Raw genomic sequence first — 144179 nt, forward strand, 5'->3', positions numbered from 1 at the left:
ACACGCTTGCGGAACTCTACCGAGACGAAGCAAACCGGAAACAAGAATCAACACACGATATTCACCACGACACATGCACGACAAGATGCAACCCACATATGATGCATGATCGGTTGAATATATGCAAGACATGGCATGTCAATTCACAACAATCAAACACTACACATTAAGTGAAGTTCAATATGCAACGAGTTGCATATTGACGAAACTCCACATAAGGATTATTTAGTTCTATCCCGATTAGGTACATGGCAATATTAAATATGGTTAAACATGACAAAAGGTGAAGCGTAATTAATCTACCTATCTAGGCATATTAAATGAGGTCGGAAACGACTTATAGCATCTCCGAAATGACCCCATGTGTTAATTTATAATTATGTCCAGATCTGAACTAACACGTTTAAATATTTGTTAAACAACAAAAATAAATAGGTTCACGTGATTCTACGTGTCGTAACATTCAATTTACAAATAGAGAACATCTCCAGCGGAGTTAGTTCAAAAGATACGAACACCGCAAGATATGATGGCATGAATGCAATATATGTGCAAATGGCAACCACAACATTTCAAAGCATTCAACCAGCGGTATAATATGAAACTACACAAGATTCTAAGCAAGTTTCATGTAGGACATGATCAAAACGGAGCAACAGTTCAACAACTACGAGCTAAACAAGAAATCACTACAATGTGCCAAAATCAGCCACATAACATTTTATACGCGCTCGAACCACTAGCTACACAAAATCCAAAATGCTCAACCAAGGCATGAGACAGTAGAGGGCAAGATGCACTACAACATACAACTAATAACACCTAGCCTGGAAGCATGGATCACTAGGAAAAGAACTCACAAAAGGGCATCTCACACACAGTTTCAGACTTAGTGAAAATATCAGTTTATGACAGTGCATTTTTCGATCTGAAGGCATATTGACAGCAACAAAACTATATTCTACGGGACTCCAAATGACATGAAAATTAAAGTCTACAACTAACTCCATTGTACCAACCCCAAAAGAGCTACATATCACCAGATAAACTCATGGAAGACAGCAACAAATTATAAAAGATTTCAGACTTAGAAATATTTCAGCATCTCCAAGTCAGCACTATTTTCTAGCATGTTGAGAACAAGCAAACCACACTTAAACATGGATTTCTATTGCAACCAAAATTACCAGAGGCTAGCCTACACATTCAAGGGTATATCTCTAGTTGACAACTCATTCATATCATGCACGGATTAAATCACACAAAATAGACAAGAGGGCAACATGGCAAAATATCACCCGTACTAACTTGCTCGAAAGCTAAAACAAAATGCACAGTTAAAATCTATGGATTTTCTACCCCGAAAACATGTATAATATGAGGGTTACAAAATAAAAATTACTGCCACATGTATATGCGAAAATATGTCATAAACATGATATAGAAAACTAGCGACGGAATCCTACATGCAAAAATACAAACAACTACTCTAAGATACATGGCAAAAAGTCCCTAAAAATGTGAGCATTTCATCTACGGGGTTTGAGCAATCCGGACACGCGCGAAAATAAATACGGGACAAAACCCTATTAGGAAAACACGCAATTCTAGGCATATGGCAAGTCAAACTATTTCAAACATGCATGCAAGTTGCAAATTATGAATGTACGCGAAAAACTACACAAGTTTCACATATAAATCGCTTTGATCCGATACACGGTTTAAAATCTACGGGTGTTTTAAAATATCTATATTTCCTGAAAAAGAATTAAATCCTAAAACCTAAAAAAATCACTAACGAGCCGAATCCGAAAATGGCCTGAATCTGGCATGAGCGCAACTTAATTAAAGTGCGCTGGGGCGGGGTGCAGGGGCGGCTCACCAGAGGGCCTTGGGCCGGTTGGAGAGGAGAGGCAGATGGGCCGTGCGGGAGGCTGGGCCGAGCTGGGTCGGTTGGAGACGGAGCAGGCCGGTCGCGGTCGGGGCGACTGGGTCTCGGGCGAGGCGCTGGGAGGAGGCCCAGGACGGCGCGGTCCACGGGGGCTCCCGATCGTCATCGCTGCCTCGTCTCGCTCGTGGCGGCGGCAACCGATGGCGATGGAGGGAAGTAGGGACTCGTCGCGGCTGGACGATGGATCCCGGGCGGGGTTGCCGGACCCGCTTGGGGCGACGGCGGCTCACGACGGCGCGTGACGGCGCCATGCGAGGACGCACGCCCGAGCGGCGGCTCCTGCAGCAGGGAGGGACGGCGGCACAGGCTGCGCTCGAGCAGGGAACGTCACGGGGGCGGCCGGATCTGGCGAACGGAGCCCCGGCGGCAGCGGCTCCGGTGGCTCTGGCGGCGGCCGTCGACAAGGAACCTCCGGTGAGGGACGCGCTCCGACGAGGGGTGGGCTGGCTGCGTGGCAGCTCGCGCGAGGAGAGGTGGCGCTAGGGCGGCGGCGGTTCCGAGCCCGGTGGGCCTCAGATGGGCTCGGGCGGGCCCGCGACGGCTAGGAGGGGAGAGAGGTGGGAGGTTGGCTGCACTAGGGTTAGGTGGGCGCGGAAAACGAGGGAGAGAGAGTGTGCTGCCTAAAATGGCATGGGGGTCTATTTATAACAATGGGGGATAGGTTTAGCAGTTTTTCGCCCCGGTTTCAACCGTGCGATCGGAATCGAACGATCTCGAACGCGGGGACGGCTAAGTTGCTGTGTAGAGTGCCTACCCGGAGACGAGAGGGAAAACGGGCGACCCGGCAACGAGTTTTAAAACACTGATAAAACGTCCGACGATAGACCGAAGACGGTACCGCTACGGTCGACCGTTCGGGTACCAGACGGACTCCGATTGCGACGAAATTTGATAGGCGACCTAGCTACAACTAATTAAGACCGCACGTCAAGTTTCAACCCAATCAGATGAATTTTTATACACACTTTTAAAAACAGGATTTAAACGATGCCGTGGGCGCGTGCGTTTGTGGTCGGGCTCAAAACGGACAACGATGAGAACCGACAACTAATAACGGATGCAACTTTAAAAACTGGCGGCAACGGAGTGCCGATGCAATGCAGATGATGCGATGATGATACGACAAATAAAAATAAACACACGACGAAAACAGAATAAAAGGGAAATCTTGTGGAACGTCGGTCTCGGGCTGTCACAGCTGGTTCCGTCAGATGTGGACTGGCTGGATCCCGTGGGACGGGCTGGCTCCGTCGAGGTTTGTGGTGGCTCCTACGTGGTCATGGCATGATGGCTTGGTGGGAGGTGTGCATGCTAGCGGAGGTGCTGTGCGTGGGGTTATGGTGTTGGAAGGTGCTTCGGACGAAAGCTTGTCGGGCAAACTGAGCAAAAACAGAAAAGAAGTTAAGGCGTGTGCCTGATGGAGGAGCAGCAAAAACGTTGTGCAGTCCTTGGCCTGTGTTCTTGCAGTCCCCTACATTCTGTGACAAGCAAGCACGGCGCGCAACGCAATCTGGGTGGCACGACAAATCTGCTGCTGGTTTGCCGTAGCCTGATCTGTGCAGAGTAATTGGATATCTGATCGCATGGTACAATACATCGTCGTTTAATTTAAGCTGTCTGGTCTGCTTTGATTGTTTTGATTATTATTTCTTTCGTTTGTAAATATTCGCTTCGTTCGAAAATAATTGTCAAAGAAATGGATGTATTATATTTTAATTTTAGATACATCGATCTTCATCTATTTTTGCGACAATAAATTCAGTACGAAGGGAGCTTTTATAAGTATTTTTTAATGGTTACACTACAAACTATATACAAAGCAAAATGAATGAATATACACTTTAAAATATATCTATATACATTCGTATGTAGTTCTTAGTGATATCTTTTGAAAGACTTATATTTAGGAATAGAGGAACACACCGAACCCCCAGCTCCCGACCCCTCCCGCGTCGCCCCGCGTGCGACGGGGAGGGCGCCTGCGCCGCCACCTCTAGCCCCCCTTTTCCCGCTCCTCCTTCCTCGCCGCCGCCACATGGCGTGGTTGGGCAAAGCCGGGGCGGCGCCGGTGCCGGCGGGGCTCTCTCGGCTCCCCCACGCGGTGGCCCCGACGGGGGACGAGGCGGCCACTTCGGGTCGCTGCGCTGGCGCTGGGTGCAGCGGCGCGGTCTCGTCAGCGGCAGGGCCTGCTCGTGTGCCCGGAGGCGGGTTGGTGGCGGAGCAAGCCAGCGGGGTGGCTCTCCTTTCCGTTCTGGATCGGATCTAGCTGGCTCCGTCAGATCTGGGCTGGCAGGATCCCGTGGGACGGGCTGGCTCCGTCAGATCTGGGCTGGCAGGATCCCGTGGGACAGGCTGGCTCCGTCGAGGTTTGTGGTGGCTCCTACGTGGTCATGGCGTGATGGCTTGGTGGGAGGCGTGCGTGCTAAGGGAGGTGCTGTGCGTGGGGTTGTGGTGTTGGGAGGTGCTCCGGGCGAAAGCTTGCCGAGCAAGAGCTTGCCGGTCAACGGTGTCGGCGTCTGTGGATGTTGTCTCACCTCCTTGGAGGCACCGTTGAGGAGTTCTCTCCCTACACACCCTCGGATCCAGTTCTTCGGGTGAAAAACTTAGGCCCGGTTGGGTCGGACGACGACGTCGGCATCGTCGCTTCCTCCTTGGGGGCGTCGTCTTGAAGAGCTTTGGATCTCGTTTGCACTCTCCAGGGGCTAGACGCTCGCGACATTGCGGTCAGCTGGGGCCCGTCCAGCAATGTGGTTGATATGCGCGGCTTCTTGTGTGGCAACGATGGCAACTTCAAGCGGAGTAGGATTTGCTGTTGGGTTCTGGTAATCGGTCTCATCCGATGTGTTTGAGGGGTCGCCGTGCCTCTCTTGTCTTCTGAAGTCGGAGCTGTTTGAGGAGGAACCTTGCGGCGACGATGACGTGAAGACGGGTGGTCGGTTCTGGCGCTGGCTCGGCGCAGGTCCATTGCTTTTTATCCTACAATGCTCGTTGGCTACGTCAAAGCTGCCTGTTCGTCGGCGCGTGTGGTGGACTGTTTGGTGTTGTCCGACGAAGGCCTCTACGCTCGTCTGCGGTGGAGGCTACATCGATGGTCGTCGATGGTGAAGTCAGAGTCGCCCTCGCGGAGGCGTGATGACGATGACGCCGGATTACAACCTCGACGGAGCTCTTCCCCTTGGCGGCAATTGTGCGTTCTTGTGTAGGTTGCCAGGTCATCGCGTGTGTCTTGTTATGGACGTATTGTGACGGTTTTAGCCTGGTTTTCCGATTATTAACCGAACAATTTTCTTCTATCTTTTTTAATGAGATCGATACGCGTTTCAAAAATATATTTAAGAATAGAGGAAGTATATTTGAAGTCTGGTGTAATTATCCGCTACAGTCAGGAAAGTGCATTACATTGCTGAATGCGGACTGCCATGTGAACATTTTGTCAGAATTTTTCAGCGGCGAATGCATCATATAGTACTCCCTTTGTCCCAAATTTTCTGTCTTAAATTTATATAGATATGAATGTATCTAGTCACATTTTAGTATTTAGATACATCCGTTTCTAAACAAACCTAAGACAAGCGTTTTGAGATGGAGGGAATATACAGTAGCCACCCGCACCTACAAATTTCGGTATCGTACTGAATTTATAGGAAGATACATCTTTACTAACTACTCCCTCCGTACCTAAATATAAGTCTTTTAAAATATTTCACTAGATGTCTACATACAAAATAAAATGAGTGAATCTATACTTTAAAATATGTCTATATATATCAGTATGTAGTTCATTAGTAAAATCTGTAGAAAGACTTATATTTAGGAACGGAGAAAGACTTATAGTTGTTGTAATTATCCGCTACTATCAGGAAAGTGCATTACATTGCTGAATGCGGACTGCCACGTGAACATTTTGTCAGAATTTTTCAATGGCCAGTGCATTATATAGTACTTCCTCCGTATCAAATAGGTGTCGTAAAATTTATACAAAATTAGTATCAATTTTATACTAAATCAACGACACTTATTTTAAAACGGAGGAAGTATACAGTAGCCACCCGCATCTAGAAATTTCGGTGTCGTACTGAATTTATAGGAAGATACATCACTACTAACTAATTATTCTCCCTTTCGGGGACTGGCTCAGCCAAGTTTTGGATCTGAGCCTAGCAACCCCAGCCTACATGTTGTTTCCATTTAGGCTCACTTTTGCATGTGCAGCATTAATAAAAAGCAAAGCAATTTGTACCACAATAACCACCTCCCACCAGTAAATCTTTTGGTTAAGATGGCCGGCCAGTGCGAATAGATCCAAATGTGGCCACTTTGCCCAACCACTTTCCTCCTTCCAACCAGCTTCCGCTCCAAGATAGCCGAGCAGCCACCGACTGGAGTCTTGAACAAGGTGGTAGTAGTCTCTTTGCATCTTGTACCATTGAAAAAAAAAAAATCAATGGAAGACGATCGTCGGATGTTATAACATCTTCGTGTACATGCAGCGCGATTTATCTTGGTGCCTGGTATAGAATCCTAAGCCATTTTCAGTTATGATATACTACTAGGACAAATACTAGACGGGCCAACAGCGTTTTTATGGCGGTATATCTCAAACAGGTACTGTCAAAATCCACGGACCAATTCATTTATCTGCACGGTCTCTATTTAATTAAGACTTGAAAATGGGCTTAAGTGGCAAGTAGTGGTACTTGTTAAATTTTTTTATCAGGGTTTGTTTGTATATTCGTGCAAAGTGCCAATCAGAGACGCAAAAGGAACTGGCAGCAGATCCTGCGCACACATGTTTTCTCTCTCTCTCTCAGGGTGTGGTGAACTGACAGATGGATCCACATCACATCACATCTGGAGAGGTGGCGACCAAAGTGGCAGATCTAGAAGGGAACAAATGTGCAGCTCTCCCCTGCCAGTACAGACCTTGTGGAAAGTGGAGCGAGGCCATGGCCATCGGATCCCTGTAGAAGGAGCGAAAACAAAAGTCACGCCGCTAATTAACAGCACAAAGCTAAAATGCAAAGTAACAGCAGAGAAGAAGACTAATTACCAAGTTTTTGCCCCCAAATTGGAGCACTTTCACCGTCTCTATGCCGGCGCTACCTGTAAGCTGTACTTTGAGCAAAGACGTGGCTTTTGTGCTTTCCTCTCCGTCTTCCAGCTGAAGCGACACTCATGAGCGAGCGGTGATCCCCACTGCCTCCTCCTCCTCCTCGGCCAGACGCCAGCTATCTTGGCACTCAAGCAATGGCCATGTTCTTGATTGATTTCTTTAGCCTTTTGACCGCCAAAGTCTATGCCTTTTGGCGCACAAGAGCACAAGAGAAGGCACCAAAGGCGGCCATGCATCGGATGCCATGCCGTCGGTCACGCTCACGCCCGTCTGGGATGATCCATCACCGACTCTTCCTCTGCTGCCTGCTGGTAGGAGCTGAGTTGAGCCAAGCCAAAAGGCCTGCGGCTGGAAAGGCTGTGTCAGCTGCATGCCGCTACTGCTGCTGCTGCTTCTTCTCTCTTCTTCGCCCCCACCGCTCTGTGATGCCGGTTGGTTAAGTTTTTTGTTTATGGATCGACCAAAGTTGGGGTCTCCATCATGATGTGGAGCAATCCGTATGCTCTCCCATCCCTCCCTGTTGGGAAAGATACCTTCTGCTATGCATTGGGGAAAGTTAAAGGAAGCGTGTGGGGCTCGGCCCGGTGTGGCTATATGGCAGTTTTGGTGCACCCCTCTGTGTGGCGGGTAATACAGTTTAGTGTAAATAAAAGTCGTCATGTGCATCATCACTACGGCGGGTAATACAGTTTGATACGCAAGTCGTTAAGACCAGCTCCAACAAGTTCCCCTAAAAACTCCTCCCTAAAAGTGGTTATGCGTGGTGTTCATTTAATTTAGGAAAGATTTGTAGGTGAGCAGATCCCAGAAAAACTCCCTTGTAAGTGTTTTTGGCGGTGCCGTGACGGCGGTGGTGTGCTGACAAGTCATTTTTAGGGGAAGGTTTATGGGAAGTATTTTTTTTCCTAGATAGAGGGCAAGTTGCGAAAGTATTCTTGTGTTTGTGATCTCAGATGAGCTTGTGACGAACAGTGAAACCCAAAAAATATTGAACACACATTCAAAAAGTTCTACCACGGAAGTAAAAATACCTAGTAAAAAGATCCGGAAGAACAAGCCCTAGAGACAAAGAGCGGATAGAGCTTGTTTAGATCTCCGTACCCTAACTTGACGTGCTGGATAGAAGCGGAGTCGAGGGAGAAGCAGAGTTGAAATGAATGGAGGACGTAGACGGGAGGGGTACTTATAAGAGAAATACCCAACTGCTTACGCGAGATCTACGATCCACAACGGCTAATCTCTCCGCATTCAACGGACATGATTGAGATCGTGGAGATCGTGGCACACATGTTGAACGTTTACTGCGACATTCTCGGAAAGAGAGTGGGATTGCGAAAGGTTGGAATGGGCTTTCGCCAAAATAGATAAAATTTTCAAAGTGCATTTCATTCGTGACTAAGGACGCCATAAAGAAATGTGCTTCTGGTCAATTAGCGTACTCATGACAAACAACAAAGAGTTTGATGAGAAAGAATAGAGGGGAAACAGGGACCGAAACAGAGTCACTCGGTCATAACTCGAAATCAAATGCAAATAGCTCTAAGTGAATTCTTCATTGGATCGAACATGAAATCCATTAAATGTCGTGCAGCAAAAGAATGAAAAGACATGAGCGAATAAAACCACTTAAAACAAAACAAGTGACTCGATATGACAAGACACATAAGTTGAAGAGAACTAGTGCATGCATGAAAAAATAGGCCACAAGGCATAGGATAAGCAAGGAGTATCCCTTAGACAACATTCCTGCATGAAAGATTAGTTAGTTTTCATCACCCACTTCCTCGTGGGAGGATATCTCAATTGATTCGGTCGAGTAGGAGATGTTTTTCTTCGATAACTTTGCATATGCACGTGTGAAGTGTGCGAGTAATCATATGTATACGCATTGAAGTTATTTGCACACACATGGACATAGTGATTAGAGGTGGTACACATGTACTCCCTCTGATAGTCGTTTAGTTTGTTTCTCTTTGAGGGGTTAGTAGAACCATGCTACTAATGATATTTATTTCCTCGAAAGGAATTGACATGCAAGGATAGATTTGCAGTGCAGGAAGATTTTCAACACAAGATTTCTCCTGTCAAATTTTCTACTTGGGTGAACTTGTCCCACAGTTAGTGCCAATATATCGAGCGAATACCTTACCACTATGTTGCTTGAATAATTTGTAATGCGGGTCAAATGACTCATCAATGTTAAAAGGAACGGACTTTCATAGCCAAATAATGAGGCAGGTTCAAGAGTTTTACTTTTATCAAGAACCCGATTGGTTTGAGTATATTGTTCGAGGGTCCAGTAAGTTCCATCTACATTGAGTTTACTCTCAAACCAAAAACCTTACTTTGTGGGATTCTTGTGCAACATTGACTTGCTGAGCACATCACAAAGGATTTGATGCCCTTTCAGGCTCTACGGCATCCCAGTCCACAGTAAGATTTCCAACCTGAGAGTTTCATTACAGAAGGCAACAAACTCCTAGGGGTGGGGTTAGTTTCAACATTCATAGTAGATGCATTTTTCTTGGTTGCAGTAGTAGTAGATGTTTCAGTAGTGGAATCAACGTTTTTGCACTCTAGGCATTTTAGAGAGGGTGTGACAAAGTTATTAGGAAGGTTTTCAATTTGCTCGTTGAAGAGAGAAGCTTTTTCTTTCGTGAGCTCATCATAAGAATCTATTAATGATTCGAGTTCTTGATTCCTATTCAAGAAAACATCTGAAAAGTTCTCGAAATCAACCGAAAGAGAATCACAATGAATCGATAGATCATCGGATGTTGAAGACAGAGCATCATGCTCTTTCGTCAACACTTGATTTTTTCTCCATATCCTCGACTAGGAAGCCTTCAGACCACTTGAGAGTTTTTTCATGTCTTTCAAGATCATCTTGTTGAAATTTAGAAATTTAACAAGTTTACCATAGACTGCATTCTCTCAGGAGAATGCATCTATCAATCGATTTATGGCATTTTGGTGATACCCGATCTCTTGAAGATTTTGCCATGAAAGAAAATGCCTTGGTTTCGTGTTCACTTGACTCATTGTCGGAGTGGCTTAACGATTCATATGTTGCACATTCAATGTAGGCATTGCCTCAACCTAGACTCTTGTAGAACTCATTATCTTCATCAAATTCAGACTCTGATATTTCATCTTCGGAGTCTATAGTCGTTCCAGCATAGGCACCAACAACCTCACACATTTTCTTCATGTTGGAGGCAATCACTTCATTTGGATTCATGTACATGACTGTTCTCATTGGAGATGACATTGAATGTTCATTATTATTTGTGAGCTTAGTATGATAATCTGAATGTTTGAATTGAGTGCAATTGAATGTTTTCTAGCTTTATTATACATTTCCCATGATGGGTAGTTTTTTATGAAGTGACCAAAGTGTTTGCATTTGATGCATTGTATCTCTAAATGATGCATTATTCTTGAAGAACTTGAGGACTCATCTTGAGGTGGGTTAGATAGGCATAAATTTTGTCTTCTAAGATTGTTAAGATGCTCAGTAAGCATTCTAGATCTCTAATGATGGTATCTTGGTTTTTATGATCTTTTTCGTGAGAGATACCATAGTGTGATACAATTTTGCCTCCCTCTTCTAAGGAAGAATCATATTTTCATTTTTCTTTCTCAAGTCATTCTTCATGAATGGCTAATAGTTCCATAATTTTGACTGGTCAAAGTTCTTCATAATCAGGTATTTCTTTGATATGGGCAAATATTGGGTCAAAGGAAGCATCAAGAGAATTGAGAAGTTTTTCCACAACATATTGGTCTCTGATATCCTTGACTCCTTGTTAATGCAAGCACTCGACAAGAGTGCTTAGGTTATGTGTGTGATTCACCACACTTTCCCTTCGGAGACCTTTAGAATGAGTGAACATGGCCCGAAACATATCGGTTAGAGAAATATTTCTGGTAACAGATTCAACATGGGTGTTTTTATGGTATCCTAGATTTTTTGCCCATCTCGATCCTTTTGAATTGAATAAATACATTTCTGGAGATTTTATCACAAATGATATACTTCACTTGAGCATCCAGCCGAATGTTAGCTTCATCTTCGGATGTAGGTATTTCTGTATGAAGGATGATATATCTGTTCTCCACAATCTTCCATAGTCTGTTACTCATATATTGAAATTTAATCCCATATCTACCTTACTACTAGAGGTAGTCATTTCCTTCCAACGGCCAACTGACATGTTTCCAACGATTGGATTTTGAGCACAACAGTAACATTCCTTGTGGGGCAAGTGATGCTAAATCCTCGGTCCAAAACATGTATTTTGCAGCCTAGAAGAACATCATCTGTGGCTGACAAGTAATCATTCGGAGCACAAAGATATTTCTCTTTGTCTTTCATAGGTTTCGACTAAGCATTACAACTGACCTAAACTTTGAGAACTTGTACCCTTCTTAATAGTACGGTGGATTTATGACTAAAAGTAAGAAAAAAAGAAGAAGAACAAAGTAAATGCTACGTCTTTGCTTCATCATCAACCCTCCCGACTACAGTCATTCTTCTTCGGGCATACCAAATGGAAATTTCTTCACGTCACCAATAATTTTAAGGGGTAATTTTATTCACGCAATCTCGTCGGTGTCATTTCTTCTAGAAATGTATCTCTTTCTTGTCTGCAACACAAATAATCTTCGTTGAAGTTCTTTGAACTTTGAGCCATAATATAGCATTCTTCTGGGATCTACATGGACTATTTCTCACTGTGTGTACTAGCAAACCAATCAATCCATGACTGTTTCTCGCAACTATATCCAAAACACAAGGGGTAAGACATTGCACCAACAATAAGATGAAATTCCTTACATATATCCCGAGATGTTTTTTTACCTTTGTATCGTTAGTTTTCATGTCGTTCTTGCTTCCCATGGTTCCGGATCTAGATCACATATGGACCGTGGAAAACTTCTCAGTAAACATCACATCATTTAACCACCTCCTAGTAAATGCCCTTATACTGAAGCTTACCAAGCGTGGTCTTCATATTAGGAGATCGCTAACAACCCGAGAGCGTCTACAAAGAAGTTGTGTAGCGAGGATGAGGAGGATAAGGAAGATGCTCTTCTACCTCTTCCAGAAGACATGTAGGATATAGAGTTCAATAAGTGAGTCTTCTCGTCTCGATTGGATATATATGTGTTCAAAATAATAATTCTTGTCTTTTGCAGGAAAGCATGCCTTTAAGTGCACGCAATGATATCTAAGTGCATGCCTTTAGTTTGTATTTGATATCCGTCGAAGCCTTTACGACCAACAATAAAATAGGGGCTAAATTGAATGCCCTAAACCAAAAGATCAATATGCTCGAAGAGGAGAAATGTATTCTTTGTAGGATCATGGCAAGAAGGGTTTCACCACCATCAACAAAGAAGGAGAGTTGAGTGCATGGGTATCAACACCACCCTTGGCTTGTTCCAAGCTTGTGGGAGGTGCCCCCATATAATATCATCACCATCTTTCACTATTATTATCTATCCACTACAAAAGTTCTATTAATCGGTGATGGTTTCAATCTGTCACAGGTCAGTGCAAAATGACAGACTACTCATTAAAGGTCACTGTTGTAAGGGTCAATATTAAGTGTTGTTCCTTTTCACTAAGAGTTTGCACATCCAAAAATAAAAAAAACGAATGAATACCTCCTCTTTCCTCTATGAAGGGCTTATGTCTTATTTCAACTATTAAAGTCTTATGTTAGTTATACTTGAGTCAAACTAATTTCCTTTATTCCAACCTCAATAATCTCTACTTTGTAAACAACATGTGCTCGGGATAGATCGGGGTACATATATCGAGTTAAATATATATGATCATGGTTTATTATTATTGATAATTATCCCCGAGGTCAACAAGTTGGGAGGCAAAACATAAAGCCCATGTGTTCCTTTTTGTCTCACTAAAGGAATTTTCTCTAAAAATATGATTGATTGCCACCAATTATTAGATGACTATATGGTGATCGAGTATGTGAAGTTTGCTAAAACAAAAGCTCTTACATTGATTCTTCTGCAAAATAAGATGAACTATAGTTGCTTGATGAATAATAACATACCTCATTACATGATTGTGAGAAGTCTTATGAATAATGTTTTCTGGTCAAGGAATGTTAATGATAACAAATATTAAGCTGCTACGCTTGTATTATTGTTTGATCGACACATCTCTCTACAAACTTGTGGTCATGTTTATAGAGTTATGTATTTGCTCGAGTAAAAGCGGAGTCTAAGCTTGGGGATGTTGACACGTACATTTTACATCATGGTTTTATGTTGTTATTTATCTTATTTTGAAGTTATATTTCATATTATGATGCAACTATAATGAATTCTCTCTCTTAAAATGTGAGATACACCAAAGGAGAGGGATTACACACAGTTAGAATTCCGAGCTGAAAATGTTGCAAGAGAGACATTAATTCACTGGAGCTCAAAATGAAAATAAATTTTATGGAGATTTATTTTGGAATATATAAAAAATACTCGAACAAAAATATGCCAAAGGGGCCCCACTAGCCAGCAATGTTGGCAGGTGGCGCGACCACCCCCTCGGTCAGGCCACTTGGCCATGTAGGGCGCTTGTGGCACTCCTCCCGATGCCCTTTGGCTATAATACTTTCGAGACTTTCTACCACTATCTTGAGCCGAAACCAAGGCAGGAGCACTTTTGTCTCTCAGACGAAGCATTTCGGTCGGGGAAACTTCCCTCCGGGAGGGGGAAATCGAACCCATCGCCATCATCGATACTCCTCTCATCATGGGAGGCTTCATATTCATTAACATCTTCATCAGCACCATCCCATTTCCAAACCCTATTTCATCTCTTGTTCTCAATCTTTGTACCAAACCTCATATTGGCACCTAGGTGTGCTAGTAGTGTTTATTACATCTTTTAGTTGGTGCTAGTTGGTTTACTTGATGAAATTATTTATGTTTAGATTGTTGATTGCGTATTTGTACCTACTAAACATGTTCAATATTATGAGTTATAAGTAGTTTCATTTGTTCTTGGGGACATGGGAGAAGTCTATTAGTAATCATGTGAAGTTGATCACCATTTTGTTTTGATGGTATGTTGTGTTGTTCTTTCTCTAGTGGTGTTGTGTGAATGTAGACTACATGACACTTCACCATCTTTGGTCCTAGAGGAAGGCATCGTGGAATTAGTTTGTAGACGATGATTGCACGAGCGACTAAAGCCTAAACCACAATTTATGAATTGTTACGTGAGGGGCTGTTTTGGATCTACATGTTTAATGGTACGGTAGATATATATTAATTACTTATATTGTACTTGCAGATGCTTGCAGGGATGGTATAATCATAAGTAGGTATTTATTTAAGTAAAAACAGAACCATATATCAGGTCCACCCACATTACAACGTATGAAGGCAATGAACATAAGTCGATTAATTATGGCGAAGATGAGTAGATGATATTCCTATGTATAGTCAAGAGCATTTTAATCACTATAAGAAGTTACGTCGGCTTGTCCTTAGAAATATTAAGGATTGCAACACTTGATTCACCTTTCTACTTCTTTTACTTGTTACTCCCTTCATCTAGAAAATGTTGTTGTAGTGGACATTTTGCAAAAAACGTCCATATAGTCCCGAGACAACCCAGGCTCCTTGATACGTCTCCAATGTATATATAATGTTTGATTATTTCATGCTATTATTTTATCAATCTTGGATACTTTATATATAATTTTGTATCATTTTTGGGACTAACCTATTAAATCAGTGCCCAATGCAAGTTGTTGTTTTTTGCTCATTTTCTTGCTTTTCCGAAAATCAAAACCAAATGGAGTCCAAACGTGACGGAACTCCCCCTAGTTGCGTCTGACCTAATTCCAACTCTATAATTTCTCTAATATTTCAAAAAGCCTAGAGCGAGACCCGAAACAATTTTTCCACTGCCGCAAGTCTCAGTTCTTCCGCGATCCCATCTAGAGGCCTTTTCCGGTACTCCGCTGGAGGGGGAATCGATCACGGAGGTCATCCTCATCAACCTTACTACCTCCATGATGATGTGTGAGTACTCTACCACAGACCTACAGCTCCATAATGATTAGCTAGATGGATTCTTGTCTCTCTTTGATCTTTACACTACTGCAGGATGGTCCAAAGACAACACATCAACTAGAGACCCTTTGACGAAACTGTGTGTGATGCATGAATAAAAACAGTCTGGTTGAAGCTCCATCGCCAAAAACATGAACTATGTGCGGCAGACGCATCAAATATTATTCCAAAAAGACTTACGTGTGCGATTTGTGCCATACAGTTCTTTCATACGAACTGTTTGCGATTAGCTAAAATAACACACACGGTTAGAGAGACATAGATGTGTGTGATAGAGTGCACATAGTTCACTACCATAAACAGTCTATGATGATATTGCAGAACACAAGCGATTCAACATAACACTATGTGTGTGATATATGACAAACAGATGAGTAATTAAAATCATGTGCGAACACTAGAAATAACACCGACGATTGGTGCTACTGACGTGTGTGCATTGTGGGAAAATGCTTGCTGTATACAATTGTGAGTGATTGATAAAATCATCGCCTATGGCTTTCATAGTTTAGTCCGTGTGTACTATGATTTGCTCTAACTGCATGGCGGACTGCTTGCATGCGTCTCACTAAGCCTGCGCGACGGACTACTTGCACGCGTCCCGTCTAATCAAACCTGCACCCACAACACCTCCTAGCCAACAAAATAAGGGGGCGTTTGATGGCACGTAAATGGTTAGTGAAACACACACATTTATTATTATTATTATTATTATTATTATTAATTGCGTTTGGGAACTTACCATTTCTTCCTCCTTTGTCTTGTCTTGTCATCGCGTTGCCACCCAAGGAATCCAGTGCATGCTTCACATGCGTTTGTTTTGGCCACGTCCCCATGTGCAACCATGCAGGTTCCCGCGCAAGCTTCCCCATCGGTTTCCCGCCACAAGAAAATGAGCATAAGAGCTGGCGCGCAACACACGCAGATGCACACCTAATGCTTCCTAGCCCATCTACTGAGCATGCTAACCTGACCAAGCGCCGCCTCTGCCATCAACCTCCTCGATAACGAAAATGATGTGGTACAGGTGCAACGGTCTGTCCAGGCCGATGGCGTCCGCGACGACGCGTCGGACAATGTTGTGATGCACGTCATCACCACGGTTGAGCAGACCCATGGTGCAGGGCGCGACATCACCGTCGACCAACACAACCACCTTACCGCCGAGAAGCTGCAACACGCCGCACAAGAAGATCATCGATGGTGCTCCGTAGAGGAAATCTTGCGAGTCTGTGCTAAGAGGGCAAGGTACGCCGCACAAGAAGAACGATGGAGGGCCGCACAGCGAGAGGCATGATGCGCGATAGAGCAAGAATGGTTCCATGACACGGCATGTCGTTCCACTCGACATGGCATTGCAGGTGTGTCCATGACACGTTAGTAGCCCGATTTCTCGCCAGGAATGGGCAGCGGCTGTCTGCGCCATACTTGCACCAGAGCCCGGTCGCACCATACTTGAAGCAGACGTCGGTCACACTGTTCGTATTGTTCGTGGCCCTCATGATGCCAACAGAATGGTTGGTAGGCTCGAGTGCCTCCTTGGCCCACGTGTCCAATGAGGAGCAGTAATCTCTCACGAAATAGCCAGCTTGTAATCTCCGACTAAATAGTCAACTTGGAGCTCGAGATCGCGCTTCAGCTGTACCGCGAGCATGTCAACCGCATGGAGGAACGCGTGAATAAGTTCATGATGAGCCAATATATTTTTTAGGTTAGGGTGGTAGTCATGGACACATTTTATTTTGTTGAATCATTTTGATGTTGTGGGATCGAGAAAGGACGTCTAGAGGGGGGGATAGACTACTTGACCATATACAAACTTAGCCTTTTCCCAATTTTAATAGTTGGCAAATTTTAGCAGTTATAGCAAGTCGAGCACACCCTACACATGCAAGTCTAAGAGAATATCGGCGGAAAGTAAAGGCATTCACAACTAAGTAGAGGGTAGGGATAGGAAGATCATATGCAATGGGGAGATGAGGATTTTTCCCATGGTTTCATAGGTGGTGCCATCGAATGTCCATGCTGATGGAGACTTCAACCCATGGAGGGTAATGGCCGGGAGAGTCCACGGAGGGCTCCACCCACGAAGGGTCCATGGAGAAGCAACCTTGTTTATACTATCATGGCTTACGTTCACGAAGGACTAGCCTCACTCGGGGTAGATCTTCACAAAGTAGGCATTCTCCTTGCCCTTACAAACTTCTTGGTTCAACTCCACATGAAGTCGGAGGATCCCAAGCGACACCTAACCAATCTAGGAGACAACACTCTCCAAAAGGTAATATATGTGGTATGATGATGAACTCCTTGCTCTTGTGCTTCAAAAGATAATCTCCTCAACACTCAATCACCCTCTCATAGATTTGGCTTGGTAGAGGAGATTGATTGGGTGGAAAGCAACTTGGGGATGCTAGAAATCAAGATTCATATGGTTGGTGTGGAATATCTTGATATCAACACATGAGTAGGTGGTTCTGTCTTAGAAAATGAATGGGCAAGTGTTGGCTTCTTCTGACTGCTCTCACGTCGAAAGAGAGGGAGGTGGAGGGGTTATATATATGCATCTCCAAAAATCCAACCGTTACAACATTATTACCCAACTCGGTGAAACCAAAGTAAAAATTCGGTTGCATCGACTAGTGCAAAATGTGGCAACTTTTGGCGTTTTGGTGAGACCGATATATAAATCTTGATGAGCCTGATTTTGGGTGGCCTAGGCAGTTACACAAACTCAGTGGTACCGATTTGCAAAAATCACAAATTCCATTTTTTAGCAAATGGACACAAGTGAGTTTGCCACTTTTTTTGGTTGGACCGAAATGAGACTTGGTGTCATCGAGAAGTTAGGGTTGGCTAGGGATTCTATGTTGGGTAAAACTCGGTAGGGCCGATTGGAAAATATTGGTGGCACTGAATTTAGGCATTGGGTTTTGGACAAAAAATTTATGTGGAAGAATTTCATGAGGGTTTTTGGTGGCTAACTCTAAGCACTTGATCAACCAGAGCATTATAGATATCTCATCCCCTTTTAATAGTATCGGCTTTCCTATGGACTCAAATGTGATTTCTTAAAAAATTCAAAATATAGAGTCTTGAGACTTAAATCTTGGCCAATACTATTCTTCTCCTCCCTTGGGGCTTCTCCTCACCTTTCCAGCCATTTCTCTGTGCGGACTTTATCTGAAATAAACAAGGTAAAATTATTATTCCAAGAGACAATGTATGTTGCCATGAATTATCAAAACCTCCAAACCTCCATGGGAGCATATGTGCTTTCAACCTCCCCCTTTTTGGTAACTGATGAAAAAATACAATCAAAGCTTCAAATTAAGAGTCAATAATATATGATAATTTTGAGGCACATATGACTAGTACAAGCCCCCTAGATGTTTGCAATCCCCTTTAAGGAATAGTCACTGTGGAATGCATTAGTGCACACATAGTGGGGTGGACATAAAACGTCATATGTACCTTGGCTATATGAATCAAATATGTGAGAATGAAGTGTCTCCATGTTCAAGACTCCCTCTTGCAAACAATATGTGAAAGAAATAAGAGATCATCTTGACCAAGGATATGATGCATATACTTACCTTGAAGTTCTGGAGCATTTCTATTAGGGAATTGTACTTGAGAAAAACAAAGTTTGATAAAACAAGAAAATTTCTTTCGTGAAGATGCATAGAAATTCAATTGTACCAAGATATGGAAGACATATAGGAAATATTATTTCTTATGATTTATATGTGATACGTCTCCAACGTATCTATAATTTTTGATTGTTCCATGCTATTATGTTATCATTTTAGAACACTTTCTAGGCACTTATCTACCAATTTATATTATTTTTGAGCACTAACCTATTGACCCAGTGCCTAGTGCCAGTTGTTGTTTTCTACATGTTTTTCCACTTTTCAGGTTCCTGAACCAAACGAAGCCCAACTAACTTGAAACTTTTTGTGAAATTTTTTGGACCAAAACAAGACCGTGGAGCATCATAAGAAGGACGGGGGGTGGGGGTGGGGTGCACGAGGCCCCCACAAGCATACAAGGCATCGGCTGGGAGTGCCGTCATGGCTTGTAGCCGCTTCGTGGCTCTCCGGACCCCGTTCACTGGCCTATAAATTCTTATTTACCCTAAAACCTTCGGAGGAGGTCCCGAAACATTTTTCACACAGTCGCAAGTCTTTGGTCCCACAGGAGGCCATCTAGAGCTCCGTTCTGGCACTCTGCCAGAGGGGGGTCACTCACGGAGGGCTTCTTCATCAACCTTGCCGCCCTTAAGATGATGTGTGAGTGGTTCACCACAAACCTACTGGTCCATAATGTTGGAAATATGCCCTAGAGGCAATAATAAATTGGTTATTATTATATTTCCTAGTTCATGATAATTGTCTATTATTCATGCTATAATTGTATTAACCAAAAACCGTAATACATGTGTGAATATATAGATCACAATGTGTCCCTAGTAAGCCTCTAGTTGGCTAGCTCGTTGATCAATAGATGATCATGGTTTCTTGATCATGGACATTGGATGTCATTGATAACGGGATCACATCATTGGGGAATGATGTGATGCAAAAGACCCAATCATAAGCATAGCACTAGATCGTGTTATTCGTGTGCTAAAGCTTTTACAATGTCAAGTATCATTTCCTTAGACCGTGAGATTGTGAAACTCCCGGATACCGTAGGAGTGCTTTGGGTGTACCAAACGTCACAACGTAACTGGGTGATTATAAAGGTGCACTACGGGTATCTCCGAAAGTGTCTGTTGAGTTGTACGAATCGAGACCGGGATTTGTCACTCCGTGTGACGGAGAGGTATCTCTGGGCCCACTAGTTAATCCATCATCATATTGAGCTCATTGTGACTAAGGGGTTAGCCACGGGATGATGTGTTACAGAACGAGTAGAGAGACTTGCCGGTAACGAGATTGAACAAGGTATAGGGATACCATGATCGAATCTCGGGCAAGTATCATACCGATAGACAAAGGGAATTGCATGCGGGATTGATTGAATCCTTGACATCGTGGTTAATCCGATGAGGTCATCGTGGAACATGTGGGAACCAACATGGATATCGAGACCCCGCTGTTGGTTATTGGCCGGAGAGTTGTCTCGGTCATGTCTGCATGTCTTACGAACCCGTAGGGTCTACACACTTAAGGTTCGATGACGCTAGGGTTATATGTGAATAGTGTACGAGGTTACCTAAGGTTGTTCAGAGTCCCGGATGAGATCCCAGACGTCACGAGGAGCTCTAGAATGGTCCGAAGGTAAAGAATTATATATAGGAAGTGAGGATTTGGTCACCGGAATTGTTTCGGGCGACACTGGTAATGTACCGGGACCACCGGAAGGTGTCCGGGGGTCCACCGGGAGGGGCCACCAGCCCCAAAGGCTAGCATGGGCCAAAAGGTGGAAGGGAACCAGCCCAGAGTGGACTGGTGCGCCTCCCACCTAGGACCAAGGTGCACCAAGAGAGGGAAGGGGGGGGACCCTAGCATAGATGGGCCTAAGGCCCATCTGGGGTGCGCCACCCCCTCTCCCTTGCCCTGGCCGCCACCTCCCACACCAGATGGGGCTACCGCACCCCTTGGGGGTGGGAACCCTAAGGGAGGAAGCCCCTTCCCTCTTCCCCTCTATATAGTGGAGGTTTTGGCTGATTTGAGACACACGAAATCTCTCTCTCGGCGTAACCCTGCTCCTCCTCTTCCTCCTCTTCCGCGGTGCTTGGCGAAGCCCTGTCGGAATATGTCGTAGCTCCACCGCCACCGCGCCGTCGCGCTGCTGGAGCTCTCTCTCAACCTCTCCCTCCTCCTTGCTATATCAAGGCGTGGGAGACGTCACCGGGCTGTACGTGTGTTGAACGCGGAGGTGCCGTGATTCGGCACATAGATCGGAGCCGACGGTGATCTGAATCGCTGAGAGTACGACTCCATCGACCGCGTTCATAGTAACGCTTTCGCTTAGCGATCTTCAAAGGTATGAAGATGCTCTACATTCTCTATCGTTGCTGGTTTCTCCATAGATAGATCCTTGTATGGCGTAGGAAAATTTTGAATTTACTAGGTTATCCTACAGTGGCATCCGAGCCAAGGTTCTATGCGTAGATTCTATGCACGAGTAGAACACAAAAGTTGTGGGCGCTGATTTTGTCAATTGCTTGCCATTACTAGTCTTATATTGATTCAGCGGTATCATGGGATGAAGCGGCCCAGACCGAATTTACACGTACTCTTACGTGAGACTGGTTCCATCGACAAACATGCACTAGTTGCATAAGGTGGCTAGCGGGTGTCTGTCTCTCCCACTTTAGTCGGATCGGATTCGATGAAGAGGGTCCTTATGAAGGGTAAATAACATTGGCATATCAACGTTGTGGCTGTTACGTAGGTAAGAAACGTTCTTGCTACAAACCCAAATCAACCATGTAAAACTTGCAACAACAATTAGAGGACGTCGAACTTGTTTTTGTAGGGTATGCTATGTGATGTGATATGGCCAAAAGGATGTGATGTTGCATATGTGATGTATGAGATTGATCATGTTCTTGTAATAGGATTCACGACTTGCATGTCGATGAGTATGACAACCGGCAGGAGCCATAGGAGTTGTCTTAATTTATTGTATGAGATGCAACACCATGTTGATTACTTTACTTTATCGCTAACGGTTAGCTATAGTAGTAGAAGTAATAGTTGGCGTGACGACTCCACGGAGACACAATGATGGAGATCATGATGATGGAGATCATGGTGTCATGCCGGTGACGATGATGATCATGGTGCCCCAAAGATGGAGATCCAAGGAGCAAGATGATAATGGCCATATCATGTCACTATATGATTCCATGTGATGTTTATCATGTTTTACATCTTATTGCTTAGAATGACGGTAGCAAAGATAAGACGATCCCTCATTAAAATTTCGAGATATGTATTCCCCTAATGTGCACCGTTGTGAAAGATCGTTGTCTCGAAGCACCACGTGATGATCGGGTGTGATAGATTCTAACGTTCGCATACAACGGGTGTAAGCCAGTTTACACACGCAGAACACTTAGGTTGACTCGACGAGCCTAGCATGTATAGACATGGCCTCGAATACGGGAGACCGAAAGGTCGAACATGAGTCGTATGGTTGATATTATCAACATGGAGATGCTCACCTTTGATGAATAGTCCGTCTCACGTGATGATCGGACACAGGCTAGTCGGCGTGGATCATGTATCACTTGGATGACTAGAGGGCTGTCGATCTTAGTGGGAAGTTCATTGAATAATTTGATTAGATGAACTTAATTATCATGAACATAGTCAAAAGGTCTTTGCAAATTATGCTTGTGCTATAGCTCTACGTTTTTTGATATGTTCCTAGAGGAAACTTAGTTGAAAGATAGAAGTAGCAATTATACGGACTCAGTCCGTTAACTGAGGATTGTCCTCATTGCTAAGCAGAAGGCTGATGTCCTTAATGCACCGCTCGGTGTGCTGAACCCCAAGCATGATCTGTGGATGTTGCGAACATCTTACATACACGTTTTTGATAACTACATGATAGTTTAGTGCATATTGCTTGAACGTCTTAGAATTGAGGCGTTAAAGATGTTTCGAACATCGCGGGACATACATGATGATCCAAGAGATGAAATTGGGATTTCATGCTCGTGCCCTTGTTGAGAGGTATGTGACCTCCGACAAGATTCTTTGTAAGTGAAGGAGAAGAGCTCAATCGTTGAGCATGTGCTCAGATTGTCTGAGTACTACAATTGCTTGAATCAAGTGGGAGTTGATCTTCCAGATGAGACAGTGATAGTTCTCCAAAGTTACAAACACCAAGCTACTAGAGCTTCCTGATGAACTATAACATATCAAGGATGGATACGATGATCCTTGAGACATTCGCGATGTTTGACACCGCAAAACTAGAAATCGAAAAGGAGCATCAATTGTTGATGGTTTGTAAAACCGCTAGTTTCAAGAAGGGAAAGGGCATGAAGGGATACTTCATTAAACGGCAAACCAGTTGCTGCTCTCGTGAAGAGACCCAAGGTTGAACCCAAACCCGAGACCAAGTGCTTCTGTAATGAGGGGAACAATCACTGAAGGGGAACTACCCTAGATGCTTGGTAGATGAGAAGGCTCGCAAAGTCGACAAAAGTATATTGGATATACATGATATTGATGTGTACTTTACTAGTACTCCTAGTAGCACCAGGGTATTAGACATCGGTTCAGTTGCTAAGTGTTAGAACTCAAAATAAAAGCTATAGAATAAACAGAGACTAGCTAAAGGCCAGGTGACGATGAGTGTTGGAAGTGTTTCCAAGGTTGATGTGATCAAACGTCGCACGCTCCCTCTACCATGGGATTAGAGTTAAACCTAAATAATTGTTATTTGGTGTTTGCGTTGAGTATATACATGATTAGATTATGTTTATTGCAACATGGTTATTCATTTAAAAGAATAATAGTTATTCTGCTTACTTGAATAATGCCTTCAATGGTCTTGCACCTAGAATGAATGGTTTATTGAGTCTCCTCTGATATATAATATGATTCTTATGTGCATGATTATGGTAGCTTCGTAAATCTCTCCGGTCTATTGAAATAGTTTGGCCAACTAGATTGATATTTCTTAAGTGAGAGAGGTGCGTTGTAGTAGGTTCAACCCGGCGAGTTTCTATATCCCAGTGACAGAAGGGCACAAGTTGTGTCTTTGTGTTGCTGCTACTAAGGGTAAAACAATGAGGTTTATTCATATTGGTTGAGTTTACTTTGTCTACATCATGTCATCTTACTCCAAGCATTATTTTGTTTGTAATGAACTTAATACGTAGAGAGGCAAGCATAGAAGCATTCTTTAAGTGAAGTAATAGTAATAGCTGCAGGCAGGAGTCGGCCTATTTGTTTATCGATGTGATGCATATATTTACATGATCATTACCGTGAAAAATGCATAACTATCCGTTCTTCTATCAATTTCCCGACAGTAATTTGATTATCGACCATGTGCTATTTTTATGACAGATGCCATCAGGGAAACTATGAACCCCGGGTCTATTCCGAACATATTTGATGAGGACATCGATACCAGTGTTACACCTGCTATACATACTGGACCAGTTACTAGAGCTCGCGCGCGCCAATTGAATTACCTGGTACTTTTGTTTCTTGGAAATCCTTCTAATGTTCAAGAACATATGATGTTGCCTAAATTCGATACTTTTGTTTTTCTTATGAATGAAGGACCTATCATGGACAAGGAGGATGGCCATTGGAGCATGGATCAAGCATGGACGGGAAGGTGCGCACGCAGCAAAGAACAAGGGAGCTTTGAGTGGTGATTTTCGGACTATGAACCTGCCATAGGGAAAACATGAAGGCTTGGATGAAATATACAAGATGCCAGTTCATAAATTTCGTCCATACGCTATTCTAGGTCATGTGTCACCTTATTATTGGGTCAGGCCCATGTAATTTCGAAATACTACCACATAGGCTGTTTTTAGAGTGTGTATGTGTGGGGAAACCAAGTCTAGGGTCGTTTTCGGACCCCTCCTCCAAGGGGTCAGAGAAATCCCTCTATGTTCCCTCATATATAAAACCCTTAGGGAACCATTTAGACTTGGGTTTTGTTTAGATTACAAGTTCTCCATAGCTGCAACTTCATGTTATTTGTTTGTGTTCTACAACCATACCAAGACATCACATAATCCCACTTTCATTAATAAAGCTTTCCTCTTATATTCACAATATCCACATTGCAATTTCAGTTTCTTGCTTGTTCTTCGTTTTCGTTAAGGAAACAGACCCTCATGGTCAGGTTGATCATGCTCCGGCGTGGTCAATAACCTCTCGGAGTTGGTTTATCGATTTCTAAGGCGCGACATCTTCACACGTTCATATTCAGATCGTGAAAGTTTAATCCACCAAAAACGATAGCCACCATCTCAACGAAAGACATGGACAACTTCGCCTCTATCAAGTGGTATCAGATTTCTAGGTTGCTCGATGAGATTTGACTAGTTTTTTGTAGTTTGGATCGCATCTGTTCTTCATACCTATAGTCCATGAAAAAAGCCAAAAAATCAGGGTTAGTTCATACTATCCAAGCCAATCTGAGGCTTTTGCAATTTTCTATTCGGTATTTTGATTTGTTGAATTTACAGTTGCATCATCGTGTCGAGTTGTTGGTCTTAAAGTCTAGTCTATTAGAGTTTCGAGTTCTATTCACAAGTTATCATGCCGCCGCCGCACTATCTTCGATTTTGCTACCACCCATCATTATCATCACTGCTGTCATATAGCAATAACCCATTATTATCATCATCATTACCATATATCACCACCCCATATCTGCCTCTAAGCCGAATTCTCTAGTTATTCGGTTTGATCTCGAGATCCTTTTGTTTTTGGTTTAGTGTTTCCTTACTGGGTAGGTTTCAAAATAAATCCACAAATTTCCGCATAGTTTCGCAAAGTTTTTCGGCCAAAATTTTGGTGGGTCAAATTTTTTTGCCTATCCTATTTTTGTTCTTTCGGAAGAGTTTTGAGACACTCGCCATTATAGTGATTTTCTTAAAAAAAAGTGTCCTCTTCCTTTGATTACGTGTAGCATCGTGATTTTGTTTGTGTTCTAGGCTCCCATCTCTAGTACGGTCTAGCCTAGGACCAACACGGTATGGTCGTTGAGCGTCCTTTCAACTTTGCATCTTTTAACTGATTATTGCTGACCCTTTTTGCTACCATATTATAAGCCTTCCCAGCTCCACATACATCTACATCTTGTGTTTGACACCACCTGTCAATCACTCTATCCAAGCTTTGAGAGTTTTGACTACACCAGTTATCGATCACCACTTGCTGATTTATAAGAACTCGTAAGAATTTGAGATTTGCTTCATGGATTTGTGACACACCACCACCACCACCATCACCACCACTTCCTCGTAACCTGTTGGTTCATTTTCTTCATTCTTCCTATTGCTGTTAACCATGCCAGGATCACAAGCCGACGAGATCAACCGGGAGAGCTTGACCAACCCGGAGCTCCATGATAAATTTCAGCAAATGATGGGTGATGAGGTACAAGACTTCGTGACCAGCCTTGGAGAGGCCATGGAGAAGCTAGACTATTTGGAGAAGACATTCGACACCAAGATGGACACCAAGTCCAATGAAGTGCTTGTCGTCTACCACCACCAGCTGCATCTTCCGTCCCTCTGCAACAAAAACAACAACAACAACAACAATGACACCAACGAAGGCTGAATTTTGTGGGACGAGTACGACGTGTGCCTACCAGCCAAGGCCATAATTTTGGTGCTGTTGTTGTTGCTGCTACTACTGAGGTTTATGTGGCTGAGCAGAATGAGGATTATGATGGTCATTAGGATGATGATGGAGAGGTTGCTTCAAATCAGCACGAGGGACAACAACCACCACCACAAGCACCGGGTCGTCCACATGGATACAATCGCAATGGTAGGGCTGCACCACCTCCTCAGGTATGGGATCATGACCATCTCCCTAAGCTTAAATTGAATATTCGTACATTTAATGGTAGATATGTTCGTGATATATATCATACTTGGGAGTTAGAAACAGAGCAACATTTTACATGCTTACAATTTCCTGAGGATGGATGTGTTGTTGCTCCTGTTTGTTCATTCACTAGTTTTGGTTGTGTTTCATGGTCTGGACATTCTAGAATACATCATGCTAATATTACAACTACTTGGGCTCCTTTGAAAACTATTACGCGTACATGTTAGGTTCCACCATATTATCAACGTGAATTACTTTAAAAATTGCAGCGTTTAAGACAAGGAAAAATTCTGTAGAAGAATATTACCAGGAATTACAAACTGGCATGATTAGATGTGGTATTGTTGAGGACAATGAAGCTATGCTTGGACGTTTTATGGGTGGATTAAATAGAGATATTCAGACTATTTTAGAGTATAAGTAGTATAACACTATAACTTGTTATTCCATCTTGCTTGCAAAGTTGAACGTGAAGTGCAGGATCGACACACATTGGAGAGAACTAATTTTTCGGCAGGTCGCACTTCATCATGGATGCCATGAACCTCAGCCTCTTCCCCACGTCCTACTGCGGCACCACCTATTTTAGTCACTAACTCCAGCCGAGATAGCAGGAAACAAGCACCTGCCCCACCTTCTACCAAGAGCACACCTTCTTGGCCTGCAAAGAGTGCGTCTTCATCCATTGGCTGCAGAGGACGAACAAATGAGGTTATATGTCGTCGCTTCCAGGGTGGAGGTCACTATGCGAGAGACTTCCCATCCAAACATGTGATGATTGTTACTGAGGATGGTGGATATGACTCCGCTAGTGATTATTCTGAGGAGACTTTGGCTCTTCCTAGTGACAAACATGGTGTCGACGGTACTGAACAGGAAACACAATACATGGCTGTTGACTACGCCAACAAGTATGAAAGTTTAGTTGTTCAACGTGTTTTAATTGTGCAGGTAACACATCTTGAGCAAAATCAACGACACAATTTGTTCCATACAAAAGGAGTTGTGAAGGAATGTTCTGTTCGCGTCATCATCGATGGGGGGAGTTGCAACAACTTGTCTAACACGGATATGGTGGAGAAGCTGTCTCTCACCACCATACCACATCCTCATCCTTATTACATCCAATGGTTTAACAAGAGTGGCAAGGTTAAGGTAACACATATGTTCGTGTGCATTTTAGCATTGCTACATATTCTGATTATGTTGATTGTGATGTGGTACCCATGCAAACATGCTCTATTTTACATAGTAGACCATGGCAATTTGATAAAAAAATTGTACACCATGGTAGGATAAATCAATATACTCTTGTTCATAAGGATCACAATATAACTTTGCTTCCTATGCCTCGTGAACGTATTATGAAACATGACGTTGCTAGAGTGTAACGACTAAGATGCGGCCCTTTCCTTATTTGGGGGCGAGGCCTCAAAAGGGTAAAGGGGCGCATCTACGCGTTTCGCAAACGGGATAATCATCACAATACATAATTGAAGATTAACAAGTATGGCATACACTTGCCATCTGTTAAGAATATATCATATAGCTTACACACACACATTATTCAGAGTAGCAGCAAGTCTAGCTTCGCACTTAAACAGAAAAACAGATGATCTAACACATCCCGTATGCTAGCCCACGATCACAACCCTGGCCCCAGTCTTCCGGATAGTTCACATACAGACGGCCAAAGTCCTCATCGAACTCCCATTTCAGCTGGTTGTCATCAGGATCTCCCGCGTCGGGCGTACCTGTACCTGTTGGGGTTTGTAGTAATCTTGAGCCACGGGGAGTCAACAATCTAATGACCTTGGTACTGAATCTAGTCAAGTTATCAGGTGAGGAAGGTTTAGTGTATGGGTTTGCAGCAACCTAAGCATATATGGTAGCTAACTTACGATGATCAGAGTAATCATATGGTGGTCTACGCGAGCGATCGAAGACTAGATGATCACTAAGTGATCCTGAACACCTACTTACGTCAAACATAACCCCACCGTGTTCCTGATCGAAGAGTGGTCTTCGAAGGAGACAGTCATGGTTATGCACTCAGTTGATAGTTTTATTGGAGTTACTTTAAGTTGTCTAGAACCGGATGTTAACAAAATATCCATGTTTACCACATAACCGCGGGCACGGCTTTCCGAAAGATTAAACCCTGCAGGGGTGCTCCAACTAGTCCATCACAAACTACCACGGGCCGCAAAGTAATCCTCTATCACGAAACTCGTGATCTCGTAGGATTCCTTAGAGGAAAACCTCAACTTTGAGGAGACCCAAAGTTTCACCGGGATTCTTGTATGCAAGATATATCGCTAAGGTAAGAAAAATCTGGCAGGACCTCCCGACGTGTCGACGACCCCGATAAGAGTCGCGTATCCCAGTCTCAGGACACGCCGGATAAGCGAAGCATACGGTGGCCTGATAGAAATCACCCGAGTTGCCCCGGATTGGCCCCGCACGGTGCTCTAGTTTGGACCAACACTCATGAGGAGCACTAACCCGGGTTGTTGATTAAATCCTTGGGGTAGATATTTCCTATGCAAATTATTATTAGGTGATTAGCAGATTAAAACAGGTGACATATATTTCAAGTGGTAGGCAGCGAGCATGTATCAAAGGAAACGTGATTCTAAGCATAACAAAGCTAGATACGGTATCAAGGTCACGGTCATCTTGCTTGTGATGTCTTCAGCTTGGAACTGCTCTTGATCTTCCTGCACGTACGCTCCAGAATCCACGTACTCGCTCTCTGATCCTGATGCTACCCAAGATAAGATAACAGCCAATGAACACCAACACAACATAATGCAACACACAATATGATGCATGTGTGAAGAAGGAAGCATGCATCACTATTCTAGTCACTTTCATATGCATTAGTTCAGTTAATAGAATTCTGGACAAAACCTCATATTAAGTTATCTTGACATGCATGAAGATGGCATGAACATGTGCATCATGAGAAAACGATGCAAAAGCATATAAAGAACGCAGAGAACGGAGCTACGGATCAACCGGAAACTACAAAACAAGATATGGAGACCTACGGTTCAAATCAGCCACAAACTCACTCCAATGGCACTCCCCTGGTGTTACCAGGTTGCCACATGATCAAGCAACAAAAAATAAGTGGGGTGGTGCATGGGAACACACCACACCATCAACAATGCCCACACAAGCTTCAAATCAACAAAAACATGCAATCTGTTTTCAACAGCATCATAGTAGTTTGTCTACAATATTTAAAGTAGCTACAACCATCTAAATGAGCCAAACAAGATATGAGGCAAAACCCATCCAAAAGCTCTTCAACCCTGAACAAGAAGTTAATACAGAGGAGTCACCCATGAGCAGATCTATGGACAAAACTTGGACAAAATACTACAGATTGTGGGACTCGGTGAAAATCACAGATTTTCACCAACTGCTTATGCTCTGAAGTATTTTGGCATCCTCCAAAATGACATCTACAGGAAGTGAATAAGCATGAAATTTAACATGGTGCTATACAAGCACAAAATCTCACAAACTTTAGTTTGTTGCATCGGCTGATTCCCAACACAGGAGCTAATTCATCCAAGACAACAGGGGAAGAAAATAACATCAGATTCCCAGACTTTGTGAAAATCAAAAGGTTTAACAATCTGTCAGTTTTAGCCAAGTGTCAACTTTGACAAGGCACAATAGGTGCATAGAAATTCCTAAGAACAAAACAAAGACCCCATGCTGTAGAGGGGTTCACCCACTACCAGTACATCAAGCATTCATCCTCAAAGGGTCAAGGCACCATCTAATAGAAAGTACTAAACATGGCATCATGACAGAAAATGACAGTTTTATGAAGTTGCTCTAAAGTGAAATCTGATTGCACCAATGGATTTCTGGGATGATTCTACCCCAAAATCATATATAATACATGGGTACTTGCATGTAACATCAAGGCACAAAACTAGCTCAAAAATACCACCTAGAATCACATGAGCTACAATTGCCTATTAGACACATGTAAAAGTTGTCCTATGCATCACCTACACATGCACTTGCACTAGGACAAGATCAAACTAGCTAGGCATAGCATCACATACATAAATAACCTCAAGTGTGATGTGTTCATCCACACACACACTCATGTGCTCACACATACACATGCTTTTGAGCACACACACTTATGAGCACATCAACCTACTCCTACACACACACATGAGCACACACACATAAATGAAACACCCACTATATGTGGAGATGCACACTCATGTGTTTGTGCATACTTGCACAAGTGTGTGTGTGTAACACATACACACATACACACACATCTCCAACCTACACACACAAACTCATGCACACATACACACATAAACACATGCAAATGCATGGACCAAATCTCCTAAGCATCACTAAAATACTAGACAACACCCTTGTAGGATTTAAAATCAAAAACAAAACAAATCTGCAAAAGGAAAATAAAATAAAAAGGGGGAGATGCTGGGATCGAACCCATGACCTCCCTGGTGCAAAATCACACCCCTACCACTCTGCTACGCTTATGGTTCTTAACAGAGAGGAGCGAGTTGCTATTTTGAGCATCCCCCTCTGCTCCTACTGCAGACCAATGGCGACCGGAACAAGGGAGGCTCCCCGGCAATGCTGCGACGATGAATCGGCTACATGGCGCTTGCAGGGGGGGGGGGGGAGGGAACCCCAGGGGTTCCATTCCTGCCTCGAACTCGCCGGGAGGTGAACCACGACGGCGGCACGATGGACATCCTATCTACTGCACTAAAGCTGCTGTTGCTCTACGCGAAAGAGCAACGCCGGCGACGATGTGGCGCGAGCAGCTACAGATGGAAGGGGAAGGCAGAGGGGAGCGGGGCGCTGCTCACGTAGGGGTCAAAGAGGTAACCCATCGCTGGAGATGAAGCAGAGCGGCGAGCTGGACTGGAGGAGCTCGCCGGAGAGAAGAGGAAGGAGCCGGTCGTCGTGGACGTCGGGGAAGGAGGTATCGACACCGGATCTTCGCGAAAATGGAATGCGTAGACCCTCCGCTACCTCCGTGTCCGGTCGGGGAAGAAGGCGAGGCGGCGATCCGCCGGCGATGACCTCAACAGGAGCAACCCGTGGCAGTGGAGAGCTCGGGAACGCCTTCTGACGGTGCCAGGGAGAGAGAGGAAGGGGAAGTGGATCTAGGGTTGCGAGGGGGCCGCCTGGCTGCTTAAATGCCTCGGGATGCGTGCTTGGAGCCGCCGGATCAAAGAGGGAAACGATCGGTGGTGGAGGTGGAGTCGTACACGGTGAGGACAGCGAGGAGGAAGAAGGAGAAGCGAGCGGGCTTGCGTGAGGGAAAGGAGGACATGGGCCAGGGAAAGAGAGCCGGCCCACTTGCTATCTAGCGCGTGCCGAAGAAAATAAAACGAGGTTTTTTTAAATAACCAACACCTAAACTTAAATGCACACTCCCACATAGGGGTTTGAAGTAAATAAAATAAAAATACTTAGGGCATAAGGGAATTATGTCCTATTTAAATAAAATACGGAGCTGATTTTTGGATCAACTAAATTAAAACCAAAAACATGATTTAATTAGCTGTTTTGTAAAAAAGAAGCCCATATGACTTAAGTTTTAAAACCCCAAGACAATACCCCTCAATCACAAGATAAACCACTAAATGATCAACATTTTTAGAACAGGTTTAAACAAAGTTGATTCATAAGTTCAAATATTAATAGAGAAGGGTTTTTTGAAACCTTGTTTGAAACCCCACTGTTTTTGAAAACACCACAACATCAATACAAGCACACTAGCATTCAAAATCACATGAGACTCATGATGATCAAGCAACATCAACACAATGGGATTGCCATGAATGTAGTGAATGCCATGATGCAAGATGAAGACACAAATTAAAGCCACATGAAATGATAACTCTATAACATCCCAACATTGTTTCCAAAATAGGAAAGGTTTCCAAAATGGCAAGGGTTACATATGGGGCATTACACACTCTCCCACACTAGAAGAAGATCTCGACCCGAGATCTAGGACTGAAAGAACTCTGGAAATTCGGGACGAAGGTGATCCTCGTGCTCCCAAGTGGCCTCTTTATCAGAATGATGTGATCACTACACCTTGAGGAACTTGATTGACTTATTGCGGGTCTTGCGCGCAGTCGTCTCAAGAACTACAACTGGATGCTCACGGTAGGATAGGTCGGGTTGAAGGTCGATATCCTGAAGATCAACTGTGCGCTCGGGAGTCTTGAAGCATCTCCGGAACTAAGAGACATGGAACACGTCATGCACATTGGCGAAGTTTGAAGGGAGATTTAATTGATATGCAAGGTCGCCTCTCTTGCCAACAATTCTGAAAGGCCCAACAAAACGAGAAGCAAGCTTGCCTTTGATGCCAAAACACTGAGTGCCCTTCATAGGAGACACTTTAAGATAGATGAAGTCATCGAGCTGATAAGCCATGTCATGATGCTTGCTATTGTAGTGGCTCTTCTAACGGGACTGCGCTGCTTTGAGATTATCCCGAATGACACGACACATTTGTTTTGCTTCTTCAATCAAGTCATTCCCAAGAATCTAACACTCGCGAGTCTCTGACCAGTTGAGCGGGGTATGACACTTCCTGCCATAGAGAATCTCAAACGGAGCTTTGCCTGAACTTGCCCGATAGCTGTTGTTATAAGAAAACTCAGCAAAAGGTAGGCAGTCTTCCCACTTCATGCCAAAGGAAATGACACATGCTCTTAGCATATCCTCGAGGACATGATTGACTCTCTCAACTTGCCCACTAGTCTGAGGATGAAAGGCTATGCTGAATCGAATCTTAGTACCCATCGCAGACTGAAATGAGTCCCAGAACTTGGAAGTAAAGATGCTTCCACGATCCAAAGAAATCAGCATTGGAACGCCGTGCAATGAGACTGTCCTCGAAGTGTACAACTCTACAAGCTGAGCTGCCGAGATAGACTGCTTGATTGGAAGGAAATGAGCGACTTTGCTCAACTTGTCGATGACGACGAAGATGGCATCGTTACCCTTCTTGGACTTCTAAAACCCGGTGACAAAATCCTTCTCAATATGGTCGAACTTCCACTCGGGAATGGGCAATGGATGCAAAAGACCTGATGGACGTTGATGCTCTGCTTTCACCCTTCGACATACATCACATTCATTTACGAACTCAGCAATTTCAAGCTTCATGCGAGTCCACCAGAAGGTCTGTTTCAAATCCTGATACATCTTGGAACTTTCTGGATGTATCGAGAGAAGAGAGTTATGAGCATATTCCATGATAACCTTTCTGAGATCTCCTTTCGGAACGGCAAGGCGATCCTCAAAGAACAAAGTATCACTAGCATCAACACTGAAGCACTTATATTTGGGAACTCCCTTTGCCAAGCCAATCTTAACGTTCCTCACCATTGCATCAAGAAGTTGAGCTTGTCGGACCTGGTCTTCCAATGTAGGATAAATCTGAAGATTAGCAAGAAATCCTTGAGGTACTAACTAAAGGTTGAGCTTTCTGAAAGATTCACAAAGATCAGGCTGGAGAGGCTTCAGAATGAGACTGTTGCAGTAAGCCTTCCTGCTCAAAGCATCTGCCACAACATTAGCTTTGCCTGCAGTGTACTCAATGCTCGGATTAAAATCTTGGAGCATCTCCACCCAACGAGTTTGCCCAAGATTGAGGTTAGGCTGGGTGAAGATGTACTTGAGACTCTTGTGATCGGTGAACACTTCAACCTTTCTTTCCAACAAGAGGTGTCTCCAAGTCATCAGAGCATGTACCACTGCCGCCAATTCAAGATCATGAGTGGGGTAATTCTTCTCCCTTGGCTTCAACTACCTCGAGGTATAAGCTACCACTTTCTTGTCTTGCATCAACACTGCACCAAAACCTTGAAGAGAGGCGTCGCAGAACACTTGATAAGGTTTGGAGTCATCAGGAGGAACCAAGACTGGAGTAGAAGTGAGCTTCTCTTTGAGTGTGTCGAAAGCCAACTGACACTCTAGAGACCAGACATACTTCACACCCTTCTGAAGAAGACTTGAGAGAGGCTTAGCAATCTTGGAGAAATTCTCAACGAATCTTCTACAATAGCTTGCAAGCCCAAGAAAGCTTCGAAGCCGCTTCAAATTTTGCGGAGGTTCCCACTCAACAATGGCCTGCACCTTCGACGGATCAACTTTGATGCCCTCGGCAGAGATGATGTGCCCAAGGTAGACAACTTCTTTCAACTAGAACTCACATTTGGAAAACTTAGCATAGAACTTATGATGTCTTAGCTTATCAATCACAAGCCTGAGATGTTGTTCATGCTCTTCCTCAGTTTCCGAAGAGACCAGAATATCATCAAGATACAACAAGACGGATTCATTCTTGAATGGGGAGAAGATATAATTCATCATCCGACAAAAGGTTGGTGGAGCATTGGCCAGACCGAAAGACAACACCGTGTACTCATATGAGCCAAAGCTTGTTCTGAAAGCTGTCTTTGGAATGTCCTCTTCGCGAATGGGAATCTGATGATAACTCATCCTGAGATCAAGCTTCGAGAAGATCTTAGCCCCTTTCAATTGCTCAAACAACTCATTGATGTTAGGAAGTGGATACTTGTTTTTGATCGTCTTCTTATTCAATGGACGGTAATCGACACAAAGTCATTCCGTACCATCCTTCTTCTTGATGAAAAGAACTCCATAGCCCCAAGGAGATGAGCTTGGTCTAATCAGACCCAGACGCTCTTGCAAATCAAGTTGTTTCTTCAGCTCCTTCAGCTCTTCTGGACCCAGTTTGTACGGCCGTTTACACACAGTCTCAGTACCCGGCTCAAAATCAATTACGAACTCAACTGCTCGGTGCGGAGGCATTCCTGGCAGTTCTTCCGGAAAAACATCTTCATATTCGCAGACCACTGGGACTTGCGAAATTGGAGAGATCTCACCCTTCTCATTCAAGGAAAACAGACGGACCGTGTCATCACGCGCTGCGAAGATAATCATGTCCTCCGAAGAATGAGTTAGCTTCACTTCTTTGGCTTCACAATCAATAGACACCTTGTTCATAGCATACCAATCCATTCCAAGGATCAAATCAATATCAAAGTTACCTAAGACATACGGAGATGCCAGAAAAACATAATCGCCCATCTTGACAGAGACATAAGGAACTACAGGATTTGACCTCATCTGCGCACTTGGAGAAACAACACCCAAAGGTTTATCCAAATTTGCAGAGGGGAAACCATGCTTCATGAAAAATGACTTTGACATAAAGCAATGCGAAGCACCAGAATCAAACAATACTTTTGCACGAAAATCATTAACTGAGAGATTACCCATAATCACGTCTCAGGAGTTGTCTGCTTTAGCCGCATTCACCATATTGACTATCAAAGACCTAGGGTTGAACTTCACTATAGAATTGCTTGGAGGCTTCCCTAGAGGAGGAGGCGGAACATGCAACTGAGAGGTGCACTTGTTGGCATAGTGACCTTTTTGCCCACACTTGTGACAAGTGATGACCCTCAAGTGTAGGGGATCACAACAGTTTTTGGGGGTAGAGTATTCGACCCAAATTTGTTTTTTCGCCAAAGGGGAAGCGAAAGAATATTCTCAAGTATTAGCAGCTGAGTTTGTCTGATTCAACCACAATTGAAAGATAAGTGTGTGCAAGCAAAGTATCAGTAGCAAAGTAGTATGGTAGCAACGGTGTTAGAAAAATAGTCTTGCAACAAGTAACAACAGAGTAGCAAGGAACAACAGTAGTGACAGCAGTAGCGACAGAGTAAAATCAGCAGCAGTAACAGCAGTAGTGACAGCAGTAGCAGCAGAGTGGCCCAATCCCTTTCGTAGCAAGGGACAAGCCTAGACAAAGTAACGTAGCAAGGACCAGTAGTAAACGACTCGTAGGCAGTGGATCGGTGATGGATGAGTGTGCCGGATGTGATTCATTATGTAACAACTGTAACACAGAGAGATAAGTAACTAGCTCCCGTTCGTCAATCTAATGTAGGCATGTATTCCGTATGTAGTCATACGTGCTTAGGGAAAAGAACTTGCATGGCATCTATTGTCCATCCCTCCCGTGGCAGCGGGGTCCAAATGGAAACTACGGGATATTAAGGTTCTCCTTTTAATAAAGAACCGGACCAACACATTAACACACGGTGAATACATGAACTCCTCATACTATGGTCATCTCCGGGAGTGGTTTCGCCTATTGTCACTCCGGGGTTGCCGGGTTGTAACACATAGTAGGTGACTACAACTTGCAAGATAGGATCTAAAACACACATATATTGGCGAACACATAATAGGTTCAGATCTGAAATCATGGCACTCGGGCCCTAGTAACAAGCATTAAGCATAGCCAAGTAGTAGCAACATCAATCTAGAACATAGTGGATACTAGGGATCAATCCCCGTCAAAACTAACTCGATTACATGATAGATCTCATCCAACTCATCACCGTCTAGCAAGCATACGATGAGATTACTCACGAACGATGAAGAGCATCATGGAATTGTCTATGGAGGAAGGTTGATGATGACGATGGCGACGATTTCCCCTCTCCGGAGCCCCGAACAGACCCTAGATCTGCCCTCCAGATGAAGAACAGGAGGTGGCGGTGCCTCTGTATCGTAAAACGCGATGAAACCTTCTCTCTGATTTTTTTCCAGGCGAGACGGAAGATATAGAGCTGAGTTTGGGGGCGGTGGTGCCATGTGGGCCCCACAATCCCTCACGGTGGGACCTAGGGAGTGGCCGCGGCCTGTGGGCTTGTGGCCCAGTGGCACGCCCCCTCCGGTGGATCTTTGCGCAGGTATTTTTCTTTTATTCGAGAAAAAATCTCCGTAAATTTTCAGGACATTCCGAGAACTTTTATTTCTGCACAAAAACAATACCATGGCAATTCTGGTGAAAAAAGCGTCGGTCCGGGTTAGTTCCATTCAAATCATGCAAATTAGAGTCCAAAACAAGGGAAAAAGAGTTCGGAAAATTAGATACGAAGGAGACGTATCAACTCCCCCAAGCTTAAAGCCTTGCTTGTCCTCAAGCAACTCAGTTGACAAACTGAGAGAGACAAAAGAAAGACTTTGACGAACTCTGTTTGATCTTGTTGTTGCAACTATGTCTAACTCATAACCAGAATTTCAGCAACATCACAAGCAAACCACATAAGCAAATGACATCTAGGTCTCACGGTAAACTCATATCAATGGCATAATCAGCTAGCGAGCAAATAATAACAAGTCTCAAACGTCAACACTTCAATCAAAACAATCATGAAGCAGTACGAAAAGATGGTATCTCGCTAGCTCTTTCTGAGACCGCAAAACATAAATGCACAGCACCTTCAAAGACCAAGGGCTGATTAAACATTATATTTCAAGGCAAAGAAGATCCAGTCACAATCATACTCAACACAGTTAAAAAGCAAAGCATAAAAACGACAGAGGTGCTCTCTAATTGTTGCTTTTATAAGAGGAAGATGACTCAACCGGAACATAAATAGACATGCCCTTCGCAGAGGGAAGCATTGATTTGCAGAGGTGCCAGAGCTCAAGCTTTGAAAACAGAGATAATAATTTTGGGTGGCATGCTTTCATTGTCAACGCAATGACTAGGAGTTCTCAACATATTACATGTTACACATGCTATAGGCGGTTCCCAAACAGAAAAGTAAAGTTTTGACTCCCCCACCACCAATCAATCACACTCCACGGCTAGCCGAATCCTCGGGCACCGTCCATACCAACACCAATCCTGGGGGAGTTTTGTTTGCAATTATCTTTTTGATTAGAGCATGGAACTGGGAATTCCAATTACCAGCCCCTTTCTCGTGAATGATAGTGAATAAACACATATCGAGGATAACGAGCCTAGCATGTAAGATACTGATAGCCGCCTGTGACCACATGAGCGGTTCGGGCACGCAAAACAGATTATTTCTTGAAGGTTTAGAGTGTGGCACATGCAAATTTACTTGGAACGGCTGGTAGATACCGCATATAGGTAGGTATGGTGGACTCATATGGAACAACTTTGGGTTTATGGAAGTGGATGCACAAGCAGTATTCCCGCTTAGTACAAGTGAAGGCTAGCAAAAGACTGTGAAGCGACCAACTAGAGAGCGACAACAGTCATCAAAATGCATTGAGAATAACTAACATTGAGTGCAAGCATGAGTAGGACATAAATCACCATGGACATGAATATCATAGAGGTTATGTTGATTTTGTTTCAACTACATGCGTGAACATGCGCCAAGTCAAGCCACTTGAATCATTCAAAGGAGCATACCATCCTATCATACTACATCATAGTCATCTCAACATTCATGTGGGCATCCAAGACAAACCATTATAAGCTCCTAGCTAAGTAAGCATGGCATAAGCAACTATGATCTCTAAGTTGTCATTGCAAACATGTTTCTCTCACAACAAAGCTGAATCACGCATGATGAGCTAGCCATATTTACAAAAACAAAATAGACCGAGTTCATACCAGCTTTTCCAGACTCAGTCACTTCATCATATATCGTCATTATTGCCTTTCACTTGCACGACCGAACGATGTGAACAATAATAAGCGTGCTCGTGCATTGGACTAAAGCTGGAATCTGCAGGCAGACACAAAGGAGAAGACAAAGTAATATGGCTCTTTGAAACCTAAACAGGTATGCATGGAAGAGGCACTAAACATTGTAACCAATATCTTCTATCTTGACCCAAAGAAAAAGAAAAATAATTACACGGGAAAGCTCCCAACAAGGAAAAAGAAGAAAAAGAAAATCTTTTTGGGTTTTCTCAAACTAGACACACACACGAAAAGAAAACGAGAAAAAGAAAATAAACTAGCATGGATGATACGGTGGAGAAGTGTGAACACCGGATAACAAAGTGAAAGCATAAGCAAGAATGTAAAGTCGGTGAGAACATGTACTCCCCCAAGCTTAGGCTTTTGGCCTAAGTTGGTCTACTCCCAAAGTATGGTCCTGGCGAAACCCAAAATCATAATGTGGGTTATACGGGAGCGCTGCAGCCACTGCCTGAATAGCTGCCTCACGGAGACGAGCAGCCTTAGCCTCCCTCTCATACTCCTCTGCCTCTCCTCGGGTTATGTAATATCTCTGTTTTACCTGAAAGTCAAAGAAGGCAGCAGTAGGAAGGGTCATATGGAAAACAGGCTGTCGGTTAAATATCAAACGGTATAGGAGGGATTCGTCATCCCTCTCAAGGAACTGGTAGCGTGTCAAAGCGATGCGGTCAAGGAAAGTTGTATGGAGCGGGGGATCTCCTTTGCGGATGGGTACTCCAAGAAAATTTGCTATGCGAGTGGCATAGATCCCACCAAAGAAATCCCCTTCATTAGCATTCTTATTCAGCCTCCTTGCTATAATATCTCCCATGTTGAAACTTTTGTCACCCCTCACTGCGCTCTTAAGGATACTAAGGTTGGGTGCACAGAGGTGACAATGCTCAATCTTGCCGTTAATGCATCTGCCTATGAAGAGTGCAAAGTAATGCAAGGCAGGAAAATGAATACTCCCCATGGTAGCTTGCGTAATGTCTCTAGTTTCTCCAACACTAACACCAGAGCAAAAATCTCTAACCAAAGATTTAGGAGGATCATTGAGACTACCCCAGATAGGTATTTTGCAAATTCTATTGAAATCCTCTAAATACATGGTATATGATTTATCATAGAGATCAAACAGTACCGATGTCTCACGTCCAGCTGAAAATTTGAATCTACGAACAAAAGAGGCAGTGAGAGCAACATACTGTTCATATTTATCGGAGATGAATTCCTCAAGTCCGACGTTGTGAACAAGTGCATCAAACTCATCTTTGAAACCTGCCTCAATCATAAATTCACTAGAAGGCCATTCACATGGTTGTACCTGCGCATCCCTTGGTTGGTAAGGATCAGGCTCCCGAATCGCAAGACGGGGACCTCTCTTGTTTGAGGAACCACCATGAAGTTTCTCCTGAACATCTTCCTTTTCTGAAATTTTCAGTGATTCTAAGGAAAGGTGAACAAGGCTCAACGAAACTCGTAGCAACTACTCCCACAAGTGCCTAGAGACCATATTACGCATCAAAACTACTTGGGACCAGCTAAAATCAACATGCAAAGCTCAAGAACATGGTCACCAAGGCATCAAAAATACGCAGAGTATAAGGCACTAGATCAAAAACTAGTTGGACCAATGGAGGAGTCACTTACCAAGGAGTAATTTCCCCAAAACAGTTCGGAGAATGGTGATTTGAGCAAAGAGATCGAAAATCCCAGCAAGAGGAGCAAGAACACGGGTTTGAGCTGCGAAACGATTTTTTCTGGAGGTAGGAGAAGCAGATAAGAGCAAGAATGAGTGGAGGGGGTGTCTATGGGCTCCACAAGCCTGGGTGGCGCGACCAAGGGGGTGCCCGCGCCCCTAGGGCTTGTGGCCCACTAGTGCAGCCCCCAGACAAGCTCTTCGTCCCAGTATTTTTCAAAAAATCCAGAAAAATCATACTTGATTTTCAGGACGTTCGGAGAACTTTTATTTTCGGGGTACTTTTCTACCGGATGCTAAAACAGAAAACAGGAAAAACTAAACTAAATCTATCATTTTTCTTCTAAGCAACCGAAGGTGAAAGCTCGGAACAAAGTTTGTGACTCTTCGATTCATCCATCTCACGGTCATCAAAAGAAATCCGTCAGTGAGGTTGATCAAGCCTCTTTGACAAACCTTTTTGAATCGCAAAAGAGAACGGAGAATTTTCGAATAGTCACTAGGTCACCTCAATGGGGATGTGTATCTCCCCAACAAGAAAATCATACTTCATCTTGACATGAGGAATAGGGCATTCAAAGCTCCCAATAAGAATCGATGATGTTTTTTCGATAGCATTGACTCAATGTACTCGATATTGTTTCTTCGGAAAGTGCACCGTATGCTCATTACCGTTGACATGGAAGGTGGCATTGCCTTTGTTGCAATCTATAATAGACCATGCAGTGTTTAAAAAGGGTCTTCCAAGAATGACCGCCATGGCATCATCCTCGGGAATATCCAAGATAACAAAGTCTATTAAGTTAGTGACATTAGCAACCACAACACGCACATCCTCACAAATGCCGATAGGGAAAGCAGTTGACTTGTCGGCCATTTGGAGAGAGATTTCATTGGGTGTCAACTTATCTAGTTCAAGTCTACGATAAAGAGAGAGAGAGAGAGGCATAACACTAACACCGGCTCCAAGGTCGCATAAAGCAGTTCTAACGTAGTTACCTTTAATGTAGCAAGGTATAGTGGGCACACCGGGATCACCTAGTTTCTTAGGAGTTCCACCCTTGAAGGTATAATTAGCAAGCATGGTGGAAATCTCAACCTCAGGTATCCTCCTCTTATTAGTCACAATATCTTTCATGTACTTAGCATACAGAGACATTTTGAGCATATCTGTCAAACACATTTGCAGAAAGACATGTCTGACCATTTCAACGAATCGCTCAAAATCCTCATCATCCTTTTTCTTGGATGGTTTGGGAGGAAAGGGCATGGGTTTCTGAACCCATGGTTCCCTTTCTTTACCATGCTTCCTAGTAGTGAAGTCATTCTTATCGTATCTTCTATTCTTAGGCTGTGGGTTATCAAGATCAACAGGTTCAATCTCCACATCCTTTTCATTGCTAGGTTGAGCATCATCATGAACATCACTATTGATATCATCATTAGGCTCATGTTCATCACTAGATTGTGTTTCAGCATCAGAGACGGAGACATTATTTGGACTCTCAGGTGTAGCAGCAACAGGTTGCTAGCGTGCAGGTTCCTATCATCTTTCTTCTTCTTTCTAGGATTGACTAGGTGCATCATTGCTAACTTTTGAGGAACTTCTTAAATTCTCTTCGGATGACCCTCAGGATACAAAGGTTCCTGGGTCATTCTACCGCCTCTAGTAACGACTGTGACAGAATTGTCATTCAACTCATTGAGCAAGTCATTCTGAGCTTTAAGTACTTGTTCTACCTGAGTAGTAACCATACAGGCATGTTTGCTTAGAAGCTTAAGATCATTGACATTTCTGTCCACACAAGCACTTAAATGACTAAGCATACAAGCATTATGTTCCAATTGTCTGCTAACATAATCATTGAAACTCTTTTGTTTGGCAACGAAGTTATCAAATTCAGCCATGCATAAGGTAGCAGATTTATCAAAAGGAATATCACTCTCATCAAACCTACGCAGAGAATTTACTTCTACTACCTGTATCGGGTTATCAAGACCATGGATCTCTTCGATAGGTGGTAGATTTTTGACATCTTTAGATTTAATGCCTTTCTCTCGCATAGATTTCTTGGCTTCTTGCATACCTTCAGGACTGAGGAATAGAATACCTCTTTTCTTCGGAGTTCGCTTAGGAGGTGGTTCGTGAATAGTCCAAGCATTCTCATTGCACAAGATGTTATTCAGTAGAATCTGAACATGTTGTATAGTTCATTCCCTAAAAACACTACCGGCACAACTATCTAGGTGGTCTTTGGAAGCATCGGCAAGTCCATTATAGAACATTCAGTAGCTGGATGAGCCTCCCCCAAGCTTGTGGGAGACTCTTTTCCTTAGCTTGAGCAAAGTTGTATATTTCCTGCAAGGCAGCTTGCTTCTTATGGGCAGGGAAATATTTCTCAAAGAAGTAGTAGACCATATCCTGGGGGCTACGCACACAACTAAGAGCAAGAGAATTGAACCAGGTCTTAGCATCATCCTTTAGCGAGAAAGGAAACAACTTGAGCATGTAGTAGTGGCGGATCTTTTCCTCACTAGTGAATAGGGTGGCTATATCGTGCAGTTTGGTAAGATGGGCTACAACCGTTTCAGACTCATAACCGTGAAAAGGATCAGATTCGACCAGAGTGATTAACTGAGGGTCGACAGAGAATTCATAATCCTTATCGGTCACAAAGATAGGCGAAGTAGCAAACTTCTGGTCATATTTCATCCTAGCGTTCAGAGATTTTTCTTTCCACTTGCGTAGAAGTTTCTCAACATCATAGCTATCCTTACACGCAAGAAAATCCTCAGCTATCTCTCCTTCCATAACATAGCGCGTATCAGGCATAACAGGCAATTCAGGCATAGTAGGTTCTACTTCAATAGTATCAGCAGTTTCAGAAGTATCATCAGGTCTAGCAGCAACTCTAGCAATTTGTGCATCAAGGAATACACCTAGTGGCAAAGCAGTATCAAGCATAGCATCATCACGCATAGTATCAAGCATAGCATCATCAGGCATAGTATCAAGCATAGCATCATCAGGCATAGTATCAAGCACAGGCGACATATCAAGATTTCTAGCAGGAGGTGATGTCGCAAACTTACTCCGAACTCAAGGTGAATCAAGTGTAGAGCTAGATGGCAATTCCTTACCTCTCCTCGTAGTGGAAGGCAAGATTTTAGTTCTTGGATCTTTCGGATTCCTCATAGTGACCAGCAGACATCAATCCCAAGTGACCCAGAGAATATAGTTGTGCTTCCCCGGCAACGGCGCCAGAAAAATGTCTTGATGATCCTCAAGTGTAGGGGATCGCAACAATTTTCGAGGGTAGAGTATTCGACCCAAATTTGTTGATTCACCAAAGGGGAAGCGAAAGAATATTCTCAAGTATTAGCAGCTGAGTTTGTCATATTCAACCCCACCTGAAAGATTAGTGTCTGCAAGAAAAGTATCAGTAGAAAAGTAGTATGATAGCAACGGTGTCAGAAAAATAGTCTTGCAACAAGTAACAGTAGAGTAGAAAGGAACAACAGTAGTGACAACAGTAGCGACAGAGTAACAGCAGCAGAAGTAACAGCAGTAGTGCCAGAAGTAGCAGCAGAGTGGCCCAATCCCTTTGGTAGCAAGGGACAAGCCTAGACAAAGTAACATAGCAAGGACCAGTAGTACTAGACTCGTAGGCAGTGGATCGGTGATGGATGAGTGTGCCGGATGTGATTCATCATGTAACAGCTATAACATGGAGAGATAAGTAACTAGCTCCCGTTCGTCAATCTAATGTAGGCATGTATTCCGTATGTAGTCATAAGTGCTTAGGGAAAAGAACTTGCATGACATCTATTGTCCATCCCTCCCGTGGCAGCGGGGTCCTAATGGAAACTACGGGATATTAAGGTTCTCCTTTTAATAAAGAACCGGACCAACGCATTAACACGCGATGAATACATGAACTCCTGATACCATGGTCATCTCCGGGAGTGGTTCCGGCTATTGTCACTCCGGGGTTGCCGGGTCATAACACATAGTAGGTGACTACAACTTGCAAGATAGGATCTAAAACACACATATATTGGCGACAACATAATAGGTTCAGATCTGAAATCATGGCACTCGGGCCCTAGTGACAAGCATTAAGCATAGACAAGTAGTAGCAACATCAATCTAGAACATAGTGGACACTAGGGATCAAACCCCGTCAAAACTAACTCGATTACATGATAGATCTCATCCAACTCATCACCGTCCAGCAAGCCTACGATGAGATTACTCACGAACGATGAAGAGCATCATGGAATTGTTGATGGAGGAAGGTTGGTGATGTCGATGGCGACGATTTCCCCTCCTCGGAGTCCCGACCGGACTCGAGATCTGCCCTAAAGATGAAGAACAGGAGGTGGTGGCGGCTCCGTATCGTAAAACGCGATGAAACCTTCTCTCTGAGTTTTTTCCGGGCGAGACGGAAGATATAGAGCTGAGTTTGGGGGCGGTGGTGCCATGTGGGCCCCACAAGCCCTCACGCGACCTAGGGGGGTGGCCGCGGCCTATGGGCTTGTGGCCCACTCGCACGCCCCCTCCGGTGGATCTTGGTGCAGGTATTTTTCTTTTATTCCAGAAAAAATCTCCGTAGATTTTCAGGACATTCCGAGAGTTTTCATTTCTGCACAAAAACAACACCATGACAATTCTGTTGAAAACAGCGTCAGTCCAGGTTAGTTCCATTCAAATCATACAAATTAGAGTCCAAAACAAGGGCAAAAGAGTGCGGAAAAGTAGATACGACGGAGATGTATCAACAAGTAACATCTGCCGGCTGACGGAACTGCACCTCAGGATCCCATTGCTTCTGCTGTTGAAACCTGTGCTGGAAAGCTGGGTTGGGTGGGTGGGAAGAACCACGACCACCTAATTGCTTGACCTGCTGAGTCTGCCGAGGAGGAGGAGGAGACACCCAGTATTTCTGTTGCTTCAGAACCACCTGAGTTGAGGGCAACGAACTGGACTCTCTGACATGCTTCCTTGAATTCTCCACCCTGAGCAAAGCTGCCTCATCCCTGAGAGCCAAGTTATAGAACCTATCAAACTCATCGGGATCGTGCAAGGCGAGGGCCAGCTGCAAGTCCTCTCTTAGACCACCTCTGAAATGATAGATCTTTCTCTTCTGATCTGGAATGTCCTGCAAGGCATATCGAGCCAGCTCATGGAACTCGACGTTGTACTTTTACACAGAGGAATCAGCTTGCTTCAAGCGTCTCAACTTCTCACGCATCTCCTCCACAAAGCTAGACGGGATATAGTGAGACCTGAAATCTCTGCAGAACTCATCCCAACTGATAAATCTGCCACCCCTGGAGTCCTTCAACTGCTGCCACCAAACTGTTGCCTGCCCCGTGAGCTGAAATGTTGCAAACTTGACGAAGTCCTCTGGACGGACATTGCTGCACTCAAATTGTTTGTTCATGTCCCGAATCTAGTCCTCAACGTCAAACGACTGATCACACGACGTGAAGGTCTTCGGCTGGTTTGCCAGGAATTGACTCAGAGATGCAAACTGATTACCACCATGGTTGAAATTGCCCTGCTGCTGATTCGTCCTCTCTTGCAACAGATGGATTAACATCTGGGTGTTAGCATTTTTTGCAGCCATCACCGCTTGCCAAGCCCGTGCAGGAGGAGGCGGCGGAGGGGGTGGTGGCGGAACATGAGTACCCTCGCGACCCGAATTCTGACGAGTTGGTGGAGCCATCCTAAAGACGGACAACACATTAGACCAGAGAATAACATTGAAGGTAAAGCTGAATCAAAAGGCATGTATATATGAACAAGAATATTAGCAATTACACTCGAACAAAATAGTAAGAATGCTTCCTCAAAGTGACTTTTAACAAAATCTTATTAAGACCACTTGCAAACCAAGTATGAGCTAGAACTTCTCGGAACAAACGTATGACAAAGATTCCATCCGATATCTTCATGGATATGATCGCACGGGCTCGAATTTACAGTAGCCATCCTGTGCAAGGCAGTGCACACGACTTACGAAGCATCCTCGAGTCATAGCAAGCTACAAGGACTCTTTAAGACACAACGAGAACCGATGTAAGACGACCATAAACAAATGTACCCACTGAATGTCGAATCCCAACCTCAAATCATGCATCTGTAGGAAGATTGTCCTATAAGTCAGTACTTGATATCCCACCTATGAATTCCCAAAATTTCTTGTCATGCAATCTGGTACACGGATACAAGGAGTAATATGTCACACAACTCCTATACTAACCAGTCCAGTGTATCACATCCGTCAACACATAACCAGAATCTCGAAGCTTCGTCTACTACAGACCCTCGTAATCACAACGATACAAAGTGTGGTGATACATCCAGAACTCTCTGCACCAGTACTGGGGAAGCCGGAGTCCTCTCGTCACAACTAGTATTGAAGCAATTATGAACATCCTCCGTCCTGAGTTACTAAGAAATCTGAATGATGGTGATGTGCACAAGAATCCCCTGGAGCTCAACTCCCCGGAAAAAATCAAGTCAGACAGGAGGCACCTGGACAGAACTCCATCACATCGATATCATATAGATTTCAAAATACCCGTGTGATCCTAATTTTTTTTAAGCGAGAAGACGAGTAGAATTAAGATTTCCTAAGTAGAGAACCTCACCAGAGCATAGAAGAGGAGAAAAACAAACCTACTCTCCGATATAGCTAAGACTCAAAACCTTTTACTAGACTCGACTCGGCCAAGTTCGATCACACAAAGGCTCCTATGGTCGTAAGGCTCTGATTACCAACTTGTAACGACTAAGATGCGGCCGTTTCCTATTTAGGGGGCGGTGCCCCAAAAGGGAAAGAGGCGCATCTAAGCGTTTCGCAAGCGAGATAATCATAGCACATACATAAATTAAGATTGACAAATAGGGCATTCATTTGCCATCTGACATAGAATAATATCAGAGTACATCCACACAATTATTTAGACAAGATAGTCCCGCTACGGGATAATCATCACAATAAAGAATTAAAGATTAACAAGTAGGGCATACACTTGCCATTTGTTAAGAATATATCATATAGCTTACAGACACACATTATTCAGAGTAGCAGCAAGTCCAGCTACGGTCTTAGACAGAAAAACAGATGATCTAACACATCCCGTATGCTAGCCCACGATCACGACCACGACCTCAGTCTTCCGGATAGTTCACATACACATGGCCAGAGTCCTCATCAAATTCCCACTTCAGCTGGTTGTCATCAGGATCTCCCGCGTCGGGCGTATCTGTACCTGTTGGGGTTTGTAGTAATCTGTGAGCCATGGGGACTCAACAATCTAATGACCTTGGTACTGAATCTAGTCAAGTTATTAGGTGAGGAAGGTTTAGTGTATGGGTTTGCAGCAACCTAAGCATATATGGTAGGCAACTTACGATGATCAGAGTAATCATATGGTGGTCTACGTGATCGTTCGAAGACTAGATGATCACTAAGTGATCCTGAACACCTACTTACATCAAACATAATCCCACCATGTTCCCGATCAAAGAGTGGTCTTCGAAGGAGACAGTCACGGTTATGCCCTCAGTTGGCAGTTTTATTGGAGTTACTTTAAGTTGTCTAGAACCGGATGTTAACAAAATATCCATGTTTGCCACATAACCGCGGGCATGACTTTACGAAATATTAAACCCTGCAGGGGTGCTCCAACTAGTCCATCACAAACTACCACGGGTCGCAAAGTAATCCTCTATCACGAAACTCGTGATCTCGTCGGATTCCTTAGAGGAAAACCTCAACTTTGAGGAGACCCAAAGTTTCACCGGGATTCCTATACGCAAGATATATCGCTAAGGTAAGACAAATCTGGCAGGACCTCCCGACGTGTCGATGACCCTGACAAGAGCCGCGTATCTTAGTCTCAGGACACGCCGGATAAGCGAAGCGTATGGTGGCCTGATAGAAATCACCTAAGTTGCCCCGGATTGGCCCTGCACGGTGCTCTAGTTTGGACCAACACTCATGAGGAGCACTGGCCCGGGTTGTTGATTAAATCCTCGGGGTAGATATTCCCTATGTAAATTATTATTAGGTGATTAGCAGATTAAAACCAATGTTGGGTCCTGCCGGACGAGCCTTAACACTACACGATTTATCAAGGGGGTCCCCATAACAACCCCGAACGTGTTAGGAGCGATCAGTTATGGAAACAAACACCGGTAACCGAAACTAAGGCGACAACAACGGAACAAATCACCCGGCAAAAGGCTAGGCCTTCCGTAATTTACCAAGTATATAGTTGCATTAATTAAATAGCATTTTAAACATAGTGATATCAAAATACTCATGTTAACACATGAGACAGCTGGCACCTGCAACTAGAAAAGCTACTCATTAGAAGTTGAGCAAGCCTACTTAGCCAAACAACATTTGCTAGGAGAGGGAGGTGTTTGGGGTTCATGGCAAAGACAGGTGGCATATATTTCAAGTGGTAGGCAGTGAGCATGTATCGAAGGAAACGTGATTCTAAGCATAACAAATCTAGATACGGTATCAAGGTCACGATCATCTTGCTTGTGATGTCTTCAGCTTGGAACTGCTCTTGATCTTCCTGCACGTACTCTCCAGAATCCACGTACTCGCTCTCTGATCCCGATGCTACCCAAGATAAGATAACAACCAATGAACACCAACACAACATAATGCAACAAGCAAGATGATGCATGTGTGAAGAAGGAAGCATGCATCACTATTCTAGTCACTTTCGTATGCATTAGTTGAGTTAATTGAATTCTGGACAGAACCTCATATTAAGTTATCATGACATGCATGAATATGGCATGAGCATGTGCATCACGAGAAAACGATGCAAAAGCATATAAAGAACATAGAAAACAGAGCTACGGATCAACCGGAAACTACAAAACAAGTATGGAGACCTACGGTTCAAATCAGCTACAAACTCACTCCAATGGCACTCCCCTGGTGTTACCAGGTTGCCAAATGATCAAGCAACAAAAAATAAGTGGGGTGGTGCATGGGAACATACCACACCATCAACAATGCCCACACAAGCTTCAAATCAACAAAAACATGCAATCTCTTTTCAACAACATCATAGCAGTTTGTCTACAATATTTAAAGTAGCTACAAACATCTAAATGAGCCAAACAAGATATGAGGCAAAAGCCAACCAAAAGATCTACAACCCTGAACAAGAAGTTAATACAAAGGAGTTACCAATGAGCAGATCTATGGACACAAACTTGGAAAAAATATTAAAGATTCTGGGACTTAGTGAAAATCACAGATTTTCACCAGCTGCTTATGCTGTGAAGCATTTTGGCAGCCTCCACAATGTTATCTACAGGAAGTGAATAAGCATAAAATTTAACAGTGTGCTAGACAAGCACGAAATCTCACAAACTTTAGTTAGTTGCATGGGCTGATTCCCAACACAGGAGCTAATTCATCCAAGACAACAGGGGAAGAAAATAACATCAGATTCCTGGGATGATTCTACCCCAAAATAATATATAATACATGGGTACTTGCATGTAACATCAAGGCACAAAACTAGCTCGAAAATACCACCTAGAATCACATGAGCTACAATTGCCTATTAGACACATGTAAAAGTTGTCCTATGCATCAGCTACACATGCACTTGCACTAGGACAAGGTCAAACTATCTAGGCATAGCATCACATACATAAATAACCTCAAGTGTGATGTGTTCATCCACACACACACTCATGTGCTCGCACATACACATGCATTTGAGCACACACACTTATGAGCACATCAACCTACTCCTACACACACACACGCACATGAGCACACACCCATAAATGAAACACCCACTATATGTGGAGATGCACACTCATGTGTTTGTGCATACTTGCACAAGAGTGTGTGTGTGTAACACATACACACATACACACACATCTCGAACCTACACACACAAACTCATGCACACATAAACACATACACACATGGACATGCATGGAACAAATCTCCTAAGCATCACTAAAATACTAAACAACACCCTGGCAGGATTTAAAAGAAAAAATAAAACAAATCAGCAAAAGGAAAAGAAAATAAAAAAGGGGGAGGTGCTGGGATCGAACCAAGGACCTCCCTGGTGCAAAATCACACCCCTACCACTCCGCTACACTTACGGTTCATATGAGAGAGGGGAGAGTTGCTCTTTTGAGCATCCCCCTCTACTCCTACTACAGACCAGCGGCGACCGGAACAGGGGAGGCTCCCAACAACGCAACGGCAACGAATCGGCTACATGGCGCTTGCCCGGGGGGGGGGGGAAGAGGGAACCCGAGGGGTTCCATTCCCGCCTCGAACTCGCTCGGAGGTGAACCACGACGACGGCGCGATGGACAACCTATCTGCTGCACTAAAGATGCTGTTGCTCTGCGCGATAGAGCAACGCCGACGACGACGCGGCGCCAGCGGATACAGAGGGAAGGGGAAGGCGGAGGGGAGCGGGGCATTGCTCACCTAGGGGTCAGAGAGGTAACCCGTCACTGGAGATGAAGCAAAGCGACGAGCCGGACTGGAGGAGCTTGTCGGAGAGAAGAGGAAGGAACCGGTCGTCGTGGACATCAGGGAAGGAGGTATCGACGTCAGATCTTCGCGAAAATGGAACGCCTAGACCCTCTGCTACCTCCTGGTCCTGTCGGGGAAGAAGGCGAGGCGGCGATCCGCCGCCGACGACTTCACCAGAAGCAACCCATGGCGGTGGAGAGCTCAGGAATGCCTTCTGACGGCGCCAGGGAGAGAGAGGAGGGGGGAAGTGGAGTTAGGGTTACGAGGGGGGCGCATGGCTGCTTAAATGCCTCGGGATGCGTGCTTGGTGCCACAGGATCAAAGAGGGAAAGGATCGGTGGTGGAGGTGGAGTCGTATAGGGTGACGACATCGAGGAGGAAGAAGGAGAGGCGAGCGGGCTTGCGCAGGGGAAAGGAGGAGATGTGCGAGGGAAAGAGAGCTGGCCCACTTTCTATCTAGCGCGTGCCGAAGAAAATAAAACAAGGTTTTTTAAATAACCAACACCCAAACTTAAATGCACACTGCCACATAGGGGTTTGAAGTAAATAAAATAAAAATACTTAGGGCATAAGGGAATTATGCCCTATTTAAATTAAATACGAAACTGATTTTTGGAGAAACTAAATTAAAATCAAAACAAGATTTAATGACCTGTTTTGTAAAAACGAAGCCCATATGACCTAAGTTTTAAAACCCCAAGACAATACCCCTTAGTCACAAGGTAAAACACTAAATGATCAACATTTTTAGAACACGTTTAAACAAAGTTGATTCATAAGTTCAAATATTAATAGAGAAGGGTTTTTTGAAACCTTGTTTGAAACCCCACTATTTTTGAAAACACCACAACATCAACACAAGCACACTAGCATTCAAAATCACATGAGACTCATGATGATCAAGCAACATCAACACAATGAGATTGCCATGAATGCAATGAATGCCATGATGCAAGATGAAGACACAAATTAAATCCACATGAAATAATAACTCTATAACATCACAACATGGTTTCCAAAATAGGAAAGGTTTCCAAAATGGCAAGGGTTACATCTGGGGCATTACATAGAGCTAGTAAAGCAAAACAGGAGCTAAAGAAGAGTGAAAATCGGATTGTGGTAAAGGAATTTGAGCAACACAATAACCCTAATAAACCATCACCTAGCATTGCATCTGAAATAAAATTAAAGAGTGTATGTTTACTTGCTACTAAATCTGATATTACCAATCCCGATTTTACAACATCTGTTTGCCATGCATTTGTGTGGAAAGAGGTATTATTTTCATTCAAGGATGTGCCTCTCTCTTTGCCTCTTGCTGTCACTAACATTTTGCAGGAGTTCGTTGACGTCTATCCACAAGACGTACCACCGAGACTACCACCTATTAGATCAACTTAACTCCCGGTGCATTTCTACCCAACCGTGATCCATACCGTACCAATCCAAAGGAGACGAAGCAGATTATGCATCAAGTACAGGAGCTACTCGACAAAGGTTATATACATGAATCCCTTAGACCTTGTATTGTTCCTATTATTCTAGTGCCAAAAAAGGATGATACATCACGAATGTGTGTTGATTGTAGAGGCATCAATAATATTACTATTCGTTATCGTCATCCTATTCCTAGGTTTGATGAATTAAGTGGCTTCACCATTTTCTCCAAGTTGATTTGCATAGTGGATACCATCAAATTCGTATGAAACTGAGAGATGAATGAAAAATAGCATTTAAAACAAAGTTTGGATTATATGAGTGGTTAGTCATGCCTTTTGGGTTAACTAATGCACCTAGCACTTTCATGATATTAATGAACGAGGTTTTACGTGCTTTCATTGGACGATTTGTGGCAGTCTATTTTGATGATATACTGATTTATAGTAGATCTTTGGAGGAACATTTGGAACATTTGTGTTTTGTTTTTCTAGCTCTACGTCATGCACGTTTGTTTGGTAACCTTGGGAAGTGCACCTTTTGCACCGACCGAGTATCTTTTCTTGGCTATGTTGTTACTGCACACGAAATTGAAGTTGATCAAGCCAAGATTGAAGCTGTTGAGAGTTGGCCACAACCCAAAACAGTCACTCAAGTGAGGAGTTTCCTTGGCCTCGCACGTTTCTATAGGTGTTTTGTGAGAGATTTCAACACCATTGCTGCACCTCTCAATGAGCTTACAACGAAGGATGTCCCTTTTGCTTGGGATACTGCACAGGAAGAAGCCTTCACGATATTGAAAGATAAGTTAACACATGCTCCTTTACTCCAACTTCCTGATTTTAATAAGACTTTTGAGCTTGAATGTGATGCTAGTGGAATTGGATTAGGAGCTGTGTTATTACAAGATGGTAAACCTGTTGCATACTTTTCTGAAAAATTGAGTGGGCCTAGTCTGAATTATTGTACTTATGATAAGGAATTATATGCTCTTGTTCGGACTTTGGAAACATGGCAACATTGTTTATGGCCCAAAGAATTTTTTATACATTCTGATCAAGAATCTTTGAAACATACTAGAAGTCAAGAAAAACTGAACCGTCGACATGCCAAATGGGTTGAATTCATTGAAACTTCCCCTTATGTCATTAAACACCAGAAGGGCAAAGAAAATGTTAGTGCTGACATTGTCTCGTCGTTATAGTATGCTTTCACAACTTGACTTTAAAATATTTGGTTTGGAGACCATCAAAGATCAATATGTGCATGATTGTGAATTTAATAATGTGTTGCAGAATTGTAAAAAAGGGAGAACATGGAACAAGTTTGTCATTAATGATTGATTTGTGTTCCGTGCTAACAAGCAATGCACTCCAGCTAGCTCCGTCTGTCTTTTGTTGTTGCAGGAGGCGCATGGAGGAGGATTAATGGGACACTTTGGCGTGAATAAGACAGAGGACGTACTTGCTACACATTTCTTTAGGCCAAAGATGAGATGGGATGTTGAGCATTTTGTTGCTCGCTGCACTACATGCGAAAAAGCTAAGTCATGACTCAATCCTCATGGTTTATATATGCCATTGCTTGTACCTAGTGTTCATTCGGAGGATATATCTATGGACTTTGTTTTCGGTTTACCTCGAACAAAGAAGGGGAGCGATATCATATTCATTGTCGTGGATAGGTTTTTAGAAATGGCACACTTCATACCATGTCATAAAAGTGATGATGCTGCTAATGTTGTTGATTTGTTCTGTCGTGAAATTATTCGCTTGCATGGTGTGCCAAGTACAATTGTTTCAGATCGTGATGTTAAATTTCTTAGCCACTTTTGGAATTGTTTATGGGCTAAGTTAGGGACTAAATTACTTTTTAGTACTACATGTCACCCCCGAACTGATGGACAAACAGAAGTAGTCAATAGATTATTGTCTACTATGCTTAGGGCTGTTTTCAAGAATAACTTGGAAATGTGGGAGGAATGCTTGCCTCATATTGAATTTTCTTATAATCGTTCATTGCATTCTACTACTAAGATGTGCCCTTTTAAAATTGTGTATGGTTTCATACCTCGTGCACCTATCGATTTGTTGCCTCTTCCATCTTCAGAGAAGGTTAATTTTCATGCTAAACAACATGCTGAATTGATATTAAAAATGCATGAGGTAACTAAGGAAAACATTGAGCGTATGAATGCTAAATACAAACTTGCTGGGGATAAGGGTATAAAACTTGTTGTCTTTGCACGTGGAGATCTTGTTTCGTTGCATTTGCGTAAGGATAGATTTCCTGATTTGCACAAGTCAAAGCTAATGCCATGTGTTGATGGTACTTTTAAGGTGTTAGAGAAATTAAATGATAATGCATATAAACTTCAGCTGCCTGCAGAGTTATGGGTTAGTCCCGCTTTTAACATTGCTGATTTGAAGCCTTATTTGGGTGAGGAAGATGAGCTTGTGTCGAGGACGACTTAAATTCGAGAAGGGGGGGGGGGATGATGAGGACATTGATACCATTGTTACACCTGCTATACATACTGGACCAGTTACTAGAGCTCACGCACGCCAATTGAATTACCAGTTACTTTTGTTTCTTGGAACTACTTTTAATGTTCATGAGCATATGATCGTGCCTAAATTAGATACTTTTGTTTTGCTTATGAATGAAGGACCTAGCATGGACAAGGAGGATCGCCATTGAAGTGGGATCAAGCATGGAGGGGAAGGTGCAAACGCGGGAAAGAACAAGGGAGCTTCTAGTGGTGATTTTCGTACTTTGAAGCCGCCATAAGGAAAGCATGAAGGTTTGGATGAAATATACAAGATGTGAGTTCAGAAATTTCGTCCATAGGCTATTATATTTGTCACGTCACCTTATTTTTGGGTCATGCCCATGTAATTTCAAAATACTATCACATAGGCTATTTTTAGAGTCCGTAGGTGTGGGGAAACCGAGTTTACGGTCGATTTCACACGGCTCCTCCAAGGGGTCACGAAAATCCCTCTCTATTCCCTCATATATACAACCCTTAGGGCACCGTGCAGACTTGGGTTTTGTTTAGATTACAAGTTCGCCATAGCTGCAACTTCGCGTTCTTCTTTTGTGTTCTACGACCAGACCAAGACGTCATAGAACCCCACTTTCATCAATAAAGCTTTCCTCTTATATTCGCAATATCCAAATTGCAATTTCAATTCCTTGCTTGTTGTTTGTTTGCGTGCAGGAAACAAACCCTCGTGGTCAGGTTGATCGTTCTCTGGCATGGTCAATAACCTCTCGGAGTTGGTTTAGCGATTGCTAAGGCGCGACGTCTTCGCACGTTTGTAGTCAGATCGTCAAAGTCTACTCCACCAAAAACGATACACTACTGGAAAACAGTTTTTTGCCATCTGCCTAGTCTTTGCCGTCTGCTAGCTGATGGCAAAGAGTGTCTTTGCCGTCAGCTTCAACAAAAAAGACAGCACAGTACTGGCTGATGGCATACAGTCTTTTTGCCATCTGTCACCTCTTTGCCGTCTGCTAGCGGACGACAAATAGTCCAGAGGCAGACGGAAAAGATGTAGATAGGCCCACCTGACCGCGGGATGGCTAGGTCAAGCAGGAGTCGGACCTTTGCCGTGTGCTAGCGGACGACAAAGAGTCCGGAGGCAGACCGCAAAGAGTCTAGACTCTTTGCCGTCCGCCGACAGACGGCAAAGCGCTAACTCTGTTAACGGCTCCTTCCCCCCCCACCCCGCCCCTCTCTCTCTGTAACGGCTCATCCCCGCGCGCCCCTCGCTCTCTCTCCCCACCCCGCGCGCTCCTCTCTCTGTAACGGCCGCCAGGACCACCGTCGCGCCGCCGCCCCCGTCGCGTCGCCGCCCTATCGCCCCAGCCGTCGCCCCTGTCGTGCCCCACTGCCGCCCATGCCACCCCTGTCGCCCCTCTCTCTCTCTCCCCACCTCGCCCCTGTTGCCGCTGCCACTGCCCCACCACCGCCGCGCCGCCGCCCCTGGCGCCCCCGGCGCCGCCCCGCCACCCCGGTCCCTCCACAGCCGCCCCTCTCGGTGAGCCCCCACACCCCCACCCCACCCCCACCTGCATTATTTTTTACTAGTTTTATTATTTTTTAGTAGTTTTAGTAGTTGTTATTGTTAGTAGTTTTAGTGGTAGATTTAGTTAGGTTAGTAGTTTTGGTTAGGTTAGTAGATTTAGTTAGGTTAGTAGTTTTAGTTAGGTTAGTAGATTTAGTTAGGAGGAGAAGAGGAGAAGAGGAGGAGGAGGAGGACAAGAAGAGGAGAAGAAGAAGAGGAGTAGGAGGAGGAGGAGGAGGAGAAGAAAAAGAAGAAGAAGAAGAAGAGGAGGAGAAGAAAAAAATAAGAAGGAGAAGAAGAAGAAAAAGAAGAAGAAGAGAAGAAAAAAATAAGAAGGAGAAGAAGTAAAGAAGAAGAGAAGAAGAGAATAAGAAAAAAATAAGAAGGAGAAGAAGAGAAAAAAGAAGAAGAAGTTGATTTTTTATTGTTTGGTATTTAGTGGTAGCTAGATTCTTTTTTAGTTACTTAGTGGTAGAATCTGTTTTTGTTATAGTGGTAGATTCTGTTTTTGTTATTTTTTTGCTGTTTAGTGCTATCTAGGTTTAGCGATAGGTTTAGTTAGCTTGGTTAGTTAGGTTAGTTAGTTAGTTAGCTTACTAGAAAGAATAGGAAGAAGAAGAAGAGGAGGAGGAGGAGAAGAGGAGAAGAGGAGAAGGAGGAGGGGAAGAAGAAGAAGAATAGGAGGAGGAGAAGACAAAAAGAAGATCACATGTTTGGTATTTAGTTTTTTGGAATTAATTAGTAGTTTTAGTGGTAGATTCTGTTAGTTAATTAGTTGATTTAGTGGTAGATTATGTTAGTTTATTCGCCCATCATTATTGCTTAGGTTTAAGACTAATTCAAAGAAGATCACATGTTCTTTTGTTGAAATGAAGTCTCTCAAAATAATGTATCGTCTATATTTATTGGTACCGGAGCAAAACAGGACAACTTAAATTATATTGCCATCCTCAAATGTAGAAAATATCGAAAAGTTTTATATAAACTGAAAAGTAGTATAGGTAACCTGAAAAGTCATCTTCTTCTCCTCCTCCTCCTCTTTCTTCTCCTCTTTCATATTATCCTTGCTTTAATTAACCCAACAATGACATAATTAGCCCATTTAGCTCCAAAATACCATAATAAGCTCAAAATGGCATAAGAACGTTGGTTAGCTCATGAATATTATATACTTAGCTTGTTTTCCTCTAAAATGACATAATTGGAATATTTGTGTTGATCGGGTGGATTTACATGTGATAGTTGTCTCGTCGCTGTGAGGTCTGCTGTGCGAAGACCTGCCCGTGCGTTGTACGAGCTCCGCCCCTGCATTCGTGGGTCAGTACAAATTTCATCTCCTCCCCGCCCCTTCATTTACTGTGGCTCGGTTTCCAGATGAAACTTTCTAGATTTAGGTAATTCAATTAATTTATCAGTATGCGTGACCAGTATGCGTCTCCCGTTCGAAAGGGCGACATCTATAAATATGCACGTGAGATAGGTCCTAATCCTTTCGAATTGTCCAACATTATCCATGGACAGCCCGAGTATGTGTAGATTGGGTTCGTTTTCCCGTATGCTGTGCTCTGGATCCGATGCGGAATTTCGTCAGTGCCTCCCTGTTGTTCTCCGGATGCACATCCTCTCTGTTTATTGCGGAGACGTGTATCAGGAGAACAGCGGGGAGGTGCTGCCGAAATTTTGCGTTGGATCCGGAGCAGAGCATGGGAAAACGAACCCAATCTACACATACTCGGGTGGGATTAGGACCTATCTTTACCTATTAGCGTGTAGGTTGCCTGGACGTAATAAAAATGGCGAACCTGATTAACCAATGAATATAAATGCTAAATTATATATAAATAGATTTCTTCTGTCTTTAGTAGCTACGCAAGATGAGTGATCGTGCGTGGATGTATACCGGTCACCCTAGTCAGAAAGAGATGACGATAGAATGGTTTTTAAAAACAAAGGAATTTGTGAAAGCCGCATTCGCAAATGGCCAGGAAAGAAACTCTTGCCCCTGTCATGGATGCAACAACTATAAAAAGACGACAGAGGCTGTAATGATTAAACACCTGCAGAGGAGGGGTTTTAAGCCTAATTATACGGTGTGGACATTCCATGGTGAGTCTATACAACGCACAAGAGCTGAGGTGGTCCGTCGTCGCACGGACGAGCATGGTACCGGGATCGAAGACATGGTGCAAGACTTTGATGATGCTCGGGATTCGGAAGATGAGATGGAGGAATCTGCAAAGGCCTTTTATGAAATGTTGGAGTCTTCAAAACGTCCTCTCCATGAGCACACTGAGCTCTGTCAGCTCGATGCAATTGCACAAGTAATGGCTCTGAAGTCTCAGTTCAACTTGGGAAAAGAATGCTACGACGCGATGATGAAACTATTTGGACGTTTCCTACCCAAAGGCCATGTCATGCCTGCAAACCTGTACCAGTCGGACAAAATACTTCGTGTACTTAAGATGCCCTATGAGAAGATAGATGCATGTGAGAAAGGATGTGTCTTTTTTAGGAAGGAGTAGGCACACTTGGACTATTGTCCAAATTGCGAGTCTTGCAGGTATCTTGTGGTAGACAACGGTATGGGTGAGAAGAGGCAGACCAAAATCGTAGTTAGTGTTCTTCGGTATATGCCAATCGTACCAAGACTTCAACGCCTTTTCATGGTCGAAGAGATAGCCAGACAGATGACATGGCACAAATTGGGCAAAAGAACCGAACTAGATGCGGATGGGAATAAGATGATGGTACACACATCGGATGGGGATGGCGTAGCCAAATGGTTGGTGTGCCACACCATCAAGGCAGCGCCAACTTACTTCAGTTTGGACGAAACTGGGTATGTGATTTGCTTCATGATTCATGCAATTCATTCTCGATGCTAATATTTTGTTCCTCTCTTTTAGGCGCATCACAATAAGACTGAGATGCCACACTTGTACGACCTTTATGGCATGGCCCATACTGCCTCGTACAAGAAGGCGAAGGCATTCTCTGAGTCTGACCTGGATGATCCCAATAACTTCACCAACATATCATCCCACCAGAAGCTCGTGGCATACAGGGACGCGGGGAAGGCTACAAAAGGGGATGACTTTAACCCTAGCCAGGAACCTTTGGATCCAGAGCTGGTGATGATATCTGGTGGCGGGAGGTCCCATGGCTCGATAGCCATTGGAGATGGGATAATACGTTGTCCACTCACTCTTCTGGAGATCAAGGCGCGCCAGTCGAGCAGCTGTCCTGAGATAACGCGTCGTCCACGGCCAATCGAACTTGCCATCGAGGTTAGTTGTATGGACTAAGAACACTTTCATCCATTTCATTATGTGTGTCACCATAGATCATTACTGTGGTAACGAGGAATGGTGTTTCAAGCTGCTCTTCAGAAAGAGAGAGCGGCAAACCAGGCTGCTCTTGAGAAAGAGAGATTGGCAAGCCAGGCTGCTCTTCAGGCTGCTCTTGACGAGAGGGACCAGACCACGGCACGATTGCTTGAGGAGGAGAGGGCCCGGAATGAGGCGGGTCAACGGGCCGTGTACGAGCTTTTTGTGGTATTTTTTTTCACATTAGCCAAATCATGTGTGTAATGTCTGTTTCAATACTAACTAATACGACCCACTCTTCAGGGTCTGTGCGAGAAGAGCGGTCAAGTCCCTCCGCCGATGCCCGTCTTCTCTTCGATTGGCACAGTGAGTTTCATTATAAACTAGTATTAATAATTGAGTGTCATCATGCTAACTGAGACATTGCAAAATATCTTTTTTGCAGAATAACTCCCGAGCGGCATCGCACGACCCTTCTCCAGGGCAACCGTCTCGAAACGAAGCCGGCGCAAGCAACCGTGGTGTTTCTCCTCCTTGATGACCACTACGGTAAGTTTCTCCTCCAAAGTTAGCTTGTTTTCCTCTAAAATGAGATAATTAGCCCATTTAGCTCCAAGAAGACATAATTAGGTAATTTAGCTCCAACAAGAGGAGAAGAAATAGGAAAAATGAAAAGAAAGAAGAAGAAGAAGAGGACAAGAAGGAGAAGGAGGAGGAGGAGGAGGAGGAGGAGGAGGAGAAGGAGAAGGCCAAGGACCTTCTAGTCCTTCTCCTCCTCCTCCTTCTCCTCCATGATTTCTTCTTCTTCTCCTCCTCCTCCTCTTTCTTCTCCTCTTTCATATTATCCTTGCTTTAATTTCCCCAACAATGACATAATTAGTCCATTTAGCTCCAAAATACCATAATAAGCTCAAAATGGCATAAGAACCTTGGTTAGCTCATGAATATTATATACTTAGCTTGTTTTCCTCTAAAATGGGATAATTAGCCCATTTAGCTCAAAAAGGACATAATTAGGTAATTTAGCTCCAACAAGAGGAGAAGAGGAGAAGAAATAGGCAAAATGAAAAGATAGAAGAAGAAGAAGAAGAGAAGAAGAAGAAGAGAAGAAGGAGAAGGAGGAGGAGAAGGAGGAGGAGAAGGAGGAGGAGGAGGAGGAGGAGGAGGAGGAGAAGGCCAAGGACCTTCTAGTCCTTCTTCTTCTCTCCTTCTTCTCCTTCTTCTTCTCTTCTTTTTTCTTCTTCTCCTCCTCCTCCTCCTTCTCCTCCCCCTTCCCCTCCTCCTCCTCCTCCTCCTTCTTGTTTTTCTTCTCCTTGTTCTCTTCTTGCTTCTTCTCTTTCTTCTTCAATTTAGTTTATTTGTCATATATATGTTGTTGTTCTTCTTCTTCTGACTTTCTTATTCCCATTTTGCAGATTGGATGTACTACATGCATGGAAGCTGGCGTTGGAGTGCTTTAGTTTCCGTTTTTATTTGAGTTGATGAACAATGTGGAACTATATGTATATGTATATATGGATGAACAATATATGTGCAACTATATGTATGTATATATGGATGAAACTTTGTATGTGTTGGTTCTTTTGATATATGGGATGTACGTTGATGAACAAATGGCATTGATGAGCTTTATATGTATATCATATATGTGTTGTGACCTATTTATAATATATGTGCTATGAATTATATGTATATGTGCTGTGAAATAGAAAAAATAAACAAAAATGTGACAATATAGGCTCTTTGCCGTCTGCCAGCTGATGGCAAAGGCCTTTGCCGTCAGCTGACCGACGGCGAAGGTGCCACGTGGCGCCCAGCTGTGCAACCTGGGCAGTAGCAGCTGGCCATATAGTCTCTTTGCCGTCAGCCTCCAGGGGGCAGACGACAAAGAAGAGAGAACAGAGGAGGGGGGAGGAGGAGGCAGACGACAAAGAGTGGAGAGAGGGGGGAGGGGAGGAGCCGACAGACGGCAAAGAAGGACGGGGAGGCAGACGGCAAAGATGGAGGGGGAGGGGAGGGGAGGAGAAGGCTGGCGGCAAAGGCTCCGACAAAGGCAGACGGCAAAGATAGACGGGGAGGCAGATGGCAAAGGCTCCGTTAACCCCTAACGGAGGCAACGCGTGTCGGCTGCCGTCTCAAGCGCTTTGTCGACTGCTCCTAAGGCAAGCTGACGGCAAAGAGCTTTGCCGTCCGCCTTGCGCGGGCAGACGGCAAAGAAGGTCCTATGCCGTCGTAGGCTGACGTAGAAATTTTGCCGGCCGTGACAATCTTTGCCGTATGTGGTGTTGTCTTTGCCGTCCGGTATATTGTCTTTGCCGTCTGTGATGGCAGACGGCAAAGAAGCTGATTCCTGTAGTGATAGCCACCATCTCATCGAAAGACACACACAATTTCGTCTCTATCAATATTGCTAAAACGTCTAATACTTTGCTCTATTTATTTTCTTTTATTTTATTTTGCATTTTACAATTATCTACACACCTCATTCGCTTGCAAATAATGAGACCAAGGGGATTGACAACCCTCTTGCCTGCGTGGGGTGCAAGCTGTTTCTTGTTTTGTATGCAGTCGTTGAAGACGATTGTGGTTGATATTTCTATTGGTACGATAAACCTTGGTTTCAAAACCGAGGGAAATAGTTACCCACTTTGTGATGCGATAACCCATTCCTCTTCACGGAAAAACCAATGCAGATCACGAGTATGAGGATGGATTCGTGTCACCGTTGATGGGGAATATCATCACCAACTATCAAGTAAATCCACACAAAATTTCATTCACCTATTCCCGTTTTTATTTGCTGGTATATTTAGTTTGTCTCATAAAGATACAAAAAATATTTACCTTTGCTTATCTCTAGCTTGGATCTTTGCTCTCTAGTTTACTTTCCTAGCTATGCTATATTTATCCTTATCACACCAAAACAGAAAGTAAAATACTAATATTAAGATAAATTGATCCTCATCCACTAGATAATCTTTTCGAAAGACCTGTTTATGTTGAATAATTGCTAGTGATAGTGCATCAGATTATCTTTATGATATCTTTCTTGAAAATCATGACTCTAAAAATCGTGAAACTTATAAAGTGATTCATGATAGTTCCTTGAATGAAACGCATGATTGCTATATTGTTGAATATGAATATGATCTTACATGTAATGATTATGATATAGGAAAATATGGTTATTGAAATTTTCATGTTACTCACTTACCTCTCTTGATATCCAAATTGTCAACGCTTTATTCTTCCTACTTGCTTATGCGATGCACTTTTTGTCTTGATAAATTGTTTTCTTATAAAGTTCCTATGCATAGGAAGTATGTTAGACTTAAATGTTCTTGTCACATGTTTTATGATGCTCTGTTTGTGATTCAGTTGTCTTTTATGTGAGCATCATTGAAATTTCAAGCCTATCTTAATAGCTATAAAGAAAGAGCATGTTGGGAGACAACCGAATAGTTACCATTTTTATTTATGTTAGTGTGTGATAACATGACTATTGGGTATGTGATAGTTATGTTTTTTTAGTTAGTGTTTGGACCAAATAAAGCCTTTGGGATGATTTGTATGATGAGTAGAATTGGTACGGTGCAAAAACATAAATTTAATGCCTAGTGCAGAATTTCTCTGATTTTACTGAAATGTATTTTTAAGCTTAATTTTTTACACAATATTGATATAAAAATTATTCACGTCTTCCTATTTTTTCAGAATTGTTGGTGTTACAGAAGTAGGACAATTAAATCTTTACCTAATACTAAAGTGGCTATCGTATCTATCGGAAAACCCGCTGCCGCCGTTTTTGCAAAAATCCTTTGGTCTTTATAAGACTTAACCCGCAGTCCACCACAAGTAAAAAACGATTCGGGAACACCAGCTGCACATCCCTTGCTTATCTCGTCCTCCCGACCGCGCCAGCAACGCTCCCGTTGCCAGCCATAGATCGGGCCGCTGCGGCCCGTCTCCAACCACGCCTTGCCCCGCCCATCCTGTCTTCCCGACCGCGCCACCAACGCTCTCGTCGCTAGCCACAGACTGCTCTGCCGCCGCCCCTCTCCAACCATGCCTCGCCGACGCTCTGATTGGGGGAAGACGGCGAGGAGGATTACGAGGTCCGGGAGGAGAGGTTGGAGGGATGGACGCGGGAGTCGAGCCGCCGCGACCTCCTCCTCCTCTCTCTGTGCTCGGTGTCGATCCGCGTACATCTTCTTTTCTCGTCTCCCCGCACATTCACCCCGCTCCAGATGCAGGTCTTGCTCTCGATGACAACGACGGTGCCAAAGGGCCCCACATCCCAACCGGAAGGCAAATCGCTAGACCCAGACCCCCTCCCTCTGTAGCTAGAGTGACTCCAACCCCTCCCAGTAGTATGACGGAGGACGAGGCCCTGGATTACTTCGCCGAGGAGGAGCCAACAGTTGAGGTGGAGGAAGAGGTCTCGGAGTATGTGAAGCCGTCGGAGGAAGCCAAGGTGTACGTGTGCAACCTTCCCTACAACGTCAGCAGTGATTGCCTCGCATAGCTCTTAGGTCAGGCTGGCGTCATTCAGGTTTCCAAGATGAGCAACTCTTCCTCTTAGACCATCTTGACTGCTGGATGCTAGCAAAAGGTGACCCGCATTGTAGAACTTGTTAGTCCGCAGCCGCTATTGTTCATGTGTACACACATGCACATTTGCGTGATGAAGAGAATGCCTCAAATCATCCAACCCTGATTATGTGTCGTGCTCTTGCAAGACTAAAACTGACACATCCAGTTCTGTATGGTAATGAAGTTTGATTTAATGTGGTGGTTGTGTGGTGAAAGTCACATCACGGAGTGTTTATGCACAAATGAAGTTGGCACATTTATTTTTGCATATATCGAACAACCTTCAAAACTTCTGAAAGAAAAGAGCTGGAGAACCATCCTATAGGCTCTCCTTTACTCCCCACATATTATTTTGCATCCAAAACTTGTGATAAACGTAGCAGGTTCCAATGCAATTTCACTTGCTAGATGTTATTATTCAGGTTGTCATCATACTATATCAGCTTCAAATTTTATTTTTATATGATCTCAAGAAGTCAATATCCGAGACTGGACACTCAAATTACTGCAGGGGGAGGATTTCCAAAATATCCCTGGGCTAGTTAACCTATTTGGAATAGAATTCCCTGGTATGACGTCAAGCATTGTCAACTCTAGAATACATTGTATCGACTATCAAGATAATATCACACTTGATTATCAGACAATCATTGTTTCACGAATTGCAGTAGGGTGAACAGATATGTCCGGAGCTTGTCATGTGAATCACATTGCTTACAATGATTTCGTGATTAAGATCTCAGGATTTAACAGTCGTATTTTTTTCCGAAGAAGAACCAGATGCAGCTTGTAAAGGTGTGCCTTTAGAAGTGTAGCTAAATAAATCGAATATATGTACTGCAAGTTGATGTATAGGAAAGTGGATCCATGCATAGTTTTTCTATTATATACATAGTTAACTCAATATTGACTTCCTTTTCTTGATTTGGAGTGAGTGTTTTTGCTTGACTCAGCGTCTGTATGGTTGGTCTCATATATGAGTTATGGTATTTCTATCCTTGAAAGTATGTAATAAATCACTACTAGAAAAACGGCTATAGCTAATATGGACATTAATGGCGCACCATGTTTGTGGTGCGCCACTGCTATATAGCAGTGGCGCACCAGATATAGGTGCGCCATTAATGGCCATATTACTAATGGCGCACCTGGTGCGTGCTTCGCCATTACTAGTTTTGTCCTGGCCCCACACCCTTCCCAGACTTAGAAGTGGCGCACCAGGAGAAAGTGTGCCATTACTAGTTTTAACTAGTTATGGCGCACCACACCCACGGTGCCCACTACTAACATTTTTTTCAAAACTAGTAATGGCGCACCACACATCAGGTGCGCCATTAGTAATCCTGGTTAACAATGGTGCATTCTTAGGAGGTGCACCATTGGTAACCTGAGAGGAGCTAGATATTTTTGACAGCCACCTACCAAACTCACTTTCCCCACTTCATTCTCTCCACGTCTACCAAACTTGGTCTCGGCTGCCTCCTCCTCCTCACATCATTTGCACCATAGATTCACCCAAATTAAGTGGTTCAATTTCCTTTTTTTGATAGGTAAGTAAGGGGAAAGCTTTCTTTATGTTCTAGATCTACTTTTTTCTCCCTCCAACGTACACACTTTTATGGCCTAGATCTACGTATGTTTGTGGCATTGCATATGTTTGTGTTTGCAGGTACCGGTATTTGAAATGCGATAGTTGCCAATATTTTGCCGTAATGTTGATTCATTTCCATTTTGGCGAGAATTTGGCACTATGCATTCTTTTTTGTCCTATTTTTAGGCAAAGTCATGCCAAAAAAAATTTGGTTCTAAAATATCATTTTGCTCTACCCCGCAGGCAACCATGGTCCGCACGATGACCGAAGGCATCGTGAATAGGTTTTTGAGCTCCGCGAAGGCCGAGATGCTTCAAAAGAAGGAGATGGAGATAAGATGTCCGTGTCGAAGATGCAAGCCGAAGAGCCTTATGGACCCGGATTCCAGACAGTTGCGGATTTCATGGATGGCTATCGGTGGAAAGGTGATGAAGATGATTATGAAGTCATACATGGGGGTCGGGCAAGAAATAAGGAAGGGAAGCAAGACAATAGCGGCGAGGGCGGGCAAGAAGACGAAGAATCTCCAGGACATGATCACGAAGTAGATGCAGGACACAGTCATCATGTAGAAGATGTCGGACATGATGATGAGGAAGATCAACACGAAGGGAATGATCATGAAGATGAAGATACTGGAGCAGACGGCGATGGACCATCGATGAGCTGGGTGCAGGACCCTCATATTCAAGAGCTGCTTCTCAAGCAGACGGGTAACGCAAGAGCTGCCGCCCGAGAGAAAGGCAAGCTGGATCAACTGGAGATAGACGCGGTTACTCCATTGTATGAAGGATGCAGGCCCGAGGATATCCGCCTGAAAGTAACGCTCATGGCTCTGGAGATGAAGGTAAAACACAGAATGACCGACACATGCTTCGACGAGAACATGTCATTCTGGCACGAACGTCTTCCCAAGGGGAACAAGTGCCCAACCAGTTTCGAGGAGGCGAAGAAAATCGTATGTCCTCTAGATTTACCGCACGTGAAATACCATGTGTGCATGAACGATTGCATCATTTATCGGGAGGATCACGCGGAGTCTACCATATGTCCGGTGTGCGACATCACTCGATACAAGAAGAGGAAGAAAGCTCCTCGAAAAGTGGTGTGGTACTTTCCAATCACTCCTTGTCTGTGATAACCCACAAGTATAGGGGATCACAATAGTTTTCGAGGGTAGAGTATTCAACCCAAATTTGTTGATTCGACACAAGGGGAAGCCAAATAATATTCTCAAGTATTAGCAGTTGAGTTGTCAATTCAACCACACCTGAAAGACTTAGTATCTGCAGCAAAGCATCAGTAGCAAGGTAGTATGATAGCAATAGTAGCAACAGTAACCAGTAGCAGCAAAGTGACAGAAGTAGCAGCAGAGTAACAGTAGCAGAAGTGACAGCAGTAGAGGCAAAGTAACGTAGCAAGGACCAGTAGGAAAAACTCGTAGGCATTGCATCGGTGATGGTTGATTATGCCGGATGTTATTCATCATGCAACAATTATAACAAGGAGAGATATGTAACTAGCCCCAGTTCGTCAATGTAATGTAGGCATGTATTCCGTATGTAGTCATACATGCTTAGAGAAAAGAACTTGCATGACATCTATTGTCCATCCCTCCCGTGGCAGTGGGGTCCTAATGGAAACTATGGGATATTAAGGTTCTCCTTTTAATAAAGAACCAGACCAACGCATTAACACTTAGTGAATACATGAACTCCTCATACTATGGTCATCTCCGAGAGTGGTTCCGGCTATTGTCACTCCAGGGTTGCCGGGTCATAACACATAGTAGGTGACTACAACTTGCAAGATAGGATCAAGAACACACATATATTGGCGACAACATAATAGGTTCAGATCTGAAATCATGGCACTCGGGCCCTAATGACAAGAATTAAGCATAGCCAAGTAGTAGCAACATCAATCTCAGAACATAGTGGATACTAGGGATCAATCCCCGTCAAAACTAACTCGATTACATGATAGATCTCATCCAACCCATCACCATCCAACAAGCCTACGATGAGATTACTCACGAACGGTGAAGAGTATCATGGAATTGGCGATGAAGGAAGGTTGGTGATGACGATGGCGACGATCTCCCCTCTCCGGTGCCCAGAACGGACTCCAGATCTTCCCTCGAGAGGAAGAACAGGAGGTGGCGACGCCTCCGTATCTTAAAACGCGATGAACTCTTCTCCTTGATTTTTTTCGGATAGAAGGGACTAAACAGAGCTGGAATTGGAGGCGGTGGAGCAACGTGGGCCCCACAAGCGTGCCAGGCGTGGCCGGGGGGGGGGGGGGTGGTGGGCTTGTGGGCTCCACGCTCCACTTCCTCGGTTGATTCTTGCGCCAGTATTTTTTATATATTCCACAAGAAATCCATGTAAATTTCCAGGTCATTCCGAGAACTTTTATTTCTTCGCAAAAACAACACCATGGCAATTCTGCTGAAAACAACCTTAGTCAGGGTTAGTTCCATTCAAATCATGCAAATTAGAGTCCAAAACAAGGGCAACAGAATTTGGAAAAGTAGATACGACGGAGACGTATCTGTCTGCAGTGGTATTTCACGGACCCTAAGCAAGCAGAGCTCCTGCGTTGGCACGCGAATAGGGAGGAGAAGAAGCGAGAAGATGACGGAAATGATCCAGAGATAAATAAAAAAGACAAGATGCTGAGTCACCCTAATGATGCGACCGAGTGGCAAGCGTTGAACTTCGAACACCCAGAATTTGGGGACGATCCAAGGAACATCATGCTGGGCGCGAGCACCGATGGAGTCAATCAGTTTTGCAGCCAGAGAAGCACACATAACACCTGGCTGTGTTTGTGTGGATGTACAACCTTCCCGCTAGATGTGCATGAAGAGGAAGTACATTCACATGAGTATGCTAATTGAAGGGCCGAAACAACCAGGGAACGACATCAATCTGTATCTGGGGCTGCTGAAAGAGGAGCTAGAAACGTTGTGGAAAACGCCAGCCAATACATGGGACGCCGCAGCGAAACAATATTTCCCTATGAGAGCCGCACTGCTCACGATGGTGCACGACTATCTCGGTTACAGATATGTCGCAGGGCAGGTGGTCCACGGATTTTGTGCATGCGTCAGGTGCATGGAGGACACAACGTATCGCCAGCTAGATAGAGATCCCGGGTCTTCGAAAACCGTGTTCATGGGACATAGAAGGTGGCTTCGCGACGATGACGCATGGAGAAAATGCAAGGATCTGTTCGATGGTGAAACCGAACCCGTGAAGACCCCCACGTATGAGGAGCGGCGAGGAAATAGACGAGCTGTTGAAAAATTGGAAAGAGTGCCCACCGTCGGGAAAGAAGCGAAAGGTGCCAGAGCCACTGCTGACGGTATGGAAAACGAGGTCTGTTTTCTAGGACTTGCCGTACTGGAAGTTCCTCCGTGTGCCTCACAACCTTGATGTCATGCATATCACGAAGAACGTGTGCGAGAGTCCGCTTGTTACCCTGCTCAACATGCCAGAGAGGACCAAAGGTGGGCCGAAAGCAAGGGCAGACTTGCAATCAATGGGTATCAGGGAGGAGCTACAGGCAAAACGCCCTAATGATGATGATGATGATGAGGCGAAGGACACGGAAAGTCGTCGCAAAGGCAAAAAGGCCAAGAATATCGAATATGACTGCCCTCTCGCGTGCTTCACTCTAAGTCAGAAGGAGATCGAGCAGTTTTTCACCTGCCTCATAGGAGTAAAACTTCCTTATGGTTACGCGGGGAAGATAAGAAGATACCTAGACTCAGCGAAGCAGAAGTTCAGCGGGATGAAGTCTCACGACTGTCACGTGCTGATGACGCAGATACTTCCAGTTGCAATCCATGGGATCATGGACGTGCATGTCCGTGAAACGCTATTTGGCCTATGCAACTTTTTCGATGTCATCTCTCGGAAGTCGGTTGGCGTGAGGCAACTCAGAAGGCTACAGGAAGAGATCATGGTGATACTATGCGATCTTGAGATGTACTTCCCGCCCGCATTCTTTGTTGTTATGGTGCATCTGCTGGTCCATATCGTGCAGGATATCATCCAACTTGGGCCGATGTTCCTGCACAGCATGATGCCCTTCGAAAGGATGAATGGTGTCATCAAAGGATACGTTCGCAACAGGGCACGTCCAGATGGAAGCATAGCCAAGGGCTTTCTGACCGAAGAGTGCATCTCCCTCTGCACAAATTATCTAGGCTTCGAGAACCCCGTTGGTCTGCCCGTCAACAGGCACCTCGGCAGGTTCGCTGGATGGGGTCACCGTGAGGGTCGCCGCGAAATGCATGTCGACTTCAAGGGTCGACTCGCCGACTTTGAAAGAGAAAACCTAGTCGCACTACAACACATAGACGTGGTCAATCCTTGGGTGGTAGAGCACAAAACCTTTATTGAGAAGACATACAATGACCGAGGCCAACAGAGGACGGACGAAGATATAATCAAAGAGCACAACTCATGTTTCACGCATTGGTTGAAGAACAAGCTTCTGTCGTACCCTTTACATGAGGATTCTTCCGCGGAAGAAAAACTCGTATTCGCCTTGTCACAAGGCGCCGAGCACAACCTGATGAGCTATGGGGCATACGATATCAATGGCTACACATTCTACACCGACGAAAAGGACATGAACAGCGATTATCATAACTCCGGGTAACCATGGAATCCTACACCGGTAACAACAAGGACAGATACTACGGAAGGATCGAGGAGATCTGGCAGCTGAGCTACACTGGAGAGAAGGTCCCGATGTTCCGTGTCAGATTGGCCAAGAGCGTCCTAAAAGAAGACCGGTATTTCACCACGATGGTTATACCCGAAGCCAAATCCTAGACCGCGGGCGCAAACGTCACCGCGAAAAATGAGCCATGGGTATTGGCTTGCCAAGTGGACCAATGCTTCTTCATTACCGACCCGTCAAAGCCCAGTCGTGTTGTCGTGAGGAGAAGCAAAAGGAACATCATCGAAATGGATGGAGTCGCCAATGAGAAAGACTTTGACAAGTACGGCGACCCGAAGATGGAAGATGACGACGACGATGAAGTACCACACACCACAAGAAGAAGCAGGACTACCCTACCTAAAGGATGTCCATTCAAGAGAAGAATTCAAGGGGTTCCGGGGATAAATTATTCAACCGCGAGAAAGAAGGGCAAGAAGATTGTGAAAAGATAGCTAAGATCGAATCACGACGTGTCGGCCGCGTGTGTGCGTCAGTGGCAAGCTCAATCTTTGATGACTCTTATTTCATGTCACTTGATTTCAACCATGTCATCTAATTCTAAATCTTTGCACAATGGTTTTATGACTCCATTTGCATTTTACTTCTATTTTATCTCAAATCTTAAATTATTACATGCAACAAAAAATCCAAAAAAATAAAAAAAGTTAGTAATGGCGCACCAGGAGAAGGTGCGCCATTGCTATCACGGTGTTTATGGCGCACCCCTAAACGGTGCGCCATTGATATACCAATTTTTATGGCGCACCCTATAAAGGTGCGCCATTGCTAACCATCCCCCAGTACTCCTACTCCTTCCCCTTCTTTCATTCCCTCCCCTCACTCGTCTCTCCTTTGCCAGCCGCCGCCGAGCAGGACGCCGTCTCGCTGGTGCGCTGCGTCGCCCGGGCCCTCAACCGCCGGATCTCCGACCTCGTCGCCTTCCTCTTCTGCCACAAGGTAAGTGACCACGCCCCCCCCCCCCCCCCCCGCAGGCCTCCCCTCCCCTCCCCTCCCCTCCCTCTCCGCCCGCCCAACCCTAACCCTACGCCACCCACGGGTCTGTGCCGCGTAGGGGAGCCGGACACATCGATGCAGTTAAATACGACGCGGATGTGTATATAGAGAAAAACCATACCTGAAATCGCCGAGCAAGGTGAACAAATCTCGAACGGCTGTTGTCATCTCCAGCAGGGTATGCATAGGATTATTGATTCACATCATCTCCTACAGAATTTTTCTTCTGAATTTTTGGGCTTGGCTTTATTCGCTTAGAAGATTTCTCTGTGTCTTTATCTGTTTGCTTGCGTTGCCCCTACATTATGATGATAATGATTTCGCTTTGTTCGATGGGCTCAGGAGGTTGTTCCTGTCAAAAGGAACACAAATCTGTTCTTTTTACATGTTATTATTACCTGATGCTTATCGATGCTGAAACTGCAACTGCAAGGCACTGTCTGCCTGCGTTTCAGATTATGACTTATGATGAGTAGGGCTGCTGATTAAATTCGAACCACTTGAATTAGGGTTGCGATTGCTGTTGCCGTAGTTGAATGCAATTACAAACTATCCGACCGTGTTAATTTTCATGTGTGACAGGCTGCAAAAAATCTTGTAGCTGCGGGGGTGGCGGGCGCCTTCATTTCCTGCTTTCAGGCCCCCGCTGCAAATACACCTTCTGCAGCAGGTATCTTATATGACTGCCATGCTTCTCTCTCCACCACACATATGTACTACAACATTGATTGTTTCCATTGAGGTAGTAGTAAGTTTCTGCTTGGTGTTTGATCAGTGCAGGTGGTGTGCTTAATTAGAAATATACAGATGAGGTATCAGTGAAAACATCCCTTCTCGATCGATTCTCTCGGGTTAAGCCACGGTGTTTTCTTAATTCTCTCGATAATCCATCCATCTTTAAACCATTGTCGGTTAAGTATGGTCGATGTTCTGGGGCTTGTCAAAGTTTGTTCTTCTTTTGTACCTGCTGAAACTGGGTTGATGCAGGGTAGTCATATTTCATAAATTCTTTTCAATATTGCTTCCCCTTCCTTTGCAATGTAGAAATATAATCTCATATAAAGTCTTGATGCATATTGTGATTTACTTCTCCTTATATCTGTTATTATAGATAAACAGTTGGTTCCTTATAGCTTTGAGGTATATATGATAGGTAATGTGCTACCGTGAGCTACCATACTGCATGTTGGTGAGCCACAACATTATTATATATTGTCTAGCTTATGTGTCTATGTTACTCTTACGCCATACGCGTTTATCACTGTGCATTTATGTCACGAGTCAAGAGCATATTGGCTCTTGCTCATGCCACTTTATATTTATATGAAATTCTACTATTACATTAGACAAAATGGATGGGCGTGGGAATGCACGCCGTCAATGGTTTAGCAAGTTACATGCATAGATGATCAGTACAGCTAGCCGAGAATTCCTTTTGAAGAACTTCATCACACGGGATGATGCTTGTGCAGGGACAAATAGTTACCCCTTTCTCCTGAAATGTTGATTAATTTGTGTTTCGGTTGAGAATGGGGCACTCCTAGGTCAAGAAAATTAGCAAAGGTCATGCCCAACTTTCTTGACCTAGAAGGTGCCCGATTCTCAACCAAAACAAAAATTAATCAACATTTAGAGACAATGTTATTTCCTCACCCATAGAAAGCTAGTAGTGATGAGGGCATTAACTTATGGTGCTTTCAACAATCCTAGTGTGTATATACTACATAGGTTTGATGAATGCCTTATCTTTGTTTCATGATATACTGTGTAGCAGTATTTGTTTAGGAGGAACGTGTCAACAATGAACTTGCAATAATGGATGGAATAAGGTGAATGCTATCCCAATATGTCGTTGTTTGTGCTCATAATGAATGTCATCAACTATGGTCCTTTTATTTATTACTCATTTGACTTCTTTTGTTATACTACTTCCGATTCGCCTTTCACCTCCATAGTCGAAGATTGTAAATGAACTCCATAACAGATTTTAGTTCTGAAAGCTGGAGAAAGTAATTATATAATGAGATTAAATGTGTTTAGTATATAAGAGCAAGACATATTGTGCCTTTGTAACTAGGTTCTTAAGGATCTTGTTGCTTTTTGCCTGAGGTCTAGTTTTCTTTATTTTATTTTGGAAATTTGATCCAATACTATCCAGGAACTGTGCTAGCAAGATATGGCAATTGCATTTCTGTGCTGAAGAAAATTGACAATAGTGATGCTATTATACTATATCCACTTTACAATATGGTGTGAGACTGTCAATCTTTTAAGTTATTCCTCAGTCTCACAACCCTTTTCCTTGCCATTTCGGTGTACTCTGTTGCACCAAAAATGTTGAAGAGTTCTGCTTTGCTAAGTTAGAGCATTTCGTAAAAAAATATGTTATGGTTTGGTGGAACCTAAATTTGGCCTAACCAAGTTTTAGAGGGAACGATGCCACTGTCTAGTAACTTCATCGTATTTCATGCAAGTCCTTATTAGTCATAGCAAGTGATCTGTAGTGTACATTATTTAGACTGCTATCCTTTTATTACGGTAATAGTTAATTATTTAACTGAGCTTGTACTAGACACTTTTTGGGCAAAACAAGGTTTCCTGTTAATGTAACAAGAGGAATGGTTGTATTCTCAGTTTTCCTCTAAATCTGAGAAGAATAGATACTACCCTGATCTCATCCAATAACTCTAGTAGCCTTTTTTCGTATTTAGATCGAACATGGCCGACAACGATGAGGCCGGCGGTTCGGGCAAGCCATTCTGGGAGCTGTCCCAGGAGATGGAGGAAGAACCTCACCGCTATGAGGACTCCGCGGAAGACACCGATCCCGACTACACAACCCCTTGTGGCGTCAGAGATGACACCACTGATGGTGCCGCCGGGGATGCCACCACTGATGATGGCAGCGAACGCACAGATGGCAGCCAACCGAAGAGGCAACGGAAGGACCGGCGCCCGAACGTGCTCGGCAGCGTCAAGGAGGAATTTACTGAAGTGTCCTCCAGTGGGCATCCAACGGCGCCTATCGTGGGTATAAGCCTGACAGTAGATGTGTAGGTTACAAAAAGGATGGGCAGAGTCCCAACTACGGCGAGGATGTATGAGTTCAGGCCCCTCTGCGGTGGAGGTAATAGCCCTACGTCTCAGTGTTCAGGGAGCTTTGTTGTCGAGTGGAATAGGGAATACAATGAGTTGCTAAGCCCTTTACCAGCGGGGGAGGGTGGCTTATATAGAGTGCGCTGCCCTCCACAGTGGTTCTGGTACAGGGGTGGAGTAGTGGCGATTGAATGTGTACGTTACAGGTAACGTACGTCCTAAATGCTAATAAATGCACCTGGAAACGTACGACCGTTTCCCTCCAGGGGGGTTACGATGTACCGAGTGGTATCCAGTCGGTTAGCTTGATAAGCTCCGAATGCTAGTCTCCGACTAGATGATCGGGGGTATGTTACCGACTAAATGACAGGGACTCCTTAATTCAGTCGGAGCTGACTAAGGGTCTAGTCCTTTGCGAGGGGTAGTCCTTGGGTAGGACCTACAGGGCAGGCCTATGACCCTACCCTAGGACTATAACCCCATGATTAGTCCCCGAATGGATTGGGGTTGGAACGACGAAGCGATGCTTGAAGTATGGATCCGACTGGAACGGACTTGGCTTGGGCGTTGCTTGCCTCGGTCCATTTTGAGTTTCCCGGTCGATGATCCGAGTGGAAGTACTCGCGAAACAGACTGTCGGGAGCCGAGTGCTTCGGCGGCATTTTCTGACGCGACCGGTCAACTGACAGCGGCGGAATTTTCGGGATCCTCAAATTTCGGTTTCCGCACGCTCAGCGGGGATGAGGCCAGCACGCTCGAGTAGCGCCTGACGCCTCGATTCTTGCGCCTTCAACCTCTCCACTAATATCGCCGCGGTGGGTCGGGAGGACAAGGTTTCGGGGCCACCTGCCAGTGACCCAGTCGGAACCCTACTTAAATCTCGGTGGCGAGGCTTCTTCGTTACGCTCGCCGAATCTTTCGCTCTCGCCTGCTTCGTCCTTCTCGCCACCTCCAGCGCTTCTACACTCCTTCCTTCTCCTTCCTCCCGAGGGGCTCGCAGCTGCCGCCATGACCAAGGGTCAGACCAGCAAGATGGAGGCGAGGAAGAAGAAGGGGAAGACGACGGCGACTGCTCAACAGCGGCAGGGCCCGCTGCCGGCGGGTTGGATTCAGGGCGACTTCCTCCCCTCCACGGTGACGGAGGGGGATCTGCTGCAGCTGGTGGAGCACGGGATGATCGTGCACAAGTCCTGGAGGCTGCCGGCGGAGAACGAGGTCGAGACGGCGCCTCGGGAGGGGGAGCGCGTCTTGCTGCTCAGCCATGTCCACCGAGGTTTCTCCTTTCCCCCGCATCCTTTCTTCAAGGGCATCATGAATCACTTCGAGGCTGAACTTCATCACTTTTCCCCGAATGCCATTGCCCATCTCTCTGCCTTTATAGTTTTGTGCGAGTGTTTCATCGGCTGCCCTCCCCATTGGGGTTTGTTCAAACACATCTTTTCTACCAGATCCCAAACCATAAAACGACTTAGCCAGTCGGATGATAAGACGCATCTCCTCCAGCTCTACGGGGGCTTTGGTTTCCAGAAAAAGAGTCGGAGTAGTTATCCTGCTCTTCAGTTAAGTGAGTCGGTCAGGAACTGGCAGTCGACGTGGTTCTACTGCCAGGATATCGCCTATCCGAACGCGTCGACTGGGCTGCCTCCCTTTAGTTTAGATCGGCCCGCCCCGCCTAAGCAGCTTGCGCTCACGAAGGCGGAGAAGAACGACATCCAGCCTTTGGTTGAGGCACTCGTGGATGTCGTCAGGAGGGGGGGTCACCGGCATAGACTTGTTGGAGGTCGTCCTCGGTCGGCGTATCCAGCCTCTGCAGGCTCGCGACCATGCCATGTGGCATTACTCGGGGCCCGAAGACTCCACTCGGACCAACATGGTGGGCGTGACTGAAGAGAGGGTGACCTCGTGGGTGCTCCAGATCACAGGCCCCTGCGAGAATCCCAAAGGATCTCGGCGAGTGAAGCCTTACAACGCGGATCATCCTCCAGCAAATCAGGTGAGTAACACTTGTCGAGTGCACATAACTGTCTTAATTCCTGTCATTTGTTTGAGTCTCTGCGTGATGTCTGATGTTGCCGACTGAAATTTATGCAGACGTGGACCAACTGGTTCTCCCCCGTCTTGAATGGGAATCCGGCCGAGGAAGAGGAGGAAGGCAGCCAGGAGGGCGGCATGGAGAGCGCCGAGTACGTCTCCGACAGCGGGGAATCGGAGGAGGAGACCAGCGAGGAGGAGGTAGAAGACGAAGAGCAGGACTCGCCGCCTCCGCAACTAGAGCATCGGACCGAGCGCCGACACGAGCCCGCCATCCCCTTGGCTCCTCCCACGTCTTCGAGTGCTCCTCCCGCTGCCCCGATGGTCCCGAGTGTTCGAAGCGCTAAGAGGGCCAGGGATGCCGCCGTTGAGCCTGCGGGTCAGTCTTCTAAGGCGGCAAAACCGAGTGGGCCTAAACCTCGGAAGGCTCTGCCGCGAATGAGGGTTGCTGTCCCTGTCACCTCCACGTAAGTGTATCCAGCTTTCAATTCTTTCTGATATCCGAGTGAACTTCTGTTTACTGGTCGAATGGATTTTACTCGACAGAGTCGCTACTTCTGCCACCTCTCCGGCGCGCCAGGAAGATGATCCTATGGACACGGACAACATCGTCTCGTCCCAGCCAGGTGCGTTGTAGTGACGCCGAATGTTTTATACTATCACGTCTCGAATTCTATCATAGGTCCTGCTTCTTTCTTTCTCTGAGACCTCGCGTCGCTCGGCTTGCCAGGGGCGATTTGCCTGGACGAGGGCGACCAGGAGAGAGCCGAACCAGCTGTGGAGCCTGTTCTTGAGGCTGCTCCACCTACTGCTGCTCTCGCCGCCGACGTGCTGCCGACTAAAGCGCTGCCACAGACCGAACCGGTGCTGGTGGAAGAGGAGCCGACTGGAGCAGACCTTGGGATGCCTTGGGAACTTCCGACGCTGCCAGGCTCGTCTAATGTCGAGTTCAACATCCAGCGTCTCCCGGAGGAGCAGGTGGGAGCGGCCAAGGGAGCTATGGTGCAGGCGGAGCTGATGGCTGGAGAAGCCAAGAGGGCCTACGACTCTGTTGCGTCCTTGTACCAGCGGAGCTTGGAGCTACGGGATGATATCCGAGTAAGTGGTCTAGTAAGTATTTACTTTTCTCTTGTAACCCACTAGGTGTTCTTGGATAGCAGTCGCTGTTTGCAATGGGTTCACTCTGAGTGAACCCAGTGGGTGTAGTCCCCGAGACTTCTGTCGAGTGCTTGCACCGACAGTTGTCTTTATACATATTGTCTTTACTTTGGTCGTGTCTGTAAATAATATTGCCGAGTGCGAGCAGTTGTTGCACTCGGAGTGCACTTACTGTAAGAGTCCCCGAGAGTAAGTTGTACTCAGGTCGGGTAGTATTGGCCTCGTAGGTGTAGGTGATAACATGCAACTCAATAGGGCAGGCCTGCTTGAGTTGCATGCCAGTGGGGTCACTCTTAGTGAACCCACTGGGTGTAGTCCCCGAGACCGCTGTCGACTGCTTGCGTCGGCAGGGGTATGAAGAACTTAGAATTTTAGTTGTTGAACTTTCTGATTGTCCCTTGGTGTTTGTTGGCAGAATACCTGTGAAATGGGGACGGCCTATGAGGCTCTCAGGGCGGAGAGGAATCAGTTCGCTGGTGAGCTTGATGCGGCCATGCTGGCAATGGCTGGCATGAAGGATGCTCTGGAGGGATGAGAGAAGTCCTTGGAGGAAGCTCGTGAAGCGAACAAGGTGTTGACTGATGAAGTGGAAAAGATGAAGAAACAAAGGACTGCTCTGACGAATCAGATGGTCGTCCTGAATAAACGATGCATAGCTCGGGAGAAGTATGTCAGCGACTGGGCTGGGCAGATGATGACGTGTCTGGCTGGTAAGTCCTATTTTTTGCCGAGTGCTGGTACTGAGTACATGACACTCGACGCTTATTGTTTGCTTTCCCTTCTGTTGTAGATTTTTGCATTGATGCCGAAGTTGAAGCAGTGGACGTGGAGCGGTCCATTCGCGATAACGTGCCACTCGGCGAGGACGCCAATCGGGATCTACTCCGGGCGCACATCCGCGTGGGCAAAGTGGGTCCTTTCATCGGTCGACTGAGAGAAGTCGTTGGCCGAATTGACAAGGAGCTTTGGCCAGAAGATGAGTCGCGGCAGGAGATGGAGAACCTGATGGCGCGACTGGAGGAGATTCCGACCCGAGTGCAATCGTGGAAGAAATCTGCAGCTCATTGTGGTGCAGATGTTGCTCTGTCCTTGGTTCGAGTCCATTGCAAGGAGGTGCGTGAGGACAAGCTGAAGACATTGAAGGTCGCCAACACGAAGAAGCTTCGATTCGAAGACTTCATGGAGACTTTCCTTGAGAGTGCTACCCGCATCGCCGACGGAATCGACTTGGACACCTTCGTGGAGCCCTCCAGTCCTAGCGCCGACCCAGCTCATGCGTAAGAAAACTTTATCCTCGGTATGCCGAGTGTTTATCTGTAAGGTACTTTGGCCACTGCTGTTGGCCATCACATTCTTAAATCGGTGCGGGTAAGCTTGATCCGCACCGAGTGAGCTATCTTTGCTAGAATTTTGGAATCCGAATCAAAGCGTTTACTCTTGTGTTTGAATGTTGTTTCGAGTGCGACGTTTAGTGCACACTCGGAGGAAGTTATTACTTAGGTGATTCTTGATCGCAGCTAAGTCCCCGAGTGCGACGCTTAGTGCACACTCGGAGGAGAGTATTACTTAGGTGATTCTTGATCACAGCTAAGTCTCCGAGTGCGACGCTTAGTGCACGCTCGGAGGAGGTTATTACTTAGGTGATTCTTGATCACAGCTAAGTCCCTGAGTGTGACGTTTAGTGCACACTCGAAGGAAGTTATTACTTAGGTGATTCTTGATCACACCTAAGTCCCCGAGTGCGACGTTTAGTGCACACTCGGAGAAATTTAGAACTTTGGTGATTCTTGATCACAGCTAAGTCCCCGAGTGCGACGTTTAATGCACACTCAGAGGAATGTATTACTTAGGTGATTCGTGATCACAGCTAAGTCCCCGAGTGCGACGTTTAGTGCACACTCGGAGAAATTTAGAACTTAGGTGATTCTTGATCACAGCTAAGTCCCCGAGTGTGACGTTTAGTGCACACTCGGAGGAGAGTATTACTTAGGGGATTCTTGATCAGAGCTAAGTCTCCGAGTGCGACGCTTAGTGCACACTCGGAGGATATTATTACTTCGGTGATTCTTGATCACAGCTAAGTCCCCGAGTGTGACGTTTAGTGCACACTCGGAGGAAGTTATTACTTAGGTGATTCTTGATCACAGCTAAGTCCTCGAGTGTGACGTTTAGTGCACACTCGGAGGAAGTTATTACTTAGGTGATTCTTGATCACATCTAAGTCCCCGAGTGCGACGTTTAGTGCACACTCGGAGAAATTTAGAACTTAGGTGATTCTTGATCACAGCTAAGTCCCCGAGTGCGACGTTTAATGCACACTCGGAGGAATGTATTACTTAGGTGATTCTTGATCACAGCTAAGTCCCCGAGTGCGACGTTTAGTGCACACTCGGAGAAATTTAGAACTTAGGTGATTCTTGATCACAGCTAAGTCCCCGAGTGTGACGTTTAGTGCACACTCGGAGGAGAGTATTACTTAGGGGATTCTTGATCACAGCTAAGTCTCCGAGTGCGACGCTTAGTGCACACTCAGAGGATGTTATTACTTCGGTGATTCTTGATCACAGCTAAGTTCCCGAGTGTGACGTTTAGTGCACACTCGGAGGAAGTTATTACTTTGGTGATTCTTGATCACAGCTAAGTCCCCGAGTGCGACGTTTAGTGCACACTCGGGGAAATTTAGAACTTAGGTGATTCTTGATCACAGCTATGTCTCCGAGTGCGACATTTATTGCACACTCGGAGGAATGTATTACTTAGGTGATTCTTGATCACAGCTAAGTCCCCGAGTGTGACGTTTAGTGCACACTCGGAGAAAGTTAGAACTTAGGCGATTCTGGCTCGCAACTAAGTTTTTTTTTGCGTGACCGGAGTCAGCAACTGCGGAAGAATTCTGAATCTGCAAAAACTGAATCTGCTTTATATTATTTCATCAATACTTGTTCTTTACACTGCTTCTGTCGACGATCACATGTAGAAGCGCTTCAGGAGGTCTCCGTTCCACGCACGCGGCTCGTCTGTCTCCCTTTGGATGTTGTAGAGTCTGTATGCTCCGTTGTTCAGACCTTGGAGATGATAAACGGTCCTTCCCAGGCCGGAGCCAACTTGTGAGGTCTTTGCTGATCCACTCGGAGCACTAAGTCGCCTGCTTGGAATGTGCGACTCCTGACGTGACGTGCATGAAAGCGTCGCAGATCTTGCTGATAAATGGTTGAACGAGTTAGTGCCATCTCCTGCTCCTCCTCTAGAAGGTCCACTCCATCTTGCCTTGCTTGTTCTGCTTCAGCTTCGGAGAAGAGTTCAACTCGTGGAGCAGTATGAAGCAAGTCACTCGGAAGGACCGCTTCTGCTCCGTAGACGAGGAAGAACGCTGATCGCCCCGTTGGTCTGTTCGGGGTTGTGCGAAGGCCCCAAAGTACAGAAGGTAACTCGGTGACCCATGCGCCAGCGGCGTGTCCCACCTCTCGCAGGAGTCGGGGCTTCAAACCTTGAAGAATAAGCCCATTCGCCCGCTCTGCTTGTCCATTGGATTGTGGATGTGCTATGGAAGAAAAATCCACTCGGATACCTTGGCTTGCACAGAAACCTTTGAATCTGTCCGAGTTGAAGTTTGTCCCATTGTCCGTGATTATGCTGTGAGGTACGCTGAATCTGGAGATGATGTCTCTGATAAACTTGACGGCTGTTGAGGCGTCGAGTTTCTTAATGGGCTTGGCTTCGATCCATTTCGTGAACTTGTCGACTGCCACCAACAAATGTGTGTATCCCCCTTGGTCTGTCTTGAATGGTCCGACTGTATCCAATCCCCAAACTGCAAACGGCCACACAAGAGGGATTGTCTTCAACGCAGATGTTGGCTTGTGGGACTTGTTGGAGTAGAACTGACAGCCCTCACATCGGTTGACCATATCTTTAGCCATCTCGTTTGCTTGCAGCCAGAAAAAACCAGCTCGGAATGCCTTGGCGACGATTGCCCTCAAAGAGGCGTGATGACCGCAGGTCCCCGAGTGAATCTCTTCCAGGATCAACTACCCCTCCTCTGGGGAGATGCAACATTGGAGAACGCCTGAAACGCTCTCTTTGTACAATTGGCCATCGATGACAGTGAATGCCTTCGACCTGCGGACTATCTGCCTGGCCTGTGCTTCGTCTTCTGGTAGTTCCTGTCTCAGGATATATGCAATGATCGGCACAGTCCAATCGGGGATGATAGCAAGAATCTCCATGACCAGATCAACCACAGCAGGTACATCGACTTCAGTCGGATCTGTTGAACTCTCTGGTTGTACTGGCTCTTCTGTAAAAGGATCTTCTTTAACTGAAGGGAGGTGAAGGTGCTCGAGGCAGACGTCACTCGGGACAGGTCTCCGAGTGGATTCGAGTTTCGCCAACTCATCAGCTGCTTGGTTCTTTAGTCTCGGAACATGGTGAAGTTCTAGACCTTCAAACTTCTTCTCGAGCTTCCTTACCGCATTGCAGTATGTGGTCATGGTGGGGTTCCTGACGTCCCACTCTTTCATCACTTGATTGACCACCAAATCCGAATTGTCGTAGACCATCAGGCGACAGATGCCGAGTGAGATGGCCATACACAACCCGTAGAGGAGAGCTTCATACTCTGCCTCGTTGTTGGATGAATCGAAGTGTATCTCCAGCACATACTTGAGTTTGTCGCCCTTTGGCGATATGATCACAACGCCGGAACCATTCAGCATCTTGGACCCATCAAAGAACATTGTCCAATGGGCCGAGTAGATGTGGGTCGGTTGCTGTTGTTCTACCCAGTCAGCCAGGGCTTGAGACTTAATAGCTTTCTTGGCCTCGAACTTGATATCGCAGTACAACATCTCCATCGCCCACTTCGCCACTCGGCCTGGCGCATCTCGATTGTGGAGAATTTCCGACAACGGAGCATCAGAAACGACGGATACCGAGTGCTCATGGAAATAATGAGCCACCTTCTTCGCAGTCATGTAAATCCCGTAGATAAGTTTTTGATAATTGGGATACCTCTGCTTGGAAGGAGTCAGGACCTCGGAGACGTAGTACACTGGCCGCTGAACTTTGTATGCTTTGCCTTCTTCTTCTCGTTCGACTGTAAGAACAGTACTGACGATTTGATTTATAGCCGCGATATACAGAAGAAGGGGTTCTTTACTGAGCGGAGCAGTTGAAAACCGGCTGGGTGGAAAGTAGGACTTTGATGTCGTCGAATGCGACTTGGGCTTCGTCTGTCCACTCGAAAGTATCTGACTTCTTCATGAGTCGTTACAGAGGAAGTGCTTTCTCGCCGAGTCGACTGATGAACCTGCTCAAAGCCGCTAGGCAACCTGTGAGCCGTTGAACATCGTGTATTCGGACCGGCCTCTCCATTCGAACGATGGTCCCGATCTTTTCAGGGTTGACATCGATCCCTCGTTCGGAAACGAAGAAACCGAGTAACTTTCCGCTGGGAACGCCGAATGAACATTTGGCGGGGTTGAGCTTGATATTGTACCTATGAAGGTTGGCGAATGTTTCTGCCAAGTCAGTCAGCATGTCGGAACCTTTGTGTGACTTGACTACGATATCATCCATATATGCCTCCACATTCCGACCGATCTGGTCGAGAAGGCATTTTTGGATCATGCGCATCAAGGTAGCTCCTGCGTTCTTCAAACCAAATGGCATAGTGATGTAGCAGAAGCACCCGAATGGGGTGATAAAGGTTGTCTTTAATTCATCGGGACCATATAGACGGATCTGATGATAGCCCGAGTAGGCATCAGGAAATGACAAACGCTCGCACCCCGCAGTTGAATCGACAATTTGATCTATGCGGGGAAGCGGAAAATGGTCCTTCGGGCAGACCTTATTGAGGTTCTTGAAGTCGATGCACATCCGGAGTGACTTGTCCTTCTTGGGCACCATGACAACATTGGCGAGCCACTCGGAGTGGTGAACCTCGCGAATGAAGTTGGCGGCCAGCAGCTTGGCCACCTCCTCCCCAATTGCTTTCCTCTTGTGCGCGGCGGACCGGCGCAAGCACTCTCGGACAGGCCGAGCGACGGGATCGACATGTAGTCGGTGCTCAGCCAACTCCCTGGGTACACCTGGCATGTCAGAGGGTTTCCATGCGAAGATGTCCCAGTTCTCACGGAGGAATTGGGTGAGCTCGGTTTCCTATTTAGGATCGAGGGTGGTGGAGATGTTCGTCGGGGCAGCAGTGTCGTCCGTCGGGTGGATGCTGACCTTCTTCGTCTCTCCCTCCGACTGGAATGCGGATTCTGAAGCTGGCTTCTTTGAGCGCATCAGGTCGGCGGGGTCGGCTGTTTTATTATACTCGTCGAGCTGGAGGACGGCCATCTGCTGGTCGGCGATTCTTGATCCTTGCTGCAAGCACTCTTCGGCTCGCTGCCGATTGCCCGTGATGGTGATCACGCCCTTTGGGCCTGGCATCTTTAGCTTCAAGTATACGTAGCATGGACGGGCCATGAAGCTCACATACGCTGGGCGGCCCAGGATTGCATGGTAAGCGCTCTGGAAATCCACCACCTCAAATGTGAGCTTTTCCTTGCGAAAGTTCTTGTCGGAGCCGAAGACGACGTCCAACGCGATCTGGCCGAGTGACTTGGCCTTCCGTCCAGGGACGACTCCGTGGAACTGCATACTGCTCTCGCTGAGTTTGGACATCGGAATGCCCATTCCCTTGAGAGTGTCGGCGTACATGATGTTCAAACCGCTGCCGCCGTCCATGAGGACTTTGCGCAGTCGGACTCCTTCCACCACCGGGTCGATGACCAGAGCCTGTCTTCCTAGGGTGGGAACATGCGCTGGATGATCCGACTGGTCAAAGGTGATCGCAGTCTGAGACCATTTGAGAAACTTGGGGCTGGTTGGAGTGGCCAGGTTAACCTCCCTGTTCACCAGCTTCAGTCGACTCTTGCTTTCGACGTTAGCAAAAATCATGAGTGTCGCATGGACTTGGGGAAACGGATCCTCCTTATCCTCTTCATCTTGTTCATTGACCTTCTCACCCGGTTGCCCTTCGCCGAACCCCTGGATCAGGAGGTGGCACTGTCGAGTGGTATGCTTTGGATATATGGGGTTGCCCTCTTCGTAAATTTTCGTATGAACCGGGCATGGTTGGTCCAGGATGGGATTATTGAACGGCTTCTTCTTGGGGGTATACTGCACCTTCCCTTTGCCTTTGAACTTGGCATTGGTCACGACTGCAGCTTCTGCCTGTGGAGTCGATGGAGCTTTTTGCTTTTGCTTCTGAGTGTTGCTTCCTTCTTCGTCGCCGACTGTCTTGTGTTTGCCGCTTCGGATGCGGTCCTCTTCTTTGCCATTTGCGTAGCGAGCTGCTATCTCCATCATCTTGCTCATGGAGATGTCGCCTGTTTGGCCAAACTTCAGGTACAACTCCCTGTACCGCACGCCTGCCTTGAAAGCGCAGACTGCTTGATGCTCGGTGACGTTCTCCACCGTGTGGTAGAGAGTCATCCAACGCTGGATGAAGTCGCGCAGGGGCTCATTCGGCTTCTGGACGCAATGCTGGAGCTCCACGAGACCCGCAGGGCGCTTGCACGTCCCTTCGAAGGTCCGGATGAACACTCGGGCCGGATCCGCCCAACTGTAGATGCTCGAGGGGGCTAACTGATTCAGCCACGCTCGCGCCGAGCCGTCGAGCATCAGAGGGAGGTGCTTCATGGCGACATTGTCGTCCCCTCCTCCGATCTGGACTGCCACTCGGTAGTCGTCTAGCCATATTTCTGGCTTGGACTCTCCTGTAAACTTACTGATTCCCGCCGCCAATCGGAAGTTGGGCGGGATGTCAGCCGAGCGAATGGCTCGACTAAAACACTCAGGACCAGACACGATGGTCCTGCTTCCACTTGGACGGTCCATATCATGACCATCACGGTGGGCTCGGCCCCTGTCGACTCTTCGTTGGGAGATACGCCCTCTTGCGTCGGGTCTTGGGTCGTAGTGTCGCCGACTGAACGCCGATCATCATGATGTCGGGACCCATAGGGCCCACCCCACGGAGGGGTGTGTGAGCGACGACGATCCTCATGAATCATGGAACGGCTGCCTCCCCTGTGGCGCTGATGGGAACCAGGGCTGTGAACCGACCGATGCGTATTCGCATGAACGGAACTATTATAGATCCGGTTGTGTGACTGGGAGACTGCCGAATTCTGCTGCTGCGCCGTGTGCAACAGGGCTCGGATCTGCTCGATCCCCCTTCCTGCCTCTAAATCAGTCGGCTGGAGGGAATCGGCTATCTTGGCAGCCGCAGCCAAGTTGAGGAGGGGCGTGCAGAAAAACTCCACGTTGCTCCGCCGAGTGTGCCGACTGGCAGAACGGCGAGGTGGACGGCGCGCACCGGATGCTTCGCCGACCTCGCGCTCGCTTCGGCCAGCTTGACGGGGATCTTCATGGGAGCTGGCCATGTGTACTTCTGCTGCGGGCCCGCGACCCGCATACTCGGAAGGAAACTCAGTCGGAACCGAGTCCGAGTGCTGGGACAATGGGGCAACCACAACGGACTCTAGAACCGCCACTTGTGAGGATGCGCTCTGGCGTGCCTGGGCGTGTTGCACCCAACGCTGTAGCCGCGGACGGCGAGACCGCTTGCTGCGGCGCGTGACGGCGGTGCAGGTCGACACCGGAGCCGACTGTTGGAGAAGAAGAATGCCGCGGGCGCCGGCACGGAAGTGCGTGGCCCCACGACGGGGAAGCGCCTCGACGTCGAGAGGAGCATCCTGAAGCCACGCCGAATCGTCGACGATGAAGGAGAGGGCGCCGAAGAAGATCTGGTGACCCATGCTCGAACCTCCACCGGACGACATGACGAAAGGAAGTAGTCGCAAACTCGCGGGAAGTCGCTTAGACGCCTGCCCCAAGGTGGGCGCCAACTGTCGTGGGTATAAGCCTGACAGTAGATGTGTAGGGTACGAAAAGGATTGGCAGAGTCCCAGCTACGGCGAGGATGTATGAGTTCAGGCCCCTCTGCGGTGGAGGTAATAGCCCTACGTCTCAGTGTTCAGGGAGCTTTGTTGTCGAGTGGAATAGGGAATACAATGAGTTGCTAACCCCTTTACCAGCGGGGGAGGGTGGCTTATATAGAGTGCGCTGCCCTCCACAACGGTTCTGGTACAGGGGTGGAGTAGTGGCGATTGAATGTGTACGTTACAGGTAACGTACGTCCTAAATGCTAATAAATGCACCTGGAAACGTACGACTGTTTCCCTCCAGGGGGGTTATGATGTACCGAGTGGTATCCAGTCGGTTAGCTTGATATGCTCCGAATGCTAGTCTCCGACTGGATGATCGGGGGTATGTTACCGACTGAATGACAAGGACTCCTTAATTCAGTCGGAGCTGACTAAGGGTCTAGTCCTTTGCGAGGGGTAGTCCTTGGGTAGGACCTACAGGGCAGGCCTATGACCCTACCCTAGGACTATAACCCCATCAGCACCCAAAGAATTAGTCGGTGGGTACGCGGGACAACTCAGGTGCATTCTCTGGAGCACCATCTCGATCAACACCGAGAACCTAAGGCATCATGACCGAGGGAATTTGCGCAACCTCCTCTTCACGAAGCTACATGAACAACACAAGTTCCCCGGTGACTATGCAAACACACGCCTCTCAGGGAATAAAGTGAACAGTGCCGCCCTCACGAAGATGAGAACGGCCCTGGCTACTTGGAGATCCACGGTGAAGAGAAGGATTCTAAGAGGTGATAGTTAAGAGGAGATCAAGGAGACAAATCCTTCGATCAGCGAAGTTGACTACCTGGAGTTCAAGATCAAGTGCGAGAGCAACGCATCCAAGGAATCAAGTCAGTGGGGGAAAGATATGCAGGACCTGAACTTAGGGTTCCACAAACTCGGTCCCGGCGGTTAGAGAGTGGTGGAACCTAAATGGGACAAGGAGGACGCGGAGCGTGCCGAGCAAGGCCTACCGCCCCTCTTTGATAAATACCATGAAAAGCAGACCAGGAACTATGTCAGGGCCCGGTACAAGGTGGACCTGGTAACAAAGGAGCTTACCACAGATCCAAAGGTGAAGGAGATTGAGCGTGTTCTGGTAAGGAATACACCCCCGCGTAATTAGCTCCATATGGTTGCATTCTAATTAATGAAGCCAAATTTCTAAATGGTTCACGTTCCTTCCGCAGGAAACTGAAAGCAGTAGCGCGGGGTCCCAGAGCTCCCCGTCTGCCCCTTGGGACACCACTTTAAATAGGGCGTTGAACATAATGAAACACAAGGATAAGTTCAGTAAGCCATCGTCAGCTGGTCGTGTGGCCGGTGAAGGCTTGTCCACGAAATGGTCGGAATACTATAAGGTGCGCGAAAGGAGAGAAAGACCAGCTCGGAAAGCCAGGATCGCGAGGTTAAAGAACTCAAGGAACAAGTGCCGCGGATTTCAGAGATAGTCCAAGAGCAAGTGCGAGACCAACTGGGAGCGACGATCACCGCCATTATAAGGGGCTGCGGGGGTGGATTGCGGGCGGCCAACAGGGGTCGCCCCCGATTCCTAGCTTCACGGGCAGCAACTCGCACAACGCACTGGCATCGGTGTCTCCGGCGGAGGCGGCATTGGTGTCTCCGATGTAGGCGCCGGTATTGGAGCTTAATGCACCAGGGTGTGGGAAGAATACGCCGTCCGGCACCTCGGCAGCAAGCGGCCCCCCCGTCACTTGAACGCCCGCCGTTGGCGGTGCCTCAACATTAGCCGAGCTCGACGCCATCACGGTAACTAAGCCTCGGCCGATGACTTCATCTCCTTGCCTTTGACTGGGCATCCCTGACGCCCTACATGTTTTCGCAGGGCGTCGCCAACGTTCCATGCACTCTCCTGCACTTCGTGGACACGGAGTTGATCGATATCGCCAAGGCCAAAATCGTTGAACCGGGCAACAACGTGTTCCACGGTATCCGATGCCACCCACCGTGTATAGGGTTCAACTGGTTCGGGTGCTGCAGGGCTGCGACGACTTGTTACCTCCATATCGACCCCCTGGGCTGACGAAGATGATGTGATGACCCTTAGCGCCTGCTTAAACTGGTCCATGCTTTGGCCGAAGAGCTAGATTCGTTTGGGGGCGGGGGACACCACCCCACAGACAACACCGCCAGTCGTGCCGGCACCAAGCCATGGCAAGACCGCTGTAACGCTACCGCCGTCAGCTGATCCGGACATGCATATCGCACATGATCCGAACGACGACGATGATACATTTTCCAACGTCGATAAGTACATCAACGAACATGGGTACGGTGATGAATTGTTGGGGCCTCCTTCTCAAGAACCCAACCCTGCAAAAGACGATCGCGATCTAGCTGGTACCACGGAGAAACCCAATTGCAACAGGCGTTGTCTGTTCAGTTCTTAGGAGACACCTCCAGCTGCCGCCTTCACCGAGACTCAAATAGCCGTGGTGCAAAATATTATCATCCCCAACACACTCAAGAAGGTGGTCTCTGAGCAGAACTCGATCCCATTACAACAGAAGAAGCAAAAGGGACAGAAAAGAAAAAATAACAAGGGTGCGAGCCAGCCGGCACCGAGTATGATCCGTGCTCAGGACGGGCCACCAATATCTAAGGATATGTCGAGGAGGGTGCATGTGGCGGGTAGGCCTATGCTACCGACTAATCTGCTCAATGCTGCAACCGGTGCTATCCGGAGTCTGCATGACAGTGTTCTTTCTCTCGAGAAGCGGCGTCTCTCCGAGAATGATGTGGCATACCCGATTGTCGTGGCCAAGGTGCCACAAGGCAAGTGCTTTGTCGATAGCACCATCGGGCGTATGATCGTCCTGCGGTTTGATGACATCTTCGCTATGTTTAACCTTTATCCGCTTCACTATGATACGTTTCAAACGTATCTATAATTTTTGATGGTTTCATGCTGTTATCTTGTCATCTTTGGATGTTTATGTACCTTTTATATCTTTTTTGGGACTAACTTATTAATTCAGTGCCAAGTGCCAGTTCCTGTTTTTTCTATGTTTTTGGCTCTTTTCAGTTCTGATTTTGGAACAGAGTCCAAACGGAATAAAATCCCCGAAATGATTTTTTCCCGAACGGAAGAAGATCAGGGGGCTTTTGGGCCAAGCCAGGAGGGCTACAGGGAGCCCACAAGCCCCCACTCCGCCATCAGGGGGAAGCGGCGGTGGGCAGGCTTGTGGCCTCCCTGGCGCCCCCTGACCTAGATCTTGCGCCTATATATTCCCTAAAAATCAAAAAAAAAATCAAGGGATCCACAAAATACTTTTTCGCCGCCGCAAGCTTCCGTTTCCGCGAGATCTCATCTGGAGACCCTTCCCGGTGCCCTGCCGGAGGGGACTTTGGAGTTGGAGTGCTTCTTCATCATCATCATCGCCCCTCCAATGACTCGTGAGAAGTTTACTTCAGACCTACGGGTCCGTAGTTAGTAGCTAGATGACTTCTTCTCTCTCTTGGATCTTCAATACAAAGTTCTCCATGATATTCATGGAGATCTATCCGATGTAATCTTCTTTGGCGGTGTGTTTGTCGAGATCCGATGAATTGTGGATTTGTGATCAGATTATCTATGCTATATATTTGAGTCTTTGCTGATTTCTTATATGCATGATTTGATATCCTTGTAAGTCTCTCCGAGTCTTGGGTTTTGTTTGGCCAACTAGATCTATGATTCTTGCAATGGGAGAAGTGCTTGGTTTTGGGTTCTTACCGTGTAGTGACCTTTCCCAGTGATAGTAGGGGCAGCAAGGCAGACATCGTGTGGTTGCCATCAAGGGTAACAAGGTGGGCTCTGTCGTAGATATGAGATTGTCCATCTACATCATGTCATCTTGCTTAAGGCGTTACTCTGTTCTTTTGGACTTAATACACTAGATGCATGCTGGATAGCGGTCGACGTGTGGAGTAATAGTAGTAGATGCAGAAAGTATCGGTCTACTTGTTTTGGACGTGATGCCTATAGATATAATCATTGCCATGTATGACGTCACGACTTTGCGCGGTTCTATCAATTGCTCGACAGTAATTTGTTCACCCACCGTCTACTTGCTTTCATGAGAGAAGCCACTAGTAAACACTACGGCCTCCGGGTCTATTCACATCTATCGTTTCACTTTCGCTTTTACTTTACTTTGTTACTTTGTTGCTTTTAGTTCTCACTTGGCAAACAATCTATAAGGGATTGACAACCCCTTCATAGCGTTGGGAGCAAGGCTTTTGTGTTTGTGCAGGCTCTTGTGATACTCCTTCACATGATCGATACCTTGGTTCTCAAACTGAGGGAAATACTTACCACCGCTGCGCTACATCACCCTTTCTGCTTCGAGGGAACACCAAAGCAAGGCACCAAGGCCACAGGGGAAATCCTTTGTATATTTCCCTAGGAAGTCCCTTAAGGCGTAGCCGTAGCAGAAGGATTCCTGGTGCCGTCAACACACCTATTTTTGGCGCCATTGGAAGGTCTTTTGTTGCAGCAGCAGAAGTATTTCTGGCGCCGTTGCCGGGGAGGAGAGATCTATCCAAGTAGGTCTCACAAACTCATCTCTTGCATTTACTTTTTTTTGCCAGTTGCCTCTCGTTTTCCTCTCCCCCACTTCAATTTTGCCGTTTTCATTTGCCTTTCTCCTTTGCCGTCTTCTTTTGCCTTTGTCGTTTTCCTTTGCCGGTTTTCTTGCTTGCTTGTGTGCTTGTTTGTTTGTTGAAGTCATCATGGCTGAAAACACCAAACTTTGCGACTTCTCGAGTACCAATAATAATGATTTTATTAGTACTCCGATTGCTCCCGCCACTAGTGCGGAATCGTATGAACTCAACACAGCTTTGTTGAATCTTGTTATGAAAGAGCAATTATCTGGCCTTCCTAGTGAAGATGTCGCATCCCATCTCAATACCTTCATTGAGCTTTGTGATATGCAAAAGAAAAGAGATGTGGATAATGACGTGATGAAGTTGAAACTTTTTCCTTTCTCGTTGCGAGATCGCGCAAAAACTTGGTTTTCTTTTTTTCCTAAAAATAGTATCGATTCTTGGAATAAGTGCAAGGATGCTTACATATCCAAGTATTTTCCGCCGGATAAGATCATCTCCTTACGTAACGATATCATGAATTTCAAGCAACTTGATCATGAACACGTTGCACAATCTTGGGAGAGGATGAAGCTTATGATTAGAAATTGTCCCGCTCATGGCTTGAGTTTGTGGATGATTATACAAATCTTTTATGCTGGCTTGAATTTCGCTTTTTGCAATATCTTGGACTCCGCCTCAGGTGGAACGTTCATGGAAATCACGTTAGGAGACTCTACAAAACTCCTAGACAATATCATGACGAACTACTCTGAGTGGCATACTGAAAGGTAACTTTCTAGCAAAAAGGTACACACTATAGAAGAGATTAACTCGCTTAGTGCTAAGATGGAAGAGTTGACGAATCTGGTTGCTAGTAGAAACGCTACTGTAGATCCTAATGACATGCTACTATCTTCTTTGATTGAGAGTAGCAACGCTAGTTTGGACGTGAATTTTGTTGGTAGGAACAATTTTGGCAACAACAATGCTTTTAGAGGAAACTACGTTCCTAGGCCTTTTCCTAGTAACCCCTCTAACAACTGTGGCAATTCCTACAACAACACTTATGGAAATCACAACAAATTACCCTTTGATTTAGAGAGTAATATCAGAGAGTTCATCAACTCTCAAAAGATTTTCAATGCGTCCATAGAGGAAAAACTACTCAAAATTGACGATTTGGCTAAGAGCGTTGATAGGATGTCTTGTGATATTGATGCTTTGAAAGTTAGATGCGCTCCTCCCAAGGTCAACTTGGATGAAACTTTGAAAGCTATGCGTGTCTCCATGAATGAGAGCACAGAAAGAACCACCCAAATTCGCGCTAGGCATGAATGGTTTAAAAGGGTGCGTTCTAGTGATGCAAATCACGAAGATCTTAAAGTGCTTGGTGTGTCTCCTCTTGAATCTTTGTTTTCGCATGACAAACCTATTTATGGAGGGACTGGATATGAATCCACTTTGGTTGAAAAACGCCCCAATGATTCGGAGTCCACCCATCTTGATGATAAAGGTGTGGAGAGTGGAGTAAAAGAAATCCAAATTATGGGTAGTAATGAAACTCCCACTTTGGATTTCAAGGAATTTAATTATGAAAATTGCTCCTTCTTTGACTGCATTTCTTTGATGCAATCCATTGCAAACTCTCCACATGCTTATAGCCAAAGCAAAGCCTTTATCGCGCATATCGTAGATGTTATGATGAAATCTCTTGAAGAGAAGCTCGAACTAGAAGTCTCTATACCTAGAAAACTTCATGATGAGTGGGAACCTACTATGAAAATCAAGATAAAAAACTATGAGTGCAATGCTTTGTGTGATTTGGGTGCTAGTGTTTCCGCGATTCCAAAGTCTTTATGTGATATTCTTGGTTTTCAGGAGATTGAAGAGTGTTTCTTAATTTGCATCTTGCGGATTCTACTGTCAAGAAACCCATGGGGAGGATCGATGATGTTCTTATTATTGCAAATAAGAACTATGTACCCGTCAACACACCTATTTCTGGCGCCATTGGAAGGTCTTTTGTTGCAGTAGCACACTACACCTTCATTTGGCTATTTTCGCTCAGTATGGAGATGCAGATCATTAGAGACAAGACCCCGGACATCGCGATAGTCGACCCCTTCTACATGCGTGCCAAGATCTTGGGCAGCGCTGGGGATAGGCAAGTCGTGAGTTCATACCTCAAAGCGTCATTCTGGCGAACGCAGATAAGGATAACTTCCTCGTGCCTTACTTTTCCGAGTAAGTCATCCCCTCACCGCCCCATAACATATGATTTCTTAGATTTCGATCGGTCTTTTCTTTCCTAACTTTCCGTGTTTTGTGCAGTGTGATAACCCACAAGTATAGGGAATCGCAACATTTTTCGAGGGTAGATTATTCAACCCAAATTTATTGATTTGACTCAAGGGGAAGCCAAAGAATATTCTCAAGTATTAGCAGTTGAGTTGTCAATTCAACCACACCTGAAAGATTTAGTATCTGCTGTAAAGTATCACTAGCAAGGTAGTATGATAGCAGCAGTAGCAATAGTAACCAGTAGCAGCAGAGTGACAACAGCAGTAGCAAAGTAACAGCAGTAGCAACAGAGTGACAGTAGCAGCAGTGACAGCAGTAGCGACAAAGTAACGTAGCAAGGACCAGTAGGAAAAGACTCGTAGGCATTGGATCGGTGATGGATGATTATTCCAGATGTTATTCATCATGCAACAGTTATAACACGGAGAGATATGTAACTAGCTCCAGTTCGTCAATGTAATGTAGGCATGTATTTCGTATGTAGTCATACGTGCGTAGGGAAAAGAACTTGCATGACATTTATTGTCCATCCCTCTCGTGGCAGCGGAGTCCTAATGGAAACTACGAGATATTAAGGTTCTCCTTTTAATAAAGAACCGGACCAACGCATTAACACTTGGTGAATACATGAACTCCTCATAGTATGGTCATCTCCGGGAGTGGTTCCTACTATTGTCACTCCAGGGTTGCCGGGTCATAACACATAGTAGGTGACTACAACTTGCAAGATAGGATAAAGAACACACATATATTGGCGACAACATAATAGGTTCATATCTTAAGTCATGGCACTCGGGCCCTAGTGACAAGAATTAAGCATGGCAAAGTAGTAGCAACATCAATCTCAGAACATAGTGGATACTAGGGATCAATCCCCGTCAAAACTAACTCGATTACATGATAGATCTCATCCAACCCATCACCGTCCAGCAAGCCTACGATGAGATTACTCACGAACGGTGAAGAGCATCATGGAATTGGCGATGAAGGAAGGTTGGTGATGACGATGGCGAGGATCTCCCCTCTCCGGAGCCGAGAATGGACTCCAGATCTGCCCTCCAGAGGAAGAACAAGAGGTGGCGGCACCTCCGTATCGTAAAACGCGATGAACTCTTCTCCTTGATTTGTTTTCGGACGAAAGGGACTAAATAGACCTGAGATTGGAGACAGCGGAGTTTTGTGGGGCCCACAAGCCTGCCAGGAGCCGCCAGGGGGGGGCCCTGGTGGGCTTGTGGGCTCCACGCTCCACTTCCTCCATTGATTCTTGTGCCAGTATTTTTTATATATTCCACAAAAATTCTCCGTAAATTTTCAGGTTATTTCGAGAACTTTTATTTCTGCACAAAAACAACACCATGGCAATTCTGCTGAAAACAGCGTTAGTCCGGGTTAGTTCTATTCAAATCATGCAAATTGGAGTCCAAAACAAGGGCAAAAGAGTTTGGAAAAGTAGAGACGATGGAGGCGTATCAACTCCCCCAAGCTTAAAACCCTTCTTGTCCTCAAGCAATTCAGTTTACAAACTAAAAGAGACAAAAGAAAAACTTTTACGAACTCTGTTTGCTCTTGTTGTTGCAACTATGTCTAACTCATATCCAGAATTTCAGCAAGATCACAAGCTAACCACATAAGCAAATGATATCTAGGTCTCACGGTAAACTCATATCAATGGCATAATCAACTAGCGAGCAAATAATAATAAGTTTCAAACGTCAAGACATCAATCAAAACAATCATGAAGCAGTACACACAGATGGTATCTCGCTAGCTCTTTCTGAGACCGCAAAACATAAATGCAGAGCACTTTCAAAGACCAAGGGCTGACTAAATATTGTAATTCATGGCAAAGAAGATCCAGTCACAGTCATACTCAATAACTGTTAAAAGCAGAGCATAAAAATGACAGAGGTGCTCTCTAATTGGTGCTTTTATAAGAAGAGGATTACTCAACAGGAACATAAATAGACAGGCCCTTCGTAGAGGGAAGCATTGATTTGCAGAGGTGCCAGAGCTCAAGCTTTGAAAGCAGAGATAATAATTTTGGGTGGCATGCTTTCATTGTCAGCGCAATGACCAAGAGTTCTCACCATATTCCACGCTACACATGCTATAGGCGGTTCCCAAACAGAAAAGTAAAGTTTTGACTCCCCCACCACCAATCAATCACACTCCACGACTAGCCGAATCCTCGGGTGCTGTCCATACCAACATCAATCCAGGGGGAGTTTTGTTTGCAATTATCTTTTCGATTTGAGCATGGAACTGGGCATTCCAATTACCGGCCCCTTTCCCGTGAATGATAGTGAATAAACACATATCGATGATAACACGCCTAGCATGGAAGATATTGATCGCCCTTGTCACCACATGAGCGGTTCGGGCATGCAAAACAGATTATTTCTTGAAGATTTAAAGAGTGGCACATGCAAATTTACTTGGAACGGCAGGTAGATACCGCATATAGGTAGGTATGGTGGACTCATGTGGAACAACTTTGGGTTTATGGAAGTGGATGCACAAGCAGTATTCCCGCTTAGTACAAGTGAAGGGTAGCAAAAGACTCGGAAGCGACCAACTAGAGAGGGACAACAGTCATCAAAATGCATTTAGATTAACCAACATTGAGTGCAAGCATGAGTAGTACATAAATCACCATGAACATGAATATCCTAGAGGCTATGTTGATTTTGTTTCAACTACATGCGTGAACATGCGCCAAGTCAAGCCACTTGAATCATTCCAAGGAGGATACCATCCTATCATACTACATCATAGTCATCTCAAAATTCATATTGGCATCCAAGGAGAACCATTATAAGCTCCTAGATAATTAAGCATGACATCAGAAACTATGATCTCTAAGTTGTCATTGCAAACATGTTTCTCCCACAACAAAGCTGAATCAGGAACGATGAGCTAGTCATATTTACAAAAACAAAATAGATCGAGTTCATACCAGCTTTTCCAGGCTCAGTCACTTCATCATATATTTTCATTATTGCCTTTCACTTGCACAACCGAATGATGTGAACAATAATAAGAGTGCTCGTGCATTGGACTACGTTGGAATCTGCAAGCAAACACAAAGGAGAAGACAAAGTAATACGGCTCTTTGACAGATAAACAGATATGCATGCGAGAGCCACTAAACATTGTAACCATGGTCTTCTACCTTGACCCAAAGAAAAAGAAAACTATTTACACGGGAAAACTCCCAACAAGCAAAAGAAGAACAAGAAAATATTTTTGGGTTTTCTCAAACTAGACAAACACACGAAAAGAAAACGAGAAAAACAAACAAACTAGCATGGATGATACAGTGGCAAAGTGTGAACATCGACTAACAAAGTGAAAGTGTAACCAAGAATAGAAAGTCGGTGAGAAACACGTACTCCCCCAATCTTAGGCTTTTGGCCTAAGTTGGCCTACTCCCAAGGAGGGAAATAACCAGCTCCGGGGTACTCCGGAGTGTACTGAGGGTGCCACTGATGTGTGATCTCCTCTGGCTCCCACTGATAAACTGGCGTTTGGTACTCGACTGGTGGCTCGGGCACGGGCGCTTGTGGTTGGGCTATGCCCCAATATGCGTAGATGTCCGAGGGCATAATAATGTACCTGCCTGTATGAAGATTGAACAAAGAAGGAGCAGGCAAAGTAATAGTCTCAAGAGTACCTTGACTAAATACTAGGTTATAAATCATCCTTCTATTTATATCTCTATCAAGAAAGTCATGGCGAACCATGCCATCATAATCTAGATATCTCTCAGGAAGAAGAATCTCTTCTTCCTCGTCCAGTCTAATAGGTATCTCAAGGGGAAGCCAAAGAATATTCTCAAGTATTAGTAGTTGAGTTGTCAATTCAACCACACCTGAAAGACTTAGTATCTGCAGCAAAGTATCAGTAGCAAGGTAGTATGATAGCAACAGTAGCAACAGTAACCAGTAGCAGCAAAGTGACAACGGTAGCAACAGAGTAAGAATAGCAACATTGACAACATTAGTGGCATAGTAACGTAGCAAGGACCAATAGGAAAAACTCGTAGGCATTGGATCGGTGATGGATGATTATGCCGGATGTTATTCATCATGCAACAGTTATAACACGGAGAGATATGTAACTAGCTCTAGTTCGTCAATGTAATGTAGGCATGTATTCCGTATGTAGTCATACGTGCTTAGGGAAAATAACTTGCATGACATCTATTGTCCATCCCTCCCGTGGCAGCGGGGTCCTAATGGAAACTACGGGATATTAATGTTCTCCTTTTAATAAAAAACCGGACCAATGCATTAACACTTGGTGAATACATGAACTCCTCATACTATGGTCATCTCCGGGAGTGGTTCCGGCTATTGTCAATCCGCGGTTGCCGGCTCATAACACATAGTAGGTGACTAGAACTTGCAAGATAGGATCAAGAACACACATATATTGGCGACAACATAATAGGTTCAGATCTGAAATCATGGCACTCGGGCCCTAGTGACAAGCATTAAGCATGGCAAAGTAGTAGCAACATCAATCTCAGAACATAGTGGTTACTAGGGATCAATCCCCGTCAAAACTAACTCAATTACTTGATAGATCTCATCCAACCCATCACCGTCCAGCAAGCCTACGATGAGATTACTCACGAATGGTGAAGAGCATCAGGGAATTGGCATTGAAGGAAGGTTGGTGATGACGATGGCGAGGATTGATACGTCCATTTTGCATCATGTTGTAATGTTGATATTTATCGCTTTTTGGGCTGTTATTTCACTTCACGGTACAATACTTATGCCTTTTCTCTCTTATTTTGCAAAGTTTACATGAAGAGGGAGAATGCTGGTAGCTGGAATTCTGGCCTGAAAAAGGAGCAAGTTTGAGATGCCTATTCTGCGCAACTCCAAAAGCCATGAAAAGCAACGTGGATTTTTTTTGGGATTTATAAAAAATACTCGACCGAAGAAGTGCCGGAGGGAAGCGAGCAGAGGGCCACAAGCCTGCTAGGCGCGACCACCCCCTGGCCGCGCCCTGGGAGCTTGTGGGCTCCCAGCTGGCCCTCTCGCTCCCCCCTTTTGCTACAAGAAGGGTTTAGGTCTGGAAAAAATCAAGAGGAGGCTTTTCAGAGGATTCGCCCCGCCACAAGGCAGAACTTGAGCAGAACCAATCTAGAGCTCCGGCAGGACGATCCTACCGGGGAAATCATCGCCATCCTCATCACCAGCACTCTTCTCATCGGAGGGGACTCATCACCATCAACATCTTCATCAGCACCATCTCATCTCCAAACCCTAGTTCATCTCTTGTACCCAATCTCCGTCTCGCGACTCCGATTGGTACTAGTAAGGTTGCTAGTAGTGTTAATTACTCTTTATAGTTGATGCTAGTTGGATTACTTGGTGGAAGAGTTTATGTTCAGATCCTTGATGCTACTCATTACCTCTCTGGTCATGAATATGATTCTGCTTTGCGAGTAGTTACTTTTGTTCCTGAGGACATGGGATAAGTCATGCTAATAGTACTCATGTGAATTTGGTATTCGTTCGATATTTTGATGTGTTGTATGTTGTTTTTCCTCTAGTGGTGTTATGTGAACGTCGACTACATAATACTTCACCATTATTTGGGCCTAGAGGAAGGCATTGGGAAGTAGTAAGTAGATGATGGGTTGCTAGAGTGACAGAAGCTTAAACCCTAGTTTGTGCGTTGCTTCGTAAGGGGCTGATTTGGATCCACTAGTTTAATGCTATGGTTAGACTTTGTCTTAATTATTCTTTTGTAGTTGCGGATGATTGCGAGAGGGGTTAATCATAAGTGGGATGCTTGTCCAAGTAAGGGCAGTACCCAAGCGCCGGTCCACCCACATATCAAACTATCAAAGTAACGAACACAAATCATATGAACATGATGAAAACTAGCATGAAAGAAATTCCCGTGTGTCCTCGGGAGCGTTTTTACTCCTATAAGACTTTGTCCAGGCTTTTCCCTTGCTACAAAAGGGACTAGGCCACTTTGCTGCATCGTTGTTACTTTTGTTACTTGTTGCTTGCTACGAATCATCTCACCACACAATCACTTGTTATCGATAATTTCAGTGTTTGCAGATATTACCTTGCTGAAAACCACTAGTCAAATCCTTCTGCTCCTCGTTGGGTTCGACACTCTTACTTATCGAAAGGTCTACGATAGATCCCCTATACTTGTGGGTCATCAAGACTCTTTTCTGGCGCCGTTGCCGAGGAGTGAAGCGCCTTTGGTAAGTGGAAATTGGTAAGGAAACATTCATATACTGTGCTAAAATTTATGTCACTTGTCACTATGGAAACTAATCCTTTGAGGGGCTTGTTCGGGGTATCTTTACCTCGAATGGAAGCACAAAGAGTTGCTCCTCAACATGCTGCACCTACTGGAAATATTTGCTTTGAATTTCCTTCGGGTATGCTTGAGAAACTGCTGGCTAATCCTTTTACAGGAGATGGAACATCACATCCAGACTTGCATCTAATCTATGTAGATGAAGTTTGTCGTTTATTTAAGCTTGCAGGTTTGCCCGAGGATGAGGCCAAGAAGAAGGTCTTTCTCTTATCTTTGAGGGATAAGGCATTGACATGGTATAGGCTATGTGATGATACTCGATCATGGGACTACAATCGGTTGAAATTGGAATTTCATGAAAAGTTTTATCCTATGCATTTAGTACATCGTGATCGGAATTATATTTATAGTTTTTGGCTCGTGATAGAGAAAGCATCTCTCAAGCTTGGGGAGGCTTAAATAAATGTTATATTCAGGCCCCAATCATGAGCTCTCGAGAGAAATTATCATTCAGAACTTCTATGCTCGGCTTTCTCATGATGATCGCACCATGCTTGACACTTCTTGTACCGGTTCTTTTATGAAGAGAGATATTGACTTCAGATGGAATTTATTAGAGAGAATTAAACGCAACTCTGAAGATTGGGAGCTTGATGAAGGTCAGGAGTCAGGTATGAATTTCAAGTTTGATTGCGTTAAATCCTTTGTTAAAACAAATACTTTTTGTGATTTTAGCGCTAAGTATGGACTTGACCCTGAGATAGTAGCTTCATTGTGTGAATCATTTGCTGCTCATATTGACCTCCCAAAAGAGAAGTGGTTTAAATATCATCCTCCCTTAGAAGTCAATGTAGTTAAACCCAATCCAGTTGAAGAGAGAGTCATTGCCTATAATGATCCTGTTGTTCCGAGTGCTTACATTGAGAAACCACATTTCCCTATTAGGATAAAGGATCATTCTAAAGCTTCAACTGTGATACGTAGAGGCTACATTAGAACACTTACACCCCCTCAACAAATTGGAGTTGAACCTAGCATTGCTATTATCAAAGATCTTCTGCCCGACGATGTTGAGGGACATAATATTCACTTCTGTGAAGATGCTGCTAGAATTGCTAAACCTTTTGCTAGAGACAAACATAGGCCTGTTGTTGGCACGCCTGTTGTTTCTGTTAAGATAGGAGATCATTGTTATCATGGTTTATGTGACGTGGGTGCTAGTGTTAGTGCAATACCTCAATCCTTATATGATGAAATCAAAGATGAGATTGCACCTATTGAGATACAGCCTATTGATGCCACTATTCAGCTTGCTGATCGAGATACTATTTGCCTTGTGGGGATTGTTAGGGATGTTGAAGTCTTGTGTGGTAAAACGAAGTATCCTGCTGATTTCCTCGTTCTTGCTACTACACAAGATAGCTTTTGTCCCATCATATTTTGCAGACCCTTCCTCAATACCGTCAATGCTCATATTGATTATGAGAAGCAAACTGTCACTGTTGGCTTTCAAGGTGTGTCACATGAGTTCAATTTCTCCAAGTTTGGTAGACAACCTCATGAAAAAGAGTTGCCCAGTAAGGATGAAACTATTGCCTTAGCTTCTATTGCCGTGCCTCGTACTGATCCCTTAGAGAAATACTTGCTTGAGCATGAAAATGATATGCTTATGGATGAAAGGGATGAGATAGATAGAGTTGTCTTCGAACAATATCCTATCCTTAAGAATAATTTGCATGTTGAACTGCTTGGGGATCAACCCCCACCAAAGGGTGATCCTGTGTTCGAGATTAAACAGTTGCCTGATACTCTTAAGTATGCTTATCTTGATGAAAAAGAGATATATCATGTTATTATTAGTGCTAGCCTCTCAGAGCATGAAGAAAAGAAGTTAATAAAAACTCTGAGGAAGCACCGTGCTGCTATTGGATATACTCTTGACGATCTTAAGGGCATTAGTCCCACTCTATGCCATCACAAGATTAAAACTGATCCTGATTCCAAGCGAGTTGCTGATCATCAAAGGAGATTAAATCCTAAGATGAAAGAGGTAGTAAGAAAAGAAATACTAAAGCTCCTGGAAGCGGGTATTATCTATCCTGTTGCTCATAGTGATTGGGTGAGTCCGGTGCCTTGCGTCCCTAAGAAGGGAGGCATTACTGTTGTCCCTAATGATAAGGATGAATTGATCCCGCAGAGGATTATTACTGGCTATTGGATGGTGATCGATTTTAGGAAATTGAATAAAGCCACTAGGAAAGATCATTAGCCTTTGCCTTTTATCGGCCAAATGCTAGAAAGACTGTCTAAACACACACACTTATGCTTTCTAGACGGTTATTCTAGTTTCTCCCAAATACCAGTCAGACAAGCTGATCAGGAGAATACCACTTTCACCTGCCCCTTCGGTACCTTTGCTTATAGACGTATGCCTTTTGGCTTATGTAATGCACGTGCCACCTTTCAAAGATGTATGATGGCTATATTCTCTGACTTTTGTGAAAAGATTGTTGAGGATTTCATGGATGACTTCTCCGTTCACGGGTCTTCTTTTGATGATTGCCTCAGCAACCTTGATCGAGTCTTGCAGAGACGTAAAGACACCAATCTTGTCTTGAATTGGGAGAAGTGCCACTTTATGGTTAATGAAGGCATCGTCTTATGACATAAAATTTCTGAAAGAGGTATTGAAGTCGATAAGGCTAAGGTTGATGCAATGGAGAAAATGCCATACCCCACAGATATCAAAGGTATAAGAAATTTCCTTGGTCATGTTGGTTTCTATAGAAGTTCATTAAAGACTTCTCTAAGATTTCTAGGCCTCTTACCAATCTCTTGCAAAAGGATATTCCTTTTGTCTTTTACGATGATTGTGAGGAAGCCTTCAAAATACTTAAGAAGACTTTGATAACTGCACCTATTGTTCAACAACCTGATTGGAACTTACCTTTTGAAATCATGTGTGATGCTAGTGGTTATGTTGTTGGTGCTGTCCTAGGGCAAAGAGTTGATAAGAAGTTGAATGTCATTCACTACGCTAGTAAAACTCTAGACATTGCCCAAACAAACTATGCTACTACGGAGAATGAATTTTTAGCAGTCGTGTTTGCATGTGAATAGTTCAGGTCTTACATAGTTGATTCCAAAGTCACTATTCACACTGATCATGCTGCTATTAAGTACCTAAAGGAGAAGAAAGACGCTAAACCTAAACTCATCAGATGGGTTCTCTTGCTACAAGAATATGATTTGCACGTTGTCGACACGAAGGGTGTTGATAACCCTGTAGCAGATAACTTGTCTAGGTTGGAGAATGTTCTTGATGACCCACAACCCATTGATGATAGCTTTCCCGATGAGCAATTAAATGTCATCAATACCTCATGTAGTGCATCGTGGTATGCTGATTATGCAAACTATATTGTTGCCAAATATATACCACCTAGTTTCACATACCAGCAAAAGAAGAAATTCTTCTTTGACTTGAGACATTACTTTTGGGATGATCCTCACCTTTATAAGGAAGGAGTAGATTGTGTTATTAGACGTTGTGTACCTGAACATGAACAGGGACAGATCCTACAAAAGTGTCACTCCCAGGCCTACGGAGGACATCATGCGGGAGATAGAACTGCACACAAGGTATTACAATCAGGTTTTTATTGGCCCACTCTCTTCAAGGATGCCCGTAAGTTTGTCTTGTCTTGTGACGAATGTCAAAGAATAGGGAATATTGGTAAACATCAGGAAATGCCTATGAATTATTCACTCGTCATTGAACCATTTGATGTTTGGGGATTTGATTATATGGGACCTTTTCCAAAATCCAATGGGTATACTCATATCCTAGTTGCTGTTGATTACGTCACTAAGTGGGTAGAAGCTATGCCCACTAGTAGTGATGATCACAACACCTCTATCAGGATGGTTAAAGAAGTTATTTTCCCTAGATTTGGAGTCCCTAGATATCTAATGACCAACGGTGGTTCACATTTCATTCATGGTGCTTTCCGTAAAACACTTGCTAAGTATGATGTCAACCATAGAATTGCGTCTCCCTATCACCCTCACTCGAGTGGTCAAGTAGAGCTAAGCAATAGAGAGATTAAACTAATTTTGCAAAAGACTGTCAACAGGTCTAGAAAGAATTGGTCTAAGAAGCTCGATGATGCACTGTGGGCTTATAGAACTGCCTATAAGAATCCCATGGGCATATCTCTGTACAAAATGGTGTATGGTAAAGCATGTCATTTACCTCTTGATCTAGAACATAAAGCTTATTGGGCAATCAAAGAACTCAACTTTGATTTCAAACTTGCTGGTGAGAAGAGGTTATTTGATATTAGCTCGCTTGATGAATGGAGAACTCAGGCATATGAGAATGCCAAGTTGTTCAAAGAAAAGGTTAAGAGGTGGCATGATAAGAGGATACAAAAGCGTGAGTTCAATGTAGGTGATTATGTCTTGCTATATAATTCTCGTTTAAGATTTTTTGCAGGAAAGCTTCTCTCTAAATGGGAAGGTCCCTATATTGTTGAGGAAGTATATCGTTCCGGTGCTATCAAGATCAACAACACGGAAGGTAATTATCCGAGAGTGGTAAATGGGTAGAAAATCAAGCATTATATCTCAGGTACTCCCATAAATGTTGAAAGCAATATTATCAATACCATAACTCCGGAAGAATACCTAAGGGATATTTATCAGCCTGTTTGAGACTCCATAAAGAGGTATGTGACTCGGTAAGAAAACAGAATCCAAAACTTTTCCAGTAAGAATTTTTCCCCGTTTTGGAATATTTGAAAAATTAGAAAAATTGGAAGTAGACCCGAAAGCATGCGAGGAGGCGACAAGCCTGCCAGGCGCGGGCCCACCCCCTGGCCGCGCCTGGGGGGCTTATGGCCACCTCGTGTGCCTCCCGTTTTCACGCGGAGTACTCCTTCTGGTCTGGAAAAAATCATTACATATTCTCCCAAAAGGTCTGACCCTCGTAGCACGTAGATTTCCTCTGTTTTCGTTTCGAGCCTGTTTCTGTTGCAGATCTAGATTGCCATGACGTCCACAAAAGCTCCGAAGGACAAGATCTTCGAGAAGGTCGTCAATCCCTACCTCATGGGAGTGCTGGAACACCCTCAACGTATCGAGATGCGTGAGGGGATGTTGCACATCCGTGATGTTGAGGGGCCTAAGAAGACTGGAAGCATGGAGGCGAGGCTCGAAGCAATGGAGCAACAGGTCCTCAAGTGCCAAGGGATGGTGGAGCATGAACTCAACGCCAACCACATGATGATCACAGAGTTCACCAACAAGCACATGATTGATGCCAATGACGTTGGGAAGCACCTGTCCAAGCTCTATGACATGATTGATCACCCCCAGGCCTAGATCTATGACCTCCAGAACCAAAACGGTGAGTATGAGTATAGATTTAAATCAATACGGTTGGCTGCAGATTTGAGGATTCCGGAGACTCGTTGATCTTTCCATGATGGAGCACCTACGCCTTGGAAGACGGAGGACCAAACCCATGTTGCAACAACTCCACCACCATCACCTCCAAAGGAAGACAACTGAGCATGGGTATGGGCAATCCCCTTGGCTTGTGCCAAGCTTGGGGGAGTTGCCCCGGTATCGTATCACCGTCACATCTTTTGCCTTTTCCTTTTATTAGTTTCTTCCTTTTCAGTTTTCTCTTTCTCTAGTAGAATAAAGGTCTTAGTGTTTTAGGCTTGATTTTTGCTTTGTGTCACCCCCGATGTATTCGAGCTCGTGAGCCATATAATAAAGAACGTCTTAGTTAAGGGCTTTGTCTCTTGTCATGATCAAAAGATTGAGAAAAGAGCAAAAGCATGAAAGATCATGTAGTGATCTTGTGGGAAGTGATGGCTTCACATATAAAAAGAATGATGATTGAAACTTGTTGAGGGTAGACAAACGTAGACCTTGGTCATTGTTGCAATGAATAGGAAGTGATAAAGAAGGAGAGGTTCACATATAAATATATCATCTTTGACACCATCTATGATTGTGAACACTCACTAAACTATTGCATGCTTAGAAGTAGATCTTGGACAAGGAAGACAACATAATGAATTGTGTTTGCTTGGTTCCGAACAATGTTATATGATTAGAGATCTCATAGCATGTGACGATTGCTTCCTCCTCATACTAGCCAAAACTCCCGCACTAAGTAGAGATACTACTTGTGCATCCATAAACCTTCAACCCAATTTTTCCATGAGAGTCCACCATACCTACCTATGGATTGAATAAGATTCCTCAAGTAAGTTGTCATTGGTGCAAGCAATAAAAATTGCTCTCTAATATGTATGACCTATTAGTGTGTGGAAAATAAGCTTTGTACGAACCTGTGATGAGGAAGACATAAAAGCGACAGACTACATAATAAAGTTCTTTATCATAAGAGGCAATATAAAGTGAGGTTCCTCCACACTAAGAGGACACGCATCCAAACCTCAAAAGCCCATGACAACCTATGCTTCCCTCTGTGAAGGGCTTATCTTGTACCTTTACTTTTTGCCCTTGGAAGAGTCATGGTGATCTTCACCAATTCCCTATTTCGCCTTTATCTTGGCTAACGTCATATGCTAGGGAAGGATCTATATTCATATGTCAACTTGGAGGTAAGTTTCATGAATTATTATTGTTTACATTACCCTTGAGGTAAGCAGTTGGGAGGCAAAACTATAAGCCCCTATCTTTCTCTGTGACCAGCTGAAACTTTGATCTCATGAGTACCATGTGAGTTGTAGCAATTGTAGAGAACGAAAAGATGATTGAGTATGTGGATTTGCTTTACAAGCTCTTATTTGACTCGTTCCGACGTTGTGATAAATTGCAATTGCTTCAATGACTAAAGGCTATCGGTTGTTAATTCTCGGTAAGGTTCTTGACCCATGCTTTACGTTGTGAAGGATTTGTCATTTTAGCATAAGAGTTGATATGATGGTATTGTTGTTCTGATCATGATCATGATGCCTGCATGTTCGTATCTTGTTTTGTCGACACCTCTCTCCCTAAACATGTGGGCATGTTTATTGATCTAGGCTTTCCCTTGAGGACAAGCGAGGTCTAAGCTTGGGGGAGTTGATACGTCCATTTTGCATCATGTTTTCATGTTGATATTTATCGTTTTTTGGGCTGTTATTTCACTTCACGGTACAATACTTATGCATTTTCTCTCTTATTTTGCAAGGTTTACATGAAGAGGGAGAGTGCCGGCAGTTGGAATTCTGGCCTGAAAAAGGAGCAAGTTTAAGATGCATATTCTGCGCAACCCCAAAAGCCATGAAAATCAACGTGGATATTTTTGGGATTTATAAAAAATACCGGGCCGAAGAAGTGCTGGAGGGGCCCCAGCAGGGGGCCACAAGCCTGCTAGGCCCGATCACCCCCTGGCGCCGCCTAGGGGGCTTGTGGGCTCCCAGCTGGCCGTCTGGCTCCCCCCTTTTGCTACAGAAGGGTTTCGATCTGGAAAAATCAAGAGGAGGCTTTTCTGAGGATTCGCCGCCGCCACGAGGCGGAACTTGAGCAGAACCAATCTAGAGCTCCGGCAGGACGATCCTGCCGGGGAAACTTCCCTCCCGGAGGGGGAAATCGTCGCCATCGTCATCACCAACACTCCTCTCATCGGAGGGGACTCATCATCATAAACATCTTCATCAGCACCAGCTCATATCCAAACCCTAGTTCATCTCTTGTAACCAATCTCCGTCTCGCGGCTCCGATTGCTACTAGTAAGGTTGCTAGTAGTGTTAATTACTCTTTGTAGTTGATGCTAGTTGGATTACTTGGTGGAAGAGTTTATGTTCAGATCCTTGATTCTACTCATTACCTCTCTGGTCATGAATATGGTTATGCTTTGTGAGTAGTTACTTTTGTTCCCGAGGACATGGAATAAGTCATGCTAATAGTAGTCATGTGAATTTGGTATTCGTTCGATATTTTGATGTGTTGTATGTTGTTTTTCCTCTAGTGGTGTTATGTGAACGTTGACTACATAACACTTCACCATTATTTAGGCCTAGAGGAAGACATTGGGAAGTAGTAAGTAGATGGTGGCTTGCTAGAGTGACAGAAGCTTAGCCCCTAGTTTATGCGTTGCTTCGTGAGGGGCTGATTAGGATCCACTAGTTTAATGCTATGGTTAGACTTTGTCTTAATTCTTCTTTCGTAGTTGCGGATGCTTGCCAGAGGGGTTAATTGTAAGTGGGATTCTTGTCCAAGTAAGGGCAGTACCCAAGCGCCGGTCCACCACATATCAAACTATCAAAGTAATGAACACAAACCATATGAACATGATGAAAACTAGCATGACAGAAATTCCCGTGTGTCCTCGGGACCGTTTTTCCTGCTATAAGACTTTGTCCAGGCTTGTCCCTTGCTACAAAATGGATTGGGCCACTTTGCTGCATCGTTGTTACTTTTGTTACTTCTTGCTTGCTACGAATCATCTCACCATACAATCACTTGTTACCGATAATTTCAGTGCTTGCAGATATTACCTTGCGGAAAACCACTTGTCAGATCCTTCTGCTCCTCGTTGGGTTCGACACTATTACTTATCAAAAGGACTACGATAGATCCCCTATACTTGTGGGTCATCAACGATCTCCCCTCTCTGGAGCCCAGAACGGACTCCAGATCTGCCCTCCAGAGGAAGAACATGTGGTGGCGGCGCCTCCGTATCGTAAAACGCGATGAACTCTTCTCCTTGATTTTTTCCGGACGAAAGGGACTAAATAGACATGAGATTGGAGGCGGCGGAGTTTTTTGGGCCCCACAAGCCTGCCAGGCGCGGCCAGGGGGGCCCGCGCCTGGTGGGCTTGTGGGCTCCATGCTCCACTTCCCCCGTTGATTCTTGCGCTAGTATTTTTATATATTCCACAAAAAATCTCCGTAAATTTTCAGGTCATTTCGAGAACTTTTATTTCTGCGCAAAAAACAACACCATGGCAATTCTGCTGAAAACAACGTTAGTCCAGGTTAGTTCCATTCAAATCATGCAAATTGGAGTCCAAAACAAGGGCAAAAGAGTTTGGAAAAGTAGATACGATGGAGGCGTATCACAGTGACGCACAGTGCACACTCATCCTCTTAAGCCCGAAATATTCCATGGCCACGTATTTCGACTCGGACCGTCAGTCGGAGAAAGACTACACAAATATCAAGAAAGTTCTTGATGATGATCTCCCTGGCTATGCCAAATCTGGAGGCACCTTTAGGAGGCCAATTTGTAGGTACGGCAAGCATGTGTTCACCCACGTAACGACGTTCCCCTGCGTCAAGCAGCCGCCTGACAGTTAGAAGGATGCCTACTACGCCCTCCATCACATGCGGGTGATCGTACGGGACCAACATCACCTTATGCTACCAAATATTCTCAAATAATGGGCTGCACGCTTGTCGACAATCCAGGACGAGGACATTAGACAAGAATTCTTTCGCATCCAGTCGGAGTTAGCGGAAATCATCCGTCAAGATGTCCTTCGTACCTCGGTGCAGTTCTACCTCAACTGTCAACCGTCCAACAGCGAAATAGAAACAACGCTACAAATGCAGGCTAACAACGACCGCACATTCATGACCATCACGATAGACGGCGGCTTCATCCATGCTCCGGTGAAAGTATTGATGCTATGTAGTTCTGAAATATCGATTAGCTCATGTTGTAATTAAACTTTAATGAACTTGTATGTCTCTTTTGTTTGGACAGTCGTTCAACATATATATAATGGATGCTATTTATTAGTAGGACCATGAATCGTGCTATTAATGTGTTGCTTTTCTCTTCCGATCCTTTTGTTGCATACTTATATATTGCTTATATATTATCTGTGAATTGCTACTAACGTTTTGTTTGCCTAGTGCATAGAGATTCCGTCGTATGTCATGTACAAGGGTGAGGTTCCCGGAGTCTACGACGACTGGGAGGAGTGTAGGAGATAGGTTCAGCGTTTCAGCGGTAAGAGTTACAAAGGGTACACCACTAGGGCAGAAGCGGAAGCTAGATACACGCGCTATCTAGCAGGAGAGAGGGGGGATCGGAGGAGGAACCAGATGAAGATCAGTTTCATCGCGATGATGCTCATCGTGACCGCAACCCTCTTCTTTGTGATGGTAGTTTAGATATCGACTTGTAATGTGAAGACAAACTCGCTACTCGCGGTCTCGAGACTTGTATTGTTCTAACTTTGTTCGGTATTTTGAATTCGGGGACTAATATGATGAATTGTATTCGGAGACTAATGTTTTATTGTATTCGATAAATCTACTGTTTATATGTTGTGTTGTTTATATTCTGTGCTGTAATGTACTTTGTAACCTGTGCAAATATCAGAAAAGAAAAAAAATAACAATTCCTAATATTCATAGTACTGGCGCACCATATTGCACTTTAGTGGCGCACATAAATAAACACACAAGTGGCGCATTGTCTAAAAGTGCGCCATTAGTAACCCAGAGCACAAGGTACACATGGCCCCTTGGAGTAACAGCAGTAGCGCACTTATGGGCCTAGTAATGGCACACTTTAGCTATGCCACTAGTGTCTGGGATAGTAATGGCACACCAGGCGGTGCGCCACTGTTATGTAGATTAACAGTGGAGCACGAGGCGTGTGCCATTACAATTATTAGTAGTGGTGTGATAATAGTGGCGCACCTATAGTGCGCCATTAATAGCCAAAATAGGTGCGCCACTAACAACCTTTTTTCTAGTAGTGAATCTACAATACAGTTTCAGTTATGCATGTACTGAATCCTCATTTCCTTATTTGCAACTCCCATTTGGTAGACCTGATGTCACATGCACAACACCAACTAAGTAATCGAAAGGCCTGGAGATGAATGGGGTATTGTGGTTTGCCATAGAGAAGAGAAAGGTGCACAAAGCTTCTTCTAAGATTACCAAATTATTTTAACATGATGACTGGAAAATAGACTAATTGTCTGTCGGCTAAGAGGATAATATATTGTTTTGCATCAAAATTAAACGGAAACCTTGCTCATTTTCACATACTAAAGATCAAACTCTCAAGATGAGAAGCATGATCTTTTCTTTGTCGTGTTGCTCTACTTCTATTGTGTTAGATCGTAACTTTCTCCACATATGTTCATGCACACCATACCAATTACTCCTTGATGAAGGTACAATATTGATACAGTAGAAGGAGAAAAGGGGGAGTGGATATGGACACGGCTGTTCTAATCCTGAGCTCATGTGAGCTCGGATGAATACTAAAAATGGAAGATAAGTTCAAAAAATGTTGTTTTTTGTGCCAAACATTAACAAATCTTTTGACTGCTTGAAAAGTTTCATCATCAGATGACATCTGTGGTAGACGTGGCAACAATTCTAGAATCGATGGTCCAAAATGTCATTTTCAAAAGCATTCTGGAGCATCATTTTTTTGCTATGTTTTCCACGAATGTCATCTGGTATTAAAACTGTGCAAGAAGTTTAAACATTAATAAATGCTTACTACAAATAGTTAGTTTTTTTTAGTTTTCACCATACCTCACATGAGCTTGGGATCGAAACATCACTTTCGGGAGTGGAATCAGATTATGGAGGCGAGACATAAGAGGTCGTGGTGGCCGTGTGTGGGCATAGAGAACTTTGGTGTCTTATGCTAAATACTTCTATGTTAATATTATTGTTTGACGATTCTGAATGGAGAAGAAACTGACAAAATCATCCTTCAAAATTTAATGTGTGAATGTGGAAGATTCTATGATTCTCAGCGGGATGCGCCAATAATGGTGGTAGTGAGCTTAGAGTGGGGAGGCAGTAGTGGGTGAAGAGGGAGAGGGGGACGACGACGACGAAAAAGTCGGTAGAGAAAAACAAATGTTGCTTAATGTGCTTGAGGATCGTAAAGTTGTATCTTTCTCACAATTGAAGTTGGACCACTAGAATATTTATACCCCGTGGCAACGCACGAGAAATGTACTAGTATATTAGTATAGACGGTTTAGTTTTAAACAGATTCTGTTTTTGCATGCATAGTTTGCTTGTTTTGATCATGTTGTTGATTATATCCGGGGGTGGGCGAGGGGTATAAGCCACAGAGAAATTAGAATATAGTACCTTATGCTAAAATAAAAGAAAAATCAATTTATAACAGTACCTAAAAGTGTTTATTATGTTGCCTATACTAACGAATCTCATGAAGTTTTTTTGACTTTTGTGTGATTGAAGTTTTCAAGTTTTGGGTATTATCTCGATGGGGAGAAGTGGTAAGAGTGTAAGCTTGGGGATGCCCAAGGCACCCCAAGGTAATATTCCGGGAAGACTCAAGCATCTAAGCTTTGGGATGCCCGGAAGGCATCGCCTCTTTGCGTCTCAATCCATCGGTATGTTACTTGGAGCTATATTTTTATTCATCACATGATCTGAGTTTTGCTTAGAGCATCATTTGCTTTTGTTTGGTTTTATTTTAAGTTTACCACTATCATTTTTTTCTAGACACACCTATTTGAGATAGATACCACATCATCACTATTTGTGAGAATACTCTATGTGCTTCACTTATATCTTTTGAGCTTGGCAATTTCTCTAGTACTTCACTTATATCTTTTTGAGCATGGTGTTGTGTAGATTTTTTAGAAATATTGTGATCTCATTCTTCACTTATATTTGTTTGAGAGCTAGAAAAAATAGTGATGGTAATTTTCATTGGATATAAGACTAGATAAAAAATAATGGTTATTCAGTGAGTGATAATAAAAATCATCATGTAGGACATAGAGAGAAATTGTGGGTTAATGATATTGATGTGGTGACATGAAAAAGGTGTGAGTGCATTATTATTAATTCAGATAGGGGTCGATATTAAGAGATGTTAAAGTTCTAGTTCATCTAAAAATTTAAAAGGGCAAGGTGATGATGTCTGATCATTTCTATTCCTCGTTGAAATCCTAGTGTTGATTTGAGTCGGAGTCGCGCGATGGTTAATTCCTTCCAACCCTCTCCCTCAGGGCATGCGAGTAGTACTTTGATTTGTGATAAGACTAATAAAAATTTGCAATAAGTATATGAGTTCTTTATGACTAATGTGACACCATGGACATACACAATCTCACCTCCTCATATTTGCCAGCCTCTCTAGTACCGCGCATAGCCCATTCTCAGCTCGAGGATTGATGCAATTTTTGCGGGTGCATACAAACCCCGTGACATGATACGCTGTGCTGGTCATAAGACTTATTATATCATCCTCAAAACAGCCACCATACCTACCTATTATGCCATTTCCATAACCAATCATAGATATATTGCCGTGCAAATTCCATCATCACTTCACATGACTAGTTCGTTCATCATCATATTGCTTTGAATGGTCCTATGGAACTGACATAGTATTTGTGGAAAAGCCACCATTCATAATCGCAACTGTGGAAAAGCCATAAAATATCATATGTTGAATACATGTCACGCTGGATCTTTGCACATCCTGGTCCAATGCCAGAGGCATTCATATTGGAGTCATGTTGCTTCATTATCATATCGAGTTATGCATGAGTTGTAAGTAAATAAAAGTGTGATGATCATCATTATTAGAAAATTTTCCGAGTGAGAAAATAAAGTGGGGGAGGCCAAATGAGTCCACCATAATAAAAAATGAGAGAAAAAGAGAGAAGGGACTTTGCTACTATCCTTTACCACACTTGTGCCTCAAAGTGGCACCATGTTCATCATGTAGAGAGGCTCATGTTATATCATTCGTATGCTAGTAGGAATCAAAAAAATTATAAACTTGCCTTGTGTATTCTGATAATGGGTTCCTCAAATGCACGAGGTCTCTCATTTAGCTAACTTTTGTGAGCATTACTCATTTTTCTCTAGCATTGAGCCTATGAAGGTAGAAGAAGCGCTTGAAGACCCGGTTGGCTAAATGCCATGCAAGAAGATCTACACAACTTCGAGAGGAATGAAGTGTGGAAACTAGTGGAGACGCCCAAGGACGAGCACAACATCATTGGAACAAAATGGGTGTTTCAAAATAAGCAAGATGAAGATGGTCAAGTTGTATGCAACAAGGCGTGTCTCGTAGCTCAAGGTTACACTCAAGTTGAAGGTATGGACTACGGTGAGACTGATGCCCCCATTGCTAGACTTGAAGCTATTCGTATACCTCTTGCTTATGCTGATCTTTGATGACCAACTAGTATAGGGAATCAAATGTAGTCCTTTCGATAAGTAAGAGTGTCGAACCCAACGAGGAGCAGAAGGAAATGACAAGCGGTTTTCAGCAAAGTAATTTCGGCAAGCACTGAAAGAGCGGTAACAAGATGTTTGATTGCAAGAAAATTGTAGCAAGTTACCAGTAGCAATAGTAACAATAGGTGCATCAAGGTAGGCCAATCCTTTTGTGGCAAAGGACAGGCCGAAACAGTTTTTTATAATAGGCAAAGCGTTCTTGAGGGCACACGGGAATTTCATCTAGTCAATTTCGTCATGTCGGGTTAATTCGCGTTCTGTACTTTGATAATTTGATATGTGGGTGGAATGGTTCTTGGGTGCTGATCTTACTTGAACAAGCCTCCCACTTATGATTAACCCTCCCACAAGCATCCGCAACTACAAAAAAGTATTAAGAATAAATTCTAACCATAGCATTCAACATAGGGATCCAAATCAGCCCCGTATGGAATAGTGCATAAACTGGGGTTTAAGTTTCTGTCACTCTCGCAACCCACCATCTAATAACTATTCCACAATAAATTACCTTAGGCCCAAAGATTGTGAAGTGTTATATAGTCGATGTTCACATAACACCACTAAGGGAATTGCAACATTCATACCATCAAAATATCGAACGAATATCAACTTCACGTGACTACTTGGAACATGAATTATCCTGTGGCCTCAAGAACAAAAATAACTACTCACAATTGATAAACATGATCATGATTAGAGAGGTGTTAAATAGAATATAGGATCTGAACATATGATCTTCCACCAAATAAACCATAAAGCATCAACTACAATATGTAAACAACACTACTAGTCACCCCCACGTACCAATGTGAGGTTCCGGTGCAAGATTTAGCATAGGAGTTGAACTAGGGCTTTCAGAGGAGATGGTGTTGTTGAAGATGTTGATGAAGATTGGTCTTCCCAAGATGAGATGGTTGTTGGTGATGAAGATGGCCTCGATTTCCCCCTCTTGCGGGAAGTGTTGGAAATATGCCCTAGAGCCAATGATAAAATAGTTATTATTATATTTCCTATTTCAAGATAATCATTTATTATCCATGCTGTAATTGTATTGAATGAAAACATATATGCATGTGTGGATATATAGACAAAACAATGTCCCTAGTAAGCCTCTTGTTGACTAGCCCGTTGATCTAGGATGGTTAAGGTTTTCTGACCATATGCAAGTGTTGTCACTTGATGACTGGATCACATCATTAGGAGAATGATGTGATGGACAAGACCCAAACTATGAACGTAGCATGTGATCGTGTCATTTTGTTGCTATTGTTTTCTGTGTGTCAAGTATTCATTCCTATGACCATCAGATCATGTAACTCACTGACACCGGATGAATACCTTCGTTGTATCAAACGTCGCAACGTTACTCGGTGACTATAAAGGTGCTCTACAGGTATTTCCGAAGGTGTCCATTGAGTTAGCATGGATCAAGACTGGGATTTGTCACTCCGTGTGACGAAGAGGTATCTTGGGGCCCACTCGGTAATACAACATCACATATAAGCCTTGCAAGCAATGTGACTAAAGTGTTAGTCATGAGATCTTGTATTACCGAACGAGAAAAGAGACTTGCCGGTAACGAGATTGAAATAGGTATAGGGATACCGACGATCAAATCTCGGGCAAGTAACATGCCGAAGGACAAAGAGAATATTATACGGGATTATATGAATCCTTGGCACAGAGGTTCAACCGATAAGATCTTCGTAGAATATGTAGGATCCAATATGGACATCCATGTCCCACTATTAGATATTGGCCGGGAGTGTCTCAGGTCATGTCTGCATAGTTCTCGAACCCGCAGGGTCTGCACACTTGAGGTTCGGTGACGTTTCGGTATAGTTGATTTATAGGTGTTGGTGACCGAAGGTTGTTCGAAGTCCCGGATGAGATCACAGACGTCACGAGGGTTTCCGGAATGGTCCGGAAATGAAGATTGATATATAGGATGGTTTCATTTGGTCTCGGGAAAGATTTCGGGCATTACCGGCAGTGTACCGGGAGTGACGAATAGGTTACGTGTTTTCATCGGGAGGGGCCCACCCACCCAGGATTGAGCCTAATATCCCAAGGGTGGCGCACCATCCCTTAGTGGGCTAGTGAGGCCAGCCCAAGTGGGCTATGTCGGCTAGGAAAAGAAAACCCAAGGAAAAAAGAGGGAGGTGGGAAGGAAGAGGACTCCTCCTTCCCCAAACCGAATTGGAGTTGGAGTCCTCCTCCTCCTCTTGGCCGGCGCCATTTGGGCTCTCTTGAGCCCCAAGGCTAGCCCCTCCCCTCCTATATATACAATAGGTTTTAGGGTTTTTGAGACACAACTTTAGCCACGTGCAACCCTAAACCTCTAATTCGCACTTCTTCCTCTAGATCGGTTTTCTGCGGAGCTCGGGCGGAGCCCTGCAAGAATAGATCATCACCATCACCGGCGCGATGTCACGCTACCACAAAACTCATCTACTTCCCCATCTCTCTTGCTGGATCAAGAAGGCAGAGATCGTCATCGAGTTGTACGTGTGCTGAACGCGCAGGTGCCGTCCGTTTAGCGCTAGATCGGAACGGATCGTGGGACGACGATTATTTGAATCACGAAGCTGTACCACTACATCAACCGCATTTCTTAACGCTTCCTGCTTAGCAATCTACAAGGGTATGTGGATCCGATCTCCCTCTCGTAGATGAACATCACCATGATAGGTCTTCGCGTGCGTACGGAATTTTTTGTTTCCCATGCAACCTTCCCCAACAGTGGCATCATGAGCTAGGTTCATGCGTAGATGTAATCTCGAGTAGAACACAAAAGTTTTTGTGGGCATTGATGTTCGATTTTCTGCCCTCCTTAGTATTTTCTCAATTCGACGGTATTGTTGGATTGAAGGTGCCCGGACCATCATTACTCGTACGTACGAGAGACTGGTTTCATCGACTGACATGCAACTTGTTGCATAAAGATGACTGGCGGGTGCCTGTTTCTTCAACTTTAATTGAATTGGATTTGACCGAGGCGGTCCTTGGAGAGGGTTAAATAGCAATTTGCACATATCTTCTGTGGTTTTGCGTAAGTAAGATGCGATCATACTAGATACCCATAGCAGCCACGTAAAACATGCAACAACAAATTAGAGGACGTCTAACTTGTTTTTGCAGGGTATGCATGTGATGTGATATGGCCAAAGACATGATGTGATATATTGAATGTATGAGATGATCATGTTGTAATAGTTAATATCGACTTGCACGTCGATGCTATGGCAGCCGACAAGAGCCATAGGGTTGTCTTTAAACTAACGTTTGTGTTTGCAGATGCGTTTACTATATTGCTAGGTTGTAGCTTTAGTAGTAATAGCATAGATAGCACGACAACCTCGATGTCGGCACGATGATGGAGATAATGATGATGGAGATCATGGTGTGGCGCCGGTGATGATGAAGATCATGCCGATGCTTTGGTGATGGAGACCAGGAAGCACAAGATCATGACCGTATCATGTCACTTATGAATTGCATGTGATGTTAATCCTTTTATGCACCTTATCTTGCTTAGAACGATGGTAGCATTATAAGGTGATCCCTCACTAAAATTTCAACATAAAATTGTGTTCTCCCCGACTGTGCACCGTTGCGACAGTTCGTCGTTTCGAGGCACCACATGATGATCGGGTGTGATAGACTCAACGTTCACATACAACGGGTGCAAAACAGTTGCACACGCGGAACACTCGTGTGAAACTTGACGAGCCTAGCATGTGAATACATGGCCTCGGAGCACAAGAGACCGAAAGGTCGAGCATGAATCGTATAGTTGATATGATTAGCATAGAGATGTTTATCACTGAAACTACACTCAACTCACGTGATAATCGGATTTGAGTTGGTGAATTTGGATCATGTCACACTCAAGTAACTAGAGGTATGTCTATTTGAGTGGGAGTTTATTAGAAATTTGATTAATTAAACTCTAATTGTCTTGAACATAGTCTAAGTCCACTTTGCAATATTTTATGTTGTAGATCAATGGCTCACGTAGTAGCAACCCTGAATTTCAATACGTTCCTAGAGAAAGCTAAGCTGAAAGATGATGGTAGCAACTTTGTAGACTGGGCTCGTAGTCTTAGGCTCATCCTACAAGCTGGGAAAAATAATGATGTCCTTGATGCTGCGCTAGGAGATGAACCACCCGCTACGTCTGACCAAGATGTTTTGCACGCTTGGCAATCACGTATGGAGGACTACCTAGTAGTTCAACGTGCAGTCTTGTATGGCTTGGAATCGGGACTTCAACGACGCTTTGAACGTCATGGAACATATGAGATGTTCGAGGAGTTGAAGTTTATCTTTCAGAAGAACGCCCGGATCGAGAGGTATGAGACCTCCGATAAATTCTATGCTTGCAAGATGGAGGAGAATTCGTGTGTCAATGAACATGTGCTCAAAATGTCTGGGTACTCAAACCGTCTAGCTGAGCTAGGGATTCAACTCTCGCAAGAGGCTATCACTGACAGAATTCTTCATGCACTGCCACCTAGCTACAAGAGCTTTGTGTTGAACTATAACATGCAAGGGATGAACAAGTCACCCGGCGAGTTATTCGTGATGCTAAAAGTCGCAGAGTCACAACTCCGAAAAGAGAATCAAGTGTTGATGGTCAATAAGACCACTGGTTTCAAGAGAAACGACAAAGGCAAGAAGGGTAGCTCCAAGAAGGGTGGCAAAACTATTTCTACTCCGACGAAGAAACCCAAGGCTGGACCTAAGCCGGAAATTGAGTGTTATTATTGCAAGGGGATGGGTCACTGGAAGCACAACTGCCCCAAGTATTTTGCTGATAAGAAGGCGACCAACGCCAAACCATGTATATGTGATATACATGTTATTGATGTGTACCTAACCAACTCTCGTAGTAGTGCCTGGGTATTATATACCGGTTCCGTTGCTCATCTTTGCAACTCGAAGTAGGGACTGCGGAATAAACGAAGGCTGGCGAAGGATGAAGTGACGATGCACGTGTGAAATGTTTCCAAGGTTGATGCAATCGCCGTCGGCACAGTCTCACTTCCGTTACCATCAGGATTAGTTAAGAACTTCAATAATTGTTATTTAGTCCCCGCTTTAAGCATGAACATTATATCTGGATCTTGTTTCTTGCGAGACGGTTACTCATTGAAGTCACAGAATAATGGTTGTTCTAGTTTTATGAGTAATATCTTTTATGGTCATGCACCCAATGTGAGGGGTTTGTTCATATTGAATCTTGATTGTGATGACACTCATATACATAACATTGAGACCAAAAGATGTAGACTTAACAATGATAGCACCACCTTTTTGTGGCACTGCCGCTTAGGTCATATTGATGTAAAGCGCATGAAGAAACTCCATGCTGATGGGGTTTGGGAGTCACTTGATTTCGAATCACTTGACACGTGCGAACCATGCCTCATGGGCAAGATGACTAAGACTCCATTCTCCGGAAAAATGGAGCATGCAAGTGACTTGTTGGAGATCATACATACTGATGTGTGCGGTCCAATGAGTGTGGAGGCGCGCGGCGGATATCGTTATTTTCTCACATTCACTGATGATTTGAGTAGGTATGGATATATCTACTTGATGAAGCACAAGTCTGAAACGTTTGAAAAGTTCAAACAATTTCAGACTGAAGTTGAATATCACCGTAACAAGAGGATCAAGTTCCTACGATCTGATCGAGGGGGTGAATATCCGAGTTTCAAGTTTGGTGCTCACTTAAGACAATGTGGAATCATTTCATAGTTGACACCGCCTGGAAAAACACATCGTAATGGTGTGTCCGCACGTCGTAATCGTACTTTGTTAGATATGGTGCGATCTATGATGTCTCTTAATGATTTGCCATTATCGTTTTGGGGTTATGCATTAGAGACAGTTGCATTCACTTTAAATTGGGCACCGTCAAAATCCATTGAGACGACACCATATGAGTTATGGCATGGCAAGAGGCCAAAGTTGTTGTTTCTTAAAGTTTGGGGATGTGATGCTTATGTCAAAAAGCTTCAGCCTGAAAAGCTGGAACCCAAAGCGGAAAAGTGTGTCTTCATAGGTTACCCAAAAGATATAGTTGGGTACACCTTCTATCTTAGATCCAAGGGCTAAGTGTTTGTCTCTAAGAACGGATCTTTTCTTGAGAAGGAGTTTCTCTCTAAAGAATTGAGTGGGAAGAAGATAGAACTTGATGAGGTTGTGGAACCTCTGCTCCCTCTAGATGGTGGCGTAGGGCAGAGAGAAATCTCTATCGAGGCAACAACGGTTAAAGAGGAAGCTAATGATGATGATCATGAAGCTTCGGATCAAGTTACTATCAAACCTCGCAGGTCAACAACATCACGTACTGCTCCTGAGTGGTACGGGAATCCTATCTTATCTATATGTTGTTAGACAACAATGAGCCTGCGAAATATGAAGAAGCAATGGTGGGCCCGGATTCCAACAAATGGCTAGAAGCCATGAAGTCCGTGATAGGATCTATGTATGAAAACAAAGTGTGGACTTTGGAAGTATTACCTGAAGGTCGTAAGGCTATTCAGAACAAATGGATCTTTAACAAGAAGATGGACGCGGACGGTAATGTGACTATTTATCAAGGTCGACTTGTGGAAAAGGGTCTTTCAAAAGTTCAAGGAGTTGACTACGATGAGACATTCTCACCGGTAGCGATGCTTAAGTCCGTCCGAATCATGTTAGCAATAGCTGCATTTTTTGATTACGAAATCTGGCAGATGGATGTCAAAATGAGGTTCCTTAATGGTTTTCATAAGGAAAAGTTGTATATGATGCAACCCGAAGGTTTTGTCGATCCGAAGAATGCTAACAAAGTATGCAAGCTCCAACGATTCATTTATATACTGGTGCAAGCATCTCGGAGTTGGAATAAGCGCTTTGATGAGGTGATCAAGGCATTTGGGTTTATACAAGTTGTTGGAGAATTTTGTATTTACAAGAAAGTGAGTTGGATCTCTGTAGCGTTTCTAATATTATATGTAGATGACATATTGCTGATTGGAAACAATGTGCAGTTTTTAGAGAGTGTTAAGGATTACTTGAACAAATGTTTTTCAATGAAAGACCTAGGAGAAGCTGCTTACATATTAGGCATTAAGATCTATAGGGATAGATCGAGGCACCTAATAGGACTTTCACAAAGCACATACCTTGACAAAGTTTTGAAGAAGTTCAAAATGGAGCAGTCCAAGAAGGGGTTCTTGCGAGTGTTACAAGATATAAAGTTGAGTAAGACTTAGTGTCGAGTAACTTCGGAAGAGAGAGAAAAGTTGAGTACCGTCCCCTATGCTTCAGCCATAGGGTCTATCATGTATGCAATGTTGTGCACAAGACCAGATGTCAGCCTGGCCATAAGTATGGCAGACAGGTTTCAAAGTAATCCAGGAGTGGATCACTAGACAACGGTCAAGAATATTCTGAAATACCTGAAAAGGACTAAGGAAATGCTTCTCGTTTATGGAGGTGATGAAGAGCTCGTCGTAAAGGGTTACGTCGATGCAAGCTTTGACACTGATCCGGAGGACTCCTAGTCTCAAACCGGATACGTATTTATTCTTAATGGGGGTGCAGTAAGCTGGTGCAGTTCCAAGCAAAGCGTCGTAGCAGATTCTACATGTGAAGCGAAGTACATGGATGCCTCGGAGGCAGCTAAGGAGGGTGTCTGGATGAAGCAGTTCATGACGGATCTTGGAGTTGTGCCGAGTGCACTAAATACAATAACTATGTTCTATGACAACAGTGGTGCCATTGCTCTAGCAAAGGAACCAAGGTTTCACAAGAAGACCAGACACATCAAACGATGCTTCAACCTCATTCGCGATTATGTCAAAGGAGAGGACGTAAATATTTGCAAAGTGCACACGAATCTGAATGTTGCAGATCCGCTGACTAAACGTCTTCCACGAGCGAAGCATGATCAACACCAGAACTGTATGGGTGTAAGATTCATTCCAATGTAAATCGCATAGCGATGTGAGACTAGATTATTGACTCTAGTGCAAGTGGGAGACTGTTGGAAATATGCCCTAGAGGCAATGAAAAAATAGTTATTATTATATTTCCTGTTTCAAGATAATCGTTTATTATCCATGCTATAATTGTATCGAATGAAAATATAAATGCATGTGTGGATATATAGACAAAACAATGTACCTAGTAAGCCTCTAGTTGATTAGCCGGTTGATCAAGGATGGTTAAGGTTTTTTGACAATATGCAAGTGTTGTCACTTGATGACTGGATCACATCATTAGGAGAATAATGTGATGGACCAGACCCAAACTATGAACATAGCATGTGATCGTGTCATTTTGCTGCAATTGTTTTCTGCGTCTCAAGTATTCATTCCTATGACCATGAGATCATGTGACCCACTGACACCGAAGGAATACCTTGTGTGTATAAAAGGTCGCAACGTTACTGGGTGACTATAAAGGTGCTCTATAGGTATTTCCGAAGGTGTCCGTTGAGTTAGCATGGATCAAGACTGGGATTTGTCACTCCGTGTGACGGAGATGTATCTCGGGGCCCTCTCGGTAATACAACATCACATATAAGCCTTGCAAGCAATGTGACTAAAGTGTTAATCATGGGATCTTATATTACGGAATGAGTAAAGAAACTTGCCGGTAACGAGATTGAAATAGGTATAGGGATACCGAGAATCAAATATCGGGCATGTAATATGCCGAATGATAAAGGGAATGTTATACAGGATTATATGAATCCTTGGCACAGAAGAATATGTAGGATCCAATATGGACATCCAGGTCCCGCTATTGGATATTGGTCGGGGAGTGTTTCAGTTCAGGTCTGCGTAGTTATCGAACCCGCAGGGTCTGCACACTTAAGATTCAGTGACGTTTCAGTTTAGTTGAGTTATAGGTGTTTGTGGCCGACGGTTGTTCGGAGTCCTGGATAAGATCACAAACGTCACGAGGGTTTCCAGAATGGTCCAGAAACGAAGATTGATATATAGGATGGTTTCATTTGGTCTTCGGAAAGATTTCGGGCATTACCAGCAATGTACCGGGAGTGACGAATATGTTCCGGTTTTCACCGGGAGGGGCCCACCCACCCGGGAGTGAGACTAATAGCCCAAGGGCGGCGCACCAGCCCTTAGTGGGCTGGTGAGGCCAGCCCAAGTGCGCTATGTTGGCTAGGAAAAGAAAAACCAAAGAAAAAAAGAGGGAGGTGGGAAGGAAGAGGACGACTCCTCATTCCCCAAACCGAATTGGAGTTGGAGTCCCCCTCCTCCTCTCGGTCGGCGCCCTTGGGGCTCTCTAGCCCCTCCCCTCCTCCTTTATATACTAGAGGTTTTAGGGGTTTCAAGACACAACTTTAGCCACGTGCAACCCTAAACCTCTACATTGTAGTTCTTCCTCTAGATTGGTTTTTAGCGGAGCTCGGGCGGAGCCTTGCAGGAATAGATCATCACCATCACCATCGCACCATCACGCTGCCTCGGAACTCATCTACTTCCCCGTCTCTCTTGCTGGATCAAGAAGGCGGAGATCGCCATCGAGCTGTACGTGTGTTGAACGCGGAGGTGCCGGCCGTTCGGCGCTAGATCGGAAAGGATCGTGGGACGACGGTGATTTGAATCACGAAGCTGTACCACTACATCAACCGTGTTTCTTAACGCTTCCCTCTTAGCGTTCTACAAGGGTATGTGGATCCGATATCCCTCTCGTAGATGAACATCACCATGATAGGTCTTCGTGCGCGTAGGAAGATTTTTGTTTCCCATGCAACGTTCCCCAACAGGAAGTTCCGCCAGCGGAATCGCTCCGTCGGAGGGAAAAAGTGCCTTTGCCTAGGTTCCACCTCGTGATGGTGGTACTTCATCCCTAAAGTCCTCTCTTCATTTTTTCCATGTCGAAAGAGAATATATACCAAAAGATGGTCACCAGAAGTGGCGTGGGTGGCCCACTACCCACCAGGCCACGCTAGGGGGGCTGGCGCGTCGTTGTCCCTAGTGGCCACGTGGCAGCTCCCATCTGGTGTTTTTTTGCTCCAATATTTATTATTTATTCCATAAAAAACCTCGTAGAGTTTCAGCCCATTTGGAGATGTGGAGGATAGGTATCTCTGACGTGGCTTTTTCAGGTCCAGAATTCCATCTGTCGGTATTCACCCTCTTGGTGTAAACCTTGCATATTATGAGAGAAAAGGCATTGTTATTAATGTAGTAAAACATGATGCAAAATAGACGTATCAACTCCCCAATCTTAGACCTCGCTTGTCCTTGAGCGTAAACCGATAACAAAAATCATGACCACATGATTTGAGAGAGTGGTGTCATTAAAATCAAAATACGGACATAATAGCATCATGCTCATTATTATGATATCGAATAAAACTTTATAAAATACTTCATCACAACATTTTCATCATGTAACTTTCATCATAAAAACTTCTTAGAAACAAATAACAATTCATCACAACATCAGAGTATGAAGCATAAACTCCATTGAAAACTAACAAACCATGTTTTGGGTCAACTTTGCAACAAAAATCATGGGATTCTCAGGAAGGGTCATATATCGAAGCTTTTAAGAAAGTCTACACACTCAATCATCATTTAGCCTTTTATGATTGCTAACACTCACCACATACATATGAGCAAAAGGTTTCAACCGGAGACATAGAAAGATGGGGGCTTAAAGTGTCACCTCCCAACGTATTCACCTCATGCGTGATGTCAACAATAATAAATCATGACCACCCACATTCAACTGGATATATATGTCTAGGTATTTCCCCACCACATGATGCTTGCCAAAGAGAAAATAAAGAGGAGTAGAGATGAATACTATAATTCTTGCATAAAATTAAATACATAAAAGTAAAAGATAGGCCCTTCGCACAGGGAAGCAGAGGTTGTCACGCGCTTTTTGGTTGTATGCCAAATCCCTTAGTGCAAACGAATGTTATATTGCCCCTTATGATGGCAGCCTTTATTATGCATTTTATCGCTTTTATTATTCCCATCAGAAGTTTGTACAACGCGTAATTTTCCTTACCCTAAATGACCGAACATGTTTAAAAGCAATTTTTATTGCCTTGTGCACTGATGACAACTTACTTGAAGGATCTTACTTAATCCATAGGTAGGTATGGTGGACTCCTAAAACATGGATTTGGGTTTGAGGTTTTGGATGCACAAGTAGTATCTCTACTTAGTGTGGAGTTTTGGCTAGCAAAGATAGTGGGCAAGAACCACATGTTATAGGATCTATAACAATATAACTTCTAGGTGAATGTGAACAAACATAAATCATTACGTTGTCTTCCGTGTCCAACGTCAATAGTTTTGGCATATTATAATTAATGGGGCTCACAATCATAAAAGATGTCAAGGATAGTGTATTTTCATGTAAATGTTCTCTTCCCTTATTAATTCTTTCATGTGTTGCCTCACTGACAAATGCTACGTTTGTCAACCTTCAACAAATTTTACTCCTTATACTTCTCCTTATCTGATGTCACTACTTACTATAAGATTAACATATCATCTCTTTCATTACTTTCCTTTATTTTGGTTGCAGCAAGAAAGTAAACAAGCAAAAACATCAAAATAAACTTTATTAATAACTCTCACTTGATTGCATAGATAGATAGATAGATAGATGACGAAACTAGCACTCAAAAAGATTGATCGAACTAAACTTTTATTTGAACAAATCACAAAATAACTAAAGATCGAACTAAGATGGATAAAGATACTAAGAGTAATGGTGATACGATACCGGGGCACCTTCCCCAAGCTTGGAGCAAGCCAAGGGGAGTGCTCATACCCGTGTACTCAAGTCTCCTTCTTTGGTGATGAAGATGAAGGTGGTGGTGGTGTGTTTTTCTTCTCCAACTTGCATCTGAGGCTGAAATTATCCTCCCTCACACCCACATTCTCCAACTCCAACTTTAATATATTTTCACATAATGCCGCTTTTCTCTCCTGTAGAAAACGAGAAGGGATAATTGGACCTTAGGTTTGTACTTGTTAAGGAGGCTTGACTTGTTGAATTCCACGTGCATATCTCTAGGTTGAGGCAGTGGATCTTACTCTTCTTCGGAGCTATACCCCTTTGCTTCCTTCATATATTCGTCTTACCCCTCATTCGTAATCCAGTCGTACTGGTCCACCTCTCTGTAGACCTTGGGGTTTGCAATGTAATCATCGACATAGCTTTCTCCCTCCAAATTTTGAGACGACATAATTTCATATCTGCAAGGAAAACAACACTAAACAAGAACATATGATTTCTCTGTGATACTGGGTCAAATCATAGGGAGATATTTATAAAGAATTTTTATATAGGGAAATACGTGTCCTACAAGAAAACGGAGGTAGGAAAGTGCCCAAGGGATCCACTACCGACCAGGCTGCACCAGTGGCTGGCGCGCCCTCGTGCCTAGTGGGCACCTAGGTTACCTTCCCGTGTGTTTATCAATTTCCTTACTTTTCTAATATTCCAAAACTAAAAAAAATGTGGATTTTTTGGAGTCCGTTTACTTACTGTATCACATACCTCTTCCTTTTAAGGGTTCCGGAGTGTTCTAGAAAGTCTCATTTATGTGTTCCTCCAGTGTCATGGTTCTAATAATATTTGTTTCAACATTAATAGGTGTACCAGAAATATAGTGCTTTATTCTTTGTCCATTTACCACCTTCGGGTTAGTGCCTTCGTGAATATTGACCTTAATGGCTCCAGACCAATAAACTTCTTCGATGATATATGGTCCTTCCCATTTGGAGAGAAGTTTTGCTCCAAAAAATCTAAGACGAGAATTGTACATTAGAACATATTCACCAATTTTGAATTATAGCTTTTGGATTCTTTTTTCATGCCATATTTTAAATTTTTCTTTGAATATTTGGCATTTTCATAAGCTTGGGTTCTCCATTCATCTAATGAGCTAATATCAAGTAACCTCTTTTCACCAGCAAGATTGAAATCATAGTTGAGTTCGTTAATTGCCCAATAAACTTTATGTTCTAACTCAAGAGGTAAATTATATGTTTTTCCATATACCATTTTATAAGGAGACGTACCCATAGGATTTTCACACGTTGTTCTATAGGGCTACAATGCATCATATAATTTCTTAGACCAATTCTTTCGGGACCTATTGATAATCATTTGCAATATTAATTTTATTTCTCTATTGGTTAAATCTACCTGATCACTAGATTGAGGATGATAGAGAGATGCAATCCTAGGGTTAACATCATATCTAGCAAGCAACTTACGAAAAGCACCATGAATAAAATGTGAACCACCATCAGTCATTAAGTATCTAGGAACTCCAAAACATGGGAAAATAACTTTGTTAAGCAATTTAATAGAGGTGTTATGATCAACACTATTTCTCGGAATAGCTTCTAACCATTTAGTGACATAATCAACATCAACCAAAATATGTGTATATCCATTAGAGGAAGGAACATGTCCCATATAATAAAATCCCCAAACATCAAATAGTTCAATAACAAGTGAATAATTCAATGAAATTTCTTGATATCTACTAATATTACCAATTCTTTGACATTCGTCACAAGAGAGGACAAACTTACGAGCATCTTTGAAAAGAGTAGGCCAATAAAATCCTGACTATAATACCTTATGCGCACTTCTATCTCCTGCATGGTGTTCTCCATAAGCTTGAGAGTGATATTTCCGAAGGATTTGTTCCTATTCATGCTGAGGTATACAACGTCTAATAATACCATCTACTCCCTCTTTATAAAGATATGTGTCATCCCAAAAGTAATGTGTTTAATCAAAGAATATATTTTTCTTTTGCTAATAGGTGAAGCTAGATGGTATGTATTTAGCAACAATGTAGTTAGCATAATCAGCAAACCACAGTGTCTTATGAGAAACATTGTCCACATCTAGTTATTCATCACGGAAGCTATCATCAAAAGGGAGTGGGTCATCAAGAACATTTTCTAACCTAGAGAAGTTATCGGCTATGGGGTTCTCAGCTCCTTTCCTATCAATGATATGCAAATAAAATTCTTGTAGCAAAAGAACCCACCTAATAAGTCTAGGATTAAGATCTTTCTTTTCCATAAGATATTTAAATCTTTAACAACAGCATGACCAGTGTGAATAATTACTTTAGAATCAACAATGCAAGATCTGAATTTATCACAAGCAAATACAACTACTAAGAATTCTTTTTCAGTGGTAACCTAATCTCTCTGGGCAATGTCTAGAGTTTTACTAGCATAATGGATAACATTTAATTTTTTATGAACTCTTTGTCCTAGAACAACACCAACATCATAATCACTAGCATGACACATAATTTCAAAATGCAAGTTCCAATCAGGTGGTTCAACAACAGGTGCATAAGTTAAAGCTTTCTTAAGTGTTTCAAAGGCTTCTACACATTCATCATCAAAAACGAAAGGAATATCCTTTTGTAATAAATTGGTAAGAGGTCTTGAGATTTTAGACAAGTATTTAACAAACCTCCTATAGAAACCAGCATGATCAAGGAAACTACATATACCTTTAATATCTTTAGGACATTCCATCTTCTTAACTGCATCAACTTTAGCCTTATCCACCTCAATATCTCATTCGAAAATTTTGTGACCCAAGACAATGCTTTGTTCACCATAAAAGTGGCACTTCTCCTAATTCAAGACAAGGTTAGTTTAATCACATCTCTGCAAAACTCGAACAAGGTTGCTTAAGCAATAATCAAAAGAAGTTCCATATACGAAAAAAATCATCCAAGAAAACCTCAACAATATTTTCACAAAAATCAAAGAATATAGGAGGCATACATCTATGAAAGGTAGCAGGCGCATTGCATAATCCAAAAGGCATACGTCTCTAAGCATAGCTTCCAAAAGGACAAGTAAAGGTGGTTTTTTCTTGATGTGGTTGTGACACATGTATTTGAGAAAAAATAGAATAACCATCTAGAAAGCAAAAATATGTGTGCTTCGATAATCTTTCTAGCATTTGGTCTATGAAAGGTAAAGGATAAGGATCTTTTCTAGTAGCTTTGTTTAATTTTCTAAAATCAATTACCATTCTATAGCTAGTCACAATTCTTTGTGGAATGAGTTGATTTTTATCATTAGGGACAATAGTAATACCTCCTTTCTTAGGAACACAATGAACGGGACTTACCCATCTACCATGAGCTATGGGATCAATTATACCTGCTTCCACAAGCTTTAATATTTCATTTCTTACCACTTCTTTCATTTTTGGGATTCAGTCTCTGTTGGTGATCAATAGCGGGTTTAGCATCTGGTTCCATATTAATCTTTTGCTGATAGAGAGTGGGACTAGTTACCTTAAGATCATCAAGAGTATACCCAATAGCAGCTCTATGCTTCCTTAAAGTTTTTAACAATCTTTCTTCTTCCTGCTCTGTAAGGTTAGCACTGATAATAATAGGATACATCTTCATTTCATCAAGATAAGCATATTTCAAAGTGTCAGCTAATTGCTTCAATTCAAACTTAGGATCACCTTTGGGTGGAGGAGGGCCTCCTAGAGTTTCCACACGCAAGTTGTGTTAAAGGATAGGCTTTTGCTTAGAGAACATTTTATCTAGTTCATTTCTTTCACTCATATGCATATCATTTTTCTAATGGATCTGTAGGAGAAATGGAAATAGAAGCAAGACCAATTACTTTATCTTTACTAGGCAATTCTTTATCATGGGGTTTCCTACCAAACTTGGAGAAATGAAACTCATGAGAAATACCATCAAAATTAACACTGACATTTTCCTTTTTGCATTCTATTTGATCATTGACAGTGTTCACGAAGGGTCTACAAAATATTATGGGAGAAAAATCATCTTAAGGTGAGCCAAGTACTAGAAAACCAGTAGGGTATTTTACTTTTCCACACAAGACTTCAACATCTCTAACAATCCCAAGTGGTGTGATGGTGTCTCTATTCGCAAGTTTAATAGTAACGTCTGTGTCTTCTATTTCACAAGGTGCTATCTCATGCATAATTTCTTGATATAATGTAAAAGGAATAGCACTAACACTAGCACCCATATCACATAAATGATGATAACAATAATCTCCTATTTTGATTGAGACGAGAGGCATGCCAACAACGGGTCTATTTTTATCTTTAGTACCAGGTTTGGCAATTCTAGTAGCTTCATCACAGAAATAAATAGCATGCCCATGAGTATTATCAACGAAGATATCTTTAGCCATATCAATACTAGGTTCTACTTTGATTTGCTGAGAGGGTTTGGTTGTTCTAACAAAATTTTTGTTAACCACGGTTGAATCTTTAGCATGTTCCTTTATCCTAACAGGGAAAGGTGGTTTCCCAATATAAGCAATAGGCACAACTGGGTCAAAATTGTAAATGATAGTTTCATACTGTACTTCAATTGGTTCTTTAACTTTTTCTTTAATAGGTGGATAATATTTGAACCAGTTCTCTTTAGGGAGATCAACATGAGTAGCAAAGGTTTGACAAGATGAGGTTACTATGTGATAGCCCAGCCCATATTTAGTACTAAAATCCTCAAAAGCATCGGTATTCATAAAAGATTTAACACAATCAAACTTAAGTTTTATACCTAACTCTTTACCTTTATCGAGTTCCCAATCTTCAGAGTTGCGTTTAATTCTTTCCAAAGTATCCCACGTGAATTCAATAGTCTTCTTCACAAAGAACGAGAACAAGAAGTATCTAGCATGGTTTGATCATTACGAGAAAGCTGAGCATAAAAATTCTGAATAATAATTTCTCTCAGGAGCTCATGATTGGGGCATGAATATAACATTTACTTCATCCTCCCCCAAGCTAGAGCGGCACATTCTCCTTCACGAGGCTAAAAATTATAGAGAAAATTACGATCACAATGAGCAAGATGCATAGGATAATTTTTTTGGTGAAACTCCAATTGCAATTGATTACAGTTCCAAGATCCTGTATCATCACATTCCCTATAGCATGTCAATGCTTTTACACTCAAAGTTCAAGGTAAAACCTTCTTATTGACTTCATCTACGGATAAACTAGGAAGCTTAAATAATCCACAAATTTCATCCACATAGATTAGGTGCATATCGGGATGTTTTGTTACATCTCCTGCATAAGGATTAGCTAGAAGTTTTTCTACCATACCCGAAGGAATTTCATAATAAACATTTTCAGTAGGTTCAGTAGGTTGAGGGACAAGTCTTGGTGTTTCTAGTCGAGGTGAAGATACCCTGAACAAACCTCTCAAAGGATTACTTTCCACTTTAACAAGTGATAGTAAATTTCACCATGCAGTATAAATTTTCCCTTAGCAATTTCCTCTTAACAAAGGCGCTTCACTCCCCGGAAACGGTGCCAGAAAAGAGTCTTGATGACCCAGAAGTATAGGGGATCAGTCGTAGTCCTTTCGATAAGTAAGATTGTCGAACCCAACGAGGAGCAAATAGAAATTACAAGCGGTTTTCAGCAAGGTAATTTCTGCAAGCACTGAAATAGCGGTAACAAGGTGTTTGATAGCAAGATAATTGTAGCAAGTAACAAGTAGCAATAGTAACAATAGGTGCAGCAAGGTAGCCCAATCCTTTTGTGGCAAAGGACAGGCCGAACCAGTTTCTTATAATAGGGAAAGCGTTCTTGTGGGCACACGGGAGTTTCATCTAGTCACTTTCGTCATGTCGGGTTAATTCGCATTCCGTTCTTTGATAATTTGATATGTGGGTGGACTGGTGCTTGGGTGATGATCTTACTTGAACAAGCCTCCCACTTATGATTAAACCTCCCGCAAGCATCCGCAACTACGAGAGATGTATTAAGGATAAATTCTAACCATAGCATCAAACATAGGGATCCAAATCAGCCCCTTATGGAATAAGGCATAAATAGGGGTTTAAGTTTCTGTCACTCTCACAACCCACCATCTAATAACTACTAAATAATGTATACCCTTAGGACTAAAGATGATGAAGTGTTATGTAGTCGACATTCACATAACACCACTAAGGGAATCACAACATTCATATCATCAAAATATCAAACGAATATCAACTTCACATGACTACTTGCAACATGACCTCTCCCTTGGCCTCAAGAACAAAAGTAACTACTCACAAGTGATAAACATGCTCAGGATCAGAGAGGTATTAAATAGCATATTGGATCTAAACATATGATCTTCCACCAAATAAACCATAAAGCATCAACTACAATATGTAATCAACACTACTAGTCATCCCCATGTACCAATGTGAGGTTTCAGTACAAGATTTAGCACATGAGATGAACTAGGTTTTTGAGAGGAGATGGTGTTGTTGAAGATGTTGATGAACATTGGCCTCCCCAAGATGAGAGGATTGTTGGTGATGACAATGGCCTCGATTTCCCCCTTCGGGGGGAAGTTCCTTCAGCGGAATCGCTCTACCGGAGGGCAAAAGTGCTCCTGCCTAGGTCGCCCTCGAGATGGCGACGCTTCATCCCTCAAGTCCTCTCCTAATTTTTTCCTGGTCAAAATAGATTATATACCTGAAGATGGTCGGCAGAAGTGGGCTGGGTGGCCCACTACCCACTAGGGCGCTCTAGGGGGGTTGGCGCGTCATGGTGCCTAGTGGCCACCCGGCACCTCCCCTCTGGTGCTTGTTTCCTCCAATATTTCTTATTTATTCCATAAAAATCCTCGTAAAGTTTCAGCCCATTTGGAGATGTGCAAGATAGGTATCTCTGACGTGGCTTTTTCAGGTCCAGAATTCCATCTTCCGGCATTCTTCCTCTTGGTGTAAACCTTGCATATTATGAGATAAAAGGCATTATAATTAATCCATAAAGTGGTATAATGCATAAAAACGCTATAAATAAGAGTACTAAAACACGATGAAAAATGGACGTATCAATCTCCATGATATTACTCTTTACCAAACGGATATCAAAAGTGCTTTTCTAAATGGTCAAATTGAGGAGGAAGTTCATGTTAAACAACCTCCCGGTTTTGTAAACTCTAAGAAACCTAATCATGTTTATAAACTTCATAAATCTTTATATGGTGTTAAACAAGCCCCTAGAGCTTGGTACAAATGCCTAATGAAGTTTCTTATTGAATGGAGTTTTGAGATTGGTTAAATTGACGCAACCTTGTTCACAAAAAGAGTTAACGGTGAAATATTTGTGTGCCAAATTTAGGTGAAGAATACTATCTTTGGATCTACTAACCCACATTTCAGTGATAAATTTGGAAGGTTGATGTCAAATAAATATGATATGTTCATGACATGTGAGTTGAAATATTTCCTTGGTTTGCAAATCAAGCGAACAAGATCGGTACATTAATATCCCAACCAAGTATACCAAGGACTTTATCAAAAAAGTTCAACATGCAAGAGTGTAAAGGTATGAAAACTCATATGCCTACTAGTGGACATGTTGACCTCACAAAGGAGGACACATTGGTTGATCAAAAGGTTTATCGATCAATGATCGGTTCAGTACTATATCTATGTGCCTCCTGTCCCGATATCATGATAGGTGTGTGCATGTGTGCCCAATATCAAGCGGTAACCAAAGAGTTTCATCTTAAGTCCGTGAAAGGATTTGTGAGATACTTCATACACACACCAGACTTTGGCATTTGGTATCCCAAGAGATCTTATTTTAACCTTGTTGGCTATTCCGTCTTGGACTATGTTGGAGACAAGGTTGACAGAAAATCCACCTTGGGTATTTGTCAATTTCTTGGGAGATATCTTGTGTCTTGGTCATCCAAGAAACAAAACTCAGTATCTTTATCCATCGCCGAAGCGGAATACATTGCCGCCCGACTATGTTGTGCACAACTACTATGGATATGTCAAACTCTTAAAGGTTATGGTATACATGTGAAACATGTTCCGTTGTTATGTGACAATGAGAGTCCTATTAAGATTGCTCGTAATCCCGTGCAAAACTCTCGAACTAAACATATTCAATTTCGTCACCATTTCATTCATGATCATATTTCCAAAGGAGATATCAATCTTAAGCATGTTCATACTACAAAACAATTAATAATCCACTTTATGAGAAAGTGTTTTGTCACATGAGGAGTGAGTTGAACATCATTGTTGCTTCAAACTTGATATAAACTCACTCAGATGCATGCAAGGTCATGAGCTTACTTGACTATTCCATGATACCAATGATACCACTCTACATTATGCTTTTGAAATATATGCTCCCTGTATTGCATCTAACCTTTTGTAGGTACTTGGAGGAACTACACTCCACAAGATTGCCGTCAATTCGTACCTCAAGCAATCTTCTCATGGACAAGTATCAACAATCCTTCTTTGATGATGGAGGAAGAATACAACACAAGCCATATCTTTTACAATCATTTGTTGAACATTTTCACTCTTGTCATTTGGATATATATTGCTCTTCCTTCCATGACCAACCTATCTAGGTTAGAAAATAACTAAACAATCATGGGTAACTAGAAATATACTCATCGACATGATTCAAAGGTATATACTCATATCCATGAAAAGCTTGACTCCAAGCCATGAGATACAGCAACTCAAGTTATATGAACCCATTTTGAGCTAAACGATGAGTATGACCTATGATAAAGTATTCTTGCTGGTCTCCTTAAGTCAATATACTCTAATATAGGTGATCTTGTCACCGCCCAACATCTAGATCTAAGAATTGAATGGAGGTTTTTTTTTCGTACTTTTACACTTCCATTGAACTCTAACCTAGATGAAAATTCCTTGCAAATATTTTGAAAATCATTAGCTAATAATTTGAAAATTCCTTGAAAATATTTTTAAAATTCCTTGCAAATATTTTGAAAAATCATTTCAAATATTTTGAAAATTCCTTGGAAATCCTTTTAAAATTCCTTGCAAATGTTTTGGAAAGTTTTCTTCGAACATTGGTCGAATCAATGATAATCATGATCTGCGTTCGGTTTTCCGTGAAGAGGAAATGGTAATCGCAGCACAAAGTGGGTAAGTATTTCCCTCAGTTATGAAACCAAGGTTTACCGTATCAATAGAAATATCAATCCACAACCGTCTTCAGTGGCTACACACAAAAGAACAAACAGGTTGCACCCAGCGCGGGCAAGAGGGTGATAACCCACTAGTGTAGGGGATCGCAACAGTCTTCGCGGGTAAGTTAACCCAATTTATTGATTCGACACAAGGGGAGCCAAAGAATATTTATAAGCTTTAACAGTTGAGTTGTCAATTCAACCGCACCTGAGAGATACTTGCTTGGCAACGAAATATTAGTAGCAACGGTGATATGAAAGTGATTGTGGCAACATAAATAATGGTGGCAAAGCAACGAAAGTAAAACAGCTAAAATAGAGCAACTGGTGACTAGCAGGATTAAAACACCGTAGGCTAGGGAGATGGGTGGTTGGTCATGTATGAGAGATATCATGTATTTAACTTGGGGAAGGCACATAGAAAAGTAATGATCATCTAGGCAAATATCAAACATTAGACATGTATCCCAAGGTAGTCGTGCGTTCTTGCAATAAGAACTTGCACAACATCTTTTGTCTGACCATCCCGCTACCAACGGGGCCAAAAGGAACTTATCGAGATTAAGGTGCTCCTGTCAAAGAGCACTGGAACAAAGCATTAACAAACAATGGATACATGGAATCCTCATATTATAATCTATCCCCTTTGGTGTCCCAAGCTGTCACCATTAGGATCGCCGGTTCCGGACTATAATAGGTGCATACTACTCATAGATAGGATCTTAGAACAATAATGTATTCATGAAAACATAAGGTATTCAGATCTGAAATCATGGCACTCGGGCCCAAAGTGACAAGCATTAAGAGTAACAAGTAGTAACACAGATGATAAACACCATAGTAGATGATAGGCAACATGCCCCCAACAATCTGACGAACTATTACATGATCTAACTCATCCAACCCTTATCATCCCCTTCACCTACAACAGGGAATTACTCACACATGATGGGTAAAGCCATGGAAGGGTGATGGAGTGATGATGGTGATGACGATGGCGTCGATTTCCCCTCCCCGGAGGCCAAGGCAGCCTCCAGATTAGCTCTCCTGGAGAAGAACCGAGGGTGGCGGTGGTTCCTTGTCGAGAACTTGCAAAACGACCTCTGTTTTGGGATTTCTCCGTCATGGGTAAAAATAGGAGCCAAAGTAGGGCACCACAGGAGGTGGCCCCACCCAGGCGGCCTCCCGGCGCGGCTAGGGGGCATGCCGCGCCCACAGGTCACCTCGAGGCCTGGTGGCCACCCTCTGGCCCATATTCTGGCCCAGGTTTGCTCCCGGTGCGTGGATTTTCTCTATTTTACTGTAATTTTCCGGGACGCTTAAATATCCATTTTCCTGCACACAAGAAAACCATATAGACAGCTGTGGTGAAAACAGCGTTAGTCCGGGTTAGTTTCATTAAAATCATGCAAGAATGAGGCCAAAACAATAGCAAAAGTGTTTGGACAAGTCGATACGTTTCAGACGTATGAACTCCCCCAAGATTAGCATATTGCTTGTCCTCAAGCAATTCAGTTCAACGAACTGGACGCGACAAAGTAAACTTTGACAAACTCTTTTGCTTCATCACATGTATATAAGCATGCACTACGAACAAGTCCAACAAGTATTACAACAATGCTACAAAGACAATGCACGAAGCAATCCTTCGATCATGTGTAGAGTTTCAAACAACTAAGAATGAATAATATGCAACTGAAAATCATGACGAGATCTGTAAGTGCATCTAGTGCCCGTTAGTGATTTTGGTGGTTTGAAGACTTATAGGTTAAGTCTCTAATGTGTTCATGAGTGTACACAGGATCTATAAGTCGCTGAGGAGTTTGAAATATTCGATGAATATCGACCCCTAAAAATGTACATCTTCGGTTGAAGAAATTAGTCTGAAGCTGAAGAATTGAATTGCGAAGAAATTGCGATGAAATTGATATTACTCATGACGATATTGAAGATGAGGAATTCGGTGTGTCCTGAAGAAAATCAATCCGAAGACTTTGAAGCATGAAGATTTATTCTCTCTGTTTTATTTTCTTCACACTTGAGTCATAGGAACACCATACTGTTAAAGGGGGTCAAAGTAACACTTCGGAATGAATTTCCTCATGATGCTCAACACAAGACTAATCCTACCAAAAGCCTCAAGTGAGGAATATGAGAGACATGAGGACTCTCACAGTTGACAGTCCCGACCATTACGAAATTCGCGCCACATCACTGATCTTATCCACACCAACGGTCATATTATTTAAGGGCATTAATGTCAAATCATGTCGGGATGCTCCGAGGCTATAAATAGCCGCCCCCCAAAACCATTAGCTGGTTGGCTGCTCCGTTAGAAATTGACACTTGTCATAAGAGCAACCCAAATTCCTCAGAGTCTTCGAGAGTAAATCATCAATGAGGAAATACCCAAACACCAAACAACAAACCAAAAACCTATTGATTGAGAATCACTGAAGAAGTTGTTCCTGTGTGGGACTGAATCCTTTTACCTTTGAGGACTGTGCATCCTCCAGACGGTTAGGCGTCATGGTCTAGCGCAATCCATCAGTCAATTGTGGATCGCCGGGTGACCAAGTTTGTGAGGGTTTGGAAGTCTTCCCTGAAGACTTACAACGAGTGTTGGGCGAGGATTGTGTGTTCTTAGCTCAAGGAGGATATGGTAGGGACTGTGTGTCCCGGGACTGTGTGTCTTTTGGTATCAATACTAAGCCGCTCCAAACCAGATGTACAACTGTCACAACAGTTGGAACTGGGTCATCAACCACTATCTTCACTGTTAAACGGGTTCTATTTCTTCAACTATTTCAATTTCTCATATGGTATGTTGAAGATTTTCGTTGTCACTGTTTGAAGAATTTGCTGAAGACTTTCTCTGAAATTCCTCAACCCCAAATTCTTCATGCAAGTTAATCCTCACCTTTTTTTTCTCTATGCGTGCATACTATGCAAACTGATTTTCATATTCTTCATCTTGAAAACTATTGTAGTGATACTTTGCATTCCTAATCCGTTTTTGTTTCTGCTGCAAGTTAGTCATCAGTGAGGAATTTCCTCAAAAGGAATTTCCTCAGTGATGAAATTCTAAAAATCTCCTATTCACCCCCTCTAGTCGATATAACGTACTTTCAATTGGTATCAGAGCAAGGTACTCCCTTGTTCTGTGTGATTTTGGTTTAACCACCTGGAGTTTTAGTTATGTCGACTACAGGCATGATCAAGGTTACTACAAGATGTCCTACTTTCGAAGGAAAGGACTTTTCCTTCTGGAAGACCAATATGCAGATGCATCTACCAGCTATTGACAATGATCTCTGGTATATTGTGGAACATGGTGTCCCTATCATCACTGCCACTGTCTCTGCCGCTGATGCGAAGAAATTGAAGCAACTTGATTCTCAACTGAAGAATATCATCTGTGGCCATCTGAGCAAAGGTCAGTATGGCAGAGTGAGTGCTTTGGGCTCAACAAAACTAATCTGGGAAAGGCTGTCCAAAGTAAATGAAGGAGTATCAACCCAGCGTGATTCTCATGTTGATGTTCTTTGCAATCTCTTCAATAGCTTCAAGAGACTTGACAATGAAAGCTTCCAACATACCTTTGATCGCCTCACTGACATATCAAATGAATTGCAAGCACTCGGAGCTCGAGACATTACTGAGCATGAAGTTGTGAAGAAACTGCTAAGATCTTCGGATTCTTCATTTGATACTTTAGTTCTGATGATTCAAGAAATACCAGACTACAAGATGCTTGATCCCGCTGATATACTCGAAAGACTCAATACTCATGAATTCCAACAAGAAGAAAAGAGAGATCTATATGGACCAAGCTATCCTAGACCTCATGCACTCAAGGCCAAATCAATTTCCTCATCTGAAGAAGAAGACTCGGATGGTAGCATTGGTGATCCTGCAGAATTTGGATAGGAGCTTGCAATGCTCGTGAGGAAATTCTAGAAGTTTACAAGACGTGGCCAGTTTGGTAAATCTTCAAGAAGAGATATGAGGAAATCAGAATCTTCATTTGAGGACTACAAGAAAAGAACCTGCCACAAATGCAAGAAATCAAGTCACTACATTCCTGATTGTCCTCATTGGGTAAAGGAATCAGAGAAGAAGAAATACAAGGATGAAAGTTCTGATGACTCGAAGAAAAAGAAGAAATCTTCAAAATCCTCATCCTCAAAGTCCTCATCGCACAAGAAGACTAGTTTCAGAAAGGCTCGGGCACTTATTGGCAAGGAAATGGATTCTGAGGCAGAATCCGAGGAATGTGATGAAGAGGAGGGTTCTGATGAAGACTCAGAATCTGGACAGGCTAGTCTTGCACTTGCAACAACATTCATCAGCAAGTCAATCTTCAACCTTGAAGAAAATGATAACACCATCCACACTGACGACTATGTTGATGACTTCGCTCCGACCTATTGCTTCATGGCAAAAGGTTAAAAGGTACCGAATGATGCTTCCTCCTCTGATTCAAGTGACTGCGAACGTGATGATTATAATAAATCCAGTTACAGTAAACTTGCTACCATTGCTACTAAACAACAAACTGCCCTAGAAAAGCTTCATAAACTGCTAGACAGAAGCGATGATATTTTGAATGATGAAATGAATCTTACCCAAATCCTCACTGAAGATATGAAATGTCTTCAGTCCATATTTGATAATCTTCAAGATCGTCATGTCACACTCCTCGCTGATCATGAGAAACTTTCCTATGAATTTCTTCAAAGGAAACTTGATCTTGAGAAGATGAGGATTTCTCATGATGATCTTCGTATGGAAAATGATTAATTACTCGCTCAACAGATCAGTGCTACCCACACTGAATTCATTCCTCCATGTCTTAAATGCATCGAACGAGAAACTGCTAATTCTTCACCAGAATCATCAAATGCTTCTATTGCTACAAATTCTTCAACTGCTCCTGTAGTATCAAATCCCTCACTTGAGGAAACCACAGATGTCATTGATGAAAATGCAGGGATGAAGGAATTATGTGTGACAGGCATATACAAAATTCGCAAAGGGAATCAAACCCTTTGCGATGTGCTCAAAAAGCAGATCTTGAACAGGAACCCGAGGAAAGAAGGAATTTCCTTTGAGATGAAATTGAATGCTGATGGATCATAGTGGAAACCTGAGCAGTATCCCAAAACAACATGGGTTGATGTTAAAGGGCCTCCTATTGATCCATCCAATCTCACTGGCTTTGCATGTGAATTATCCTATTCCTCAGATGAGTCATTTGACTCCAACTATAAACTGTTCAAAAATCAATCTGGTGAAGTATTTGCTCGATATGTTGGAACTAACTGCAGGAATGGACCACCTCCGAGGAAAATGTGGGTTCCCAAAAGTTGCCTTGAAAATCTTCAGGTGAACGTCCTCATGGCACCACCTATGAAGAATTTGAACCCCAGATCAAATTCCTCAGGAGGACCAAAGTCTTCAAGAGGATCAAAATCCTCAACTGGTCAAAACTATGATCGTACGCGTGCTAATGCTTCTAACATGCAGGGAAAATACAAGGAATATGAATATGAGCGTTATTCTTCAAATCATTATGTTCATAAATCCTCAAAGAAATTCTTTGCATATTCATTTGAGTGCTTTAACCCCCCTATTGTTAAGATAAGTGCATTAGCTTCTATGCCCCCTTTCTCATATGGTGCTCGCAGGATGATGAATGCTTTACCACCCCTTCAGATGTGGGTGGTGAAAAAATTGAACTAATCACTTCTGCAGGTCAGGTCTCGAGATGAAAATCATCATCTGAAGAATTTGCTGGAGACCTGAGGAAAATGCTTGATAGGACGCAAGCTAATATTGATGAAATGAAATATTTCACTCATCCTCAAAATTAATGTTTTTGAAGAAATTCCTATCTCATGAAATTGATATCATATTCTTCATGTCTAAAGCATATGAGATGGTAAGCTGTACTAATTCATCTGCAGGATGACAAACCCAAGAGTACAGAGTGGGTTCTTGATAGTGGCTGCACACATCACATGACTGGTGACAAAAGATTGTTGATGAATATGCCACTAGCTCCATCACCCCTGAAGCAAATCACTTATGCTGACGAAGGTGAAAGCAAGGTATTGGGACATGGAAAAGTGGCTATTTCCAAGGACAGGCACATGGACAAAGTGATGCTTGTTGAATCCCTTGGGTTTAACCTCATGTCAGTCTCAATGCTTTGTGATCTTGATATGGTTGTTATCTTTGGAAGATATAGATGTGTTGTCATCATGGAATCTGACAGATCCAAAGTCTTCGAAGGTGTTAGAAGAGGGGATTTGTACATTGTTGATTTCTCTACAGGTCCTCAACCAGCCACTTGCTTACTAGCAAAAACCTCAGAAGGGTGGCTGTGGCATCGAAGACTTGGTCATGTAGGCATGAGGAACTTGCAGTCACTTATGAAGAAGAAGCATGTCATTGGCATCGAATCAGTCAAATTCCTCAAGGACCACCCTTGCGGTGCTTGTTAGTCTAGGAAAATGACAAAATCCAAGCACCCCTCAAAGACCATCATGACCACTACTCGTCCATTTGAATTGCTTCACATGGATCTATTTGGACCTACTCATTATGCCACTCTAACAAATGCATCATCTTTATATGGCTTTGTCATAGTTGATGATTATTCCAGATACACTTGGGTGCATTTCATTTTGTATAAAACTGAAGTGCAGGAAGTCTTCAAACGATTTTCCTCAAGGGGCTCGACGAACTTCGGTGTCAAGATCAAACACATCAGGAGTGATAATGAAATAGAATTCAAAAACACTGGTCTTGAGAATTATCTTGATGAACTTGGCATTACTCACGAATTGTCTGCTCCTTATACTCCTCAACAGAATGGCGTCGTCGAAAGGAAAAAACAGGACTCTGGTTGAGATGGCATGAACCATGCTTGAAGAATATCAGACTTCTCGTCGTTTCTGGCCTGAAGCAATCAACACTGCTTGCCATATCATCAACAGGGTATATCTTCACAAATTCCTCAAGAAAACCTCATATGAACTCCTCACTGACAAGAAACCCAATGTAAGTTATTTCAAAGTCTTCTGTGCAAAATGTTGGATTAGAGATCCTCACCATAGCTCAAAGTTTGCACCTAAGGCACATGAGGGTTTTATGCTTGGTTATGGAAAGGACTCGCACACCTACAGAGTCTTCAACACCTATCACAACAAGGTTGTTGAAACTGTAGATGTGCGGTTCGATGAAACTAATGGCTCGCAAAGAGAGCAATTGCCTCCTGATCTAGATAAGCTGTCTCCTGAGGAAGCAATAAAGATCAAAGCTACTGAAGACATTGTTCCCACTAAGGAAATTGCTGAAGAAATCATTCCCAACACTAATGAAAATCAAGAAGATGCTCCTCAGGAAATTGCTCCAGAACCGATTCCTAAGCCCAGACGAAATCCTCAACCAGCTCATCCGAGGATTGCAAATGAAGTAGAACTTGACAAAATCCTAGATGACATCAACGCGCCAGGTCCTCACACTCGCTCAAAAGCTTCACACTTAGTTAACTTTTGCGAGCATTTTTCCTTTGAGTCTATCACAGAACCTTCAAAAGTTGCTGAGGCTTTCATGGAACCGGAGTGGATTCAAGCCATGCAAGACGAACTTCTTCAATTCAAGCTGAATGACGTATGGGAGCTCGTCAAACGACCAGATCCTCGCAAGCACAATATCATCCGCACCAAGTCGATTTTCTGAAACAAGCAAGATGGGGATGGTCAAGTGGTGAGGAATAAGGCACGGCTTGTAGCCCAAGGCTACACACTGGTTGAAGGAATTGATTTCGATGAAACTTCTGCACCTGTTGCTAGACTTGAAGCTATTCGAATACTACTTGCTTATGCTAATCACCATAACATTATCTTATATCAAATGGATGTGAAAAGTGCATTCCTCAATGGTAAGCTTGAGCAAGAAATATATGTTGCTCAGCCCCCAGGTTTTGAGGATCCAAAGAATTCAAACTCAAAATGGCACTCCATGGCCTGAAGCAAGCCC

Source organism: Hordeum vulgare, chromosome 7H (assembly GCF_904849725.1).
Source record: "Hordeum vulgare subsp. vulgare chromosome 7H, MorexV3_pseudomolecules_assembly, whole genome shotgun sequence".
Lineage (NCBI taxonomy): Eukaryota > Viridiplantae > Streptophyta > Magnoliopsida > Poales > Poaceae > Hordeum > Hordeum vulgare.